Source organism: Aplidium turbinatum, chromosome 3 (assembly GCF_918807975.1).
Source record: "Aplidium turbinatum chromosome 3, kaAplTurb1.1, whole genome shotgun sequence".
NCBI classification, from domain to species: Eukaryota; Metazoa; Chordata; class Ascidiacea; order Aplousobranchia; family Polyclinidae; genus Aplidium; species Aplidium turbinatum.
This window is the reverse complement of record NC_137474.1, coordinates 30,367,779-30,511,957: the sequence shown is the minus strand read 5'-3', so window position 1 is coordinate 30,511,957 and position 144,179 is coordinate 30,367,779. Positions and strand designations below refer to the sequence as shown.

Here is a 144,179-nt window from a genome sequence, read left to right as displayed (position 1 = left end):
AACTTTTAGAATTTTAGAATTGGTACCGGTATATAATAAACTTGAATATGTTAAACTTGATAACGTTGCTCGGCTTCGTATGCCCATGGTTCAACAAGACAAATTCTCTACCGAAGCTCTATAATTTTAGAATCGCTCCAAGTTATTTTATGATCTGAAGTTATGACATGCATGCAAGGAGCAGAATGTTCCTGGCGTTGATATTTGAAAGCTCTTTTGTGTTCATTAATGCAAGATTTAAGATCTCGTTTGGTTTGGCCAACATAGCCTAAATTAAATTGCAATCATCACAAGAAACTTGGCACACTAAACCTGAGATTTCGCTTTGTCTTTTAAAAACGGCAAAAATTTACTTCTTGTCAAGAAAGGTTTCAAAGCGACTTTTACACTAATTTTATTTAAGATACGCCGAATTTTTCAGAAACTCCCTTAAAATAAGGTAAAGAAACAAAAAACTTATACTGGGTATAGATAGAGGTACAGTATTAAACTTTTTGGTTGTCGTTGGCAAGCATGCTTTCTTGGAAATTCATTGAGGAACAACGTAGGCCTATTGTGTATGCTTTGTTCTGTCGTGAAAGTTCATGCGAAACTGCGACATGTGTGTCAATGCTGTCATACAAAGTTTTAGCTGCAGTAAGTTTTTGATGTTTGGGGTGGTGTGAATTAAAACTTAAATATCTGTCAGTGTGTGTGGGTTTTTCGAAAATCGTAGTAGTCAAAGTGTTTGTTGTATAGTGAGGAATAACTAAGACGTCTAAAAATGGTATGAAGTTGTTTTTTTCATGTTCTGTTGCGAATTGAATTGAAGAAGATATGCTGTTCAAATGTTGATGGAATTGGTTGACCGCAGACTTTTTATAATGTAAAAAGTGTCATCTACATATCTCACCCAAACTTGCGGTGGTGTATGCAGGGCCGGATTTAGCTGATGGGGGGCCCGGGGCACTTTTAGATCGGGGGGGCCCCGTGCAAAAAAATTTTTTGCGCCTACGGCGCGAAAACCCATCTCTACGTCGACAGTAGCATCAGTCCAGTACCGCACAGCATTTTTCAGAAACTTAGGCCAAAAGGAAAAAAATAACACAAAATCACATTTTTTCCACATAGGGGGGCCCTTCAAAAGTCGGTGGGCCCGGGGCAACTGCCCCCTCTGCCCCCCTCTTAAATCCGGGCCTGGGTGTATGGAATGAAGCGATGGCAGTGCGCTCAGTGTATTTCATGAAAATGTTAGCCACGACCGGGAAAATGCAAGAACCTATCGGCGTACCATAAATTTGGCGATTAAGAACGTTATTATAACAAAATGCAATGGACTCAAAACACATTATCAAAGCTTCTATGACGTCATTCATAGAAAGTTTAGTGCGTTCGTGTGAAGACTTATCTTGCGAAAGTAATTGAGATATAATCTGCAAACATTCTTTGAGAGGAACGTAAGTAAATAAGCTCACAACATCAAAAGAAACAAAGCAATTATTGTAATCAACAGAGGTGTTTTTGATTAATTGTACAAACTCAAAAGATTTTTTTACGGTGTATCCTTGGTTCAACAATGGCGATTCAACAAATTCAGGTTCAACAATGACAATGGCGAAAACCACGCTGAGATATCCACCAAAGCAGCGGCTAAAATCAAGAAAGCCATTTGTACGCGCTGCACAAGACCTTCTGGCAGCCTCTGGTGGAAATCCTAGCAAACAGTGGTGCCACGCGGCGTGGTGTGAACAATGGTCAAGCAGCACATCCCCACTTCGCCAAGTATTCAGATCCACGCCCGAGAACCAGCTGGGCCATGGTCTCTCTAGACTTGCCTCATCAAGGCGTAACCGTTTGCTCACTGGTGTTGGACGCTATGGTGCAGACATGTTGCGCTGGGGCTTGGCAGAAAGTGCTACTTGTGAGTGTGGTGAAATGCAGACGGCAGCCCACATTATCAAGGATTGCCGGCTATTCAGACCACCTCATGGTATGGAAGGCCTAGATTCTATCGACGACACCAGGCAGTGACTAACCAACGGATGTCTTGACATATAGCGACAACACGAGAAAAGAACAACGGCGATGAAATGGCAATTAAAAATTTCAATAAATTATAAGTAGGCGAACCGATAAAGGACAAACAATAAAACAAAAGATATTCATGAAAAAAAGTTAGCTGCTTTACGACAATCACAGCTCTCAGAAAGAAATGACACATCATAGTTGACAAACCGATGGGTGAAAAATCTAAGCCAGAAAGAAATCACTAAACGTCAAGTCAAAGTGTTGAAAAAGGGTCACAATTTTGCCATTTAGCCCAAATTGATTCCGAAATTGGATATTGTAGCAGCAACAGAGAAAGGATACAGGTTACAGAGGTGTGAATGACGCAGCTGGTGTTGCAACGGTCAGATCAAAGATTACTCAAATTCTGAATTCGGCAAGACCCCCTCCACCCAATCTTCTTCCAGAAGAAATGACAGCTTTAAAAGAACAGAAATTTAACAGCTCCATCAAAATAATAAAAGCCGATAAAGGGAACGCTACGGTAATTATGGACAGTTCTGAGTATCATAACAAACTCTCTGAACTTTTAAATGACAATACTACATACAAAATTTTAAGACGTCAACCTAATCCTATTGCATCTATTGAAAAATCTGTAAACAAATTAGTTTGGCGATTTGCAACTAAACGAAAAATCACTATGCCAGTTTATCATCGTCTTAAGTGTAATAAGAGTGTAACTCCGAAAATTTATAGATTGCCCAAAATTCATAAAAACCACACCCCTCTTCGACCTATCGTGTCCTTTATCGGTTCGCCTACTTATAATTTATCGAAGTTTTTAATTGACATTTTATCGCCATTGTTGAACCAAGAATACACCGTAAAAAATTCTTTTGAGTTTGTACAATTAATCAAAAACACCTCTATTGATTGCAATAATTGCTTTGTTTCTTTTGATGTTGTGAGCTTATTTACTTCCGTCCCTCTCAAAGAATGTTTGCAGACTAAACTTTCTATGAATGACGTGACAGAAGCTTTGAAATTGTGTTTTGAGTCCATTGTATTTTGTTATAATAACGTTCTTTTTGGTCAAATTTATGGTACGCCGATGGGTTCTTGCATTTCCCCGGTCGTGGCTAACATTTTCATGAAATACATTGAGCGCACTGCCATCGCTTCATTCCATACATACACCACCGCAAGTTTGGGTGATTGCCATATTACTTTAGGTCGTCTGTCAGGGGACACCCACCATCAAATTTGTCTGTCAGATACATTTTTGTGAAGCTTAACACTCATACATTAATTTTCAATTGGTTTTATCCGGTAACTATTTCAGCTGACCTAGCTCAAGTTAGGGGGGGCACCTACTTTAGGTCGTCTGTTAGGGGACACCCACCATCAAATTTGTCTGTCACATATATTTTTGTGAAGCGTGACACCCACAGATTAATAATCAGTTGGTTTTATTTGGTAACTTTTTCAGCTGACCTAGCGCAAATTTTTTAGAGGGTATAAAACTTGTCTGTCAGAGTCCCCCCACCACCGAAAATGTCTGTCACATACCAGACAATCATGTAGAAACAATTTACTGTACAACCAACTAAGTTTCAAGCGGTCACTTTTTCAGCTAACCTAGCGCATTTTTTGGGCCATGAAAATTGCCCCCCATTCCCATACCCACCACCGGCGGCCCGGCAAACTTCCAGATTATGAGTACCCACATACCACCGGACATCGCTGTATGAATAGAAATTGGTAACTTTTTCACCTAGAGTGAAGGTCGCGGGCTCCCGGTCTAGTAAGCGCAGAAAACCCCCTCTCTCACACAGGTAGTAACAAATGGCTGGAGAGCTTTTACTGCGTGCGTGCAGTGGTGCCAAAGTAAGGGGGATGGGGGGATATATCCCCCCAATATTTTGACAACATCCCCCCCAATAATTCAGAAAAAAAATAGTTGCTATGAAGTTGTACTTCGATTTAGTTGTTTGCAAGCATCTCAAATTGCTGTTGCTTTTCTTTTATTGATGTTTGATCACAGTTCTAAATTGTCTTGGATTTGACGCTAGACAATGAAGGACCTTCATTGAAGGTATTAAGGACGAGTTGGACCAGGCCACTGGCCACGGCACTGCAGTAATGAAGAAACTGCAGAAACGTATTTGGGACTTGTGCTGATTTTGCAGCCTTTGGCACTTATAGAGCAATTTAGTATCACGCTGCAAGGAGAAAAGCTCGACATTGACTCTTGTGAAGAGCTGTTTCAGACCCTGAAAATCACTCGAGAGAAATATTGTGATTTGGAGTTTGAGAACAATTACAAAAATACAGTTTCACTTCCGGAAAAAATTTGCTACTAATTTTATCACGCCTTTGCAAGCACCACGGCAAAGAAGAGTCTCTGAAAGATTGGGTGAAGGCTCGATGGCAGCTCCTGCAGACACTCAACTGCATTAAGTTATAAAATACTTTACAATCAGTTCATGGATAGAGTTATCTCTGAACTGACCGAACGGTTTGAAAGTAGCCTGAATTCCGATTCTGCAAAGTATAAAGAACTTGCACGAATTTTCAAGACCGCTTAGTTCCTGAAATGGTCAAAAATTATCCAGAGCTGAATAGACAATCGATGAGTTATCAAATTGATTCATTCAGCAAGGCAACAGGAGCAAAATCTCTGTAGGCTACGATGCTAAAAAAGCTTACCAGGCATTGTCCGAGTTGGAAAAACCTCTCTTTATTCTCAAATTTAATACTCCAGCTGATTAAGATCCTCTTTTTGCCTGGTAACTCTGCTGCTTGTGAGAGGTCATTTTCCAATCTTCGTAGATTGAAAACCTGGCTGAGAAATACTTTGGGACATGAAAGGTTAAATGCTAGCATTGTTTGCAACATTCACCAAAATATTTTAAATGACATCAGCATAAATGACAGTGCTAATGTATTTTCAATGTGCACTACCGTAAGACGCAATTCGGTTGTAACAAGTTCTTGTGATGTGTTTGAAAGTTAGCATTTTTGTCATAAATTTGCAGATGTTCTTCTGTAGCTTCGATTGTTTTCAATCTCCTGACTACTAGTGACTTTGTCCTATAGCGCACTAAGTGTAGTGATTCTAGTGAAGGAGAGCGCAAGAAGAAAAGTATAACTTCTGTTTTTTTTGGAAAAACTAAGTATTCATTGTAAGTTCATAGGTTCGAATCCCGCTGGAGGTACCAATTTTTCTTTGCTTGTTTCTTAATCTTGCAGCAGTCATTCACAAGAGCACTGGTAGCGCTTTTATCTCCACGATTTCTTGTCTGTATATTATTATTAGGCTGTTAGCAGCTAATTTACCGAGGTCCGGTGATTGTTTAATAAACTTAATACCAGAACCACTAAAATTGTGTATAAAGGTATGCATCCTCCCCAATGTTCAAAATTGTCTAAACTTTGATAAAATTTTGATTTATCCCCCCAATCCTCCACTAACTTCGGCACCACTGCGGGCGTGCCAACAACAGTTTTTTCATTTGTGACTTTTGTCCAAAATTGACCAATGGTTTCTTTCTTAAAATAGTTCATCAATACACTGTCGCACTGAATGTCAATAAACTCCTCTTGAAACTCAAAAATGCATAGGTAGCCTTCCTGTAGGGTATCTACATCAATAGCAAATGGATTGCGCACCCATTCCAAGGCAAATCCTTTGCATTTTTAGGGATAATCAAATCAAATTATCGCATCAATGAACCCAAATGCCTTTCTATGACAAGCTGAACATCGTCAAAGCCAAACTCCGTCTTGCAGTAACTGTTTCAAAACAGTAGCCTAAATGATGCTGTTTTCTGGGACACGATCTTCTTCCACAAATTCAGCTTTTCTGTAAAAGCAATCAGTTTTTCAAATACATCGACCAACATTATGTTTGGTCCTTGCAAAGATTTATTCAAGATAATCAGCTGCGAAAATATATCAGAAAGATACACCACAAACAAAAGCCACTTTTGATCAGCAAACTTTTCTACCAAGCTATACTTCTTGTTTATTAAAAATTCATTCACCTCCTTGCGCACCTTTTTCCTTCTTTGAAGAGGATGTTGGAAATGCATTAATTTTTCATTTGATAAGGTTTAAAACAATTAATTGTCCAAGTTTAGCAATTATTTGTATTTGTTTGGGGTGGTTTTTGAAGCAACTAATTGTTACAATTCCCTAGTCTAGTGTTACTGTAGGCTACTGTTGTGCAGGGAATGGGATGGAATGGAATGGAAGACGTTTTTTCCATCTTCCATCCTGAGATTTTCTTCCATTCCATCTCCATTCCATCTTAGAAATCTTCCATTCCATCTTTCATTCCATCTCAGAAATCTCTTCCATCTTCCATTCCATCTTCCATCTTCACATTTTGTGATCTCCGCGTTGAATATGCCACAAATAAACCTAAAAACCATAGGCTAAATTTAAGCTAAAAATTTAACAGCAGTATTTTCCTAAAGATTACGTACCATTTGGTGTTATAACTAGAAACGTAGATTGATTCTATAAATACAGAAAGAAACAACACCTAGCAAAGTTAAAGAAACTGTTGTAGTAGTCTACGTTGGCAGGCCCTGATTTAGGGGGGGGGAGCAGAGAGTGCAGGTGCGCCGGGCCCCCGACTTTTGAAGGGCACCCCTACGTGGACAAAATGTGATTTTGTGTTATTATTATTTTATTCTTTCAGCCTTTGAAGTTTCTGCAAAGTGCTGTGTAGAGCAGTATCGGATTAATGCTACTGTAGTTGTAGAGGTGGTTTTTCGCGCCGTAGGCGCGAAAAATTTTTTTTTGCACGGGGGCCCCCGATCTGAAAGTGCCCCAGGCCCCCCATCAGCTAAATCCGGCCCTGTACGTTGGAGAAGATAACAAAGTACCTAACGAAAATACTTGAGAAGCATCGCAGACAATTGGTGTAATAAAATGCATGTCTTGATAAAGCGTTAGAAAGTTAATGATGGAATTGGGATGGAATGATGGAAAATTGTCTTCCATCCCATCATCAAGATCTTCCATTCCTTTCCATCCTTGACATTTTCCATCTTTCATCCCAAAATCTGTCTTCCATTCCATTCCATCTTCCATTCCATTCCATCCCATCCCATTCCCTGCTGTTGTGTACACTTCACCGCAAAATGCGTGTGGCAAAATCATCGAGTGAAACCCGCAGCGTAGATAGAATAGCAGAAATTACGAAAACTAAATTAGTGGTAGGCAGTTTTAACTTTGCTCAAGAGACATTATTTTTTATCATCACATCTTACAGCGACCCAGCCAAATGAAACGGCGAACCAGTTTTGGGTCGGGACCCAGGAGTTGAGAAGCACTGCCTTATGGGGAGTTTCTGAAAAAATTCGGCGTATCTTAAATAAAATTGGTGTAAAAGTCGCTTTGAAACCTTTCTTGACAATAAGTAAATTTTTGCCGTCTTTAAAAGACAAAGCGAAATCTCAAGTTTGGTGTACCAAGTTTCTTGTGATGATTGCAATTTAATTTAGGCTATGTTGGCCAAACCAAACGAGATCTTAAATCTCGCATTAATGAACACAAAAGAGCTTTCAAATATCAACGCCCGGAACATTCTGCTCCTTGCATGCATGCCATAACTTCAGATCATAAAATAACTTGGAGCAATTCTAAAATTCTAAAAGTTGAAAGTGATTATAAAAAGCGAATGTGTTCTGAAAGTTGTTTCATCAATCAAAAGCCTCATGTGATGAATCGCAATGATGGCATCTCTTTTCCTGCGATCTACAAAAAACTATTGTAAGATCTTATTTTACGTTGTTTAAATTGGTTTCATGCTGATTGTAAAACTGTGCAGCAGTGCGTACAAAACTCGATTCATCATGATGACTCATGCCGTTCACTCTCCTCTCCTGTTGTTATTTAAGTTTCTTGTTGATGGTTAACAATCAAGACCCTTCTTCTAAGTTATTTCAAACTTTGCGCGCGATAATTTTTTGTCTAGATGCTGAATTTTCTTTTTGCATGTTTAGTTGATTTCAGCAACATGATCCTGTGTTTTGCCATGCTAGACTGGTAGTCACTACCTGGTCTAGCCCCCTGAAGAAGTCAGTCGTGTCTGATTGACGAAACGTCGAAATAAAAGCAGATTGTCACTGTATACATCTGGTGATAGTTTAGCTTAATTTGCACCAGAAGAACACATATTATTTAATTAAATGCCTGGAGAACAGCCTCATTCAATTTTCAGCAGAGTCCAGAGACTGGAGTCGCATGGAAAAGCATTGGTGAGTACCATTGTTGTTAGCATTTTTGATAAAGCATTAGATGATTCAATTAGTCCGATGTAGTACTATTAAATGCAATATATAATTATTCATAAAGTTAGATTTTAGGACACACCTGGGCATTGGCGTAGCCAAGGGGGGCGAAAGGGGCCATGCACCTCCCAAATTTTCAAAGTTTGGATTCAGAAGTTGAGCCCTTTGTTGAAAATATAATAAAATTTATATCGTTTTCCAAGACGTCTGGCTATTAACACCCCCCAGGACTTGTTTTTTTAGACACACAGAAAGACACCAATAAATTTTGCAAATCACGCAAAGTTTGCGCGATTTACGCTTTTTTTAACTAATCCATGGAAGCAATTTCAGAATCGCTTGCTCTGTTGGGTTTTTGTGTAGCTGAGTTTTTGGTGTTCTCTAACTTTAGCCGCAGTCTTTGCCCGTTTGTGTGTAAGAGTTACCTTTAATAAGTTAATAGCTGTTTATCTGCTAATAAATTTCATACAAATATTACCCTAAAAGTGTTTCCAGAAAGCGCTATAATCCATTATTTGAGTGTAATTTTGCAAAAATTTTCTGGGAAGCATGCCCCCGGACCCCCCTAGAATACGCGTGCCTGAGGCACGCTCTAACCCCCCACCACTTTTATTGCTTCCCTTGCTCAACCCACCGGAATACGCCATTGCACATTTGCACATCAGGTGGCAATGTCTCAAATCAAACACTTTGTCGTTCTCTTGAATTCATCAAATATTTTGTCCCCCTAATTCTTTTTCTGGCTACGCCACTGCGTGACCTGGGTGTGCAGGGTAGTGATTTTTAAGTTAGTTTCGATAATACTACATAGATAATTAATCTACTGTCTTTTCAAGGAAGTCAACTTTTTGTAGCAAGCTCGCGCGGTGCGTTTTTTTTGTAGGGTTTATTTGTTTTGTTTTATATCGCCAGTTTTGCGGCTCAGACTGCTGTGTTGTATCGCAATTTTGCAATTGTGGTAGGCTAAGATATAATTAACCAAATCGATTAGTTTTCACATAAAATCTCAAAAACACACTAAATTATTTGGTCAAGTTTTTGTTAGGTTAATAAGGTCATTTTTACATTTTTAAAGTAAATTGTTTTGAGTTTTCAGGTCGATGAAAACTTGCTCGAGTTGTAAGGAATGGGCTACATCAAATTTTGACAATCTTTTTTTACTCCAAGCACAAGCATGGTCTGAAATTGAACAAACGATGGATTGCGTGTAAATTAAATGTGATTAAATCCAAAACGTCTATTACGAGATAATTTATTTTTTGTGGCCCGGCAGCAAATGCATCGCAAACTTGTGGTCGCTGACCTCTTCTGTACATCACTGTTAAGTTTAAGCGTTGAATGTACATGGACGTCGCCAGTGTTTTTTTTGAGGTGTTTTGGGGGACCGAAACGGTCCCCCAAATTTCTCCAGCGGTTTTCCAAAATTTGGACTTGCAACTACAGTAGAAAAGTAATGGTTGTTTCTCGCTATGTCTTAAGCAAATATGGCTATTTTTTGATATTTAAATGAAACACTTGCGGTCTCTTAAAACTACTTAGCGGTCGCCCAAACCAAACCTTAAAAAAAACCTGGACGTCGCTATTATAACATCACGGACAGGAAGCTAAAAGCTGCCGTGCAAGATGAGGCTCAACAAGATTGTCATATTGGAGTTTTTAATGCCAAGTTTGAGAAATTTGGCGTTTTTTTTAATGCATTTTTTCTTTTTCAGTTTGGCCTTTTGACATATTTTTGGCGTTTTTGGAATTTTTTTAGCATTCTAAATAGAAGTTTAAAAAACTTCGGTAGTAAAAATTGAAAAATGATAGAAATCATGCTGTTGACAAAATCAGCTAGCTCAAAATGTAATAGGATAATGAAAAGCATTATCAGGATGCGGGCTTTTCAAACCTGATGTTTTATAATTAATCACTGCGAATTGGTAAAACAGAGTTTTTTACACTTCTATTTCAAATGTTAAAACAATTCAAAAAACGCCAATATGGCAATCCTGTTCGAGCCTGATCTTGCACGGCAGCGTTTGGCTTTCTGTCCATGATGCCAGGCGCGGATCTAGGATTTTATTTTGGGGGGGGCCAGAAAATTTAAAAATGAATTAAAAAGTAAGAAAAAGATAAAACAGATATGAACAATCAGTGGCGTAGCCAGAAATTTGGGGGTTTTGACGGCCGACGGGCGAAGCCTGACGGCGTGTTCGCCGAAGACGACACCCAGCGGCGGGGGGTCTGGGGGGCCTCCGCCAGAAAATTTTGAAAAATTACTTTGAATTTGGTGCATTCTAAAAGCATTTTCAACAAAAATATGGGTATAAATATTCCTGTAAAATGGTGCTGTCCGGTGGCATAGCAAAAGGATAAGATCATGTTTTCTTCGGTATTTTTTCGGTAATAAAGCTAATTGATCTCTATGTTTTCTTGGGTGTCCGACAAATTGTTCGTAAGCAATTGCTCGTAAAATTAATTCTTCGTAAAACAATTCTTCCTAAAGCATTTTTTCGTGCATGCAGTTAAAATTTGATGTATACGAAGAAATGCTTTACGAAGAATTGTTTTACGGATTTCATTTTACGAAAAACAGTTTACGAACAATTGTTTTACGAACAATTGCTTACGAACAATTGCTTTACCAACAATTGCTTACGAACAATTTGCCTATAACCGTTTTCTTATTGCTAATTCCTGGCTGAGATGTTTGAATGTTTGGTATTGGCAAAACTCGCTCTTTTTATGCAGTTTCGCTTAAAATTAGGCAAACTTTGGTTTAGAGACATACAGTAGAGAGACTGAAAGCATCATTCTCAATATCGTGACGTCACACGCGTGCCAAAAGGGGGGTTGTAAGCCCGCTGTGGGACTAATATAAGCTGTTTAGAAGCATATCAAACCATTCAACAATTTTTCACAAAATTTCGGGGGGGGCCCGGGCCCCTTGGGCCCCCCCCCATAGATCCGCGCCTGCATGATGCTATTCAACCTTCGAATTTGGTGTCGGCAATTGTCGAGGTAAATGCTGAAGTAATCTGACAAAGTATGAATTGCGTCGGCAAAAATAGTGCGGACGCAAATTTTGAACTCGTGTTGCATACAGAAACCCAATCAGCAAATCAACCTTTTGCACACTGATTCAACGCCTGCAGACGTTGAATCAATGCAAAAAAGGGCTGATGTTCGCCAGCAATTGCTTAACTGGGTGAAAAAGCGTGTCCAGTAGAGCGAAGGGAAAACTATAACTCCTGCGTGAGCGGTGGCTAGTAAGATCAAAACCATTGAATTTAAACAAAACTAGGTCAGTAAAATATGCGATGAAGACTACCCATGACGTTCTTCAAGCAAAGATACTCGTAATGTGTGAGAATTGAATTGAAAAATGATACAAAATAAGAGGTTTTATGGCTTTGGTCGCAATTATAAATATTACCCCTTTGACTTTCTCAACATTTGCTTGTTCGATTTTCGTGCTGAAAACGTCACACAATTTGAAAATGGTAATGCAAGTTACTGTTTAACGATGAAGATTTAATATTGCCGTTGGTGGTGGGTGTCTCGCTTTCGACTTTTCGAGCATTTTTACTTCATTTTTCTGTGTTTTTATTCTGTTAAAGTTGTTTTTCTTGTGTAATCAGTTGCCTGCATTAGCGACGTCTATTACCATTATCATTACCTAGCCAACCTTACATCATTATTTTATGCGGTCGCTGAAGTTTGAGGTTGAATGCAACGATCATGGAATGTTACGTATTATTAAGAACCATTTTACACACAAAAGTCAAAAAATTGATCGCCTAAAACAGTTCTTTTTGCACTCTTGAGCAGTGAATACTATTTTCTAAAATGTAGTTATTTTGTCTCGTGAGCTGTGCTTATTGCTTGACAAGGGCATAAAGTTGTAGAATCGATAGGAAATCATTAACTTTAAAAATGCGGTTTAAATTATGGCAAATAAACGTATTCAAAGTTTTTACTTCAGCAATTGAGGACGCCATTTCGTAATTTTACGCCAGCAATGATTTTGCTGGAGTAAAAATAAGCTGATTTTGAACCTTGGCTATTATAACGACGCCCACGAATTGAGCAACCAATGAATTTGACATCTCTTCAATGTTGGTATGTCGAATTATTTTTCACGTGGCCGGTAACACTGATACCTGTTTTAAAAATAGGTTTTTGTTCGTATAGTTGTGTTTTTAAAAAAGTAAAATTTCATAATTAATGATGCCTAAAGAGAAACTACACAAACTATTGTCATCACGTACAATAAGCCTACGCCGCAATGCAATAATGCAAATGCGCCAGCATTTTGAAGATTTGTCGCAACAACGCTGTATCTGGCCTCAGTCATTCAAAACGAAGTAATGGAAAAAACTGATTTTTCCAGTAAATTTGGTGAGATTTCTAGACGTAATAAATAAAAGCCAAGAGAGTCAGACTTCGAATATTTTTTCTCAAAAGTTTGTCAGTTATGTTTCAATCCATCGCAACATAGTCTTTCTATTATTCCTGTTTATAAGCTGTTTTCAAGAAATATAATTTATTTTATTGATGCATCTTACTATATTAAATGTTGAAGCTGTAAAAATTTTCAATTGTTTTTCAGGTCTCCAAACAGATGTTTTGCAAGATGTAAATGTCATTGATGAGGATATGTCTCTGTCAAGATTTGAAATTAAAGGTAAATCTAAAAATCTATTGCATTACTTTCTTTAGTGAGTTAAGCTGTCATATGTTGCTAGTTCCCTAAACTTATTTTGTAAAAAACCTTTATACCTAATGGCGGTGGGGTGGCGTAACGGATAAGGTGTGCGCTCTCCAATGATGCAATCCTTGTTCGATCTAGTTGTTGAAAAACACCGCTAACTTCCACCTTGGGTGCAATAAATTGGGTGGGCGTAGTTTCTGCATGGAAGGCGGCCGAAGTCTCGTCAGTGCCAAAGGTTTAACCGTTTAACTGTCACGGGCTCTTTAAAGAGCCCAAGCCCTAAAAAATAATCACTTTTTGCAATCACCATTACTCTGGTGTTTGTTTTCCAAACTGCATTGGTCTTACTTTCTTAGAAAGAGGAACCTTGTATTGTTTAAAAGTTGAAAAAAATTACTTGGTTTGTATTTGAACTTTTTCTTCAATTTTCAATCAGTTACAGAGAATTTTTATTTTTTTGTGCAAAGTGAAGTTTATGCGGCTCTTTCTTCGCATAACACATAAACATTATCATGACAACGTCGCCTGCAAAGCTTGACACTTGCCTGACGTTTAGCGGTGACGTTTACCGCAGTTTAAATGTTGTTTTTTTACATATCTAAACGGAAACAAAAAAGTCAAAAAACACAAAATTTTTGTAGTTTGTCAGAAATTTTAGTCATTTGAGGCATCTTTTTAAACGAAATACACAAAATTTGTAAACATATTGTAAAAGACTGTTGAAAATGCAACAACTGTAATGTTTTGATTTTTTTTTCTGGCAATTACCGTTCTCAAAATACGGCAGTACAAAATCAAAGCCTTGCTCGAGCTAAATTCTGAAAAATGCATCAACGAAAGGGTGGCAGTTAAAGGGTTAGCCTAATGTGAACCTTTTTTTCTCAATATTGCCCAAATCTTAGAATCGAGAATGGAACCACCTTTACTTTTACCCCTTTACCTAATGTTTCTTTTTCAACAAACTCTCAGTTTTTAGTGAATAAGCCTCTGTTTCGGCCTTTTGGGCCTCACCAGTGCCGTTATGACTCTTTATTGAGTGCTTTCAGTTTTATTTTAAAATTTAGCAAAAAAACACCATTCAGTTGCAGTAAAATGTATTTTAGGTTTGCGACAAAAGCATTGACTGGCATCGAGGTACAAAAAATGCAGCAAGCCAAGACCCACATGTTACTTGATTCTCTGGTGAAAGCACAAGATGATCATCAGCAGTGTCTAAGCGAGCCTCCTAGTGATCTTGTGCTTCCACTCAACAGCCAGGATGATGTGCTGTGCAGAACATAGAAACATTTCTAGAAGATAAAGATATAAGAAAACAGTTGGTGAGTTACTTCTAAAATATCAAGTTCCAGCTGCAGAAGGCCATTTTGTCTGTTTTTGTAGTTGTTAAGATCGTCTTGTTTAAAATAGGCAACATCTAAAATTATAATATTTTACAGGTTATGTTCTTTGGATGCATTGGAGGAAAAGATGTCTTCAGCACTGTTCAGAGGCTCATGAGCCATGTCATGACGAATACATTGGCAAGAGAGTTCAACATGACTGGAAGAAATTTTAAGCGTTCGTTTCGAAAATTAAGCCTTCTCGAAATGATCCAGGGTGAGGAGATTTAATGCAATATTGCATGAAAAAGGTTTTTATTACAGTGACGAAAAAAATCACAATTTTGTATTTGTAACAGAAGTAATTCGCAAAAACTTTGAAGAAATGATTTCAAAGTTTATTTGTAGCAGGATAATTCCCATTTTCTTTTCCAGACTGTTGTAATCAACGTAACTCTGAGTTTATCAAGGATGGAAGATGCTTTCAGAGCTTTCTTCAGTGCGATTAGTTTATTACTTTACGGGAAAAAGTTGCTTGTTACGTGGCTTCAGCAACCGACCTTTTCCACAAGACATATTGGTTTGGACCAGCTATTTGCAAATTATCCGAATGACATTATTATTTTTAGATGGAGTACGAAGAACCCACAACTTGTCCACAGCAACAAATTCAAATATCGATGCCGCTATTTCAGACTGGTTGAAATACGCAAGAGATTGGGATAGTGGGCGTTTGAGAAGAGGAAGACAGGAAATTTGATTTCAATTTGCCTCTTATGCCCTTTTCTGGACCGCTGTTATATTTAGCATGTTTTTTGTTTTTGCTGTGATGGTTAGAAATAAAAACAAACTTAACTGCCATCTGTCCTACTTTTTGCTTGTATGAATGCCTTTTCTAGCAATGTTGTACCGAGTGGAATGCTAGTATGCTAGTATGGTAAGTGATAAGGTTTACTGCGAATTGAGGCCTCGATCCCACGTCTTCGTGGTCATCATTATCAGCACAGATGAACTCGAAAAAAGTGAGTTAACTACACGCCACCATGTGGTCAAAGTTTAGAAACTTTTTCGGTTTGGTAAGGTCGTTCTGTCTATCCTTTGTCAAAGTAGAATGTGAGCGTTTGATCGTAGATTAACAAATGGATGGCCAACGCTAGGCCCACGAGTAACCAAATCGTTTTCGCCACAGAGGAGATGATTGTAAATTGCGTCATTGATTCCACGTCGACCCAACGAAAGCGTTTGGTCATAGGTTGTGCAACAGTGCACCAACGTTGGTTCTACGATAAAACAACTCTTTTTTGCCACAGTGAGGATAGTTGTAAATTACGTCGTGGATCCCACGTCGACCCAACGAAAGCGTTTGGTCGTCAGGTTGGCCACCAGTGCACCAACGTTGGTTCTACGATTAAACAACTCTTTTTCGCCACAGTGAGTTAGTTGTAAATTGCGTCGTGGATCCCACGTTGAACCAACGGAAGTGTTTGGTCGTCAGGTTAGTCGCAGGTGGCAAATGGTTGTCCAACAATGCAACAACGTTGGGTCTACGATTAGGCAAGCCTTTTTTCGCCACAGTGAGGATAGTTGTAAATTGCGTCGTGGATCCCACGTCGAACCAACGAAAGCGTTTGGTCGTCAGGTTGGTCGCAGGTGGCAAATGGTTGGGAAAGGGTTGGCCACCAGTGCGCCACCGTGGGATCGACGTTTAGCCAACCGATTTTTGTGACTGACGATTTGCCCACGTTGGACCGCTGGCCAAATATCTTACGCGCCAACGTCGGAAACCAACGGAGGGCCCACGGAACGTTTCCGATGGTCCAACGTTGGGCCAACGACACGTTGTTGTGCGGGTAGCTATGAGTTTCGGAATGCATTAGCTTAGGACAAAAATGTAAAACAACAAACGCAGTTCTGTTTATTTCAAATTCATATAACAATATTACTCTGATTGTATTATAACTATTTTAGAATCAGTGAGTAGCTTTACAATAAGATTTGCTCGCAAGTCGTAAATCTTTATCAATGCAATGATTCGGCCCACCGCACATACACTTCGTGCGGTTGATCGAGCTCTTTGTTATTCAAAACTTTGCATGAAATCGGATTAGCACGGTAATTAAATAGCGGCAAGATAAATCAAAATTGTCGTTTTTGGGTAACTTTGCAAAATTGAAATATCAAGTTTAACATATAAAATTTTAAAATAATGACTTTTCAAACTTATAGACAAATGCTTTATTTTCACACCAGTACACCTTCTGTTGAAATAGCACCAGCAGATAACACGTAACAGCTGATTGAATTTGATCTAAAAACGCCCCCCCCCCCCCCTTGAGCAGATAACTTCCAAAAAAAAAACGTTGAAAAGCAAAGGGTTAAGCCTAAACCCTGTGTGCAGTTCAACAGAGTCAGCTCCAGAGTCGCTTCAACAGCCGAGTCTTGCAATCAAGGAAGACCAGTTCAGTTCTGTTTGTTTTTATTTCTGACCATCACAACGAAAAAACAATAAAGGCTATGCAAACCATAACAGAACTCTAGAAAAAGGTAGAAGCGGCAAAACGCGGACGTTAAACGTGCATGATACCAAAGAAAAACTATCAGTTTAAAATATGGCTCGGTCGGAACACCTTAATAGAATTAAAAAAATATATATAAGGAAAAGAGAAAGAAAATATAAGGCTATAGTGAACTTTTTTTTAACAATTTAGATAAGTAAAAAAAAAACAAAAAAAAAACAGTTGCTATGTTGATCGACCTTGGTGGGTTATCAAAAGTGTTGATGGTCTTGAGGGGAACACTCTTGATGCGTTAACCCATCACGAAAAGCAAGGTAGGCAAGGAAAGCCCCTGAAAGAAATTATAAGGTACCTGCAGCTAATAAGGCCCGCTAATTTTCAAACCTCAATATTTTTCTAAATACTGCATAACATTGAACGAAACTTGGAATACGGATACTTTGGGTTTCTAAGTAAAAGGAGTTGTGAAATATTAAAAAAGTAAAAAAATCTCAAGCGGGCATAGGCTATTAGATGCATGTGCTGTAAATTCAGTATATTGCGTCCGCTTAATCGTAATCGTAGGCGTATATGCAGCCCGTAGGCCGCCGCAGCAGACAGAGTGCTGCATGCACGTAATAGGCCTATTGTAAGCGTGCTTTTGAAACATAGTTCATTTTTCCGAAGGAGGCAACATTCTGACAACTGACAGTGTAAATTTGATTATTGCAAACCGCAAATAATCTGAATAGCTTCATTGCCAAATATGACTAGGCCTACTTTAGGCTAGTGTTTCCAACCCAGGTTCACCCGAACCCGAAACCGGGGGCTTTTTTGACTATTTTTTGCTACCTGAAACCAGGATTTTAAAATCAACAAACCCTGGCTTCGAATAGAAACAGAATGTGAAAAAGATTTCTATTTAAAAAAAAGTTTAAATGATTGAGTTACACTGTAGGCTAGGATTCCTACTGTTCAGTGTTCACCCTCTGTTTAAATTTGTACTGATTTATCGCGTTTAGCTATAGCCTAGCCTATAGCAGGCAGAGGCGTTGACAAGGGGGAGTCTAGGTGGTACTTTTGGACCCGGGCCCGGAATATTTAAGCTGCTCGGATTTAAAAGATTTCCCGCGACTTCAAAGATGATCAAGATCTTAATATAATCAGATCTAAAAGAATTGTCATCATAGGTTAAAACAGCCACTTCAGTCGTCAGATGGTAAAGTACCGGGCCCCCTTCTGGGTACCGGGCCCACTGAAGCTCTCTAGAGGTAAAATAGCTACTTCAGCCACCAAACAGTGTTATAAGAATTCAGTCTAGTATAGTGATTTCTCTAACCACGAATATTTAGTGAAATAAGCCGAAACACGAATTTCAAAATAAACAGGCTAATATTTGTTTAAACTCAAAAAATGAAATAGGATTGGTAAGAAGATTGCTATCCCTATATCTGCACTAAAAATTAGACCAAAACCGCTTTTCAGATTGCAGCAATCAGCAAATGTTTGACCTAGGCCCAAAAACCTTTCCCAAATCAAATTGAAAATTTCTGACCGTCTGCACTAGTTTTGCTGTAAATTCTCTTCTGGTGAGCCTAGAATGACCAGTGAAACATCAATGGCATCGAGAAGTAATACTCTAGCGCCATGTGACAAATAAAAGTTCAAAAAAACAACCGCTAGATAAAGATAATAAGTTTTGCGGTTCAGGAAATTTTAAAATTGTGCAATATTTGTCAAACGACCATGCTTAAACAACATCAATAAAAGTTTGTACACAACCTTTATATTCATAACATTGTCGATGAAGGGGGCCCGAAATTAAATTGGTACTGGGCCCGAGAAATCCTGTCAACGGCCCTGATAGCAGGGCTACTCAACTGGAGCACCGCGGTCCGAGTCCGGACATTCTGGGTGTTGATGGCGGACCTTGAGGTTTGGAAAGAATAACCTTATTAATATGTTTCAAGGCTTCTTTAAACAGATTTCTACTGGGAGGAATCAATTTTTACTGTGATTATCCTAGTTTTAGTGGTGTACGGCGTTGCATCCAATTTCGACAGCCAGGTGGCTAATTTTACAGAAATACAAATTTGAATAGACGTTTCGAAGGAGTGTTTCTTTTTCGGTCATTACATGCAGACGAACGGATTCGGGAATCTTATGTTACAATTTTCCCACGAAGAGATTATGGTTTACCGCTGTGACCAAAGAGTTATATCGTAGCTATAGCCTAGCCTACTAATTAGTTCTTGAGCTCAGGACAATCGTTGCAAAAGTTTTGCAAGGCAGTTGACGCTTCTTTTACATCTCCGGTGCGCCATGATGACAATACACAGCCTCAGAATAATGCCTCCTTTTAAAAAACGAAGAATCTTTTCCTTAATTGTAAAACTTAGCGAAATAACTTCTTCAAGTTGCTTGCCGTTTCTGTGACCTATGTGAGCAAACAATGGTGGCGATAATTAGGTTTGGCGAAGTTTTGTGTTGTCCAATGATAACTATGAAACGATCAAAGAGCTTTGTAAACTTTTCAAGTTGTTAAAATGATAGTCAAATACTTTGCAAAGAGAAACGCTTAGCCTACCTTTTAATTTGTCTGGGTGAAAAAAATGGTCAAGTTTAGCCTACCCTGAAGAAGAAGTTGATGGACTTGGAAACAGAGACAAAAGAGTTCTGCAAGAAAGATTGGAGAAGCGTGTGCAGAAAAGGAGAAATGTGGAACTGATCCAAACATTCAAAGTTTTCCACCGGGACTTTGACTTCGGACGGAGAACTGGAAAAATTTACGGAGTTTTCCGCGGCAGGGTCACTCTGCAACTGCAGAAGACTGTTAAAAGCACGTTTTGTAATGGACGGTGTCTTGTTTTCTGCACTGTTCGTAGCTTTGAAGTAGGCGAAGCAGTAAAGTTCTGAGTCTCCCAGTTGCCTGGACTAGTACAAAGACCAACTTAATCACAGAATTTGAAAGCTAAAAATTGCATTTTTAGTGAAATCTTTTTCGGAAAGACTCCATCCACAAAGCTCTGGCGCCTGGCGGTCATTTGGAAAAGAACCGAAAAAGTGTCATAGTTAAACTCATTGAAGAGTCTAAGGTCAGGATTATTTCTGAATATTAGCTTCATTTCTAAAAGGTGAAAATTACGAATGCGAAGCCATCATTCCACAGCAAATAATAGTGAAAATGCAATTTGTTTTTTCCAGCTACAAGCAAAAAAACTGAAAATCTTAAAAACTTCTATCATTCTTAGCTTACAATCAACTCATCTCAATTGAATCAGCAAGAGCTTATTCAACTATAGGATTTTTCTTTACAAAACTGAATAAATACCCGAAACGTCGTGTTTTGAAATTTTTTTCCAAAGTGGAAACACTATTTCAGACAATTTTTGGACGAGGAATTTTCTGTGAATCTGGCAGCACTGGCTTCATTTTCGTTTTGTTTATTTTTGGTGTGAAATTTTTAACATGGAGTGGGGAAAAGACTAGAACATCACACGCTCAAGGCGAAAGAGAAAATTGAATTGAGTCCATATGGAAGGAACTCCTAGTAGAACGCTTCAAAGATGGAGGATATATTTACGATAAACATTAAAATAATATGATTTTTGCATAATTAACACCTCTTCAAACATCTTGGAATAAAACTATAATCCGCAACACGTGCCACTTAAATTTTACATGCATCGGATTCAGTATTAAATTACCTTTCCAGGGATGTGCACCAATAGGTGCGCATATGGAAGGAACTCCTAGCAGAACGCTTCAAAGATGGAGGATATATTTACGATAAACATTAAAATAATACGATTTTTGCATAATTGACACCACTCAAACGTCTTGGAATAAAACTATAATCCGCAACACGTGCCACTTAAATTTTACATGCATCGGATTCAGTATTAAATTACCTTTCCAGGGATGTGCACCAATAGGTGCGCACATGGAAGGAACTCCTAGCAGAATGCTTCAAAGATGGAGGATATATTTACGATAAACATTAAAATAATACGATTTTTGCATAATTGACACCACTCAAACATCTTGGAATAAAACTATAATCCGCAACACGTGCCACTTAACTTTTACATGCATCGGATTTAGTATTAAATTACCTTTCCAGGGATGTGCACCAATAGGTGCGCATATAGAAGAAACTTCTAGCAGAACGCTTCAAAGATGGAGGATATATTTACGATAAACATTAAAATAATACGATTTTTGCATAATTGACACCTCTTCAAACATCTTGGAATAAAACTATAATCCGCAACACGTGCCACTTAAATTTTACATGCATCGGATTCAGTATTAAATTACCTTTCCAGGGATGTGCACCAATAGGTGCGCATATGGAAGGAACTCCTAGCAGAACGCTTCAAAGATGGAGGATATATTTACGATAAACATTAAAATAATATGATTTTTGCATAATTGACACCTCTTCAAACATCTTGGAATAAAATTATAATCCGCAACACGTGCCACTTAAATTTTACATGCATCGGATTCAGTATTAAATTACCTTTCCAGGGATATGCACCAATAGGTGCGCATATGGAAGGAACTCCTAGCAGAACGCTTCAAAGATGGAGGATATATTTACGATAAACATTAAAATAATACGATTTTTGCATAATTGACACCACTCAAACATCTTGGAATAAAACTATAATCCGCAACACGTGCCACTTAAATTTTACATGCATCGGATTCAGTATTAAATTACCTTTCCAGGGATATGCACCAATAGGTGCGCATATGGAAGGAACTCCTAGCAGAACGCTTCAAAGATGGAGGATATATTTACGATAAACATTAAAATAATACGATTTTTGCATAATTGACACCTCTTCAAACATCTTGGAATAAAACTATAATCCGCAACACGTGCCACTTAAATTTTACATGCATCGGATTCAGTATTAAATTACCTTTCCAAAGCGTTTCGAAAATAATTAAAAACCTCAGTCACATTTTGTCAAAACATGCGCAACAGTCCGATTAAACACAAGTTTAAAGCTACGATATAAAAAAAAGTCTACCTTTTTCCAAACTGAAAAGAATTTATAATTTATGAAACTAAACAATGATTATATGAGAGTAATTAAAGCATTATTAATTCATCCAAAAAACTTCCCATGCTTGACTATAGCACACTATAAACCAAAAATTGGCGATAGCCTTACTAAGATTCTGCTGTTTAATAAATGTTGTTCAACAAAATGTGTTTAACAACTATACGACTAAACTAATTGACATTAAAAGTACAACTCTGTCCACTGTCCATCAAATCTTAATAAATTTTAGAAACAAAACTGGTATTGCTTGCTTCATTAAAAACTAATTCTATATACGATTTCAAGGAACACCATTTACGGCATAGGCCTACCAAGTTATTGCAATTGTCCTCGAAAATATAAAGTCTAAAGTGCTGAAGCAATGGAGTCTCGGTGACTGAAAACAAACACAGAGTTTTATTATACACAAATTCAACAAAGAAAAGAGTAAAACTGATGAAAAACGTGAGATTTCACAAAAGTAATCAGCAAATGAATGTAGGCATGGAAAAATGGACTAAATAAAGACAACTTTTTTATAATGCACTTGAAAGAGTTTTACATCATCAAAAGTTTTGTAAAGCTTTCAAACTTATGAAGAACTTTGATAACGGTATGCTAATTCGTATATCAAAGCGCTGTCAATCAAGAAAATGGGGGAACTGCTTTAGACTACCTTTGCGCCGGTACTCGTTTCAATACGCCATATTGTGCAAACTGTCGTCAGTAGTCTGATAGCGGGATGGTAATCACACTGGTCTAGCACGCTGGAGGTTCTTGGTTCGACTCCTCTCTAACGCGTTTGTAGGTTAGCATTTTATTTATTTTGCAATTAGTTACTTTCTGGTTAGCGACGTTTATTTTAAGAGGTCAAAGTTAAGGGGATATGATTAGAGTGCTATGACGGGAGTTGCACTGGGAGCCTGGACAGTTCTGTCGACTCTGCCGTCAATTAAATGGTGTAGCTTGTGGAAAAACTAAGTCATCATGATTGAATACAACTCCATAACACTAAGCCTGGAAATTTTGTTAGGTTCTCCCTGAACAAATCTTTGTCGATGTTGAAACGCCCACCTATTGGTGCACATCCCTGGAAAGGTAATTTAATACTGAATCCGATGCATGTAAAATTTAAGTGGCACGTGTTGCGGATTATAGTTTTATTCCAAGATGTTTGAGTGGTGTCAATTATGCAAAAATCGTATTATTTTAATGTTTATCGTAAATATATCCTCCATCTTTGAAGCGTTCTGCTAGGAGTTCCTTCCATATGCGCACCTATTGGTGCACATCCCTGGAAAGGTAATTTAATACTAAATCCGATGCATGTAAAATTTAAGTGGCACGTGTTGCGGATTATAGTTTTATTCCAAGATGTTTGAGTGGTGTCAATTATGCAAAAATCGTATTATTTTAATGTTTATCGTAAATATATCCTCCATCTTTGAAGCGTTCTGCTAGGAGTTCCTTCCATATGCGCACCTATTGGTGCACATCCCTGGAAAGGTAATTTAATACTGAATCCGATGCATGTAAAATTTAAGTGGCACGTGTTGCGGATTATAGTTTTATTCCAAGATGTTTGAGTGGTGTCAATTATGCAAAAATCGTATTATTTTAATGTTTATCGTAAATATATCCTCCATCTTTGAAGCGTTCTGCTAGGAGTTCCTTCCATATGCGCACCTATTGGTGCATATCCCTGGAAAGGTAATTTAATACTGAATCCGATGCATGTAAAATTTAAGTGGCACGTGTTGCGGATTATAATTTTATTCCAAGATGTTTGAAGAGGTGTCAATTATGCAAAAATCGTATTATTTTAATGTTTGTCGTAAATATATCCTCCATCTTTGAAGCGTTCTGCTAGGAGTTCCTTCCATATGCGCACCTATTGGTGCACATCCCTGGAAAGGTAATTTAATACTGAATCCGATGCATGTAAAATTTAAGTAGCACGTGTTGCGGATTATAATTTTATTCCAAGATGTTTGAAGAGGTGTCAATTATGCAAAAATCGTATTATTTTAATGTTTATCGTAAATATATCCTCCATCTTTGAAGCGTTCTGCTAGGAGTTCCTTCCATATGCGCATCTATTGGTGCACATCCCTGGAAAGGTAATTTAATACTGAATCCGATGCATGTAAAATTTAAGTGGCACGTGTTGCGGATTATAGTTTTATTCCAAGATGTTTGAAGAGGTGTCAATTATGCAAAAATCGTATTATTTTAATGTTTATCGTAAATATATCCTCCATCTTTGAAGCGTTCTGCTAGGAGTTCCTTCCATATGCGCACCTATTGGTGCACATCCCTGGAAAGGTAATTTAATACTGAATCCGATGCATGTAAAATTTAAGTAGCATGTGTTGCGGATTATAGTTTTATTCCAAGACGTTTGAGTGGTGTCTATTATGCAAAAATCGTATTATTTTAATGTTTATCGTAAATATATCCTCCATCTTTGAAGCGTTCTGCTAGGAGTTCCTTCCATATGCGCACCTATTGGTGCACATCCCTGGAAAGGTAATTTAATACTAAATCCGATGCATGTAAAATTTAAGTGGCACGTGTTGTGGATTATAGTTTTATTCCAAGACGTTTGAGTGGTGTCAATTATGCAAAAATCGTATTATTTTAATGTTTATCGTAAATATATCCTCCATCTTTGAAGCGTTCTGCTAGGAGTTCCTTCCATATGCGCACCTATTGGTGCACATCCCTGGAAAGGTAATTTAATACTGAATCCGATGCATGTAAAATTTAAGTGGCACGTGTTGCGGATTATAGTTTTATTCCAAGATGTTTGAGTGGTGTCAATTATGCAAAAATCGTATTATTTTAATGTTTATCGTAAATATATCCTCCATCTTTGAAGCGTTCTGCTAGGAGTTCCTTCCATATGCGCACCTATTGGTGCATATCCCTGGAAAGGTAATTTAATACTAAATCCGATGCATGTAAAATTTAAGTGGCACGTGTTGCGGATTATAATTTTATTCCAAGATGTTTGAAGAGGTGTCAATTATGCAAAAATCGTATTATTTTAATGTTTATCGTAAATATATCCTCCATCTTTGAAGCGTTCTGCTAGGAGTTCCTTCCATATGCGCACCTATTGGTGCACATCCCTGGAAAGGTAATTTAATACTGAATCCGATGCATGTAAAATTTAAGTGGCACGTGTTGCGGATTATAGTTTTATTCCAAGATGTTTGAGTGGTGTCAATTATGCAAAAATCGTATTATTTTAATGTTTATCGTAAATATATCCTCCATCTTTGAAGCGTTCTGCTAGGAGTTCCTTCCATATGCGCACCTATTGGTGCACATCCCTGGAAAGGTAATTTAATACTGAATCCGATGCATGTAAAATTTAAGTGGCACGTGTTGCGGATTATAGTTTTATTCCAAGATGTTTGAAGAGGTGTCAATTATGCAAAAATCGTATTATTTTAATGTTTATCGTAAATATATCCTCCATCTTTGAAGCGTTCTGCTAGGAGTTCCTTCCATATGCGCACCTATTGGTGCACATCCCTGGAAAGGTAATTTAATACTGAATCCGATGCATGTAAAATTTAAGTGGCACGTGTTGCGGATTATAGTTTTATTCCAAGATGTTTGAGTGGTGTCTCTTATGCAAAAATCGTATTATTTTAATGTTTATCGTAAATATATCCTCCATCTTTGAAGCGTTCTGCTAGGAGTTCCTTCCATATGCGCACCTATTGGTGCACATCCCTGGAAAGGTAATTTAATACTGAATCCGATGCATGTAAAATTTAAGTGGCACGTGTTGCGGATTATAGTTTTATTCCAAGATGTTTGAGTGGTGTCAATTATGCAAAAATCGTATTATTTTAATGTTTATCGTAAATATATCCTCCATCTTTGAAGCGTTCTGCTAGGAGTTCCTTCCATATGCGCACCTATTGGTGCATATCCCTGGAAAGGTAATTTAATACTAAATCCGATGCATGTAAAATTTAAGTGGCACGTGTTGCGGATTATAATTTTATTCCAAGATGTTTGAAGAGGTGTCAATTATGCAAAAATCGTATTATTTTAATGTTTATCGTAAATATATCCTCCATCTTTGAAGCGTTCTGCTAGGAGTTCCTTCCATATGCGCACCTATTGGTGCACATCCCTGGAAAGGTAATTTAATACTGAATCCGATGCATGTAAAATTTAAGTGGCACGTGTTGCGGATTATAGTTTTATTCCAAGATGTTTGAGTGGTGTCAATTATGCAAAAATCGTATTATTTTAATGTTTATCGTAAATATATCCTCCATCTTTGAAGCGTTCTGCTAGGAGTTCCTTCCATATGCGCACCTATTGGTGCACATCCCTGGAAAGGTAATTTAATACTGAATCCGATGCATGTAAAATTTAAGTGGCACGTGTTGCGGATTATAGTTTTATTCCAAGATGTTTGAAGAGGTGTCAATTATGCAAAAATCGTATTATTTTAATGTTTATCGTAAATATATCCTCCATCTTTGAAGCGTTCTGCTAGGAGTTCCTTCCATATGCGCACCTATTGGTGCACATCCCTGGAAAGGTAATTTAATACTGAATCGGATGCATGTAAAATTTAAGTGGCACGTGTTGCGGATCATAGTTTTATTTAAGATATTTCGAATGTATGTCTGGTCGCATTTTATGCCTCGCACTTATTCACGGATAACTTTTTTAGGCGGAAAGCGGAAAAACTATTCTGCCAGAATGACGGTGGTGAATCTTGTACACCAGCTCCCTATATTTTAGCACAACATTCAGGATCACAATAACAGTATATATATATAATAAATTCAAGCAAATGAATCCGTTATGTTGCAAACTTGGTAAACTGCTTTTGTTTGTATTTAGCATCACACCTGACATAGCACATTTAACGTTGGCTGCATCAAAGCGCAATGTCTAAATCACAGACTTTTTCTCATTTGTGTTGCTGGAAAAAAGTTAATCGATCAATTTTCACTGAGCCTACCTGCTTAATTGGACCACTTTTATTTGGTTTCAAATTGTTTTTGTCTGTTTGCTGTGACCATCTGGTTGTTTAAACCAAAGTATCTTAGTCATAAATAATGAGCAATATACTTGTAGGTGCAAAAATTCTATTAGCTTGATTTTACCTTGTAGCTGAATCACATTCCACAGACTTTGAAATGCTACAGTTTACTCCCCCAGTGGTCAAGGACTTACTAGGCTGGAAGAGAGGAGATATGAGTGCCCAGGTACTGGATTGGTTTTTATTTTTGTCATGGAAAAGATTTGAAACTTTACATGAGACATTTGTTACAACAAATGATAAGATTTACTTTGATTTAAGTTGTACACAGTGTTCATGAGGATTGAACAGATTTTAGGATATGAAGTATTTTATCAAAATTCTGGCTGGTATTGCCGCTCAATTTGAACAATGAAACAAACAAAGTGTGTGATCACAAAAAGCAAATTTAAAATTTTTATGTGTGGACAGTGGACACTGGACAATGGATCATGCTTTGTTCTTGCTGTATCAATGCAATGAATATTCTCCATGTCAAAATGAAAGTTAGCTACACAAAATGCAGTGTAACATATAACACACAACGTGATAGGGTTTCAATTTTTTTCTTCAAAAATTTGAAATGTTGTTCGGCAAATGGTGATTTCAGTATGACTGAAATGTGTGTAAAAGAGCCAAGTTAAATTGCATTTTTGGAAACTTTTGCAAAAAAGTTAATGGTTGCTGATTAATTTATGATTGAATTTAAAAGTGTCTATTTGTGTAAGTTAATGCAAAAATTTTTTTTAAAGCAGATATAGCTGCTATCAAGATACGATTTTGTTTAAATGGGGCTTCACTGAGTCTGAACACACCGCTCTGCTATATACAGTAGGCTACACTGTACTGTACTTGAACTTTGTGTTATTTTATTGTTGAAAGCACTATCTTAATATTACTTGTGTTTGTTACTTTTAAGATCCTGTGTTGAGGTGTGTGTTGATTCTGTAGTTTGTTTTAAAAGAAATTCAAATGGCAAGCAATTTGAAATCTTTCATCTTTCTATCACCCTTTATTGATATGCTACTTCCAACTTAAAAAAGTTTGCAGTTTTATGACAATAATTCTATGTTCTACGTTATACTAGTGTGAGACTGTAAGCATATAGTTTCTAATGACATTGTGCTGAATAAGTGTCCAGCCACTAGGTCACACAGGACTTGTATCGAAGGTTAAGAGACTATACAATTTTATGAGACAATAGGCTTACTCAACATTGTTACATTTTCACATCCAATAAGTTTACAGCTTTGTAGACCAAGAACTGTGTAGTTTTCAATAGCTTTTAGATTGGATTTTGACTTTTGAGTTTAGCATTGGTGTTTTTCTACAGTTGATGATATGAAAGCTAGTGTTTTGTTTTGAGTTCTCTAGATTCACATTACAATATGGGATGCTAAAAATCATAAAACTGATCAATTCTTTTGACCAGTCTGGTGAAATCTGTCAAAATTTTGACAAGACATAAAAGTATCTGAATCTCAGTCCACAATGATATAATTTTACGTAAAATATGATCATTTATATACTACCAATACTAAGGTAAACTTTGTCTATTTTTCAGGATGAAAAATTTGCTGAAAAAGCAATCAAAAGTTTGGTGAAAAAACTTAAAAAATCTGGCGGTTTAGAAGATTTGAAGACAGCTGTCACCAAACAATCAATCGACACAAAGTGTGTCAAAATACCCAGGTCTTTGGATGGGAGATTACAGGTTGGTGGTAGGACCAGCAAGATAATGTTCAAAGATCTCTTTCATGTATCAGTTGTGTTTTGCAAATCGATTTCACGCGTTTGTTTAAAATGCATGACCTGTGAAACACTTCATATTTTTCTGCACTTTAATTTTTTTGTCATCATGTGAGATTAATTAGAATAGGAAACAATTTAACCAAACAAGTATATCTTTCAGTATTCTTGCCCACGTGGTTGCGAATGCAAACTCGGAGAAAAAGAGAGTTCATAACAAATTCGTTAATGCATTATGACGATATTTCATGTTTTTAAAAGGTTTCTCACAAAAAATCTCTACCTCATGTATTATACTGCCGCCTGTGGAGATGGCCTGACCTACGCAATCATCACGAACTTCGTCCCGTTGACAAGTGTGAATACGCTTTTCATCTCAAGAAAGATGAGGTAAGCTGGCTTTGTTAGAATTATATTTGCATCAGCACGACGTTGCACAACCGTATGCACGTATGACGATTGCAGTTGTGCATGAGCGTAATAAAATGCAAAAACTGAACATGCTTTTCTAGAGAATTGCTGCATCGATCAACTATTGTATCGTTAGGCCTAAGCAATCCATCAATGCTTTGCGATTTTCTTATTGCTTTATTGCTCTTTGCAAATAGATATCAGTTTGTATTTTGATTGCTTAGGAGGATTATCCGTTCCGTCTGGGGCTTTTAAAATTTAAGCAAATAGCTGATGAAACATCCACGCCGGTATTTTACAATAAAAAAATTAGAAAATGAAAGTTGTTTGCTTAAAAAAAAACTCTTCAGAACACACTTGAGATCCTCTTTGGATTAGTCGTCTGGGCCCAGTTTGAGGTTTCTTCATCAACTTATTCTTAAGCAATAAATAAATATGTTTTTCGACATTTTAAAATTATTGAGAAACTAGAAACCCAGTCAGAATAAATTGTTTTTTTTGCACTATTTCAACGTCAGACAAGGTTGCAGTAGTGCAAAAACCGCAACTTGTTTTTGTATTTACCCTGTTTGGAATGCACTTCTTAAAGGAGGCTTTTTTGAGAGGTACATACTGTTTGCCTCGAAAGATATTTGCGTTTTGTAAGCAATGTTAAACAATCAAGGTCAAAGGAAGATTGTTAATGAAAAAGTCCAGTAACAAAGTTTGAATTGGGAATGTTAAACAGATTGTTTTTTAATTAAAATATTTCGGCGTTGAGATATTAAGCTATTTTGTAATGAATGGAATTCACAACGGCAACGGGATAACTGCGATCTGATTCCTTGAACTACTTAGTTACAACTTCACTGTAATTTCTTTTTTTTTGGTCTCAGCTAAATACTTTTGCTTCTTGCGTAGGAAAAGGATATTTTGTATTTCGACATTCGCACCTGGCAAATGTACTGGGTACCCGCATTGTAAATCGTAGTCACAAACAGTTGCTTTAATGCAAACGTTTTATCATATATACAAACGACACTTGTGTACCCAGGTGTGTGTGAATCCGTATCACTACACGAGGATGGAAACTCCGTCTCTTCCGCCTATCCTTGTTCCACGACAAACCGATCCTGTTCCGTCTGAGTTTCCACAACTAGACGACTGGTCCATCGTGCCTGAGAACGCTACTTATGAACCAAGTACGACATCACCTTGAGACAAATTATAATTTATTTTTGAACTGTGTAAAGTTTAATGTAATAAATTTTTCAATTTACTTTTCTTAAGACAACTATGACCACTCAAGCCATCGTTATTAAATAAGATGCTCCATTGCTCCACCAGAATATATGTTACTTTATACCAAGAGACTACAAAGGAACGAAGCCTTAAATTGAAAATTACTCAATGAAATTTAAGTTTTGAACGTGGTTTATTGCATTGCAATCATGTTTGTACAAAGATCATGCATCGCTGGTTCAATTGTCGAGGTGTTCGCTTGTGCAACGCATTGGGGCTGCTTCCCATTCAGCGGCACCTAGTAGATCAAATAATCCCTCAACAAAAACACTTCAACAACAAGCGGAAACTTCACTTTGTCAATCTCGGTGTCCAGGCCTGCTTCAGTGGTTGAAGCCTCTATTTCTACAAGTATGCGAAACTGTCAGGATTAAGCTCTCGGAGAAACTTTCTCAGACCGGAATAAAAAAATTTACAATCAAATTAACACCTTGGCTAGCAAATCACGTTTACCGTCTACGATAAATCAATGTAAAAAGGAAATAGATTTCTAGCTGACATCAACGAAAAGTTCCTCTTTCTACAGGCATGCAGCCTTCGGGCAACTTCACAGTCCCAGAGAGTCCCCCACCCGGGTACATGAGCGAAGACAGCGAGTATAACGAGCCCATGTCGAGTATGTCCAGTCCGGGATCATCTGACCCAGGCAGTGTCTATTCCGGCACCACTGGTAGGTCGACCGGTACTTGAAGTTACTACAATTAATAAATTTTTATTCGTTGCGAAGTAGAAAATACGTAGAGTAGGCCTATAATGAAAAATATTATTGATAATTTCAATTGCGTTTTGTCGCACGAGCTGGTGAAATCGCGTACTTATTGGTTGTGATGTTCAGTTTTTTTTTCACTTGACCCTGTTTTGCGCCTAATTGTCGCCAGTCTGTTGTTGATGTTTTCTGTATTCCAAAGTATGAAATGGAGTACGCTTTTTGCCTTAATGAAACACATGAGTGAGTATGTAAACCGCAGTGTTACGTTTAACAGTATTATTCTACCAGGACGCTCAAAACCGTACACCTTGCTAATGAATCTGTTTCATGCTATTGAAAAATTCAGTTGATGAATCAGATCACTTGTCCAACTCATGAGGCGTATCTTAAATTGGTACCTAAAAGTCTACCACCTTCTACGAAGTAAACACTAGCGTGTGCGCCATTCGCCGAATTATTTTTCACGTTATATTAGCTTATTACTTAAAGGTGGTCCCATACTTGATTCCAAGCATGGAGGGATGAGAGGATATGTTTTTTTGTTATACTTATATACTTGTTGCTTACGTAACCAATATGGCTTGCTATCTCGTAGTAACCTAACGCACGTGCATTGTAGTGTAACATCTGGAAAGTATCGAGTCATTTTTCATGTATACTTGTTTTTTAATTGCTTTTCTTGCGATTTGCTTGAAGTTGTTTTGTGCAGACGCAGCATCCGGGCAGTCAACCATCGAGGAAGTTCAGTCCGTAGCTTACCACGAACCACCTTTCTGGTGCTCTATATCTTACTACGAGCTGAACCAGAGAATAGGTGGGTGCTCACTGCTCAAGTCTCCAATTCGAACTATTCTGTATCTATGATGAAGCAATTACTTTGTAGTGATGGACTGATGGTACCTTTATGCCGATGCCATGTCAAATGAGTTGCTACCAACTTGTGTGCAAAAATTGTAAAAAAGTTATTTTTGTTGTTTCAATATTATATTATGCATGCAAAATTGGTGTAGTGTGATTTCATAAACTTTCAAGTCATAATGTGATGTAAAGCAACGGCTCAAAACATTTCTTGACGACGCTGTTTTAGGCAGCCCACAAAAATTGTTAAATCAAATAATCTTCTGGTTTGGATTTAGTCTCCTTGTATGTAAAATTTTAGGTTTGGTTTCCCGGTTAGAGCTACCGAATGATTGCTTTTGTCGTTTCGTAGCCTAAGTTAATAATGTGATAGAAAATCGGGTTAACAGATAAAGTCGTAAAGAGTGTACAAAGGTCGGCAAATAGCTTGTAATGTACAAGCCTACGGGGTTTGTTTCTGTTGTGCTTTTGTCATCATTCGGGAGGAATAGATTTTGCTATTTTTGTTTTTAAAATTCAAGATACGTGTAGTCTGTAGAAGTTGACAAAAATATGACATAAATATTCTGACAAGAACATTTTATGAATCGGTTCTTTTCAAAGCGCTCTCGTAACCATCTCCTTGCGTGGTACTTATTTATAGAATGTCATTATCGGTAGATTGTTAATGACCCGCAGATTTTGCTCATTTTCTTAAATCTTTGAAATCCTTTAAGTTGTACCCAGAGCTACGGAAAGTGTGAACGGCATCAACGTAGTTGTGATGTCTTTTTCAGTCAACAGAATTTTTTTATTTCGACATCGTTACATATTGAAACGATGTAACTGCGGCAACTTTTTCCTGACTAGTTTGTTATTGTGTACTGAATGTTGAAAATATTTTGTAAATATGATTATTTTGCTTTCCCAATACACTTAATAAAATATAAAAATACATGTATCTAATACAGCAGTTTTGAATTTTGACAGTTAAAAATTGTTTACATTTTTCTATTGACTACGGACCTAGACTACAATGATCGGTCCTGCTAGGAATGAAATTTAGTGAACGTCTGTAAACGTTTATTCAATGTAAAAATGTTGCTCTGCTCATTGTGTAGTTTCTGCCTTTTTGATTCTGACAACTGTGTTGTTAAGTTTGCATGAAATGCGTTGGCGGAGCGTCCGATATAATTGTGTACTAGTGTCAAGCCAGCAGTTTGCAAAACAGCTAAAAGGACTAAAACGCTTTTCGTTCCAGGTGAATTGTTCAACGCCTCTCAGTTCTCACTAACGGTGGACGGCTTCACTGACCCGTCAAATTCCGAGCGCTTCTGTCTCGGGTTATTGTCAAATATCAACAGAACACAGAATGTTGAGATAACTAGAAGACACGTCGGGAAAGGTTCGTGTGATTTCAATGTAAAATTTTATTGCATCAACATTAATTTTGATTGAATGGAATTTACGTTTGAACAACATTCATAGTTAAAATTTTGCACAAAACTAATTCGGTATTTTTCATGTGATTTTCATGCAGATATTTTTTAGCAAAATGTCCAAAAAAATATAGTCAATTTGGTCAAAATGTTTGAAGAAACGTTTGTTTGTTCTAACTTTTCTCAGATAAAACACGACAACGTTTCTCTGCGAAACTTAATGTTGTAGCTAGTCAGGAAGTGCAAATTTTGGTTTGTATCAGCTACTTGAAAGGAAATATTTCATCAGAAAAAAATGACCGAAGTTTTTCAAGTCATTTCGGACAAATGACCGAAAAGTCTCAGCGAAAAAAAAAACAGGCTTCCTTTACACTATTTCATAACTATGAATTTTGCTGCGGCAATCACATGGTCAGATGATTCTAATTCATTTAGAACATTAGAACATTTAGAAATAAAGATATTTAATAACACGAATTAAGCTTCGTGGCGTGTTTACAATCGCCATGCATGTTCTATTTACGACATCTCGTTCGTACTTCAAAGTGGCAAATACTTCGGAATCGAAAGGCTAATGTTCTTTTTCTGCCTCGCTCGGTTCATGGACGCTACAACGCTGCAATTTAAAAAAAAAATCTTTATTGTTTTTTGTGTGAAGCGCACTTACGACTTTTAATGCGATTGTATATAGGACCATAGGCCAACTTTAGTATTTTTATTGGAAACAATTTCACGAAAATTCAATATTAAAATTCGCCATTTTGATCTATCACATATTATCAAAATAAGTATTACGTGTTTTCCCGCGTTCTATTCGGCCAAAAATAGTTTCTTTATGTCACATGTTGTATCGAATTCTTCTTTGCTTGGCAGGGGTACGACTATACTATATTGCTGGGGAAGTATTCGCCGAATGCTTGAGCGACAGCGCCATATTTGTCCAAAGCCCGAATTGCAACAGGAGATACGGCTGGCACCCAGCTACTGTGGTGAAAATACCTTCCGGGTGCCATTTGAAAATCTTCAATAATCAGGTGATGCTTTTCTTATATATAATATGTCTATATCCTTCACATTCAAAATCTTTGAATGTGGATGAGTCATTTTTGATTGCAATTTCTACAATTGTATTTTTTTTTCTTGAGAACCTCTATCCATAGCATTTCACTTTTTTCTGGTTTATGTATAAAGGAAATGACTTGAATGTAATGATTAACCGAAAACAAAGTCTTTTAATAGTTATTTTGTGCAACTCTTACCATCTTACCACTAAGTTTTGTGAAATGGTAGATTAATTTTCACTACTTTTGCCGGCTTAGCTGATATCTTCAAATAAAAAAGCCAGACAACAAATGCTTATTCAAAAAACGTTCCACTTGCTGTGGTAACTTAGTGGATCGAATACTCTTGTTAATTCAGATTTGAATGAAACAGCAAATACTTTCCCACCTTCTATTGAGCTTCACAGCCCAGTGGAATCGGGTATCAACTTACTCTGTTATGCTGTTATTCACACAGCAAAATCGGTCATTTTACATTGATTAACGTAACGTCTGCAGACGTTGAATCAACGTAAAAATGACGGATTTTGATGTCTGGTGATCATTGTTGTCCCCAGACAGCAAATCAGTTCTTTTTTTTACATTATTTCTAATCTATAGACGTCGAATCAATGTAAAAAAGAACTAATTTAATTACTGGGTCTGGCTTGCTGCCAACTTGGCCTGCTGATTTCTGTCAAAATATGAAGCATCGTGGCATGCCATCATATTATATTCCTGGCTGTCATTCAACACCAAATTGTCGTCGACATGCGATTAACAAAAAAGCTTTTCCTCGTAGCAGATTTCATGATTGATTAAATACTAAACTGTTCGATGAATTTAAACATTTCTTATTAACATTTTAATATCTTGAAAGATGAGTAAAAATCGCCATAGATTCACGCTAAAACTGAGGCCATAACATTTTAACTTCACACTCACAGAGAATTGCAAATCTCTTTGTGATTGTTTCACTTATAAAATGGTCCTTGTTGTTTAAAGCAAACAAGACACTTCATATTGTTATTAAGTGTCGTTTGCCGAGATGCGAAGTTGTTGTTCCAATGTTCCCATTTGATGCGTGTTTGCCATTTTATACACAGCTGTTCCATGCCGCAAATAAGACCCTTTTACGTCTGCGGACGTTGAATCAATGTAGAAAAAAGAAGTAATTTGTGACCTGAAATGTAATCATTGGGGGATGGGGTCGGTACACTTTGGCTGACATGTGAGTTAAATGCAACAAACGAAATACAGTTCTAATATAATTTAAATTGAATGTTTACGTTACGAGTTTGGTAGTGTGCGCTGATATTTTTAATACTTTTCAATAAATAAAATCAACAATTGACGTTTCAACTGCAGAACGGCACTAACTCCACCAAGTGATCAAAACTTGCAATTCCAGCAACTGGTTTATAAAAGTTTCGGCTTTAGAATACCGTGTTTCCTTTGCAGAATTATTAAATACTTTAGTGCTTTTTTTAAAATGGCAGTTTTTTGTTAGTAAAGTTCTAATGAGTTAAATCTAGACTCCCTGGACCGTTTACTTGAACCCACGCACAGACAGCAAAACTCATCATTTTTACATTGGTTCAAGGTCTGCAGGCGTTTTATTAAAAAGATCCTGGTTTTATCGAAAAATCCTGCAATTAAAAAGGGGAGTTGTATGCAGTTCTCGGTAGAATTTGCACCAAATATAGTTTCGGTAAACATCTTCTTTCGATGAACTGTCATAGGATTATTTGGTCAGTACATTAGTATCTTGTCTTTTCAAATATCATTTTCTGTTTGAATAAGAACCTTGTGATAATCTCAATCAGGGTAAAACAGCCTGTTAAGGTTTTTAATGAATAGTAACTGCATTTGATGTAATTCGCTCGGCTAGGCATTTTTGCTTAGCATTAAACATTTTTTTGTGGTATTAATACTAATAGTTAGTTTAAAATCTACATGCTATCTGTTATCCGATATTCACTTTGTAAAAACGTTGCAACGACGTTTCTATGCGGTCCGCAAAATATAATTTTTCTTGTTATAGTTTTGCTCCATTTTGAGTTGTGCAGGTCTGGTTCAAACTGACTGTCACTCGATATGATCGAGAGATAGAAAACACAATCCACTGTTGTTCATTAGTTTACGTCTTGTCCTAGCTCTACAATATTTCAATGTTGACTTTAAACCTATCACAACTAAAATAATAAAGCGTTCAGCTTGCTGATTATTGTAAAACTGTTTTATATTTTACCATTACCACCTTTCCTTGTTCGCTTTTGCTCGTGTACGTACTCAGGCAGCAGAGCAACCGTTTTTACGTTGTTAACGTCTGCAGATGTTAATTAATCAGTGTAGAAAACGATTGATTTGTATGACTGGCATGTTTTTGTTGCAGTGGATTAGTGACGAGAGACGAAATCACTAGTTCTGGAAACTCATTTTCTTAACTTCACAACGTTTTTTTCGCTTTCAGGAATTCGCCGCCTTGCTCTCTCAGTCGGTCGGCCAGGGCTTTGTGGCCGTCTACCAGCTCACTCGTATGTGCACCATTCGTATGAGCTTTGTTAAAGGCTGGGGGGCCGAGTACCGCAGGCAGCATGTCACCTCCACCCCTTGCTGGATAGAGATACACTTGAACGGACCCTTGCAGTGGCTGGATAAAGTTCTACAACAAATGGGAGCCCCCCACTTACCCTGCTCTAGTGTGTCATGAAAGCCACCGCTACACATACTCTTGTTGCATATAAAAAATATAGTACGTTCAATTTCAAGTGTAAAGCTAAAACTTTTCATTTGCCGAATGCATCTAACCAACGTGTTGTAACGTTAGAACGATAGGTCATTTATTCTTGCGCTTGCCTTTTTGTGAAAGAAAGGTTGCAAATTAAAATGCCAACCTCATGCATTTGACAATGGTATGTTGTTTGTATTGTTTTTAATCAACAGTTGTTTTTAACTCTGCAAATTTTAAACTTTCTTACTACACTATTTGCTTACATATTATTTCATAAACCATAAACTTTGTTAAAAGTCAACTTTTACCCGTTTTCTTATATTTTGTGCCTTATTACGTGGAATTGTTTCTAGGAGACACCAACTAATTTGTAACATTTTGCAAATTGTTGCTAGCTGTCTGAAGAAGCTTTGTAAAAAGCACGTTTGGTTGGTTGATTATGAGAATCTTCATACCCGGACTGGGAAATCGTCTTTAAAGGCTTAATTCTGCCAGTTTCACATACTTGTTGAGGCTTTGAACCGCTGATACGGGCCCTGTCACCGAGACTGCTAGAGCGAAGTTTCCGTAAGCGAAGATATTCATGCAAAAATTTCTATCCCTTGCAAAACCATAATTTTTAACGTGACCTGGAGGAGCCAGCAAACGACTTAAAAATATAAAATATTTTCGTCAAACGGTTAGCAACACTCCACGAAATGTCAAAATTACGGCGGTATCTCTTAGTAGCCATTCTTAATGGACTTCTGTCATATAAATATCCCTTGAATACAGAGAGAGTATCATGTTCTAATGCAAGATTTGCGTATACCTCTGCAGTTAAACAAAAGTTCCAAAGTATTGTGTTGTAAACTCATTTCATATGAGCTCCCGTTTCACTCAAAACATCTGTTGGTTCTTTCAGGTTGAAATCACTGATATGTACTGTTACGCATATGCTGACAACCACTGCTTCCATCTGTTTGTTTAAACGTTCGCTCGTGAAATATCGCAAGAAGATATGACCTGATTTATGATAAAGATATGACGTGATTTATGATGTTTTTGTGACGTAACATTCCCTTTGGGATAAATACAATCAATGATTTCTTTGCCATGGTTGAAATATGCAAGTTGCCTATACACTACAAAAGTGGCACAAGTTTCCATGCTGACAGGGAGACAACGAAAGGATCATACGATCTACTAGCCAATTGCCACCCTACAGAAATGATAATTGTGTCACTTCAGACATAAAAAAAATGTTAAAAAAAACACAATATTCCTGCGCTTTAAAATACACATCAAAAGGAATGGCTCACTTGCACCTTATTGACACTTGCTAAATATGTTTACTCGTTTTTTGCATGTCCCAATTTTGTACTCAAGCCTTCAAAATTGAAGGCTGAAGTAGATTGCAGATGAAAGTGCACTTGGTTTCTACATACGCCTAATATTTATACTAATACTAAAATGTTACTGCAATTGGTTTTAGTGTTTAATTGTTTCAGCGTAAGTGCTTTTTTGTCTTGCAGTCTAAATGTTAGCATATTGATGGTTGATAAACTAACTTGTTCCTTAATTGAACTAATAAATTGTGTTTACATCTTGCTCAATAAAATGCTATTTTTGGTATAATAACGCTCCTCGTTATAAAAAAAAACACTTAAATATAATACTGAGACAATTGAATAAAATACTTGAAAGAACAATTTTGGCAAATATGAGGTCCAAGTACATGTTTGTGTGCAATCGACTTCTGTTCTGAAGGCTCATGCACGGTGTGTGGGCCATCTATGTTCGTAGGCCATTTCAAGATTTTTTTCTTTGCGAGATTTATTGAAATGGCGTTCACGTCTGTAAGTGCCGTCCTCTATCTAATATAGAATTGTATGCGAAAATGTAGGAATATTCAAATTTTTACTGATTTTACTTTAACTCCTCCTGAAGAGATGGCTCCTCTTGCGGAGATGGACTCCCTTTTTTCCTGGCCTAGCTTTTTGTTGTTTTCCATTGTAAAACATAGTTGCAGCAGTTTTTTACATTTTTGTAATCACTGCTCCTTGACTATAGGCGTATGCAGAGCACAGTGTATTCCGATTCCCGTTTTCATATTCGCTATTTAGGTTTCACATCCTCTAGTTGTCGTTCATGTGACAATGTGAATTTCCTGCTGTAGTTTTCCAGCTTTAATCATGTTTTTCGTTACCGGAAACGCTTTGTTAAATACTTGGCTGGAAAACTTCTAGTTTGAAACAGTAACAATTTTATTTTTGTTGAGCAGCGCGGCTGTTAGTTGCTTTTGTGACAGAAACTCTTGATTGTAAACACGGTTGCCTTTTTCATCGAAACCGGGCTTCTGGTTTTACTTGAAGTCGATTTTTGTCAGTTGTCACAATTTTAAGCCATTTTGAAATTTATAATTTGTAAATCGCATACTCCGTAATAGTGCCAGTGTGTCATCTAGCGTCGTTTATAAAATGTTCCGCTAAGTTTGTTCTGTTGTTTGTTCAAGTGAAAGTTTGTCAATTACTTTTTATCTCGATACTTTCCAAATGACTTGCTTCGTTCTATTCATCTCGTGCCAAATCATTCACTCAATCAATGTTCATGTAATTAACTGCAGTATAACTTTTAATGCAACAAATAAATCATTGTCTTGTCGCTATGTCCCAAATACCTTCAGCCCTGTTACCAACTGCGACATGACTCTACAATTATATATTAAACTGTTGCTGTAAGCAATCATGTGTTGAGACTGGTGCCGTATCCTTACATTAGATAAGCGTATACTGCAAGAAAACGCAGATGTGACATTCGATTGGAGAAATAAATTTTATTGACTGCCAGGACAATGCTACATATGATGTGTTGTGATGTGGATTGTTAAAGATTGTTTCTCTAATATTATCTGCGGCTCCCGGAACGGCTAGGGTGCATCTAAAGAACAACCAACCGCATTTGAGCATGATGATTTAGGTCAATATTAGCAACGTGGTGTCATGTCACGAGTTTAGAGTTACAATTTCGAAAGAGCTTTGCCTATACCTCTTTTTTGCTTTGTTATCAATAGAATATCTGCAGTATACGTATAAATAAACGGGGTTCACTGGAATGAATGTCATCTGTTCTTGTATTAGGGATTTATGAATGTGTGCTAAAACTCATGTTTACGCGAAGCAACTCATAAACTCGAGTATCTAACTTCATTGTATTTCATCTTTACGGTTTTTAATTGAGTTGAAATGTAAAAAAAAAATTGAAAATTATACTTGAAAAAAAAAACTAGCAACCAAGCTAGTCCTCGTTAACGTTGATTCGATGTATATCTGAAGCGATGAATATCTGGCTGGATATGAGCTTATTTCTTGCAGCTGTGGATACTTTTCTAACTACGCTTGAATAGTAAATATTTACTATTCAATAATTTTTGTATACAAGTGATTTGTGTGCCATGAAAGGTTGAACGTCTGTCTTCCTAGGAGAAGAAACAATTTATATAAGGATCTTAAGCTTCTGTGAGAAACGTTTTGCTAAACCTCTGATCAATATTCGTTCTGAGTAGTCTCATGCACAGATTTACACTTTGATGTTGACGTCATTTTCCGAACGGACCTAATCTACGTTCTGCTGACAAAGTTAATAAACTTTTTATTATTCCGTGAAGCTTTTGGCTGCCACTGAACACTGCTTTGTTATTGTTCCATTATTGTATTGACGAAGATGAAATTTGTGTTTACCACCAATTTTTATAATTAACAAGACATTTCAAGTTGAGTTTTCTCGGAACAATTTTCTTCTTTCACTCGCAGAAATTCCTTTTAGTAAACTCTAGAAGAAGAAAAAAAACATGTTATTCCACGAAAATGCGCTTCATAAAGCTGAATTTCATTTTCAAGTTTAACTTTCATGACTCTCCAGTTTAATAAACTCTTACCTGTAGTAAGAATACTTGTAGGCATATGAAGAGCAGGAAGGCAATGTGTATCGCCAGCTGAAGTAAGTGCCACAGCTGTATGTTGGCATTCTGCAAGCGTACACTCGGCAAGAATAACCACAAGCGTAATGCTGCACAAGAAGAGGAATCATCTTTGCCCAGTAAGCATCTTGCTCGTCCAGAATGGAGTTACATCGACTCACAAGATTGTTAAGGTAGCAGCTGGTCATATAAGAGACCATGCCAGTGTTGTATTTCTCGCCATGGAAATGCTTTAGCATGGCATAATATTTCTCCAAATGTGCGTTTTTGGTCTGCAAAATGAGAAGAGGACATGTGTAATTAGGAAACTTACTATTTCAGCATAGTTAAAAAAAAAATTTTGTTTGTCGTATCCAGGCTTACACCATGTGGTTTTTAGATAAGTGGACGAGAGGGCAAGGAAGCCAATCTTCTTGTCCATCTTCAGGCATGCCTTCAAGTGTCCTGCCAACGACACTGCATGCTCATGAGCGGTGTCGAACTGGCGCCCTTTCGATTGCCGTTCCAGCGCTCTCACCACTCGACTATGCGATCGACATAATTAAAATGACAGTTCTTTTATCTTGCCTCCGTTTAACAGTTAAAGCACAAGAGACTTTAAAGTGGTCGAGTCAACTGCTCCCAATTTCGTCTTTTCGCTTGCTCTCCAAAGGTGTCAAACCCACCTCTCTTCGAGCGTTGCGTAAGCGTCTTCACAACGCAGGCTCGTAAAACCACAGCAAAGCATGTTAGAATTCGTAAAAATACAATTCTTTGTCAAAAAAGTAGCAATACAAAAAATAAATAAAACTTGACCTACATCAGCCATTTGTTTGGCGGTGGAAGTTCTCTTTGCCTTAGCTGAATCTTCGAGCTTCTTTTTGTATGCGGCAATGGCAGCTGTTCTCTTATCATTGCAAACCTTGAATTGAGCTTCAATCTTTTTGATAAGATCTTCAACCATCTTTCTATAGTTGGCTTGGTCTTGTGCGTGTTTGGTAACGCAAGCGTCAATCTGTTCGTTAAGCTTGACATAGTATGTGTTGCAAGCTTCAGTAGCTTTAGCTTCGAGTTCGCGCTTGAGCTTGGCAAGTTCAGCAAGTTGGGCAGGGGTAAGAGGAGCACCTCGGTTGCTGGAAAGATTTTAATATGTTTGCTTGGGTATAACAAACAGGGTATTCAACACTTTATGTAACAATTCCCACGCAGTCTACAACAATTCATGTGTTTTTCCACTATATTCTCAGAATAGTAGCCTATAGCTTTGGGAGAGAAGAAATTTTACAATATCATCAACAGATGACTGACAGCAGTAACTTAATGGGATTGAATAGCATTATTCAAAACAAATACAATACACTAATAAAATAATAATATAGCCTACTAAACTCAAACGTTTTTCGCATGAACTCTTTGCCCTCTTCAGGAAATACCTAATGCATCTAAACAAACAAATAACAGTTGTAAATAATGGTAGTGATAGCCAAGTTTGTTTGTTTGTTTATCTTTATCCTGCATTGCGGGAAAGCGGACTTGAGCGCTATGCATTACACCTGACCGACATACACCTGACCCACGCTGCAGCCGACGGCAATGTCTGTTTCCGGTTGTCTACTCTACTTATGACGTAAATTTGGTACTACCCATTACTCGAAATCGATCACTGGGTAGAGGCAATTATCGTAAAGTTTCTTGCCCAGAGAAACAACAGCAAGTGCGGGTGGCTGGAGTCGAACATGCAGGCTTTCGACTGCGAGCCCAACGCGCTAACCACTCGGCCACGGCTGCCGAGTACAACATACATACAAGTACAACATACAACTGAAGAAACACTATTTACAGTTATTTGTATGTTTTTTTGTTAAGTTACTGCAGTCAGTCGTGTGTTGATGATATTGTAAAATGTATTATCCAAGCATAGGCTATGTTTGGATGAATTTGTATTCATTTAAGTCCATCTACCCGTTGTTTCTAACTAAGAATTAATTTTGACTAAACAAAGGTAGGTATCGATTTTGACGCTTTTATATTCTAGTTTAACAGCTAGGTTTGAATCAGGGGTTCATAGAAGTTTGAATACGCAGATTTATTTATTCAATCCAGCAGATGTTGAATGAAAGATCATTCAGTGGCCTAGCTAACTTGCCAAGTTTCTGTACAGACTAAACTTCAACCAGGAAGAAAAATCAACAGGTCTACCGGAGACGTTTTAAGACATTTGAAAATTCAAATCATGTCGAATGTTGTCTTACCAAGAGAGGTACCGGTTCTTGACTTGTTCCAACCACCAGGTGTGTCTTTCCTTCACGTATTGAGCGTACTTGGTCTTGTATTGGACGAAATAACCAATCCACTTGTTCTTCCAGGTGTAGAATTGTGCGGTATGCTCCTTAAGAGCTTCTTCCATTTTGCTTCTCATGTCAGCAACAGTCTTGGCAAGCTGCTTGGAACCAGCATCTGCATTAAACAGAATTTTAAGAAGGTATTAAACCGGCCCTTGATCGTTTAATTCTTTGTCCTCTAACTGAGAAGCTCCTTTAAGAGATTGATCCTGGCAGTTTCGCACACTTTAAAAGAATTGAATCACTGACGAAAGCCCGGTCACCAAAATTGACAGAGTGAAGTTTCAACCGATTGTTGAAGTGCTGTTGGGTGTAAACTATTCTAACTACTAAGTGCCACTGAATGAAGAGCAGTCGTTGGAATACGTTGCTCAAGCGCGCACTCCGCTTGACATTGCTTGAAAGAATAATATTTGTTTATTCTTCCGGCATTATTTTGTATGATCGACAGACGAGGAACTTCTAAGTCAAGATCTTTAGGAATAGGGCTCCCCGGGTTAAAGAGATTACGACTCACTGACATACGCTGTAGCTTAATTATAAAAATAAACATGACCTAGTTAGACAGTTGAAATCTTTGCAAAGGTAGGCTATTGAAAACTCCCTTCAACATGATGGCTACAAATTAGCCTACATTATTTCGGAGCCGATTCAAAAACGTAACTTACCAACGTCACAAGTTCTCAAATTCTTGTAAACAACATAGTTGATCTTGTATTGGTAAGGTCTGATGATGTATTGGGTGACACAATAGTTGGTCTTGTATTGGAACCAGCTTCCGAGGCTTCGGCTAAAACAATAAAAATGTGTTGCTTGTGTTTGGCAATTGTGACGTAAAATAGTTATATTTTGGGACAATGACTCTTGCTATGAAACCGATTAATCAGATATGGCAGGCATGAGCAACCTTTTGACTGAATTATGATGATGGACGTTCGGGTTGACATTTTATGTCGTTCGGAGTAAATTAGCCTTCACTAAATTAGATAAAATTCATAAATAAATGACAGATACGATATCGCAAGCTGTAACGGATCTATAAAAAGTTGGAGAGGGCCGCAAAATCAAGCTCTAAAAAAACCTTCGAAACTGGTGGGTTTGAAGGATTACCCTTGGAACATTCAAGTTTGGCCAGAATTGATCAAAATGCATTTTTTTCTGTTTTTGGCGGATCACGTGACCAAGTGCCGATCTGCTACTGATTGCAAATTTTTTACAGTATAAGTTTTAATAAGTTTCATTACCAGGAGAGAAGATAGTTAAAATAACACTTTTAGTACTTTTTTACCCTCGCCGTTCAACCTTTAACATCAAATTAATTAGGCTACTTTATGATTTTCACAATGATAAATAACATTACAAGCGTATAAAGTAATTAAGTTATATTCCAAATCTTACCAATGTCCGTAGTAAGACTTTTTGTAGAATCTAAGACTGGCATTGGACATGTAGCATCGGTATGCGCAGGTGTAGTATTGGACAAGCTTCTTTTGATGAATTGCCAACTTGTAGGTGTAAACACGAACAAGTTTCTCCACTTCCATTCGTTCCTTTTGGTAGTATTGTTCAACGACAAGGTTGGTTTTGAAGGCAAGCCAAAAGTCGGAGTACCAATCTGTGATTTTTCAAATGTATTTTTAACTAGAACTACATTGTAGATAGCCTAATGACATAAACAAAGCCACACTTTTAAACAGTCGCCAGGAAAGAACAGGAGTAAAAAATTGAACTCTTTTATGGCTTACGCAATTAGGCTAACAGAGTGTTGTCCAAACATAGATTAAATGTAGGCGATATACTGTACTTTCTGCAAAAACTAGGTTTGTTTACCGTCTTGCATGACCTATAAGGATAAGCATTGTCGTCTGGTTTTCGATTTCATGCGTGTCATGTCAAATAAACAAAAATGGTTGAACATATGTACCGAAAATGTGGGTCAAGGTAGCCGTGTAGATTTCTTTCTTCTTTTCGAGAAGGGCAAGATGGTACTGGGTGAATTTAACAACATAGTCTCGAGCTTTTTTAGTAACAGTATTTTTGTATTCTTCAATCTTTTTGATTCGAGTTTCCAAACATTCAGTAGCTCTAAAATTGTAAACAACATCCTGAATTTACATGTGGCCTACCGGTAACTCAAAATAAACTTTTGACTTCAGCATAAAGAGAAGCGTTTTATACTATAAATAGAACACGCCTCCCCTGATTCTAACAATATCCAGTGTATGATAACCTTTGATATTGCAATTAAAAATTGGCAAGACCAAGCAACCATGGCGCAAATCTGCCGTGTGCATCAATAAAGCTCTTGAAACAGAAACGTATGTTCACAAACAATTAGTGATTGAAATATTGCCGTGAGATGGCGCAGCGGATAAAGCACTCTTTTTTAGACACGCAGTGTTAGTCCAAGTTCCGGAATGGGCTGGTTGTCAAAAAAGCCACACACCTCTACCTGGGGTGAAATGAATTGAGTGGACGTGATATATGAAGACAAGGTTGTTGAAAAAACGGAAACCTGCCACCAGACTTGTAAGACACGTCCTTGTTTTTGCCTTAGGCTACTGTAAAAATGCAGCTTATTTTCTTTTGATTAGTAAACTTTGCAGTTTTTCAACCAACGAGGCAGTGTTTTACCAAATTGCCAATGATAGGCATTCCCTTAAAGCTTAATAATTGTAACGTGGTGCAAAATGAACTAATAATTAACGTCAGTAGCCTTCTATTTCTGGAGTATAGGCCTAATTTAAAAAATCTACAGTCCATGAGTGGCTAGAACTCCGCCATCACCAAAACAGTCCTGGGCCTCGAGTAGGCTAACCGATATCCTCGAAGAAATAAAGTTTAATAAAAGAATAATGCATCATTTTAAACAAAACCATCTATGACACTTACGATTTGATGAGCTTATCGTGATATTCCTTGATTGAGGTAATCTTAGCAGCAATTGCGGCATTGTACTTGCTAACGACATCGGTCTTCATTTGATCAAGCTTCTTGAAGTAGGCAGCGATCTTTTCTTGCATTTCCTTTTCGTAGCTGATGGTAGGGTTGCATCTGAAATGAGTTGAATTTGTTACATTGTGGACAACAAAATAATTTTTTTTTTATTTCACATTTCGATGATCTTTTGTAGAATTTTCCACTTTTATTTCTTTTCTTTCATTTGCCAATCATGGGGTAACGTTTGAGTGTCGAATAGAAAAACAAACAAAAACTGGTTGCTATCAGGCAACCTTTCGGTGTACTGTAGTGTTGGCAAATAGCATCTTTCTGATGCAGTACAAGGGCAGACCTACTCTCGACCCCAGAACTTTACACCACGATATTGAAGGTGTTTAGCCTAATATTTACACTGGAAAACACTGCTGTGTGAGCGATATTGTTAAATGGCTGAAGCTTTTGTACAATTGTGGTGTGTCGTTCAATGTAATTAAAGCTTATATTGAATTTTCTAAGCTTCCTAAACTTCATTTTATTTTGGTTGCTAAGACGATTTATAAATGATGCCAATTGTTTGCACATCATCCTTGCGCTACAAATTATACTGTAAAATAACTTGCGGAAAAACCCTGAGTGCTAGCCCGGTGTTAAAATGATAAAGTTGAATGTGGCCTGAAGGTAATGAAATTAACAAAAAAATACAAATTGTTTTCCTCACTTTGAGAGTAGAGCATGGATAAGATCATACCAGCCAGGCGCGGATTTATGGGGGGGCCAAGGGGCCCGCCTCCCCCCCCGAAATTTTGTGAGAAATTGTTGAATGGTTTGATATGCTTCTAAACAGCTGATATTAGTCCCACAGCGGACTTACAACCCCCCTTTGGCACGCGTGTGACGTCACGATATTGAGAATGATGCTTTCAGTTTCCATGTCTCTAAAACAAAGTTTGCCTAATTTTAAGCGAAACTGCATTAAAAAAGCGAGTTTTGCCAATACCAAACATTCAAACATCTCAGCCAGGAATTAGCAACATCAAAACATAGAGACTTGGCTTTATTACCGAAAAAAAATGCCGAAGAAAACATGATCTTATCCTTTTGCTATGCCACCGGACAGAACCATTTCACAGGAATATTTATACCCATATTTTTTGTTGAAAATGCTCTCAGAATGCACCAAATTCAAAGTAATTTTTCAAAAATTTCTGGGGGATGCCCCCCAGACCCCCCGCCGCTGGGTGTCGCCTTTGGCGAACACGCCGTCAAACCCCCCAAATTCCTGGCTACGCCACTGGTTGTTCATATCTGTTCCTTCTTTTTCTTACTTTTTAATTTATTTTCAAATTTTCTGGCCCCCCCCCCAAAAAAAAACTCTTAGATCCGCGCCTGATACCAGCCTACTGTTAACACAAAAATAGGCCTAACAACAAAAAACTATATAATGTTTTACAATGCGTTACAGTAGATAGTTACTGTCTACCAATCAACCACAAACCAGTGCCGGTCTTTGGGGTGTGCAAACCGTGCGATCGCACAGGGCCCGCAAATTAGAGGGCCCGCAATTTACTCAGAAAATGCAGTAATTTTGTTATGTCCAATGGAAAAATTTAACAAAGGAATTAGCAACAAGAAAACATAGAGACTTAACGGGTGCAACCTATTTTGTCCCCTGAACATTTCGTACCCTGAAAAGATCGAGAAAAAAAACAACAGAGCCGAAGTCGCTGATCGAAGTTGCTGCAAACATTTCAAATTTCTCTCGATCTTTTCAGGGGACGAATTAGGTCGAAATTTGATTTTCTTACTCCGATTTCAGGGTACGGAATCGGGGTAAGAATTTTTTAGGGGACGAAATAGGGTGCATCCAAATCAACATAGAGACATAGCTTTATATTTCCGAAAAATGCTGAGGAAAGCATGATCTTATCCTTTTGCTATGCCACCGAACAGCACCATTTTACAGTAATATTCATAGCCAAATTTTTGTTGAACATGCTCTCAGAATGCCCCAAATTCAAAGCAATTTTTCAAATTTTCTATGGGAGGGCCCCCACACCCCCGCCACAGGGTGTTTCGCCGCCGACCGTAAGACCACCCCCCTCCCCTTTCAAAATAACCAGCTTCGCTACTGAATTGGATCATTGTCATTGGGGCCCGCAAAGTATATTCCGCACAGGGCCCGAAATACCCTAAGACCGGCACTGCCACAAACTTACTGTTTAAGATAAGCGTAATGCTTGGTGATGTATTTCTTGTAGTTGTCCTTATATTCTTGGTGAGTAGCGCACAGCTGAGTGACGTATTCATCTCGCTTGGCGTACATAGAGGTAGACATCTTGGCAAGAGCTCCGTTCAACAGGTTTCTAGTTTCGGCAATGACGTCAGAGATAGGCTTTTCTAAGAAAGAAAAAGGGACACGATGTCATTTTGTGGCCTGAAGAACATGCTGTACGGAAATGCTATTATCGAGGGGTTATGAAAAAAATGATTTAAATTTCAGTTATTATTAATTTTTAATCGTCTTTCATTAAATGCGAGTTTTGAATTAATATGGTTAAAATCTTATCGGGTGCGTGGTTGAGTATCGAGAGCTCTACAGGAAGCTTGAGAGGACATCAGTTCGACACGCTCCAGAGCACGCAATTTTGTCTTTGCAAGAAGCTGCCATGGAAAAAGAAAGGGAGCAGCTGACTGTATGACTATATGTCCCTTCGCTGATTGCTGTTATCTGTTGTGCCACATCTGTATTCGCAGTGTAGATTGTGATGACGTTGTTGCGGCTATCTTCATATCCTTCGTTATGAAATGGCTTCTTTATTATACTTTGCATAGACTAATCTTCTAACCCTAACCTTCCCATCCTTCCTTTCCGCAATCTTCACCAGGATAAACCTTCAAGATGGGAGTGTAGTAGCTGGAAGAGCACCAAGTTCTGGGAAAGTAGATGGTGTATCTGTAGCATGATGTTTTTGGATAAACATAGAAGTTGTGGTTACAGTAGTAACTGTAGGAGAAGCCGGCATTAGCAACCTGGAATGACAAAAACAAATATAAGCTAAGATAAATTTTTCAAATAATTAGGCCTTAGCTTAATTAAAAACTGTAGGCTAAAAGCAATAAACGCGCATAGAGAAATACTGATTTAGACTATGGCCATAGCTTTTTGATAGTTATCAAAATGATTAAATATTATGTAATGTTCGATAAAGATTAACCGATTTCCTTGAAGCATAGTTTTGTTTTTATTACAATTATTATCATTTGATGTTTGAACGTAGGCAGATTTATCACAATTTGTTTTCTGATATCATTAAGTTGACCCGAAACAAAATCGGTTGTTTTTTATTAGGCCTATTAGGCCTACCGGTTGTTTTTTATAACTGTTTTCACAATACAACGAATAGGTTTACTTCAATAACTGAAGACCATTAAGGAAGCCAACAGCCAACTATTAAGTATTTCTAAGTTAGGTTCCTTTTGGATACAACCAGCATTGGCTTGACTTACAGGCAACCCTGTTGAAAACGTCGTCATACTGAATGCGATTAGGCCTATCATTTTCTTTCTTTTTTTGGTGTAAAATACTTTACAATGAACGCAATTACTTACGGCAACACAGGCCAAGAGAACTAACAGCAATTTCATTTTCACTCTTCGTTCAACTTCCTTACTTGCAAGAAGTCAGATATTGACTGATAACTTTGTTAGCATCTTGACAGCATATATACGCAGGGAAATAAGCCACTTGAATTCCAGGTGCCTGATTAACTGACTTGTAAAAACATACCCATAAAGGCACTCCAGATCCACTGAGCATGATTAGACTGTCATTATTATCCAGGTAACGCTGGAGATGATGTGTCTCTCCTTTTGATTGCATTTTCAAGCCTTTACTTAGAGTGGTAGAAAAGGCCATTGTTCCCTTCTATACCTTTGCCTGAATATTGTTTTGAGAAAACCGATTTTGCTTTATCAACGTGAAAGCTACTGTACTTTGCACTTGTTTACATTTTGTTTTGTTGACAGTCAAGTTCAATTCTTTGGTTGTAATTTAGCTTTGGCCAAATTGCGGCTCTTTGAGTCTTTGAATGTGGCTCGTTAATGAATTACACATGCATTTTCTCCATCTTGCTGTCTATTTTCAACACAACATACTGTAGGCTACTGTTGTGAGTCATTTTATTCAATGAAAATTGTAGGCTACAGTTAAAACACGTTTCAGTTTTCACAAACCACTTCTTGAAGGAACTATGCTCCGACCTCAAACTGCATTGATATGATATAAGACAAATTTCAAACATTTTGCAGCCCAGGTGGAAACTCACAGTATCACCACGCAGCACCAATTCGATAGCCTACACTTCACAGTGAGTGAATAAATTCGTACTTTTGGTTTGATGTTTTTTTTTTGTTGCGGCTCTTTTAAAACCATATTTTGTGACTTGTGGCTCTAGCATGAGACCGGTTTGGCCATTTCTGTTGTAGGTGATTAAGCCAACGAAAACTGAGACTAAATAAGCTATATTACTTTTAACATTATGCAACGTGACTTTTAAGTTTAGTCAAAATTTAAACCTATAAGAAACTTAAATTTAATAGAATTTAACAGACTTGACAAAATTTAACCATAAAAATATTTGGTGGAAAGGAAAGGCGTAGACCAACCCATAGAGAAAATTGAAAATTGAAATACCTTCACCAGGGATTCATAGAAGTGCCGGAAATATTAAAGGTATCCGGCAAGCGAAGGGTGTGTTAAGAAAAAGTGCAGACAGATAATTTTAAATTTTTAGAAAATATAATTACAGTATGGTAATTTTTTAAAACAGCCTGAAATTTAAAGTTGCACAAAGTTGATTTTAAGCAATTTTCGTTTAAGTCATTTGCAATGAAACTATGTTTGCTTCTAAAACTTCAATTAAAAACAATGCACAGGTTTAGAAAATATATTACTAAGCATTTTAAGACAGAAAAACTTAAAAAAATGTAAAATACACTTCAACAACACACACTTTCATATTTCAAGTGCTGAAGCTTGTAGGCTACCTTAATTTATTTTCTTGCGTAGGAGAGGTTAAATTTACAAGCATTTTAACGGGTTAAAGTTAATGATGATATGGATTTAGGTCAATTGTGTAGTAGTTTTCATACGGGTAAGTTTTGGGTTCCAGTTAGTTTAAAACAATAATGTTCCTCTGAAAAGTTTGAAAAACATCTGGCAGCACTTTACTTTAGCGCACCTTTTGCTTGTCTGGTAGTTAGACAATGGACAATATTGGACATCCCATACTTTTACAAATCTCTGATCTCACATGGTTTGATCGATGAGTTAATTTCTTCCTAAATTTTGAGGTATCTTTCTCTTTGTCGACTATAGCTTAATCAAAAGCCCTAAACGTGTTCTATCTCAGACATTGCTCAATGCTCACCACACAGCAGACCAAACGAATTACGCTTCGGATGATTTTGAAAATCCGTTGAGGATCTTAGGAGCAGGGCCGGATTAAGACGAAACTGGGCCTGATGCTGCAGCGCAAAAACAGGCCTATTTTTTCTAGGCATTGGTACATATGCATTCGACACTCTGACTCCACCGTACACGCGTAATCAGACCGACCAAAGAGCCTTTATTGCTTTCGACGCAGTCAGCCAAATTTTAATGAACATGAACAATAATAACGACGTGTTATCGTAAAAACTCGAGAGTAACATCAGGCTATGTAACACCAACACAATTCAATACCAATATTGCCTGAAAAGCGGAGTTAATGAAGAAAAGGCTAATCCAGATCAACTTAACGTTGGCATATTGTCAATGCTGCGCTAGTGCTGCTTACTTATACTACTGTTTTTCGAGCCTTAGCAAGCGCGAAATCTTCGATCATGTCAGTGCAGTCAAGGCTGCTCAGCACCTCATGTTCAATGCTCATAAGCGCCAGCATGTTTAGCCTTTCCTCCCTCATCGAGGACCGCAGCTCTCCTTTGACTATTCCCAGTTTTGAGAAGCTCCGCTCGCCGGAGGCATTAGACACCATCAAGCACAGATAGATGCGCAAAGCAATCTCGACGTTTGGAAATGTTTGAGAAAGGTTCAACGACGACAAAAGCTTGTACATGGTAAGCTCTGCTGACTCGTTCACACTCACCGGTTTCTGGGTGCGCATAAATGCAGCAAACTGTATGAGCTCAGCCACCAGCGTGTCTTCCAAGTCATCTGGATACGAGGAAACGAGATTTTGAGCTTTATTCTCGATCTGCTTTATGCTCAATGACGTTAGCTCCGAAAGAAATCCGAATGTTAACCTTCCGATGACCTAGATTTTGTGCCGTTTATGATTGTTTCGTCATAAACTGCGTCTAGCTTTCAAAAAGTTTTGTAATACAAGGTCATTCTTCACTTTTCAGATGCTGCAATAGCTTGTCCTGTTAAACTACAGAAGGATTAATATGGAATCAACGAACCAACAAGTGTATTTTAACAAGAAGGAAAAAACTAAGACTTCTGAAACAAATAATTCTCAAAATGGAAATGAACCAAGTATCAGTAGGTGCAAATGTAAACTACGAAAAGGGCATATGCAGATAAGTTGAGTGTCACAGAGGGAAGTAAGAAACGAAAAGGGGAATTTGTCAGGCAATACAATAAAAATACTTGGAGCTTGGTTTTACAATAGTTCCGGGTAGTGAACAATCGTCACGGCCCTAATGTTTGGTGTGCTCCCAAATTCTGCCAAATGACGTTATGAAACCTTCTAAAGTTGTTCGTCACTTTCATTCAAAGCACAACAATCTTGAAGGCAAGCCACTTGAATATTTTGGACGAATATTCTCTGATATGAACGATTAAAAAAAGCAAATGAAAAGATGACGACTACCGAAAAATCCTTTCTTCATGAATCCTATCTAGTTTCTCTACGAATAGTTAAAACCAAAAAAAGCATACATGATTGGGGAAGAGTTAATAAAGCCGTGCATCTTATCTGCGGCTGAAGTAATGAAGGGCCCTGAAACAGCTCGAAAAGTGTTATAATTTTTCATCTTAAATAAGTAGTCTATGCCAAAATCTTGCTTTATCTTACGTGCCTAGGCGTAACACTGTGCCTAGGCGTGCGAAAGTCGGACTACAAATTTCATAATAAGAATTATTTGTGGGTTAATTAAGCAAAGGAAAACTGTTCAGCGTCCGGAAAATTCACGTCTGTTTTCGTCTGGGCCTATTTCAGGAATGGGCCTAATGCTGCAGCATCAATAGCATCCACCTTAATCCTGCACTGCTTAGGAGCACTCTTAAAAGTGGTTTCGAGATGATTTTAAGACCTTGAATTTTTTTCCAGAGTGATGGCAAACTAGAAGAAAATATCGCATGTTCGCCTAAGAGAAAATTCTGTATGCAGTCCAGAATCTTCTTTTTGACAACTAGGCCTACCTCATTTTAATAAAAAATTGTAGGTTTATTTTTATAAACTTACCACTACTGTAACTTTCCCTTCTTGAAGATAATGTTTTTAGAAGTCACACGTTAAAAAAAGCCTATCACAGATAAAAAAATTCTTTCATAAAACGAACATACAGATATATGGTTTTGTTCTCGTTTTTTTTAAAGGTTATAACTATAAGTAATCAGATGATAAAGTAGCGCAGCTACTTTTTGGTAGCGGTAGCGCCGCTACATTTTTGTTGGAATAGCGGCTGCAGTAGCTCCGCTACTGTTTTCAATGTAGCGGTAGCGGAGAGGCGCTGCATTTTTTTAGTCACACTTCTGCTACTTTCCAATATAAAGTGAAAAAATAACTAAATTTTGGAGATTTTTCATGGAAACAATGTGTGAAAAAATCAAAGCAGAAATGATTTTACTATTGCTAAAAATATCAAACCACGTTGATACCGACAAGAGTGTTGGTGTCATCGCATGAAACGTCAGCATAGCCGTACGAGACCAAACTATTTTGGGGGGGCAGAACGTAAATTTGCCCAAATGTGCACGCTTTTATAGAAATTGCCCAAATATAATGTATGCGGTGCGTGATAACACTGCAAAACTAACATAACAGGATCAGCAGCAGTGGCGTAGCCAGTAATTTTGAAAGGGAGGGGGTTGACGTCGTGTTCCGCTTATGGCGACACCCAGCAGTGGAGGGTCTGGGGGGCCTCCCCCAGAAAATTTTGAAAAATTACTTTGAATTTGGTGCATTCTGAGAGTATTTTCAACAAAAATGTGGTTATGAATATTCCTGTGAAAGGGTGTTGTCCGGTGGCATAGCAAAAGGATAAAATCATGTTTTCTTCGGCATGTTTCGGAAATAAAGCTACAAGTCTCTATGTTTTCTTGTTGCAAATTCCTGGCTGAGATATTTGAATGTTTGGTAATGGCAAAACTCGCTCTTTGCAATACCCACCCCCCCCCCCCTGGCTACGCCACTGATCACCAGCTAGCTAGAATTTCTTACCAAAGTAGGCTAATCAAGATAGAACAACTTAATTCATCTTTAAAGATACCTTGCTTGTGCATTGCCCGATGCTTCTGCACTTTGGCATAGTAAGTAGGAGTAACAAATATTGTTTTACACACCACAAATAATAAACAACGCCACTTAAATATTCAGTTGTGATGTCATAAAAGACTCAGAAAAATAAACATTGCAGGAAACCGGCTCAGGGTGACCATGCGGATTCAGAAAAAACTACATAACAATAGATAAATTATAATTAAATGTAATAAAACACAAAACATACTACTTCTGTTCAAATAAACTTTGTTCAATCAATTAAAGTAGTTTTGATGATACGATTTTTAGTACAAAAATAAAAAGGTCTGGTAGCACTACTTCTAAAAATATAGTTAGGCTAGGTAATTTGATGACAAAAACAACTAATATACAGTATTCTAAGTTTGCGTACAGACGGTGACGTAGGATTCAAAGAACCCAATTAGCCTAACAGTACGTATTTACATTGATTCAATGTCTGAATATTATTCAATCATCGGATTTGCAAAAGGCGTCGTTGGATTTTCAAAAAATCGCCGAATAGGCAACTCGCCAAAAAAGGCTCTTGCCGAATAGGGAACTCGCCGAATAGTAGCAGAACCTTTTATAAAAGTAAATAAACAAAGCTAAGCAACACCTTAACATTACTTTTAACAGTTTTAACATGTTTTTGTTAAATGTTGTGGTGTTGCTTAGCTATGTCTGTTTATGGTTGAAAAAGTACTGTGACCTCTCCACCCGAATTGTTTTATAAAAGTAGGCTATTCACCAGATTTATATAAATTCATATTTTGTAGTTGCCCAAATCAAGATGATGCATTTATTGATATTATGAAAAAAATTAAAGACTTTGTAAATTTTGATGCCGAGGCAACTGCATCATGCCAAATTGGGCAGTTTTATAAATAGACTATGATCAGATAATTTCATATTTTTGTTGCCCAAATCTAAACGATACAGTTATGTAAATGGGAAAAATTAATGAATTTGTTCATTTTGGGGAAACTGCCTCACGCTAATTTGGGCAGTTGCATAAACAAACTAATCAGTTTCATCAAATAGCCTAATTTCATGTTTTCAGCTGCCCAAATCAACACGATGCATTTGTAAAAATTAATAAAATTAGCTATATAGCAAATTTTGCGTTTTGATTTGGGCAGTTTCACAAAAATATTAGAAACATATTGTGGTGGCTGCCCAAATTGGCATGATGCAGTTGGTTAAATGCATTTCGTACTACAATTTGATCACCATGGAATACAATGCATCAATAGGGGTGTGCCAAATGACAATTTTGCGGCACATTTCTTGTGCAAATAAGAGGCTGTACTTAGTTTGATAGGTAAAAGATACTAATTTATAGTTTTATGCAATTTTGTAGCTTTTTATATATCAATTTTTGCCCTAATAATTTCAAGATTTTGCCCGAATTTGCGACGTTTTGAAACAACAGGGGGGGCGGCTGCCTCCCCTGCCTCCCTGGCTCGTACGGCTATGAACGTCAGTACGGAAAGAAAAGTCAATTGTGAAAGCCTTTTTTTCAGACAGAGCAAAGTCCTATCTTAAGCTCTCCCAGTGGCGATTAATAACGTGTAGTCTCTTTAATAAATACCGCATCCCCATTTCTTGTAGTGCTGCGGTGGAGAAATTTTTCTCCGTAGAAAAAAACGTGCTGAAGACAAAATGGGCAGGACTCAGTGACTCGCATTTTGAAATGCTTATGTTTTTGGAAGATGCGTAAGGGCCTGCCCATAAAAGATGTCCTCATAAAAATGCAAAAAATGACCTCTCTCCCCTTATTTCTTCAAAATGTCCGCAGTGTGTCAATAAAAAGTCTGCAATTTGCAAACCTCTCCTGACTGCCGACGTCTTTTATGGACAGCCCTTAACAATAAATTTCACTTAGAACATGTTTTCTGCAACGACGTTGAAATGACAGTATGAACAAATAATATTCGTTTACAAGGTAATCTTGAAGTCCCAAAATGCTTCTTGTGTCAATTGAAGTTAAGACTAAAGTAGCTGGAAAAGTAACAGTAGCGAGTAGCGAGCTACTTTTAAAGTAGAGGATGCCCACCTTTGTTGGTACGTAATTTTGCAGTTATTACAACTAACGAGTAAGGTCATTGGTCATAGATGTACTGGAACTGTACCGGGCAACATTATAATAGAGATTGAAGGATTAGTTGGTTGGTTTTGAATCTTTAACCTTAGACTGACAAAGCTTTTGATAGGTTATTTCTGGCAGTTTCGCATACTTGTAGAAGTTTTTGACGCAAGGCTGGTTACCGAGATTGATAGAGTGAAGTTTCTGATAGTTGTTGAAGTGATGCAAAGGAATTTATTCTCACACGAGTCAGTTCAATCATAAATAGCTAAAAATTGATTTCGATCAGCTAGTAGCTAGATCATCTTCAGTTAAGCTGAAAGCTAATAGCACAAAAATCAAATCATGAAAATGCGAAGGAATGAAAAACGTTTTACTCTTGCTACGTCAAAGAATTAATGGAAAAACTAACAATCAAAGGCGAAATAAAAGGAGATGGAACGAAGGAGTATGGTATAGAATAGTGCCATCATAAGCCTAACTAGAAACACATCAACAATACGAAAATGTTGGTTAAAAGGACAAAATTATGGTATAAACTCTGCGTTTTAACTGATAAGGCGTCTATACTAGCAAATATAGCCTACTATAGCGACGAAAAGAATTAATGGATAGGCCTATGTTTGATAACCTCATGGATATCGTTTGATCCAGCTATATCAAGCAGTGGTTCATATCAAGAGTCGTTCATATCAAGCATTGTTGTGGGTTTGACACCTGTCAGAAGATATTTCATTTTCTTGAGTTGTTGAAGTGTTGTTTCTTACCTAGAAAGTATTCTATCCAGGAGGTGCCGCTGAATTGAGAGCAGTTCTGAAATGCGTTACTCAAGCGCACACTCCGAGAGCCAGACGAGCGTCGTTTGATCTTGAGTCGGGCGCCCACTGACCTAACCGAGCAGACAGCATTGCAATTCTATTCTTCACTTTTATTTAAATTGTAGATTAGTTATTTATAAAATTTCGTAACATATTTACAATTATTTATTAATTATACGGCTGTATATAACGAAGAAGTGTTTCACGTAAGAATCATAGCCCTATTTCCGCATCTATGCATAACTAGACTGGAGCATGGCCAGTGGCCACCTGGAGATGCGGCCTGATTGGTCACATTTTGCAGATTTTTATTACAGCTACTGCTAGCTCTTGTTTGACTGACATTTTTTGAGATTTTTTTACTTTTTGCTGTCTCTTAACGATATAAAAGCTTATTGTTGCCTTGGGGAAGAAGTAGCAAATGAGAAAAAGTTAGTTGAAATACGCTAAATCAGACTGTTATTGAAAAATTAACTGACTAATTAACAAAATTAACAAAAATTAACAGACTAATCTGACTAAAATTTTCGAAATCAAATTTTCTTTGTATTTCAACATCTGAGAATGTTAAAATCTATTGTGTCATCTGGGGAAAACAGTAAAGAAAGCGTAAAAATATAATTTTTAAAAAAATTTATTTAAACATTCGCAAACAGTTAGCAAAATCTGGAAATTTCTGGAAAATGTGACAAATCAGGCCGTATCTTTAGCTAGCCATGACAGGAGTTTAAAAACAACTGTTCAACATAAAGCGTCAAGTCGTTGGCATGATGAGTGCACTTATATCCTTGCAACAGCAACCCTTGAAAACAGATGCATATCTCAATAGCATAACCCATTGGGGTATTTGCAAAAAAAACCAACGAACAGTGGAACCGAATAATGAACATGACAATTATCTCTAAAGTGTTGTAATCTCATGCAGGTTAATTGCTTGCGAAGTTCTATCCTACCGTTGTTGTAGCCTACTAATGATCCACTTAACTACTGTGGTTTGTGTTACGGGATTTTTTCGTCATGGCAACAAGTGAAAAACGTCCATGACGTTCAATATGTACACGTGGACCAAAACAGTGGAAAATAACAAACTATGTGAAGGTATACTTCCCAGATGGTTGGTAATTTTTCTTACCTTCTATCAATAATTTCCTACCATCAACAAAAATTGTTAAAAGTTTGTTTTGGGTTATCTGCTTTATGCTTCGATTTGCATTTCTCTTTGTCAGTTCTTTTGCGCCAAAAATTGGATGGACGTCGTAAATAGGACTGCATAAAGTGATAGCAGCCAATTTTCAATTTATATAGCCTATCTTTGTTACAGTTCCTTGAAAGTGTTTATGATTTGCTGTATGAGGCGAAATCACAACAACATCATAAGTTACAAAGTGTTTCAATATAAATAATCACGCTTTCACAATACATGAACACCTTAGATATGACTAAGTTATGCAATAGACATGACCAAAGATCAACATTATCAACAACCGTGGCGAAAGGGAAGAACTACGTCACGGTCACCTAATCGACTAATCAACTGATTCAACAAAATTCACTGCAATAACGCCTAACAACACAGAAACTCAACAACTAGCAGGCTCAAGCCGAACAAAAGAGCCGCAGAACGACTCACTGACTTCAAGACCAGTCGTCTTCGCACATGACTAGGGAACTGTGTTCCGAAAGCTAGTGCAATTCGCTATTACCACAGCGAACTCGCAGCATCAGGCTAAAACAGGTCGTTGATATCTAGCCTACTTTGTGAAATAACTAAGTGAGTTGACTGCGAGACAGATAAGATCGGTTGGAAAGCTGTGTGGCAATGTGATGACTAGTGACAGTATTTTTTCGTCACTCCAAAGCTCGTTGATTTGATAGAGACAGGATAGACTACCAATAAAAAATAAGTGGCTGTAGGTAACGAACCTTTTGCTGTTGAACATGAAAACTGGTTTCCTTATTTTTTCCTAATCCAAACCTCAACTAAAGCGCATAATGGGGCATATGGCTAAAATTGAATAGCTTATTTTGAAATTAGTGTGCTATTACATTAACATTCCGTTTCGCTCTAAAGTGAAAACCACAATCCATCCACATGGGCAGTGATTCAACAAGTCGCGATTGTAATTACGCTTTTGCTGAGAAGAGGTTGTTGAACCGAACGCGAAACATAACGACATTTGAAGTTGCTCGCAAACGACCGATTAATACCACGGCCAACTACTGCACGTGCATGCGCTGAGCTCTGAAGAGTCTCTCTACTCTCTTTCATTATTATCATTTGCATAAAAGAGATAATATTTTATCATTAAGCTGCAGAGTTTTTTTGAAACAAAAAACAGATTTGTATTTTTTTTTTGCAAATATCGGTGGACATCAGTAATTTGAAAGTAAATCGGTGTCGGTACTGATAGCTTATTTACTTTAAATCTTACCAAGTTACTTTTTTGGTACCACTATTGACTACTTTTTCGCATTTTATTGAATAAACTAACTTCAAATTTCAACGTTGTAAACAAACTGTTTTTCCTCAATAAAGACCGACCCAAAACACTACACTGTCGTTGGCAATATTGCTAGCATAAATCTTCATGCTTTGTCAAATTATTGCAGAAAGTTTTGTAGTGCAGCTGATGCCGTTAGCTACAGAAGACAGTTAGCAAAAGTGATGTAGAGCATATTTGAAGAATGCTTGTTTCGAAAGACAGTTGAAAGGTTATCAGTAAGCTGTTTTTCATCACAAAACCTTTGCAGTGGGCTAGATGTGAAGCAAGTATAGGCCTATACGGGTAGTTGAATTAACAAGTAGGCTAACTATGAACATGCAGTAAATATCCAGGATTGATACTCATAGCGTAATGCAAACCCTTTGAGGACCATTCATTTTTCCCCAAAAAATATTTATGTAGAATCTGTTTGTTTACACTTCATTATGTCATATCAACAACAGCTATGCAAAAAAAATTGAAAAAGGATGTCCATTCTAAAATTAAGCATAAATATCGAATACTACGTTAGGATATGAGCATTGGCAAAATTTTTTAAATTAACTGAGGGGTAATCGGCTAATTTCATGGGACACATATGTCCCATCGGTCCTCAAATTGCTATCGCTGCCAATGGTCATTTTACGACAAACAGAGATGATTTACGATAAACAGAAGCCCTTCTATGGTCAGACGTAATGAAAGCCTTCGTATTCTCTTTTTTAAATATCTCTGAGCAAAATCTGCATGAAGGCAAGATCAACAGAAAAAGGACAACGAGGCAGATCACCAAGACGATGGCATAACAACATCAAGGCATTAGCCGAACTCAGTTTGGCAACAATAGGCGAACTAATTCAAAACCTAGCGTATGGACTGGAGGCACATAACCCCGAATTGATGGGCAATCTGCTTCAGGGAGAGATGGCGACTTGAATAGTGAATATATATCACAATGAAAATATTACAAATTCATTAGGGCCAAGCTAAAACTGTTTAGAATATGGCTCATTGGCTCAATTCTTAAAAAATCGTCATTTGTAAGATACGTAGGTCTATACGTTCTATTGTATGTGTGACGACTGCAAATCAATGTGGCGTCTCAAAAAATCGCATAGCTGATATTTACCGTCCATTTTATGCTCTGATCACGACCTTGGCGTTGGGAGAGAACGTTCCGATTAAAAATAATGTGCTTTTTAGCGGCTAAGCCAGTGGTTCCCAACCTTTTTTATCTGGTGGACCCTTTTAGTAGTTATTCAAATCTAAATTCCCCCCTATAAATTTATTTTGGTAAAAACTCGTTTATATTAATATTTTAATCTAATAATTAATATGAAACCAAGGAAGTTTCCAGAAATATTTAATAAAACTACCATTTAACGTTTTATAGGCAGAGAAAACTTTCTCTCTACATTGAGAAATTCCAAGTCTGACTACTTAGATTGCTGGAAGATGAAGACTACCGTTTCTTCGACTTGTTGTTTTTCAACAAGTTGTTTTTCAAAAACAACAAGTCGAAGAAACGGTAGTCTTCATCTTCCAGCAATCTAAGTAGTCAGACTTGGAATTTCTCAATGTAGAGAGAAAAAGTTTTCTCTGCCTATAAAACGTTAAATGGTAGTTTTATTAAATATTTTAATCTAAGTCTTGGAAAATACACTAAACTTTCGCTAGTAATAAGCTTTTTAGTCTGTACGCCTAATATTCCTTTTCATACTAAAATAATTTAATTAATGAATAACGGTGCTGAAGCGTATTTTATTCAAAGAATACACTCAATCAAAATATAAGAGTCAATGCATTTAACAGTCTATGTGAAGCTTGTGATTTTTTCTTTTGACAACTCATGAATGTGGTGGAAGAGTATTGGAAAGAGCACAACGAATATCATTCTCTACGTCTAATCTGCGCATAGATAAGTGAAAGCAAACCGGAGGATAGTCTATTTCGAATAGCTTTTTCTGTTACTTTGGGATAGGAATTACACATTAATGGCCAAAATCCAGTGATTGATTTTTCTCTGAATAGGCTAAGTCTCTTGCGCAAGAATCCGTTTTGAGTTGTAAAAATTTATCCTGCAATTTTCGAGAAGGTTTTCTATCAACAATGTGAATGAATTTCGTATTAAATCAAGCTTATCGTCTTAAACTTCAGGAAAAGATCGATTGACTTCTAGTTCTAATGAGCGTGAGATGTTGTAAAATCCATTTCTTTTCCAACTCTGGGAAAACTTGTTCTTTGCCGTCAACAACCAGCACCGATGATAATTCCTTAAACATGGTAACATGTTCAATTGTTCATGCTAACTTTTCTCTTTCATTTATCACGCTTGCTGGTGAAAACTTCCGAAACATCTTTAAATGCTGAGCGGTATGGCATCTGCTTCTTGAAGGGCACCCAAGCAGGGGCGCCGGAACGATTTTTGACTGGGGGAGGGGCAAGATTACGAAAAAAGCGCACTTTTGTTTACTAAAAGGCCAATTTTTTTCAAGTTTTAAGATAAGATATAGCAACAATGCTAATCTATCAGCTCACTATGTATTGAGTAATGATAGCCTACAAGTGTCCGGTATACAAAGAAGGGGATCGTGCTATGTTATAATGATGTAACCTACTGTCAAGTCTTAAAGCAGCCTGCGGCCATGGCCGCTAAGTAGTGCTTGAATGACCGCCGGTGCTACCTCCTCAATCAGTCAAGTTTGGCCGCCGGTCTCTTCTAGCCAATTATTTAATTTCGCAATAAAATGATCGTGGATTAACTGTCAAAAATATGTAGTATAATATATTATATCAAAGAGTGACGCAAAATTAGGTCAGCGCGTCATAGTTACCACTGTTGTATAGTGCGGAAACATTTGCTGTTTGCATGGAAAATATCCAGCTGCGATCACCAGCTATAAGTCTTGTTTGTAATTCCCGACGTTTATTTTAACAAAGTCTTAATTCAAAGTGCTAATTCACATCGGCTGGCAATATTGTCGTTTTTATATCGGTTCGATGTCGGACATTGAATCGTTGTTAAAAAGGAGAACTAGGTTAGTTGACATCCGAGGGGAAAACATTTTTTGATCATATTTTGCAAAAATTATGCTTCTTTTAGTAATGTCCTTCACATCATTGAAATACTTATTTTATTACCTTGCCTTGCCGTCATCGTCAACACACGTCGAACGTTGTTTTTCGTTGCTAAACAGAATTCTAGGGGAGTGGTGAACTTCTTTAAAATCAGCCACATTGGAGACACTCGTGCGAGTGTCGTTGGATGATCCCGCAGTAGTAGGCTACTGGATTACAATCCCGATAAAGCAGTTATTGCGTGCATGGTGCAACGATTCTATTGTACGACGTCGCCCAGGCCCAGACTTCAACAACGCTAAGCGATCATTTTAGCATTGTTGCAAGTTTAATGCTATTTACTTGTGCTATCGTTATTTTGTATTTTGGCCTCCAAGCACGCAGATTTGGCCGCCGAGAAGGAGCTCCCGGTAGGCCACGATGGCTGCCAAAAAAAAACGAGTTTTAAGGCTTGTAGCTTACTGTGTTGCAAAATTTTTTGCCGTAGGCTATATATTATTTTGAGGCAAAAATGAAAGATTATAATTAGGCTAAAAGCGAATAGCAGAAATTGTTATATTGCAAAATGTGCAGTAGCTTACGTAACTTTAAAAGGGCACCATTGCCCCCCCTGCCCTCCATCAGCAGAAAATTTGAGGGCAGGGAGTGCATCCGCCCCCGCTTCCGGCGCCCCTGCACCCGAGCCAGGCGGGTCGAAAGGTAGAGGCCAGACAAAACGTAGTCCCCTCGGCCAGGACAGCAGAGTCATCTATTACCTTAAAACAATCTCTTAATAACAGTGACGTTAGCCTAATCAATCACTCTCCTCCAACCTGCCTTGAGCCAGCATGGAAGCAGTAGCCTACAGCTTGTAAATTCACATGGTAGGCTATCAATATTATGTCAATGGCTCATAGATACAGATAACCCATGTTGATGCGCAATCTGCTTTGAACGGAGATGACGATAGGATATAAACCGTATATTGGTGTTTTTCCCTTGCATTTTCAGATTTAGTTTATTTATTGGACCAAACAAATAAGCAAGGAATCTAATCCATCTGTCATCATTCAGCAATGCAACAAATTCCAATTTTATTTAAAGGCCAAAAAATAATAAAGTGTTGTTGCGGTAGCGTTGAGCATAATCAAATAATCTAAACGCTTTAGGCCTATATCAGGGGTGGACAAACTTTTTATCTCGAGTCGAGGGCTGCATTCAGAATCTGATTTTGTTCGAGGGCCGGCGCGCTATAGGCTATCATTTAGACCACAAGTTCTCCAACTGCGGTAAGCGAAAGAAAATTCGAGGGTAGCTACCTGTCTACATGAGGAAGTTCATTTTAGGCCACCGGCGCTACGACGATTTTTTGCAAGAGTGATTTAAAAAAATCGTTGCTAACTTTTATGTGATAAGTAGGCTAGGGCCATTTTTATTTTGACCTAAAAAAATTTTTTTTTATTTTTTTTTATCAAATTTTGACTTTATTTCGACCTAACGAAATTGCTTAAGGCACCTGCAGCTAATAAGGCCCGGCGAGTAATAAAGCCCACCCCCGGGATCTCCGTTGTTACAAATATTTTAAACAAAAGTGGAAGCTCTGATTGCTGTTATGGTGAATTGAGACAACTGACTGGTAAAGTTTCACAGCTTAAAGTTCAGAACTTTTTGAGTTACAGAAAGTTGAAGTTTGTGGGGACTGAAATTGAGTGGTTTTATTAATTTTCGCATATTTTAGACTGCTCTGCAGTTAACAAACCGCTTTGACTTCAGTTTTTTTGCATTTTATGTGAAAGATATGTGCATGTTGATGTAGTAAAACCAATAAATTTAAACTTTTTTTTTAATTAATGCAAAACTGATAATGATGATCAGACTAGGCTAATGTTGGTCATAAGGCCGTTAAGAAAGTGAAGGTTAAAAGACTTGAGTAACCCAAACAATTCTTGTTAGGCCTACACCATTAATCCAATTTGCTATTGCCAGAGATGTACGTGTACGCCGCAAATTCTACGCCGCAGACTTGCGGCGTAGACTTTTTGTTTACGCTAACGCTTACGGCCACACTTTTTTGGATAGTTTGCGCTTGAGGCGACGCCGTAAAGTTTTCGCGGTTTTTTAGCGCATAGCGTCAACGCATACTTTTTAATGTATTTTTTTTTCGCTACAACACGCCAATACCTTCCAGCGCTGCCGTTGAAAAAATGTTTTCAATGGGCAAAGACATATTGGATCCAAAACACAGCAAAATGTCAGATGAACACTTTCAGATGCTTGTGTTTCTTCGTGAAAATTCAAAATAAAACTTGTTTGTTTCGAGTGTTTTATACTGTGTGAATGTTTAGCACCTAGCAAACAAAATGAGTTTATGCTAGTGTAGCCTATGCGTTGACACTGACGCCGCCAACTTTTTTACAAGTTACGTTGACGCATACGGCGTATCGTTTTTCGAACGTTTGCGTTTACGCTGACGGCGTCAATATATTTTGTATGCGCGTACATCACTGGCTATTGCAATAGAAATACCGTATCATAATTTCAGTATCAAAATACTTTAGCACCCCTACCATAGCCTATCTAAAAAACCATGTCGTTTTGAAAAAAATGGAGCATGGGGGGAAGGAAATATACAGTAGTGAGAGTAGTTGTCTCTCTGTATTTACTTATTAGTTTTGTGCCTGTGTTGTCGATTAGAAGTTGTTTTGTTATTGTGAAAATACACCTTTCCTATCATTTTTGGTGCAAATTGTAACCCGGCCTTATTCACAACACATGCATCTAATAAGGCCCGCTTGAGATTTTTTATTTTATTTTTAATGTTTCACAATTCCTTTCACATAGAAACCTTTTTCACAGATATGTTGTTTAGATAGACTCAAAGTATCCTTATTCCAAGTTTCGTTCACAATTGTAAAGTAGCCTACAGTATTTAGAAAAATATTGAGGTTTGAAAATTAGCCGGCTTTATTAGCTGCAGGTACGGTAGCCTACCTTATTTGTAGAGGGCACAATTCTTTCTTAAATAAGATAGGCCTACTAGTTACCCAAACATAATATTTTGTCGATTTCAGACCCAAACGTAATATATTGTTGAAAGGTCAAGGTGTTTTGTGGATTAGCCTATAAAAAATGCGTCGTGTTTTTTGACGATAGGAAAATCTCGACAAATCTGTCTAACTTTTGCTGAAGACGATTTAACTTGCATAGGCATTTTTCTATAACCGAATGTCAGTAGGCTATAGGGTATTCCTAAAGTCCAAACTGTTAATCTTCGAAAAGACCACGTTTGTGAAGAGGGAGTGTTTTATAAGAATTATTTAAATACGCAACCAGTGCCGGGGGGGGCGGACTGGGCTGAAGCCCAGGCCTGTTTTAAAGACATTATCTGATACAAGATGGTCAGCTAGATATGATGCAGTCAGTGCATTAAACAAAGGATAGGCTACAGTGACACCATTTTAGCGTTTGAAGAATTGACCCCTGATGATGCTCAATCTCGAGAGAGCAAAGTCGAAGGAGAAGGATTTGTAAAAAAGTTGAAACAACTGGAGACAGCTATTTTGCTGGAAATGTGGAATGCAATTTTGGAAAGGTTTTAAACAACAAACCTGTCCCTTCAAAAAAGTGGATTGTGTTTGAATAATGCAGTAGGCTACAGTTGTTACAAAGTCTCATGAGCTTTGTCAAAAGCGAAAGATCCAACTTTGAAACGTATGAAGAAAAAGGTAAGAAGAAATGTGGATCCAACACCTACGCAGGTTCTTCAAAACGAATTAAATCCAACGTTATAGGCATTTTGATGAGCCGTCTACAGAGCCAACGATTTTTTCCCCAAGAGATAAATTTAGAGTTGAAGTGTACCGTATCTTGCCATAATTGACCAACTATCTGCAGAACTGGATAACCGTTTGAAAGCATAGCCTACCGTGACGTCGAAAGTAAGTTTAGTTTCATTTCAAAACTGACGGATCTTAGCCCTAACGAGATTCATCAAGCTACTGTTGCATTGATGAAGGAATATCACATGGATTTCGAAGCCAATTTTCCAACTGAAACAGTTCATTTTGCAGAATTTTTTAAAGTGAAAACTGCTGATGGTGGAAAGAAGCCTCAGAAAACCCTGATAAACACAAAGTGGAAGAGAGTGCTGAACTCAACATGTTCTTACTTGTAAAGAAATACAGGTGCGTTGAAACCTTTCCCAATGCCTTCGTTGCTCTGCGAATGTAGCCTATTTGTGTATGATGGTGTTCAACTGCAGTGGAAAAAGATCTTTTTCAAAATTAAAGAGAATCAAACACGAAGTTCGAAATTCTTCGTGGCAACAGCAAGTTTCGAATCTTTCGCTTCTAAGCATTGAACACGATATTTTGGATTCATTGAATTTTGAAGAATTGGTCAGCGATTTTGCCACGAGAAAAGCACGAAAGCGTCCATTTAGAGTTGATATGAACCATTTTCTAAGTTGCGGCCAAAAACAAACGGTTAGTTTTTTTGTGAAACGATTAAGCTTACTGTGATCGCTCTGTATTTCAACAGTTTTGTGTTTAAGTATTCGACATTCTCACAATTTTTTGGGGGCAAAATTCTTTGTTTTGAACAGTAAGGTACAGTATTGCGCAAAATGAACATGTTATCGTACAGTAGGCTACCGGTAGTCCATATCAACAATCGCCTATAAGCAATTTGTATTGAAAGTGTTGCCACCAAAAATTGTGGAGAAAGGATCAAGTTCACTTTGAACAGTGATAGCCTATCTCACAAACGGATACGTTTGTTGATCTGATCTGAAATGATTGGTTTTGCTTTCAAAAAGACAACTAGAGAACAGTGGCGTCGCTCGGGTACGTTTGAGAGTTTGCGCCCCTCTAATAAAGTCAGCATTAAACGAATTATGTCACTTTGTTGTTTTAAAAATAATGTTCCTGTTTAATCGCTTTTTTAGATCCCAATCGCAGCAAAAGCACAGTAGGCTACCAACTACACAATACACACTACTTGGGGTTTGGAGGGGAAGCCCCCCGCTGCTGAGAAATGCTTTTAGCGTCATTGATCGATAACCTTTTTAGCGAAAAATGTCACTTGATAAAGGCCCCCACTTTTAGCTTAGCCCATGGCCCCATAAACCCTTAATCCAGCCCTGTACGCAACAATGAATAAATAATGGACAATTTGCAATAAAAGATACTGCTGATCCAAGTGGGCATTGTGACATATTTCCTGCTTTTATGGGTTAACGTGGTTGGTCACAACAGTAAACCATAATCTCTTCGTGAGAAAATTGTAACATAAATTTCCCTGATCCGTTCGTCTGTATGCAATGACCGAAAGAAACACTCTTCTGAAAACGTCTATTCAAGAATTGTATTCTGTAAAAATACCCTCAAGGCTGTCGAAAAATTGGGGAAACACCATACCCACTAAAACTTGTCACTACAATACAAGTTGCCGAGATAAAGACGGAAATTTCGTCTAGTTGGTAAGCACAAACAAAACCGTTTTAATATGCGACCAACTTTTCAAGCAACAATTTTAAGAATGAGAGAATAGATTGCAGTATTCCAAACGCACGTAACCATCTTCTGTGACGTATAATGATAAGCATTATGAAGTTATTCAAGCACCTGTTAACTTTGGCTTACACCATATCTCGTAATTCAAGATTTAACGATGATGTAATGCTTCACAGCTGTGACAAAGGTGATGCAATCTTTGCTTATTTCTAGCAATAGTCCATATGACGTAAGACGTCAGGTTCAGTAGACAACGGTTATATGTGACATTTGATTTGTACAGAGATTGTCCGTAACAATGGTTTAATCATGTTTAATTGTGTCGCAGTTCCTGATTTACAATGCTTCCACAAAGATTTTGACAAAAATTACTGTCAAAAAACACAAAAAGTTTGTCAAAAGCCATAATTTGACAAATTTTGACTTTATTGAAAATTTTGACTTTATTGTCAATTTTGACTTTATTTTGACCTATAAACTTCTTAGAAACAGTCCCCTAGGTGCTGAAAACAACTTTATTCTTTGATTCGTGGATAGACAAGGTCCTAAAAAATTTTTGACTTCATTGACTTCTGCGGGGCCTAGTGATCAGCGAAAAAAAGTTTAAGCTTACTAAGTGCAGCGTTTAAGGTAAAACCAACATACTACGCATAGCCTAGGCTGCTTATGACTTGCTACCAGACATCAGCAATGACAACAAATCACTGTTATTGGCAGGCCCGGATTTAGGGGGGGGCAGAGGGGGCAGTTGCCCCGGGCCCCCCGACTTTTGAAAGGCCCCCTATGCGGAAAAAAATGTGATTTTGTGTTATTTTTTCCCTTTTGGCCTTTAAAGTTTCTGCAAAATGGTGTGCAGTACTGGACTGATGGGTAGCCACTTTAACAAGTCGAAATTCTGCCACTGAAATTGATTAGAATGAAACCGCCAACCAATCATAAGCTACGGTTTTAGTGACGTAAAAAATGGCGAAAAGAAGATGATAGAAAGCAAATTAAGTGATGGAATTTTTGTCAGCTGGTTGGCTTAAGGGTTAGGGTTAAGGCTAGAAAGTAGTCATTTCATTGACGCGGGTTCGATTCCCACTACTGCTATTGCTCTTTTTCTTCTTTAATTACCAAATAAAGTTCAAAACAAGCATTAACGCTCTGGATGAGTGCTAGAAGGTTCACAATTGGACGGCAGCCTCTTATAACATGTTCTGATTGGTTGGCGGTTGCATTCTAGTTAATTTCAGTGGCAGAATTTCGACTTGTTAAAGTGGCTACCGGACTGATGCTACTGTAGACGTAGAGATGGTTTTTCGCGCCGTAGGCGTAAAAATTTTTTTTTGCACGGGGGCCCCCCGACCTAAAAGTGCCCCAGGCCCCCCATCAGCTAAATCCGGCCCTGGTTATTGGAATGCTATAAGCACTAAACTTCCGTATTAAATCTTTCCACTATAATCAACGTTTTGTTTTAGTCTTGTGCTCAGTAGCATTGACATGGCGGTCCAGGAAGTAGCCTACTTTTAGACCTGGGCCCGGCATAATTTTAGAGGCCCGAAAATTTTTGAAGGGGCCCGGTAAAATGAAGACACAGCAGCGTAATCTTAGGATACAGTGAGCATTTTTTACAAAAAGTTTTGATTTAGAGCCCAAAAATCACATTGGTCCCAGACAGTGGCGCCGCCAGGCCTTCAATATTGAGGGGGCAAAATATTACTGCAAGGAAGTGATATTGTTTAATTTCTCTTTGTTTTTTACTGCTGATGTCTACTGCAGTGGCGTAGCCAGGAATTTTGAAAGGAGGAGGGGGTGTTGACGGCCGGCGGGCGAAGCCCGACACCGTGCTCGCCTAGGACGGCACCCAGCGGCGGAGGGTCTGGAAGGCCTCCCCCAGAAATTTTTGAAAAATTGCTTTGAATTTGGTGCATTCTGAGAGCGTTTTCAACAAAAATGTGGATATGAATATTCCTGTAAAATGGTGCTGTCCGGTAGCATAGCAAAAGGATAAAATCTTGTTTTTTTTGGCATTTTTCGGAAATAAAGCTAAGTCTCTATGTTTTCTGGTTGTTAATTTCTGGCTAAGATATTTGAATGTTTGGTATTGGAAAAACTTGCTCTTTTAATGCAGTTTCGTTTAAAATTAGTCAAACTTTGTTTTAGAGACATAAAGAGACTGAAAGCATCATTCTTAATATCGTGACGTCACACACTTGACGTTGCTACGCCACTGATTATATCCTTATTATGAAAACATTGAATGACTCAATGCTGTAGGCCTATGCACTACTCTACTAACTTAGAAAAGCAGTCTCTCACATAGCTATACATTTCCGGTAGGCACTCATAGGCAGGGAGTCGAACCGAACCCGAACCGGATTTTTGTAAACCGGTTTTGGTGCGATTTTGTCTGAACCTTAACCGGAACTGAACCGAAAATTTGAGTTAGCTTAAACCCTAACCGAACCCAAACCGGTTGAAAAAAGCGGTTCACTCCAGCATTACGTCATTGTTCGCATTGTGGTAAGTGAAGTTGTACGACACGTAGCATGTTGTTATCTTGGAGGCCACATTGTACGGATGAATTATAGCCTATTCCGTAACACACGATCCACTATCATCGATGCTTTGGAGAGGAAAGTTTGAGGTAAGCAACTTCTGTTCTGTGACATCATAGACAATATAGGTTGATTGTAACTTGTGCAACAAACAACAAAGGCAAGTTAATTGAGCAAAGCGGTAGGCACTTTAACATTACCCACTGGTCGAAGAGGTACGCAATCATGCGTGACATGTTCATTCGCGATTCAGCTGATTTCAGTCATGTGACTCGTGACGTGTTATTCTGATCGAAAAATTTTGATACAAAGAAATTTAACTGAATGCTTCACCACAACCACCGTTGCCTAATGGTTAGGGCAGAGGAGTATAGTAATTTCGATTTCGTGGTTTCGATTCCCACCCTCTGCTAATACTATTTTTTCTTCTGCAACTGAACTGAGTGCAAGAAGGATCTTAATGGTAGCCACTTTAACAAGTCGAAATTGTGACTAAAACACAAATATTGATTGAACATGTCACGCATGATTGCGTACCTCTTCGACCAGTGGGTAATGTTAAAGTGCCTACCGAGCAAAGCAGTGTTGAGATCAGTGTTGCCAACCTTGCGGTTTTCACGCCCCATTGGGCTAGTTAGTAGTTGGGCAATAGTAGGCCTAGGCCTAATTTTATCGGACCCTAACCGGAACTTATAAAACCGGTTTTAAGTTTCTTCGAACCCGAACCGGAACTGAACCAAATTTTGAAACAATCTTTGAACCAGAACCGGACCCGAACCGGAAAAATCAAACGGTTCGACTCCCTGCTCATAGGACAGTTTTCCGTGCGAACCAGCTACCACCATTGCGCCGCGGCGCATTGGTTAAGAAAGGTAGGACAATTTTCCTTATAAATTCAATTGATTACAGTCGTTAGGATCCTTCTTGCACTCAGTTCGGTTGCAGAAGAAAAAAGAACATTAGCAAAGGTTGGGAATCGAACCCACGCTATCGAAATGACTATTCACTTGCCCTAACCTTAACCCATTAGGCCACGCTGCTTGTGGCGATACACTCACTTAATTTTCTTTGTATCAAAAATCTTTCGAGTAGATCAGTCAGAATGTCACGGTCAGAATATCGTAAGGAAAACTATCCTTTGTCAAAGTGCCTACCTACATTTCTATACGATTCAAATTCAACGACCTTGCAGGTTACGAAATAAATCCTTAAATAAGACGTGAAAAATCATCCCCTTGTTGTAATCGCTGCTGTTACGACAAAATGTTAGCATTGTCTCGGGTTTTTCCACCATGAGGTAAAAAGATGATGAAATATTACACAACTAAAATAACTAAGCAAGAACCAATCTGCAGGACTGCCGGGAACAATCGTTACGTAACAGGCAGCAGGCAAAGTATATGACTAAAATCATAATAATAACAGCAGCAAGAAGAACAAATTTAAAATTAAAGAAAAATATTTTACCCCAATTGCAACTTGAGTTGACTTCAGGTTGGGATCCAAATATTAAAAATAATAATAATATGTAGCCTAAATAATAGGAGATGTTCTACTGGTGCAAATTGAGCTAAACTATCACAAGATGTATACAGTGACAATTTGCTTTTATTCCGACGTTTCGTCAATCAGACACGACTGACTTCTTCAGGGGCTAGACCAGGTAGTGACTACCTGTCTAGCATGGCAAAACACAGGACCATGTTGTTGAAACCAACTAAACACGCAAAATGAAAATTCAAATCTAGACAAAATTATCGCGCGCAAAGTTTGAATTAAGTTAGAAAAAAGGAAAGATTTAAATTTTAACAATTAACAACCCAGACAAAAATCTGTCATTTTTACATCTACCCAACGTCCGCAGACGTTGAATCAATGTAAAAATGATGGATTCTGCTGTCAGGGAAGAAACTGAAATACTGACAAGAGAGGAGGATGAACGGCATGAGTCATGATGAAACGAGTTTAAAAAACGCACTACTGCACAGTTTTACAATCAGCGTGAAACCAATTTAAAAAACGTAAAATAACCACTTACAATAGTTTTTTGTAGATAGCAGGAAAAGAGATGCCATCATTGCGATTCATTACATGAGGCTTTTGATTGATGAACCAACTTTCAGAAAACATTCGCTTTCTATAATCACTTTCAACTTTTAGAATTTTAGAATTGCTCCAAGTTATTCTATGGTCTGAAGTTATGGCATGCATGCAAGGAGCAGAATGTTCCGGGCGTTGATATTTGAAAGCTCTTTTGTGTTCATTAATGCGAGATTTAAGATCTCGTTTTGTTTGGCCAACATAAATTAAATTACAATCATCACAAGAAACTTGGTACACCAAACCCGAGATTTGGTCAGTGGAGTGAATTTTAGAATTTTAGAATTTAAGAATTTTAGAATTTAAGAATTTTAATTCACACCATCCAAAACATCAAAAACTTACTGTAGCTAAAACTTTGTATGACCGCATTGACACACATGTCACAGATCCGCATGAACGTTCACGACAGAACAAAGCATTACACAAAACGCTGCGCCTCAATGGATTTCCAAGAAAGCATGCTTGCCAACGACAACCAAAAAGTTTAGCACTTCCATCTACCCAGTATAAGTCTTTTGTTTCTTTACCTTATATCAAGGGAGTTTCTGAAAATATTCGGCGTATCCTAAATGAAATTGGTGTAAAAGTCGCTTTGAAACCTTTCTTGAAAATAAGTAAATTTTTGCCATCTTTAAAAGACCCCTTGAAACAAAGCGAAATCTCGGGTTTGGTGTACCAAGTTTCTTGTGATGATTGTAATTTAATTTATGTTGGCCAAACAAAACGAGATCTTAAATCTCGCATTAATGAACACAAAAGAGCTTTCAAATATCAACGCCCGGAACATTCTGCTCCTTGCATGCATGCCATAACTTCAGACCATAGAATAACTTGGAGCAATTCTAAAATTCTAAAAGTTGAAAGTGATTATAGAAAGCGAATGTTTTCTGAAAGTTGGTTCATCAATCAAAAGCCTCATGTAATGAATCGCAATGATGGCATCTCTTTTCCTGCTATCTACAAAAAACTATTGTAAGTGGTTATTTTACGTTTTTTAAATTGGTTTCACGCTGATTGTAAAACTGTGCAGTAGTGCGTTTTTTAAACTCGTTTCATCATGACTCATGCCGTTCATCCTCCTCTCTTGTCAGTATTTCAGTTTCTTCCCTGACAGCAGAATCCATCATTTTTACATTGATTCAACGTCTGCGGACGTTGGGTAGATGTAAAAATGACAGATTTTTGTCTGGGTTGTTAATTGTTAAAATTTAAATCTTTCCTTTTTTCTAACTTAATTCAAACTTTGCGCGCGATAATTTTGTCTAGATTTGAATTTTCATTTTGCGTGTTTAGTTGGTTTCAACAACATGGTCCTGTGTTTTGCCATGCTAGACAGGTAGTCACTACCTGGTCTAGCCCCTGAAGAAGTCAGTCGTGTCTGATTGACGAAACGTCGGAATAAAAGCAAATTGTCACTGTATACATCTTGTGATAGTTTAGCTCAATTTGCACCAGTAGAACATCTCCTATTATTTAATTTAATGCCTGGTGAACAGCCTCATTCAATTTTCAATATGTAGCCTAATAAGATAAAAAAAAATTAAAAAGATGATGCCCAAAACATTGGGGGGAAGCTTCTCCCCTTGCCTCACTGCCGGCGCCACTGGTCCCAGACCCATAATATCGTCTCAACGACCCTGCTTGTGATGATGCTGTAACACTGTAAAGACGCAGACTGCGTTTTTCTGGATGCACTGACTGATGATGATCAAGGCCTATGAGAGGGGGTACGGAGGGTACGGCGTACCCTTGAGGGCCCAGGCCTGTGTTTGTTGGGGCCCCAAAGTTGTGATTTTGAAGTTTACACGCAAAAATGTTTGGTTAAAACCATCTTAAACGACTAAATTCAAGCATAGAAGTTGTTATTCTTTAGTCCTGGGAACCCGTAATGTAGCAAAAGGTTTCAAAAAGATAATTGAGTGCATTGCGAGCAAATTAGGGGCCCAAAGTGGTGATTTAATGCTTTACGTCCAAAATTGTTCCGTCAAAAGCCCCCCAAATTAAGTCATAAAAGTTTATTATTTTCCTGTCCGGGGGGGGGGGGGGGGGGGGGGCATAGTGTAGCAAAAGCAGGACCAGATACATGTAACCCTCAGTAACGTTAACGGATTTAACATGTTTTATTAAACACACAAAAAAACAAGAAAAAAAAACACTAAATCCAACGTTTTCGACACCACATAGTGTCCTCATCAGGAATAATTGTCGTCGTCATTCTCCGTTTGCATTGCATGTCCCAATAACGTGATGGCCTATGACACCTTTTCACATACGATGGTCCCTGCCAACTCTGGCAGGAAATCTTAGATAGGCCAGCCCAGACACGGGTCTTGCTACCGGAACCCAATATCACCGCAGTTCATTGGGAGTCAATTATCATACATCCACCGCAAATGTGTGAAACCGAGCTGGGGGCTTCCAACTCTATCAAGCCTGCCCTGATATCATCGCCATTGGGATTTGTTTGGTCCAGGTCCCAATTGAGACAAAGGCCATATTCGCTTGTATGGTTGTTTAAGGTGGTCGTGACTACGCGAGGGCTACGCACACCCTTGGCCAGCTCTATGTCTACTGTGGTCCAATAAGATCGAAACATGCAGCTTCAGGGGAACTGGTCGCAACGGGCTGCCGGGTGCTCTGTTCATCGAGGCCCGGTTTACAGGATGTCTGCCCATCAGACACTTCCCTCTTCCGCCAAAAAATGACGTTGGGGACTTTTAGGCTACGTGTGTCTATTAGCCCCAGGAGTTGCCAGAAATGAGCCTAGTTTTTAGCGTGGGTTCACCTCTAGTCTACACCGCGTTGAGGCATCTCCAATTCTCCATAGAGATGGGGGCTGAACAAAGTCAGCTCGCTAGACACTCCGATTTCGTAGAGGCTACATCTAAGTATTTTTTTTTTTTTTTTTAAGTAGAGGCTACACACTCCGATCCAATTGTAGGCTACATCTAAGAGAAATAAACAAATAAATTTGAAAATTTTTCATTAAAGCTGTACAAGCGACACATCTCAACAGCACCATCAACAACAATACTGACACACGAATTCAATGCAAGATAGGCCTACACAAAGTGGCTTGAGACAGATCTCATGATATGCACAAAACACTAAATAATAGTTTTATTGCAGCCTGATAATATTATTGCGCACAGATGTCCAATTCTGCGGTAAAATGTTGTAGCCTATGGTGTGCAATACGCACATCAGGCGTTTTGCCCATGACAAAGGAGGCCCGTAAAGACTCTTCGTACCCCTAATGAAAATTTCTCTCAGAGACCCTGATGATGATTGATGACGTTTGCATTTCGTTTTCAAAAATGGCTGATGAGTCTGAATCAAACTTTAGTGTGTGATATAAATTGACTGATAAAAATAGCACTAAATAAGAACCACAATAGAAAAACAAATTTTTTTATATATATCATTTTAGAACATTTTTCAAACGACTGATGATGAGAACATTACTAACCATCTTTCGGGGCTGACATGTTCTGATGATACCATAAATTTCTCTGAAGTCTGTGTTTTATCAATGGCAGTGTTGCCAGATAGTGTTGAACTTTGAGAGAAAGCGATTTTTCTAACTAACAACAGAAAGTGTTTGATTCCAATAAACCTAAACAGGTACTTAGACTCCCCGCGACTGGACTTCCCTTCCGGGTGCATCGCCACCCCATAATCACGCCGCTTCCGCGGTGCGTGGCAGGCCAGTTCTTTAAAGTCTCTGACCTGGCTATGTTTATTGTGTTCTTCTCGCCGTGTCAATTATTTTGTACTCGTGCGTTGTCGACCAAAATAAAACAGTTCATCACCGTTTATGATCAACAGGTGGAGCAAAAGTATCGCTTCAAACGGGTAAGATGTTGGAAACGGTCTTTAACGACCTCATTGGTTAAAGCTTTGGGCCAACTCAACACTCCGAGAGTTGAAACGTCGTTACGTTGGGCACTAATCTGACAGCTATCTGGGCGGATGAGTCGAGGATCCAAGGTTTGTAAAACAGCTAGTTGGCTTTGCTGCAGATCAACCAGTGTTGGTTTGACTCTAGGAAATCGACGTGGTCGATTGAACAACTCATTTTAGGTCTACTCTCTATTCAGCTTCATCTTGTGTTGGAAGTTGGCTAATTCAGACACAACAAAACTTCAAGCTTAGTGGCCGAGTGGTTTCGCCTTCGGCTCTGGTGCTGGTAGATCTGAGATCGATTCCAGGTCGGGTCAAACCGAAGACTTTAAAAACGGTACCGATTGTGTTCTATCCTGCATAGCGCAGTGAGAATGAATCGGGTAATAATGTGATAACATCGTAAACCTGATACAAATTAACAAACAAACAAACAATATCAAGCGGAAAGCTTCAACCTCGGTGACCGGTTTTGCGACAGTGGCTTAAAACCTCCACAAGTGTGTGAAACTGCCAGAATTAGGCTTTCAAAAAACTTTCCTAGTCCAAAAATAATAAAGCGCTTGATCAACGTTGTTCAGGACTGCTCTCCATTTCGCGGCACCTAGTGAATGGAACAATTCCCGGACAACAATCGGAAACATCACACTGTCAATCTCGGTGACCGGGCCTGGGTCAGTAGTTCAAAGCCCTTACAAGTATGCAAAACTGTCAGGATTAAGCTCTCAGCAAAAAAGCTTTGTTATTCCGTGGATGGAAATCAAATCAATCAATTAGTAAATAGTTGAGCTGGAGAAAGTTATGAACTTCCAACTTTTTTTCCTCTCTAGACTGGTATGTCGCTGCGATCATCAAATTACTAACAATAACAACACCATTATATTGCTGTTTTTTGAAATATTCTGACGTCACATACGCATACACCTCAAGAAGGGAATTTACAAAGTTTATAAGCAACACAGAAAAATGCAAAAGTTTAGACTTTTGAGCTATGCTCGGTAGGTAGCGCTATGACACAGGATGACGTTTGCTTCAAGAAACCAAAGTTGCCAATTTGGCAGCTTTCTTAGCAAATTCTAAAAAAATAGGTAGCGTCTACTTTGTTCAAGAGGTGAAAGATATTGGCAGTTTGAAAATTTTTTTTTTAATGATAAACGATTTTTAGTAGAATACAATAGTGAAAACGGTATGTTGTCAAAAATAAGCTTCTAAAGAAGCTTTTCTTATATTATTATAAACAATTAAATTTGTTTGGCATGTGTATCTGGCAACGTTGTATAACAAACCACTCCAACAATTTGCTGCAAATGTGATGTTGTAAGTTGTTGTGTTATGGAAACTTGTGTAATGTGTTCTGAAAGTGACCAGTGACTGAGGCATGAGGGTCACGCGCACCTTGTGCAGTAGAGGCTTTGCTAGTTTGCTTGCAGCTGATACTAAGAAGCCAGAGAAAATAGGAAAAGTTACTGCTTAATGGAAATTAGGGAGCTGGTATACAAGTCCCCCCCTACCACCCTTGGCAACACATGACAAAGAGGAATTGACCAAAACATGTGAATTGAAGTCTGTGAACAGTAAAGCAAAGGTAAAATAGTTTCACCCTGAATGTTTGGTTGAATCCTATCTTTGTCATGAGTTGCCAAGGGTGGTGGTGGGGACTTGTATACCAGTTCCGAAATTAGGATAGGCTAGTAACCTAAGTTGTATGTTTCTGGACAGTGTTATGTCAGAAAGGTGCGATGAAAGCAAAGTACCGTACACTTGTTTTGCTTTCATTTATCTAGTCCAAATATCATTCTGTAGGCTAAGGGGTTTCTTTTGAATCACTTGAATTGCCATATGCTTCTGATCACCCATATCAAAGACACTTCTTAAAAATTGGAAGTGGCTATTTTTACGCACTTGCTGCCATGGTTAAAATCAGGTGTTGCCAGAGTTAGGATTAAGGTAAGTTAGGAAGGGTTAGGAAAGAGAAGTTAGGAAGGGTTAAGGTAAAGTAAGGAGTTAGGAAGGGTTAAGGTAAGGGTTAGAGCAAAGGTTCTAAACCAGGGGTGAGAGACCTGTGCCTAGGTGGTGCAGGGATGCTGAATTATCAAGGTTTGTTATAGCCTAATAGGAAAAGGTTAAGAACCACTGGGTTACAGTAGAGTTAGGAATAAGGTTAGAATTTTGATCTTTGCCCAGGACTAAAAAATTGGAAGTGGCTATTTTTCCAGGATGCAACGTGATTCGTATATACTATGAACAATTTGTTGCTAGAGTTACCGTACGTAGGATTAAAGCTTTGCCCAGGACTAAAAAAATTCCAAAATACAAGTTTTTGTTTTCAACAGCTTTAAACTTTTCTCAAATTAGAGCAGAATTCCTTATCTGGCAATGCTATTGAGGCTATTTTTACACTGTATAGTGTAAATATAGCCACAGCCTAAAAAATTTCTCCCATTAGGCCTACACTATGCAACACAATTTTTGTTTGGCTGCTTTTTTAATGCCCCTTTACGTATTTTGAGTGCTGAGATAAAAAAATCCAGTTATTTTTTTGGCAGCTGGCTATTTGACCGGCGCCGGTCTTTTAAACTGAAACACTACTTGACCGGTCATGACGTCACAATCTAGGCACTTTTTTCTTTTTCTCTTTCAAAGCAAAAGTTGAGAAGGGTGCCTATATAAGTTCTAAATTTGACAAAATTTATGTTCAACTGATTCGGTGGCGCATAGGATACCATACGTCTCGGACTGGTGTTGCAGAGGGAATGAGTTCGATGCTACGCGGAAGCGTTTTTCTTTTTAATTTTTAACTAAATTTTGACCCGAAGTGACTCAATCGTTAGGCTGCTGCCTTTCTGTGGTCAATTTTTAATTTGAGTAGCCTACAGCCCAATTTTTTATGTCTTTTTAACTATGAGTAATAAAGTTAGAGTTTTTTAATTTTCTTGAATTTGAGAATTTCTATGGGTAATTTTTCGTTCGTCATAAGAGGATGTGACCGTGTTTGCCGAACGACGCATTACATTTTTGCGACTTTGGCACGCATTACATTTTTGCCACGGTCACATCCTCTTATGACAAACGGAAAATTAGAAAATGGACCCACAATCCCACATACATATCTTTTTTCTTTTGTTTTGCCAACTGATAGTCTGGGAAACATTGAACCGATTTCTGGAAAAACTTGTTTTGAAAATCCAAACCTTTTACAAACTATTTTACCAGACCTCAGTTAATATGAAGTGATTACAGTAAATGTTTTTCCCTGCTTAAAAGAGGCTTCCTGGTAACAAACGTTTTCGGAGTTATTTTTTCCATGTTGGCCAATGAATTTTCTCATAGTGCTCACCGTCAGCTCTACTACTCCAAGAGCACAAAAAAGCAAAAGTATTTTGTGTCACCCCTATTGCTCTTGAGGTCAAGTAAAAACTCTAAAATTTTAAAGTCACCACAAACATATTGTTTAAACTGAGCAATTTTAATAAGCAGTTGCTTGACATTTTCATAATTTTCTTTCGTCTGCATTGAATAAGCAAGTGAAATTGACGCATATAATCGATATATATAATATATGTTGCGATTGTGAAGTAGCACTCCTTTGTGGCTTTTGGTAGAAGTGTTATACCACTGAGTAGGATCATGATCTATTCCACTTTGAAGTCATCACCAAGCAGATTTCACTCATTTAACCTGAATGTTAATAACTCGGCTCCAGATTTTTTAAGATTTAAACCATGCATTAATTCATACAATTCTTTTGAGCTGGAAAATGAGGTTCTGAGATTGTTGGTGCATATTCTACAAATCAGTGTCTACAGTATTTTTGCTTGTTGCTGAATCTTTACTGAAGTGCATTAATTTTCTATCTAAAATAATGAATAATAATTACCAGTACCGTAACGGCGTACACAGCATACAAGAAATTGAATCCAGTCTCAGGACATATAAATAACTGTTGGTAATCACAGTAAAAAGTAACATTTGATGGTGGGTTTGGAACTAATAAGGCTGAACTGTGAGAAGCAGGTGCAATGAATGAGGGTTTACTTGAATAAGTCATTGCTGTTTTTTCATTGATTTTGTGTTACTTCGATATGTTTATGATGCAAAACTATCAATGTGATAATGTTACCGGTCTCTCTAACTCATGGAACTGCAAATGACATAACTTTTCCAAAACCCACTCAACCATCCTTTAAGATTAGATTGACACTTGACAGCTGCCACAAAGTTCATGTGCTCAACTGCTCAATAGTAATCCTGATTACTAATGTCCTTCCCAAAATATGGGAGCAAGTCTTTTAGGCGCAGACAGTTAGGCGCCGGTCAAATAGGTGCGCACACTGTAGCGTCTGGATATTTAGGTGCGGAGCACTGTGGTGCCTGTTCATTTAGGTGCTATTCCTAGTAAAGTCTGCAGATTGTATCAGCTTGGCCGGTAGGGCAATGCTTTTCACACAAAATGTTGTATTGAACAAAAAAATTTGTCATGGCTTCCGTGCGTGAAGCTGCTTAAACCGGCAATGCTTTTCACACAAAATGTTATATTGAACAGAAAAAAAAAAAAATATATATATTGTATTTTAATGCGCGTGTTCGGCATTTATTTGTTGTTAGTCCAGATTTGCGTCGGCGAAAGCTTTATTAATAAATTATTCAAGTTTCCAAACATGACTGAGTCACTTTTAGTGAGTCAAATAATAACTACACTAAACATCAGTAAATATATATCATACTGTAGCTTATATTCAAGCGGGTAGTAGGCTTGAGTGAAGAGTAACTTAGTTTTCCGTCAAAACCCAGACTAGGTTTAATAACGAGCAAAGTTGCACCATTCTGCTTGCAACTTGTAGCCAGGGTTCATATGCCCTATAGAAATGTCTTCATGTAGTAGAGCGTTGTCTCATACGAACTCGCCACACGACCAATCCATCCCGAGTAGAAGTAATTGCGAAAGATAACAGATTAAGTAAGGTTCCATCTGGCTGCAACCTGTGTTCAGGATGCATAGCAAATGTCCTGTGGAGATGTGCTAATAAAATATCAAGAGAAGTAAAGCGGTGTCTCGCACCTCATCTCCACACGCGCATTAAAAAAAACAACATATTTTTCTGTTCAATATAACATTTTGTGTGAAAAGCATTGCCCTACCTGCCAAGCTGATACAATCTGCAGACTTTACTAGGAATAGCACCTAAATGAGCGGGCGCCACAGTGCTCCGCACCTAAATATCCAAACGCCACAGTGTGCGCGCCTATCTGACTGGCGCCTAACTGTCTGCGCCTAAAAGACGTGGACCCCAAAATATAGTCTAAATGCTGTCCGAAAGGCCTACTTTGTTCCTTTCAGAATTTTATATGCGATGTGTTTACTGCTGATATAGTGCTCACATACACAACAAAAGTAATCCTGTAAATTTCCTTAGAAATATAAGAAATAAAAGCAGTTTTTCGGCTGGATTTTATACTGCCACAGGCCTCGAAATTCTGGCGGTCATGGCGGACATGACCTCCGGAATGACCTCGAATGTCTGCCGAAGCCGACTCATTGGTCGGTCATAAATGACCGCCGCAAAATTCTTGACAAAAATAGAGCTAATGCAGCAAAAATATATTTTAAATTTGAATTATTACAATTGTTTGTTTAACGCGAACAAATACGGAGCTGAAACAATAATAGTACAGGCAATTGCTTTAAAGATCACATTAGAGTGGCGTGGTTAACGAGCTGATGGCAAAAGTAGCCATTTTTACATCATTTCAACGCCTTGCAATGTTGCCTTGAAATAAAGTTGTCTGAACTTTTCGGCAGGATATGTATTCTAATTTTAACAATGAGGATTATTGCGTTACATTGATCGTTTGTTAAAAAAAAACGTCACAGAAATGCAAGTCTCAGCTGGATTCCGTACGTGCTCAGGCGAATGTGGCGACCTTATTCACGCTGATACTGATAGAAATAGAATTTCTGCACAGAAGGGAGGGTGTTAGACTAACACTATTGTGTTAGTTAGTTAACACTAACACTATTGAGTCACTAATGCGTATTTGTCTGGACGGTCCTGAGCTGGAGATTTACGACCCCGCGCCGGCATTAATCGCTTGGCACAACAATTCTATAACGCGAAAACCACGGAATAAGTGATCGTAGTTGCTTTTGTAATAAGAAAATTTGAATTGTTGTTTTCAATTGTGTTTATTGCGTCATTACACGACTGTCATTAACGCACTGATTTATTTGCAAGCAATCTGCTCCTGTATACTTCAGGGTCGGTTAATTAAGCCATCAACCATTGCAGAGTTATTCTGTTGTAGAAAATCTTCTACAAACACGACTACACATACAATACTGTAGTGTGATTATGTGCAAAATCTACATGCAAAAAAATATGTCTGGTTGAGATATTAAATGTCCGCTGAAAGGGCCAGTCCGGTAGGACATGCTTGACCGCCTCAAAAAAATTCCAAATTTCGAGGCCTGCTGCCACATGCCCATTCAGGCCTCGAAATTTGTACTTTTTTCCGGCGGTCAAGCATGTCCTACCGGACTGGCCCTTTCAGCGGACATTTAATATCTCAACCAGACATATTTTTTGCATGTAGATTTTGCACAAAATCACACTACAGTATTGTATGTGTAGTCGTGTTTGTAGAAGATTTTCTACAACAGAATAACTCTGCAATGGTTGATGGCTTAATTAACCGACCCTGAAGTATACAGGAGCAGATTGCTTGCAAATAAATCAGTGCGTTAATGACAGTCGTGTAATGACGCAATAAACACAATTGAAAACAACAATCCAAATTTTCTTATTACAAAAGCAACTACGATCACTTATTCCGTGGTTTTCGCGTTATAGAATCGTTGTGCCAAGCGATTAATGCCGGCGCGGGGTCGTAAATCTCCAGCTCAGGACCGTCCAGACAAATGCGCATTAGTGACTCAATAGTGTTAGCCCTCAATAGTGTTAGTGTTAACTAACTAACACAATAGTGTTAGTCTAACACCCACCCTTCTGTGCAGAAATTCTATTTCTATCAGTATCAGCGTGAATAAGGTCGCCACATTCGCCTGAGCACGTACGGAATCCAGCTGAGACTTGCTTTTCTGTGACGTTTTTTTTAACAAACGATCAATGTAACGCAATAATCCTCATTGTTAAAATTAGAATACATATCCTGCCGAAAAGTTCAGACAACTTTATTTCAAGGCAACATTGCAAGGCGTTGAAATGATGTAAAAATGGCTACTTTTGCCATCAGCTCGTTAACCACGCCACTCTAATGTGATCTTTAACCCGTTAAGTGCGTAATTAATTTTTCGAAACTCTCCTTACTGTGCGTATTTAATTTGATCACTCGCAGTATTTTTCGTCGCATTATTGCTTGCTAGGATATTGGGGAACCCCTGTGACGCAGCACAATACGCTTTTGTTCAATTTCCTTTCGTGTCGATTGCTTTACCTTTTCATGGACTATTGCGGAGAAGTCTCCGGCTGGACTATTGTTTTTTGGTGTAATCACATTACTCTCAAGTGATCATACGTTTCACCATTGGGAAATTATTATGAAGAAAAAAGTACATCAGTTCACAGAACAGAATAATTTCTAAGCATTTATTGGACACTAAACAAAGTAGGCCTACACGTCAGTTTAGTTTGGAAATATTCAAACTGTATCATTTTCTGACGCTTGTTCTAACATTAGCAGCAACACAAAACCCTATTGTTTCGTTGACTATAATGTTACAAAATACGTTTTCGAACTGTTTCGAACACTACGAAATATTTCTGAAACTGCTTGCAACATAACATCAAAATGACTTCACGCTGACTGAACGCGCATGATGTGGTTCGATTTTTATACACCGAAAGAAAGCCATTTCAGAAAAAAAAAACACATTTAGGATGAAATCTTTTTATTCTTGCAATTGTGGTTGTATTGTAAGTGCAGAAGCTACCTAAGATTGTAATACAGTGATTTAGGGATTAATGATTTCCGTCAGGCTGCAATCTTTATTGTAGTGTGAACAGTCAATGCATCTATGTTTCTTCACACATCATAATTGCGCCTTCCAGACAAAGCGAATAGAGGAAAGCGAAATTAAAAGTGCCATGAATAGTTGCGATCACGAAAACGACAATTGTCGTCTTACGCACAGCAAGAGCGACTGTCTCGGACGACAATTGTCGTTATACGCACTTAACAGGTTAAAGCAATTGCCTGTACTATTATTGTTTCAGCTCCGTATTTGTTCGCGTTAAACAAACAATTGTAATAATTCAAATTTAAAATATATTTTTGCTGCATTAGCTCTATATTTGTCAAGAATTTTGCAGCGGTCATTTATGACCGACCAATGAGTCGGCTTCGGCAGACATTCGAGGTCATTCCGGAGGTCATGTCCGCCATGACCGCCGGAATTTCGAGGCCTGCCATTTACTTTTTCAAGCAAATAGGGCGCCAATTTACAACATGATAGTGCTGGCAGACAGCCAGACACAGATCATAACAAACCTGCAGTTTATGGAAAATCACAAAAAACAAAAATCATTATATATTATATATCTTAAAAACAATCAATGATAGAAAAAAACTGATAGCATTTTTGGAATCAGTGCTTGAAAATCATACAGATACACTGATACACTTAAAAAATGTATCCAATCCAAAAAAATTTGAATTTTGTTATGCGGTGTTATCAGGCTGTTTCTGACAACCTAGTTGTATTGTGAGAATCAATATGAAGTGATAATGAATACAAAAACATTGTGATAGAGCTTGTTATTTACTAACTGTGTACTCTCATAGGCACTCTTATTGTACTACTTGTCCATTCAGCCTAAAATATTTTGGATCTGGTGTACAAGTATCCACCCTGGTCATAAGTGCTGTGACATGAATATACGACATACGTCAAAGATTGTAATCAACCAAGACACATAAGGTGAGGTGTATGAACAGCATTCAACCAAGCAAAAGTTGTTTATGCATTTACCACTTTCCCTTTACTTCATTATTTTCTAACCAGAGTTAGAAAGCTACCCTTTAGGGTTAGGTGAGAGTTTTGGTTGGAGTTAGGAAATAGTAAAGCGAAGTTAAAGTAGTGGAGGAGACAAAAAACAGCTACTTCAGCCTAATGGTAGGTCGATTCCTATCTATGATGTCACAGCATTTTTGGCCAGGGTTGAAACTTGTACATTAGCTCCAATATTTCAGCTTCAATTCAGTAGGCTTATCACCTTTTTAGTAATATAACAAATATCATCTTTACAGAATTAGCAATCTACATAATTTTTGTAAGTTAATAATGTTGCACCTAAACATAGCAAAGATTTGCTGACTTTTTTATATCTGTCAGCAACTTCTTGTTTATTTTATTGAACTCATTTTTACTTTCAAGACAGTGATGAGGAAATTCTTACTTGCAAGGTGTCACCTGTATCTTCAACTTTGGACAGATGCAAGCCTACCAAAAACGTGTCCAGCATTACTACGTGATGTAGTAATCATTTCTTGAAGTTAAATGCAATATGTTTCAACGATTTCATAAAAAAATTTCTTCATCAGAGAAGAAGTTTAAATGTTCCTTGTTCAGCTTTACGTAAGTATATTTGTTGTTTAAATCATATCGTAAGCGCTGTATTTTCATAAAAATTTAATACAGTTTCATGTGTGTTTTGTTCTTATTTCTCATCTATCAGTTATAGAAAGTGCTAGCCTATTCTCAAACTGATGTAACTTGTTTCTCTTTTTGATCTGTTCAAATTATATATATTTGATTATTAGTTTCTAATCTATGTTAGAAATCCTTTGCACATTATAATTATGTGCCTTTTAACATATTATTCAATTGCTATTAATATATATATATATTAGGGTGCACACAACCCCCTCATATGCTACAATTGACTTATAGATTTGTGAGGTTGTTCCACTAGTGGAAAAACTTTCCGGACTCGAAAATTAATGACATCGGGCCATGTTTATGTGGGCCACCATCCACTCAAAGTTTCCAGATATCTACTGTAGGCTTAATTGGAAATTTTTTCCTTTTTTTGTAATAATTTGTTTCTTTTCTTTCTTTTCAGAAACATAAGTATATATATAGGCTACGAATGTACACTATAGGATTATTATAGATAAAAATCTGCTTTGCCAGTCAGCAACAGCCACTATCATTTTGTTTTCGTTCAGTTTTACACATTTTGGAAGAGATGTACCGTAACGTCAATCCGTTAAATCTGAGGCTTCACGTGGCTTCAACAAGACTTCAGACAAAAATATTTGGCCTGGGTGATGCTGTGACAAAGGAGGATGCGACAATTACAGGCAGTCGTCTGCCTACTGCTCTGCAGGTATTGAGAAGCATCATATTTCATGTTGAAGATGGATTTAGTGAAAATCGCACTAAATATGATGCAGCAAAAATGGTGTATGTACAAATTGTCCCGTTTTATCAAAAGAGAGGAATTCCGATGTTAGCAGAACAGACTTGTTGCCAAAAGATCACCAAGCTCTTAGCAGAAAATGAGAAGTTACGGAAAATCCCGAAAGCACGTCGAACAAGTGCATCTGTGATTGCAAAACTCAATGACTATGAAGCGCATTTGTCAAAGACGTTCCCGCTATGGCTGAAAAACCCTGAGAAGGTTATATCAAATCCTGCTGACATATCTTTCTTAAAATCAATGATGACAGACAGGACAGCCACAATAGCCGGATTAGACTCTATTTCATGTGCACGAGCCAGAAGGAAAGAAAATAGGATTCTGAGTGCAGAAAAACGACGAAAATACTCTAAAAAAGAAACACAAAAACTGTTTTCTACTGTAACTGTTTGTGACAGCACTAGCGAAGAAGATGAACAACCTCTGGCAACGTTTGCTCCCAAGGAGAAACCGAAATCTCATAAGCGAACCTGGCGAACTGGAACTGAAGCAGTCATTCCACATGATATCATTAAGTCCCCAAAGTTAGTCACGTTGGCTGCTCGAATGAAGATGACACCAGCACAACAGGCAGCATTTACAAAAGCATTTGTGGATGAAGTTGGTGGTGATTCCTCGAAAGTTTTCACATCCTACTCTGTAGCTGATGAATCGAGGCGTCAAGTAAGTCACGAAGTTGCTCAAGAAGTTAGGAAATTTTGGGTTGCACCAAAATTTGCATCCATTCACTGGGATGGCAAAAACCTTCCTTCTCTTTGTGACAAGTATGAACAGGAAGAACGATTAGCAATCATTGTTGGGGACTCACGAGAATTGAAGGTGCTTGGAATCCCAGCATACAAGACCGGTACTGATGAACTAACTGGTACAATCATCTCTAGAATGTGCTACGATTTATTGACAAATTGGCAGTGCTCAGACAGTATTATTAATATGGTATTTGATACAACGTCATCAAATACTGGGCATCTAACGGCAGCGTGTATCAGTATTCAAAACAGATTGGAATGCCTTCTTCTCTGGTCAGGTTGTTTGCATTACATCGGTGAAATCGTTGTATCACATATCTTTGAAGATTTGAAGCTAGAGGTTTCAAAATCACCAGAAATGAGCATCTTCATGAGACTCCGCAAGAACTGGAATTCTATTGCACACGGCAGTGGCCAACTGCTAAATACACTGGATATCAACAGCTTTCCAGTAACAACGCACGATCTCATTCAGAATGACGTTGTTCAACTTGCACAAAACAAATTGTTCATTCGAGGCGATTATAAAGAACTTTTGAACTTGTGCATTGCTTATGTCAACCCTGGTCTACAAAATGTGAAATTCTACCGTCCTGGGGCCACACACAAGGCCAGATGGATGGCCAAATTGATTCATTCCTATAAATTGGTGCTCCTGGAAAATCAAATAGCTAAGTTACCTAAGGGAACTATCGCGTCAGTTTCACAAGTGGCTAAACTGAAAGATCTCATGAACTTATTTCACTCGTCTACTGTACATATTGGTTTCGGTGTAGTGTTGCTGTAGATTAGGGTGGATCAAAAAAAACGAATTTTTAGGTTCAGCTTAGTGCATCTGCCAAAAGATGCAGTTTGGGCTATCTTTTACATTGGTACTTGAAAAAACATTTTTTGACCCCGTTTGACCCCTATCCAGGGATATCTATAACTACGGGATTGGAAACTCTGTGGAACTGAAAACCATTTTATACACCAGTAGGGTCACTTTTCTTTGTGCGCTGCTGTGATAAGTAATCACATAAATTGACCTCAAAGGGCAGCAAGTATTAGGCTAAACGAACAACCAAAAGTGTAACAATCAATTCACCTGCTGTAAATTGTAAGGTCTACGCTTGCCTGGTTTGTTTATTTGTTTGTATTCCATTAGTGCAGTCATGTTGTATTTTGTTTGCTGCTTAAAAAATTTCCAGAATGACTATTGGTTTTAGTTCTGATGACATCGTAAACGGATTAGTTTCGTACTAGATTGGTCTGTGAACAAGTTGATGATACAACAGCATATTTCACTGATTGCTGAACACTCCTCATTTACTTCTGATCCGATTTGCAGCACGCAAAATGCTAAAGAACAACAGTAGGCGGTTTTTGGACTCGTTGCATTCATTCATTTTTTGGATTCATCGTTTTTTTTTCTAGCAGCGTAAATGTACTTTTATAATCAATTAAGTTTTAATGTAAGTGTACATTTTGTATTATTATTGTAAAATCAAATTTTGTGTATCTTTTAGTCGGTATTTTGTTTTGTTAATCTCTCTGTAATCGTAGTAATGTGATGACCCTACTGATGTATAGCACTGGATAGAGTTTCCAATCCCGTAGTTATAGATATCCCTGCCCCTATCCAAGAGCTCTCTAGTGACCGCCGAGGCAAAATTCCTTAAACTGACTATAATTTTTTTTCTAGTAGGTGCAGGCTAGTGGTTTTGGTGTCTATCCCCACTAAATCAAGTCTTGGGAAGTCATTTCTGCAGTCTAAAATCATCTATGGGCTAGCAAAATGACATCAGAGCCTTTATTCAGCAAAAATGCTTGAAAAAGTTGGAAATTTATTGTTTTTTTTTTAAAAAGGGCAAAGAAAAACAAATTCATAATGCTTCTAAAGGTATTGCTGTTAATACACTGAAGCAAACATATAAAAGCAAACAATTACCGTATGAAGTTAATGGCAAAAATGTTGCCTTTAATTTGTGCATCCAATTATCCATAGCAATACAGTAATGGACACAAAATGCATGACAACGGGTTCAGGCGAAATCAGTATGTTAGTGTTTTGTTGAGCTTATATCAAATCCTGCAGACATATCATTCTTAAAAGGAATGATGACAGACAGGACAGCCACAATAGCCGGATTTGACTCTATTTTATTCGCACGAGTCAGAAGGAAAGAAAGTAGAATTCTTAGTGCAGAAAAACGACAAAAACACTCTAAAAAAAGAAACGCAAAAACTGCTTCTACTGTAGCTCTTAAGATAAGGAACTTCTCTGGTCAGATTGTTTACATCTGGTGAAATCGTTGTGTCATGTATCTTTGAAGATTTGAAGCTAGAGGTTTTAAAATAACCAGAAATGAGCATCTTCATAAGACTCCGCAATAACTGGGGTTCTATTCCACAGTGGCTAACTGCTAAGTACACTGGATATCAACAGCTTTCCAGTAACAACACACGATCTCATTCAGAACCTCAAAGATGACGTTGTTCAACTTGCACAAAGCAAATACAAGTTCATTTGAGGCGACTATAAATAATTTATGAACTTGTGCAATGTGCATTGCTTATATCAGTCCTGGTCTACAAAATGTGAAATTCTACCGTTCTGGGGCCACACACAGGGCCAGATGGATGGCCAAATTGATTCATTCCTATTAATTGGTGCTACTGGAAAATCAAATAGCTAAGTTACCTAAGGGAACTATCACATCAGGTTCACAAGTGGCTAAACTGAAAGATCTCATGAATTTTATTTTCCTCGTCTACTGTATATATTGGTTTCGGTGTAGTGTTGCTGTAGATGCTCCTTGGAACCGTTTGACTATGTACAAGAACATTCTCAGATATGGAGCAGTGCATAAGTTGATATCAGATGCTGCTGAACGTAGCTTCAAACGTCAATTTTGGTATCTCTCTGCTGAGATGGTACCACTGGACTGGCACTGTTCAGCTCTGAAGTTCAAGAAGAGGTAAACATCAGATGGCTGATGAACTTATACATGTAAAACCTACAGATCCAGTTTTTACACCAGCAGATCGGTTTGGCACTGGCCAGCTATGGACCACGTTTTCCATCAGAAATCAATCTGGAATCAAAACTGACAGATTTTATCACAAAGGACTCTCGGTTCTTTTTCTCTGTTTTAGAGATAAATGATGATTTTCTTCCTTTATCAGTAGAGAAATGGTCTGAATCAGAGTCGTACCAGAAAGCTGTTTACAATGTGGCTGAACATGGAGTTAAACTGAGCACCGATTACCTACATTGTGCCAGAAACGAGGAACACTATCAAAACACTTTACAAATAGTGGAAGCTAACAGAAAGACACACCTAATTTGAGAAAAAAAAAACTAATATCCTCTTGCACAGATTAGACTAGTCGATCACATTGCCTTCTGTGACAAAATGTGTTAGTAAAAGTTTACAGTTACTGTATACATACAGATTCAATACCAGGCTTTCATGTAGCAAACTTACTAGCCTATATTGGTAACTTTCTATGGTATTTGATCTATTTCCAGTGTGAAATTAGAATTTTAGACCACTTCCGCTCACTGGAGTTGTATTTTTAGCTATTCCAACGCGTAAAAAATGTGAATTCACAGACAACTCGTATAGACAAGCATATTCTTTTAATTCCCTGTACGATAGATAGTCGAACAGGCAAAAGTTTTATGCATATTATTTTGTTGAAACATACAAATTCTGTTGAGAAGCGTGAAAATACCGGTAATTCAATATTTACTTAATGGCAAACCTAAAAAATTGAATGGGATGGTGGCCCACATAAACGTGCCCCAATTCTACTGATTTTTGGACCAGCAAAGATTCTTGGCTAGTGGAACAATCTCACAAATCTACAAGTCAATAGTACAAAAGAAAGTAAAAAACAAGGGGGTTGAGTGCCCACTATCCAGGATGTGTTCAATGGGATGCTTATTCAGAAGCCAAATGCAAGTTTTGCCTCTATTAAACATTATATAAACTCAATTAAGTTAAGTGTGATCGGATACTTACAAACATTGAAATAAACAATATCTAAAGCCGTAATAAATGCAATAGTTAAGTTTACACTATCAAATAAATATATATGCGGCATGCAGCTGCACTATCGTATGCTTCTGTAGTCTATTGGACCTCATATCACCTCAACCACCTCATTGGACTAGAGGGCAGTTTGCACACAAATGGTCACATCCTCGTGTGTTTTACCTAGGTTACACTTTTTTTAGTATTTCATCCATAAAACTGCCCAAAATATCTAAAAATGCCATTTCTTTCCCATAAAATGCCTTTTTTAGAGCAAAAATGTCATTATGCAATTTTGGCTGCCTATGCATCATTTTAGACTGCAGAAATGACTTCCTAAGACTTGATTGAGTGGGATTAGACACCAAAATCATTAGCCTACACCCACTAGAAAAAGTATTATGGCTAATTTAAGGAATTTTGCCTTGGCGGCCACTAGAGCGCTCTTGGATAGGGGTCAAACGGGGTCAAAAAATGTTTTTTCAAGTACCAATGTAAAAGATAACCCAAACTGCATCTTTTGGCAGATGCACTAATCTGAACTCAAAAATTCGTTTTTTTTGATCCACCCTACTGTAGATGCTCCTTGGAACTGTTTGACTATGTACAAGAACATTCTCAAATATGGAGCAGTGCATAAGTTGATATCAGATGCTGCTGAACGTAGCTTCAAACGTCACTTTTGGTATCTCTCTGCTGAGATGGTACCACTTGCACTGTTCAGCTCTGAAGTTCAGGAAAAGGAAAAACGTCAGATGACTGATGAACTTATACGTGTAAAACCGACAGATCCTGTTTTTAAACCAGTAGATCGGTTTGGCACTGGCTTCGGAAAACCATGCTTACCATCAGAAATCAATCTGGAATCAAAACTGACAGATTTTATCACAAAGGACTCTTGGTTCTTTTTCTCTGTTTTAGAGATAAATGATGATTTTCTTCCTTTATCAGTAGAGAAATAGTTTGAATCAGAGTCGTACCAAAAAGCTGTTTACAATGTTGGTTCCATCAATGTGACAAATGATGTGGCTGAACGTGGAGTTAAGTTGAGCACCGATTACCTACATAGTGCCAGAAACGAGGAACACTATCAAAACACTTTACAAATAGTGGAAGCCAACAGAAAAGACACACCTAATTTGAGAAAGAGAAAAACTACTATCCTCTTGCACAGATTAGGCTAGGCGATTACATTGCTTTCTGTGACAAAATGTGTTAGTAAAAGTTTGCAGTTACTGTATACAGATTTAATACCAGACTTTCGTTTAGCATTGTTAACTTTCTATGAGTATTATATTTGATCTATTTCCAGTGCAAAATTAGTATTTTAGACCACTTCCGCTCACTGGAATTGTACGGTATTTTTAGCTATTGCAACACGTAAAAAATGTAAATTCACAGAGATATCCTGTAGACAAGCATATATATTCTTTTAATTCCCTATACAATAAATAGTCATACAGGCATAGTTTTTATAAGTTTTATGCATTTTATTTTGTTGCAACATACAAATTCTGGTAAGAAGCGTGAGAATAAATCAATATTTACTAAATGGCAGCCCTGAAAATTTGAATGGGATGGTGGCCCACATAAACGTGCCCCAATTTTACTGATTTTTGGGACAAGAAAGTTTCTTGGCTAGTGGAACATTTTTACAAATCTACAAGTCAATAGTACAAAAAAAGTAAAAAACAGGGGGGTTGTAAGCACCCTAATATATATATAATACTAGATTATTAGCATATATATATAATATATTTGTGTATATTTTAAACCATTGTGATGACAACATGTGTGTTGTTGACTGATTAACAAAACATAAATGTTATATCATACATTGATGTCTTTGTCAAATATTTTTTGTGTTTAATTCAATTTTCATGTACTTAAGTATATACATATTATATAATTAAATCAAATCAATTTAATTTGCTCTGCTTTGCTCTTTTGCTTAGCATTGAGCACTTTTTTGTAGTATTGATAGTTTTTATTGTTTTATTATATAATTATATTATGTCATAGAAAGTGGTTTCCCACTGTTTAATGTTTCAAAAATCTTTAACACACATTGGCTTGAAGAGTAGCATGTTAAAATAGTTGCCTATAATTGTGGTTGACCTGGATTTAACTGCCAAATGTTGCTTATATTCATGATTCTCAGAACTGTAATTTAAGCTGCAATCAATAACATGTAACCGCAGTTTTATGATATAGATTGAATCATATGCTGAAAAAATATAACATTACGCCTATTCAATCTATTTTGTATTTTTTCTGGTCTCTTTGGTCAAACAATACTTCTAAATTTGTATAGAAATTAGAAACTTGAGTTGTGTAACTTGTAAAAAAGTGCTAAGTTGTTTAGTGCTGTAGGTATCAGTCTACCAGTATATATATAAAAACTTGGTTTAAAAAGTATTATATAAGTGATTTATTGAATACAGGTCAAGATAAGTAAAGGTGTTTTTGTAGGCACGTTAAAATGAAGTCCATATATACATGAAGTCATAGGCGCCGACTTTTATTTTTGCACGGGGTGGCGGATAGCACAATATGGCAACCCAAAAACTTTCAAACTGCATGTTTTTGTTTGATTTTTACTAAGCGTGTTTCGTAGATGCTATTGTCTTTTCACACCTGATTTGTAGCTCGATAATTTACAAAGCAACTTTAAAACAAAGCACAGGAGGTACGTCGTGAATTTTATTGTTACGTTGCTGCTCTGACACTTAACATTTGGCAAAAGTATTTTTGCGAACAGCAGCTCTGTCAATCCAACTGTTAATCAACTGGTCAAGTTGTAACCGTGCAGTTTCTGCTTGATAAACATTTAAAATTAGGACGTGGTTCAATCGCTGTTGCGTCATGGTAGATCGCAAGTAGGTTTTTATGCGCCTGAGTGCACTAAACGATCGCTCCGCCTCGCAGGTGGTGGAAGGCAACGATAAGTATATTTTCACAATGCAGACCACGTTTGGAAGCATTAATGAAATTGTTTCATTGCTTGCAAATAGATCAAGCAGTTGCGACATAGTTGCAAATCGGACAGAATGCTCTATCTTTGCATCTATCGTATTCTAGCCACGGGAATTCGCTCTCCCACGATTTTTGAAAGCTTCTCCCTTCAACAGCGATTATCCTGCTCGTGCTCGGTTCTTCCACCTCCCTGATCGTGCTAACGCCTTTTGGCAGTGGCACACTTTCGTTCAGGCGTTTGGTCACTTTCATGCTGGCTGAAATCCTGACTAGACGCAACAAAAATAACCTGCAATTTTAAACGCTTTTTCGGTGGCATCTTTAAGCTGAATAAAACTGGAATGTCGGCGAAAACTTTTACAGGACGACTTTTCGTAATTTTTTCTATGATGTAACAAGCAACTCCTATGTCAGACCAATAAATTCCCGCCTCAGACTTTTACAGGACGACTTTTCGTGATTTTTTCTATGATGTAACAAGCAACTCCTATGTTAGACCAATAAATTCCGCCTCACAGTTTGTCATGCATTGACACGGTGACGCAATATTACTGCATGAAGTAGATAACAAAGTAGAAATTAAAGCATGAAGTAGAAGTAGATAACAGTACACTCCAATTAAAATCGGAAAATAATTCAAAATGCAAAATCTTGAGTAATTGAAAAAGGTTGCTTTTATTATTGGGAATTGGGGTGTAGCTTTCCTCGAATAGAATCATGTAAAAGTGTAAATTTGCAGAACATTAAAACTGCTACTTTACTAAGTGCACTTTTTAAATAAAACTCAAAAAGTTTCGAAAATTGCATTTTTTTTAATGAAATTTGAAAATAGATATTCATTTATTTATTTAGGGGGTGAAGCTATCAATCATCGAGATAATTTTACTTCCAAGTATTTTATAGCTGGCATAATTTATAGCGATATCATGAGCAGTTTAAAAAATTTCAAAAAAGATTTTTGAGGGAGGCAATGGAAAGATCGTATTTTGTTGATTAATAAATCCCATTGTAAACCTAACAAATGTAACAATGACTTATGACAAGTAACAAATAAAACGATCGCAACAACAACAAGGAAAAAACTCGTAGCCACGTGCTGTGTAATCTTCACGTAGCTTTCTTGATGTTACGCGAGTATCATGCTTGTGACAAAAACAATCATTTTCTTCGCAATACTGTATTGGTTCACCTCTTGCTTTACGTTGACTTGAAGCGAAAACCAATGATCAAAAAAAGATTTAAACGTCCGTTCAAATTACATTTATTTGCAGCAAGTAATGTAACCTAAACGGGGTGGCTGCCACCCCGTCACAGCGGTTACGGGGTGGCGTGGCCACCCCGTAACCCCGTAAGTCGGCGCCAGTGCATGAAGTATTTCTAACTTGCATAGACTTTGACTCATTAATTCATAAACTTTTCAAGTAAATATCATATTCCCAAGAGCATCATAAATTAGTTGAATTTGGTTGGACAATCAAAACCGCATTATGTAAGCACTTTTAAACACAGGTGTTAGAATACGATTTACTACAAAATATTGTAACTTCAAAGTGATCATGGCATATGACTATGAGTCAGCTTTATTGAATAGGTTTCAGCTTTCCTGTATGGTCACATGCCATTGCCTTAGCAGAAAAAAAGTTCTGATATAACAGTAATCACTAATGCCTGATGGAAAGTAGGCTTACTGCTGGTACTAACTAGTCACATAAAAGTTGTATGATATGGAACTGTTTAATTGAATGAAGTAGTGTATTTTTGTTAGATGCTGAGATAGCTTTGAAAGGATCTTGTAACAAAAGAAAGGTGACTTCAAACAGAAAAGATTATTATTCATAAAAAAGTTGTGATGTATAGCTGAAATTTTAAGACTATCATGCTGTTCAACATCATTGAATGTTACAAAAAGCATAGGTAATAGCAAATCTACATATAAACTAGTTTATTTCAAGTCTGTTTAACTAACTCATGTTGTAAACTCTATTGAAACTCTGTCATGGGTATTTAAGCAGTTAAACTATTACTAGATTGTTATGTTTTGGCACTCAATGTTATATTTTTGATGGTCCTGGTACATTTTTTCGTTAACAAGAGGAACAAAATTCCAGTAAAAGTGATACTAGTTTAACCTTCATATCTGCTAGTTAGCACACCATAGACCAGTGTACACATGATACTCAATAGCCTACTAGAGGTTGCATATTCAGACTTGTCTTCTGTTGATATTGTTGCTTTGCACAGTTTTTAATATGTCACTGTTTAAATTATCTTTAGAACATTGTAATGTGTACGGTATCATACTATAAAGTCCCATTCTTGCCTTTTCACTGGCTGTATTTCTAAATTCTACAATTGCATATATAACTATTGTGCATTCAAACCAAGGTAAAGTAGCGATGTAATTAATTAACTATGTAACTATGCATTGTGTGTTTAAATTTTATCGGCTAATTGGTTCTTTGCGAGTCTATTAAATGATGAATTGAGCAAAAGTAATGAAAATTCAGACTTTCATGAAGTATTCTATATCGGGTTGCAGTCACTCAGTAGTGCATCAGAAGGGAAACGCTTCACGTGATGTGAAGTGTTGTCCAAGTTTCCTGATCAAAGGTCACGTGTTGTCACATTTACGTGTTTTTTAGTGGTTGAATGTCACGTGCTTTAAATTTTCTAGATATTATTAGAGAATGTAGATATGGAGTCGCCATCCAGAACTCTTTGTTATTTTTCAGGTTGCATAGATTAGCTGCACAATCGCATTGTTGTGAAAGAAAAGATTGTTTTTGTTATTATTTTTTTTTGGCTTAGTACTAAATTTAACTTCCTATTTTCGATGACCATGCGGCTGTACGTGACGCGGGAATTGTTTAGTTGTTTACATACAGGCTGTGCGCTGAAAACAATATGGTATCGTTCTTTCAACTGTCAATCATATGGGAAATATTGGTTGTTTATCATTTATGGCATTGTAGGACGTTGTTTAAGCAATGCCATGATTAGAATTTCTCTTAAGCCCGTCCAGTTTACCCACATTTTCCATGTGCTTTGATGCCCTGTTGTTGTTGTTTACTTTCCGATACTAAAATAAACACTGACAAGGAAGTTAAAAATGTCATGATAGCCTATATATATACTTGTAGAAATTTTGTAACATGTCAATCAGATTGTTTTGGTGATTTTGATTAAAGCTATTTTTGCTTGCTCAGTTGTGTTCATTGTCTTGCAATTGCAATAAACGAGGAACGTGTTTACAGTTTAATAACGTACCGTATATATTCGTCCTTGCACTAGTGTGGGTGACAGGCCTCGAAATTCGTTTTTGTTGACGGCGGACAAATTGAATGTCACGGCGGACACACCAGTTTTAGCGTCGATCATCATGCTTAATCACTTTTTCTTGATAATTCTTCGTCACTTGAGAACTATAGCTATGGTTTAGAACAGTGATTCTCAACGTGGTCCAGGTGGACCACTGGTGGTCCACATGGAATTTTGTTTGGACCACCGAGAGTTCTATAAATCTTTGATAAAACGTTCTTCAAAATTTTATCATTTACTACAGTAAATTATATAAACACTGCATACAGCCACAGGTGTAAGAAAATTATGTAGCATGTATGATTGTATGTCAGCGTGACATTACAATCATGTTTAGCCTACTTCATGATTTTTGATCGATTTTTCTGGAAGTGCTAGAAAAGCATAAGCTCAGCAGTTTTTGAACTTATTTTACTTGTTGACGAGTAGGCTATTGAACAGTTCAAGGCATAAGTGATGAAGTGCTGGCAGGCCTAATCAATAAATCATTATGTTGCTGTAATTGTTGTGGTGTTGTCGGTGCACGAAGAATGCGCTTCTTTATGGTACAAAGTTTCTTTAGGGAGAGTAGAGCTATTCGCTGTTTCGCTGAAGGTTAATAAACTATTTTTATGAATGTCACATGTTATATTTTTTCAGACGCTAAATTAAGTACTGAATTTCGCAGTGCTTTCAAATGAAGAAAATGTCAGAAGCTCCTGTTGCTAAGAAGGCAAAACTGAGACATTACCAATTTACCATTCTGTTGAAACAATATGTATATACATGATGATTTGTTAAAATAAAATTTGATGTGTATTCAAGTATAGTTAAGGTTGAGTGTGCAAAGTAAGAGGGTTTGCTTAATTAGTTAATTACGGGACTAAGATTGAACACGCCCTTGAGTTTACTGATCTATGTGCAATACAGTTTCGACTAGTGGCGTTCATGAGGTGTCAACATAGCAAAGTGGTCCATTGGATATTTTTTTTTCAAAATATGGTCCATGGGCCAAAAAAGGTTGAAAATCACTGGTTTAGAAGGCTTTTTAAAATTTCAGCGAAGTCACTCTGAAAGGCTTTCATCAGACCAACGACGTGCGCTTGAAGAGTCAAAGCGCCGTGTAGCTGCTTAATTCGCCGCATAACGGATTAACTTCCACTGAACCAGGTCGTGTGGCTTCTTGCGTCACAATGCTCTGGGCACGAGTCGGAAAACTTCTACACAAACGCTACTACTTTTTGCTGTGCAAAGTTTCACTAGGCTTTTTTCTTTAGGTTTATTTTTTGCGTGTGAATTTTCCCTGGGCCTTTTCTTTCTTACTGTAATACCAAAAGTTAACAAATTTTGCTGCACCTTGCTCTAATAGCCTACTCGTATAATCTAATTTTGTAACCAACCTTGCCTTATCAATATTACTCGGAGATCAAAGCCAGACATTGTGACGTAAGACTTGAACTAAGTTGCGCGTGATTAGTGTAGAATTACCGGTACTTCCATCGATTCTTGCGAAGAATTCACCTTTGTTACGCTGATTCAATGTCATCAATTGTTGAAGCAACGTAAAAATCGAAAATTTTCCTGCTTGAATGGAAGCTAAGGGATACACTATTCACATTTTCCAGATGCGCGCTAGAATGAACGGGAAATAATATTCTCGTAACAATTGTTCGTGCTGCAATGACAATTTGTATCGCTAGGGTCTGTGTTATTTCTCGGCGGACAAATATGACCGATCTAGATGGTACTTTCCGCAGACATCACATGCTGTGTCGTCGGATATGTCCGCCGTGAATTTTCGAGGCCTAATAAGATGTTGAAAGTCCGCTGTTTAACATTTTCCATTATTTCCTGCATTTCATGTCACATCAGATGGAGTCATCTGCTTTTGAAACTGTGTAACTGTTACCACGATGCTGCTTTCTAGTAACTTTCCAGCTTAGTCTGGGAACATCGTGAATCTGAGGTGGTAGAAAGATAGAATCTCGGCCCCAGAAGCTCACACGGTGACGACTACGATTGATTCAGCTAACCATGAATGCCTCTGCCTACAGCTGGCTGGATGTTGGATTGTTGAATGTTGGTCCTCGATTTGTAATAGCTGGGAAGTGACGTTTCGTGAGATAATGTGTAGTTGTGATTGCGCTCTAAAAATAAAACCACTTATAATTGTGCAAACTAAGTTTCAAACTTTTATATGTTTCAAAGCACTGTATGTAGTTTAGTTTTCAGTATTCTGAAGTTGGGTCTTTTGGAAGTTTCGTGTGTCGCAAAACTTTGCTTATTGGTTAATGTCACAGATTTGTCTTTACCTGATGGTTCAAACGCTGCATTGGTGTTGATTTGAATTTTTTACTTTTACTGTTTTATTGTTTCCTTCATGCCTTCTGTTGTTGAAGCTGTTGCTAGCACCTGGACAGTCATAAAGGGAACTGCAGAATACAAATTAATCTGAAACTTTCAGTCTTGTGAAATGCTGTCTTCAAAATACATCGTCCATAGATAAAGCGAGAAACACGTTATTATTAAACTGAGTTTTGTTCTTCTTTCATGTTTGAAACATAACGCTAAGAACTTACTCGACTTGCCTTTTTAAACAAATTTTTTTTTTCAGAGTGCCGGTACTAAATTTTTGTGATTCCATGAATAACTCTCTGCATTCAAAGATTTTTTTTATTTTAGGAAAGCTCGCACTTCTGGAGTCTCACCGCTTGCACAGCATTCTCCAGAATCCCACCAGAAACGGGAGGATGCCCTCGTTGTCGTATCTCGTCCTCCACCAAACGTCAGATTGGTTCTCTTTCAAGAACTCGGAGGTGACCGACCTGTGCTGTTCGATTCAAAAAGGATTCGAAAAGTCAAAGCTTCCCCCTGTACAGTTGTAAGTGACATTTCACTTTCTTGTGTTAAACGCCCTTTTAGTTGAATGAAATAGTAACATATTCAAGACTATCAAAGCATAAACTCGACATATTTAATTATTTATAGTGACTGCAATTCGATTTGTTGAAATGCAATTTTAGTTATGTTTATAACTTTTTAAAAAGCGGTAATTTTAATCTCATTTGTAGAAATCTTAATAAATTTACTTTATAAGTGTGTAATTAGACTGTTGGTTAGTGTATGTGCACGCACTACAGGAGTACAACCTTACTTGCCTGCAGTGCAATTGTTGTCCAACCTAGGCCGCAAAATCTGTCATTTTTACATTTGTTCAACGTATGACCGATTTTGCTGTTGGGGTATTTGCCACCTACAATCAACCTTTAAAAAATTACAAAGCAAAAAAAGTCCACCCCAGAGGTAAAACCGAATTTTGAATTTGTTGCGCTTTTTGGAATTCTAAGAATTTGAATTATTTAGAAATTAAAAAAAAAATTGAATTAAAATTTAATTTTTTTAATCGTACCCAAGCTTACACCCGGTAGTTGAAGATTTGCATTTAGTGGATGAGTTGGCAAGAAAGCTAATCTTTGTGTTTACTTTGAAGCATGTGATAAGTGTATTGTCACGTGCTCTCGATAAGCGTCCAACCGATACCCTTCTGAACATGATGGTGATGCAGGGTTTCTAACGTAACAACTAGGTTAAGAGTTTGAGATTCAATGCCACACGAGCTCAGGATCATGAATTGTCTGTCTCAAACAGTTTGTTATTTAAAAAAAAGCAACCTAACCAAATGCAAAGCGCATATTTTCTTACGACACAATTCCATCTATTGCTGTAGCCCCAGTTTTTTACCAAACTGCGTTACTCGCGACGACACCACTTAATGATACGAAGTTTTGTTGTAGAATATTTTGTTTCATGGACCAATGAGATCCCAATTGTCATATCATCGGTTAGTTAATTTTATTAACCATCTCACATTATTACGTCATTCAGAACCGATCGCTGTCTAGCCCTTATCAATCCAACATGGGTGAAGACGTTGAGGCCAAGCCACAGTTTGAGGTGAGCTCACTGACAGAGAATTTTTTTTTTTTTGAAACTTACTAAGCCAGTGATTATACTTGTTTAATTGTATTTGGCATCTTAAACGAAAGAATACACGAACATAAATTTCAATGAGGAATGACCGCAAGTCCGCAATGACCAAGTTCAATTTTCTGCCTTCATAAATTTAGAAAAAAATGGCTACAATGTTAAAGCTTTCAATCACTTTCACGTTTTCTTGATACCACGGCACATAAATTTAATGTTAATTTTGTGAAGCACTGTTCCTTTTCTAAAGAGTTTAAAGATGGTCCGAACTGCGCTCGCTGCGGTCACTACCTCCACGACTCTTAAAAACAACAAAAAATTATCTTAGTGATGCCAGAAAGCCGTTTCACGGGCACAAAAACATAGTCAATGCCCGCACGTGGGCCACATTTGAGGTCTGAGTACAAGTTTGTTTCAAGATGACAATGTTTTTAATGTACAGTACCAATACGTTCACTGCCCTTCGGATAAGACGGAACTCCTGTCCGAGATGTTGTTCGGTTCTGTTGGGATGGCACAGAAAGCTGCTACTTTAAAAATCCACTACATCAAGTATGTGACGTCTTGAGATAACAGTAGCACTTTCTAATAAGATCATAAAACTTAAAGCTGAAATTGCTCATTTGTTTCATCTTGAGTCTGATGCAAATAATTACATTTTTAGTAAAGCTAAAAAGTTGGTTATCAAACTGGCGATTGCTTCAAGGATGGATTAATTTTTTAATTGCAATTCCGTGGTTAAACTACGCCTTTTGTCTGACTCAAGCAGCACTGTACGTTTAATATGTGGTTGTTTAATAGGAGCCCTCCTGCTATAATGCTGAGCCGTGTATTTTGTCTTTTATCCAGCAAGGAAAATACGACAGCTAGGTAAATATTTGACACTCTTGTACTTTTTTTAGTTTATTTCTTTTTATATAATATTACCCCAGTCTTGTTTTCACTTCATCCTTGATGTTAGCCTACCAAATACTAACTCAATGAGATCGGTGACTCTATCAGTCTATCTTAGTTTAATACACAGTAAGATATCCACTGACTAGCTCTACAATATCCCAGTAAACAATTTAAATATTTTGTTTTTGAAATGGCTTGGAACATTTGCGGTAGAAACTTTTGGGTGGAGTTGACATTAGAATAATGTGTTTTTCTCCATTGTAAGATTGCATGGTAGTTGCAAAACAGTTTCATTGTGTGCGCTTTGCTCAAATAATGTTGTTTTAAAATGTTTTTATCAGCCTTGACAGAGGCATAGAGAATCACTTCGAGGCTCTGAGGAACAATTCCATATCAAGTCGTAGAAAAGCGAAGACCATGCCAGGTAAAGAAGTGTAGATGATGATAATACGTTTTTGAGCATTGATCTTTCGTTGATTATAGTTTGGTATATGTTGTGAATCATCGGTGGTTTAGCCCCAATGCTGAAAACCAGTGATCAAAATCAACGGCAGCTATGAATCAATTTGCACAATTGCTCATGTGGTGATGCATTCAAGACCTGACTGAGATATGTAAAAGTACCGTATTTGAGATGTATCAAATATTAAATTAATGTGCAAAATAACCTTCAGAATTACAAAGGGCTTGTAGTATTAAAAGTATTTGATAATATAGTAGTTTTTGTAGTATTAATAGTTATTGAGATATATATAACCACAGTATGAATACCGAAAAGCAAGACTCAGTAGTTCTCTTTATTTCAGTCTCACTTAAACGCATTAACGACATTCTTCTATGAACGTTGATTTTGCATGATTGTTACTTCTCATCCCATCTATCATATTTATCTTTAGTTCCGTACATTCCTCCAACTCCTCCGTCCACCGGCTCCTCCTACTCCAGCCAGGGCGGTGGAATGTTTCATCGTTCCGACTCCGGTATATCGTTGTCTTCAGTGCCGTCCCTGATATCGACCTCAAGCAGAAGCATTAGTGGTAAGTTGGTGACTCCTTGTCTGGTGAGGTGGTTTTGAAGAATTTAAGTAACGCGCAAAAGAAACCTGTAATAATTTATAGTTAATGTGTATTGTATACCTCAATTTCACATATTATAATATTTCTAATTTGGAAATGCTTCTTCATCATTAGGATCTCTTGGTACAGCTGTAATGAGGATTCCATCTTCATCTTACGGAAGAGCTCAATCATTTCCAAAAAACCAAAGAGACAGCTTCACTTTGCTTGAAGAGGTCTGTACTTCGCTGTATTGTAGGTGAATTTGACCATATCATCAACTGGACGACGCTGTAACTAATTTTTAGTATCTTAGTATAATGCGTTTGAGAAAGTTATACATGAAATTGAAATTCAGAGACAGACGTAGATCAAATGGTGTATTACCATTTTTCTACAGGTACCTAACGACAGGGTACCGTCCGGTCTACGCAAAACACGCATGAAGATTGGATTTGCCGTTATATGCGAACCAGAGCCAAACAATTTATCGTAAGTTCCACTTGTTATATTGACATCAAAAACATTAGCTGTCATAAAGTTATAGATGCCATTACTAGCCGATCCATAATAACTAGGCCTCCCACTACTTGTGCTGACACCACTTGCTTTGTTTCAGGGAGTTCCAACAGTTTTTCTTCGAGCATTTTCCTCTCATTGAAAGTCACATGACGATTTTGAAGGAGAACATTGAAAAAGCTTTGCTCATCCGCTCCAAGCCGGACTTCATAGAGTCGATGATGAAGGTGATTATTGCTTAGTCTGGTGGTTCAAACCAATGCAGAAATGTTCTAATGTACCAAATATTTTAGCTTTTGCGTCACACTAACATGATAGCGAAGTGAATTTGAGTTTTTACCAGCATGAATATGCGCTTGATGATTCTACAGACGCTCAACACGGGGAAGAGTTTTGCTGATTGTGCTGAGTCTGTTGTGAGGCATGAAGGCTTTTGTTTTGATCTGATGCAATCTATTTCTGTGATAAGGCAAGACACAGTCTATGCCAGCTGCAATATGAATATGCCGTTGATTTTTGCTGTATTTGCTTTTATGAGCACGCGATTTCAAGATAAACTTCTTATTGTTTCAATAGATACTAAGATAGCTGAATCATATTTTCTCGCCGAATTGTTTAGGCGCTTGGTATCTTTTCTACCAAAATCCACTCCATCTACTCTCTAAGTAGACTGCCAGAACCAGTGTGGCCCACACTTACCTTGTCAGGCATCCAACCAAACCATAGAAGGATTGTGATCAGCTCCTTCATTGGCGACCTGACCAGGTTGACTACGGAATATAACACCAAGCAAAAGAACTAGTGAGTTTTCTTTGCACGCGACTGCCGCGGGTTGATTGAGAAACCGTTTAATACTCACGTGCAACAAAAGATACACTTTCCGTGTTTTTTTATGGTCAATGCGAGACATAAAAGTTTATGGCTACCGCAAGAACGTCTTGTTAGATAAGTTTGTTTCATATGTCTTGTGTTATGACACCAACACTGCATTGCAAGTTTTGAGTTGGTCAAAATCAGGGATTTGTAACCTATTGTCTTAGGGCCAGGGTACGGCGTAATGCGTCATGTAACAATAAATACTTGTCAGTTCCTGGTGGCGAGTGGTAACTAAATTGATGAGATTTTAAAGGTAAATATTCATTCCAAAAGACTTCATAATTGTTTTTCTGTCCCGCTATGTTAAACATTAAACGCAAATTAATCCTGTGACCAAATATTTTAATTTTTTTTATCTTCTAAGTTTCTTCACTGGGCTTCTGACTGCTGTCCTGACCTACCACCTGGGCTGGGTCTCCTCTGCCACGCCTGTTGGTTCCAGTGATGTTTGCCACAAAAATGAAAAGCCCTATAACGCTCTATGGGCACAGCTTGGGTAGGTGTGCACACTGTTATAACATAGGCAGTTAATAATGTCTTCATTTCAAAAGTTTTTTCATCTGAAATATTACGCGAGTCGTACAGCGAAGTTACCTCCTAACGTTTGATTTTAAAAGTGAACATGCGTAGCTTTTTGGTGTGGATAACTATTTATATTACCAACCTAGCAATTTTTTGATATTTAATACCGTTTAAATTTTTTCCTGGCTGCATAGCCGAGTGGTGAAAACCCTGGAACGGCAATCGAAAGGGCGCTGGTTCGACACCGCTCGAGCATGCGGCTGTGTATGTGGCAGGACACTTAAAGGCATGCCTGAAGGTGGACACGAAGATTGGCTTCCTTGCCTTCCCGTCCACTTAATCTAAATCTTCAACCACCGGGTGTAAGCCTGGATACGACAAACCGTTTAAATGATCTACGTTTTCAATATTCCTCTGACCTAATTCCTTAACATACGTGCATTATGGATAGTTTCTCTCTGCCAATGGTAATGAGAAAAACTTTACCAATTGTTGATGACGACATACGTTTGTGCTGCTGAACAAACGTTTTCAACGCTCGTCTGTCCATTTCATAACGATTTGTGTACTGCAGCGACTTGTACGGAGCAGTTGGTGCACCAACCAAAGTGTGTCGCACGGTTGTAACTGGGAATGACCATGAGCTTGTCTCGACCGTTCTCTCTGCTCTCTCGTACTTCATTCGATCTGCAAAGATTGATGAAGCAATTTGTGTACCAGAGAAAATAACACCTGAGGTAAGATCATTTCTCTTGTTGTTTCAATTTGTTCTTCATATTGGGAACTGAGGAAGTCGCTTGTTCCATTGTACAGTTCATACAACGTGAAAGTTTTTTTAACTTTATAATGTGGGAAATTGAAAACCAAAACGGCCGACAATGTTGTTAGATTTGCAGGAATAAGCTTTCAACGTTACAGGCTTTGGTTGTTGACTGAACATTTTTGCATCACGTGGCCTAATTGTATCAAAAATAATTAGTTTCGCTTACTTGCGGTTTATTCTTGCGCAATTTTCCATTGGCAAAGTCAGTGTGTTGTGTTTCAGACTTTGGGCTTAGAAAAACCGCCACCCCTTTCTGTATCGTTTGTTCCGAGCGAGATTGAAGATTCAGATTATGTTTTCGTTTCTGTATGTGATGATGGTGAAAACAACAAAGATATACCTTCCACAAGTTTGACTTCAAACACTGCAGAAGCTCTTCCGAAAACCTCAGTTGTCAGGAGCAAATCATCCCCCCAGAATCCCAGAAAAAATGACACTTCTACAGCTCTGTCGCGCAGCTACAGTGGCCCTATGATGAGACGGGACACTCGTGCGAGAAGCAACGCCATTTTAGAAGCTAAACCACCAAGCATGTAAGCCATTTGGCGAAGCTTCTCAGTCAGCAAATCAGCTTTTATTTACATAGTTTTAGCGTCTGCAGACGTTGAATCAGTGTAAAAAGGTCTGATTTCTGAGTTTTTTTTCAACAAAAAAGTTTCTTGCAATGAAATTTAACGAACTACTATTCGAAAACAGCCTGGTCATTTTTCTGATAAATGAACAAAAATAACTGAATTGCTATTCAAGTTTGCTTCATCATCAGCTCAAGATTTCGAAATCCCCATTGCATGTGTTCTCTTTCATAATAATAGTTCAGCCAAAGCAAATATGGTCACAGCAGCATGATATTTGCTGTCTTGTGATGCGTGAGGTTAAACGACAGTTCACGTGACGTGTGAGTGATCACATGCCAATCCGTCACGGTCTAGTGCTTGATTGACAAGTTGCGTAATAACACGCGTCGGGCTGGGATGTCAGAGCAGTTGTTGTTTGTCATTCATCGCTGATTAGGCATGCGTTTTGCAGTTATGATTTTGAATGGCGACATCCCAGACAGCAAAATAAGTCATTTTTACATTGATTCAACGTTACAGAGTACAGACGTTGAATCAAAGTAAAAATGACCGATTTTGCTGCTTGGGAAAGAAAGATTTTTATAATCTCACGAAAGGAATCAACTGCTTTTACGCATCGTAGCCAGACATCGTCGTCGTAACAATTCACACAATTTTCTTTTATAGATTGATGGGATATTTATTACTTATCTTGAAGTTGAAGAAACCTTTTTCCAAAACTTAACCAATTGCAATTTCACGCACAGAGCCTGTTTAAAGGTTTTGAACCACTGTAGCAGGACTGGCCCGGTCGCGAAATTTTTTTCCCCACGAGATCTCTGTCACCGAGGCGAAAAATACAGTTTTAATTACTGTTATTATTATAGTTTACTAATTTTCCATTGACCTTAGCTTATTGTTTTGTAAACATCGTTTGCGTTTAGATCGAGGTCGTACTCGAACAATTTCATATCGAAGCCGAAGCCTATCCAGAGTCGCCGTCAGTCACGAGATCCTGAAGATGTTGTCATACCAACCGTCAACAAGTTTCCTTGCACCTTTTTGAATCAAAGCAAATCCAGTTCATCGCGTGAGTGATTGTGAACGTCTCCTTGATACGTTGTTATTACCACGAGATGGCACGTTACCAGACAGCAAATTAATCGTTTTTTTGTACGGTTTTGAGTGTTCTGCTTCCAGATTGTGAATGCAACGACATTCTTTCTGCGTCTTGGTAAAGTTTGCTGGGTTCAAAAATATCTTGATGGATCATGTTGTTATAAGTCCGGGTTCACGTTTGTGAGCTGCTTCAATCCATTGAAATGTTCAGCAACAATAAACGCTTTTATTGACCCCAAGAGCTAGTGAATTCTTCTGATTTGCAGCTATGGAGCAATTTGCAGTCGTTTCATTCAATTTGGCAATCCTAGCAATCGGCACATCTTCAGAGCATATCCACATTATACAGTAATGTTATAGAAATTAATGTTGCGTTTTGGTGTAAGTGCCCTTTCCTCAGTCATTTTTTTTTCTGTTTCTTAGCAGTCGATTGTAGCAAGAATTGACAGCGATAGACACCATGTTTCGCCTTTTTTTTCTTATTTCGCGCAACGCTCAGAGTTCAAGATGAATACCACTACACCTTGCAATTTACATTTTTCCATATAAAATTGAATTGTTACCTGACTCATTATTAATGCGTCCTCTTCGGGAGTCGTCCACACACCCAAACACTCAGCAGGCACACCGGCACCATACTTAGATTACTTACATGGATGATACCTACCAGGAAGGCGAGAGACTTACTCTAACCGAAGGGACCCACCGCAGTAGATGGTAATCTGTGGGTATATAAAAAAGGTTATTGGCTGCCTCAAGCTTATCTACCTGTCTCAACTTTCCTCTTGGTGATGTTGGAGCAGACTAGGAAGTGGTGGGTCAAGCTCGAGAGCTAGCGCGTTTTGGTAGAGAAATAATTTTATTTTAAGTTTGTTTGTGTGTGTGCTTCTTCTTGATGCCCGCTTGAAGAAGGGCACCGGCGTGTGAAAAAGGGCCACTGCAGTGTGACATCTCATTTGGCGGAAATGCCAGAGAGGGGCAGCCAGAGAGAGAGTAGCTTTTGCTGACCCAAGGGTCTTCTTTAGATGTGCCTCTGCAATACTGTCATCCCAGGGCGAGTAGGACGAGGGAGAGGGACGGTTAAAGATTTTCCCACTTTCGCCTAGTCAGTATCTATCGCACCACTAATTATGCCACAGACTCTCAGCCACTGCCTTTACCAGTCAGTTTAACTTATCTTTGTGGAAATCAAAGAGCCTTAAAAACAAAACCAGCAAGCGCCAAGGGAGGACATTGTGAAGAAAGGAGCGTTCTTCCTGGCTATCAGCATAAAACGGTCCCTTCACATTTATTTTTCATCTGTTGTATTTACCATAAGGGAGCGTTCAAATATTACGTAACGCTGTTTTTCCGAATTTTTGACCCCCCCTCCCCCATGTGACGCCAACGTAACGTTTTTGTCAACCCCCCCATCTCTCCCCACGTGACGCTTTTCCATTACAAAGCCCGTTTATATCAAAATTATGACGTGGAAACACGTGTTGATAAAATATCTTAGTTTGTATGCACCTAAAGCTTATGGTTGAAACATGAAATTTTAGCTATATTCTTTTTTTGGAATTAAAACGTTATGTAGCCTACCTACTGAAAACGTTTAGTAGCCCACCCGGTTCAACTCAATAGAACCACCCTATCCACAGCAAACACATTGTCTACTCTCTATGTCTCTACTTAGTAATTAAAACGAATATAGTTCAGGCTTTAAGTCAGTGGTTTTCAACCAGGGTTCCGCGGAACCGTAAGGTTCCGCCAGTAAGTCTAGGGGTTCCACAAGTTTACATTCAAATCCGAGAGTCTATTATATTATTATATGCATATTGTTTAAATATAATCAAATATTGATTAGGTTTGCCCCTATTAATAAATTTTCTACACTTTAACACGTTCGCTGCGATCCCGAATTTTCGTTGTTTTCTTGTGGTGCGATAACCTTTAACTTTCTGCTTTCCGCCAAATTTTGTCGACATGTTTTCTTCGCTTCAAGGAGTTCTTTCAGACAGTTCGTTTGTACACCGGTGGGTCAAATTGCCGTGAACGTGTTAGAGATCATTTTGTTTTGCCAGTAGTCTATTAGGTTTTTTACAGTTTGTATTTCTATTAAAAATAAATAAATCTGAACATGAGTATTTTAATTTAATTAATTAAATGATGTTTTTTGCATAAGGTAATTAAATTATTGAACAGGGGTTCCTCGAGCTTTTGGAATATTTCATTGGGTTCCGTTCCACCAAAAACGTTGAAAACCACTGCTTTAAGTGATGATAAGTGATACTTTTATTTGCAATTTACTTATAATAATACTTTCTAAACCGGTCAAAATTTGCAGCCATAAAAAGGGCCAATTATTTTCATCAATTTTTTTCAAGCCAACTGCAATTTAAAAAGGCCAGATTTTTGGAATTTGGCCTAAAAAGGCCATCTGGCAACCCTAATGTTGTTCACTCACGTCAAAGCAAGCTTTGTGATGTAAGAATGCTGCCTTGCAATTGTGCAATGCGAGGTTTTATGCACTTAGAACCTATATGGAATTACGGGAATTACAGTACCGTAGTTGATACTTGATAGAGATTTTGTTGGTGCTGAATAGGTGAGCCTGTTGGATATGATTTCAGCTTAATTTAGTATCCAAACGACGATACCAGCCAGCACAAATAAACTACCGTACTCGTAAGCGTTACGTAACGTTTTGCTTGAACCCCCTCCCCCCCCCCCGATGTGACGCTAACGTAACGCTTTTCATAACCCCCCCCTCCCCTCGATAGCGTTACGTAATATTTGAACGGTCCCTAACTAAAATTTCAATTTTAATTGGGACTCAAGTGCATGGTTCCTATTTAAAGAATTCTATTGTTTCAGGTGAAGCAATTCCAGAAACAATTTGTTTACCCGATGAACTGACACACCATCCCAACAATAGCCCTGTTGCGAAAGAAAGCATCTTCCCATCATCATCATTGCAAAATCTGCCCACTGATACGGACACAAATGCGTGCCGCGTTATTCCTTCATTTGTCGACAAAGTGCGACCTCAAGTGGAACGAGAAGTGAAGCTGTTTCGTGACTGTACCTATAGTGAGCGAAGGGGAAGTTCCCCGTCGATTTTGACGCCGGCATTGCGTTTGAAACAAAAACATGGTGTTGATTTAACCCCGTCAACCTTATCTACCTCTTTACGCTTTTCTTCTGATAATGCTGTCATTCCAGATGAGATGGAAGTTAGTTTTCCACTGACATCAACATCTCATCCTCCTGCTGGTGCAATAGAAACTGTTTCCGAAAGTAATCCACGTGGCTCCTCCCACTCCAGGACTAAAATCAGGATAGGGAACCGCCGTCGTCATTTACCTGCTTCTCTTATCCATGGAGGTGTTGAAAACACTTCCAATGACTCCAGTTGCAAATCAGAAAGTCCTACTTTTCAGCGGATCAAACTCATGCGGATCCCTTCCGTCCAGATAAACCACAACGCCTTTGAAGAATACTTTGGCGATGATCTTCATGAAGACACTGCTTCTCAAGACATTGTCTGTAAGGAGTCAAGAATACTCGAAGTTATAGACAAACAAGAGCAAACAAACGCATCTTGCTCTTCTCATCCCGCTACGGGTTCTTCGTGTCCAAATACCTCAACCACTGTTTCTTATTCTCCGCATAAAGGTACAACAGAACCCGATATATTCACTAAAATGCCCAAAGAACCGGACACTATCCCTTCCTTATACCCCACCCTTCCTACAGTTTCACCTACTCCTTCTCAACCTGTGAGACGCCAAAGTCTAAATATTACGAAAATTTACCCTTCATTACCTTCTAAGTCTCCTGTTGGCGTTGTGAGCTTCAATGTTGGAAATGAACAGGTTTCGTTTCATGAGGCAAAGCCCACAGAGCCTTCCCATATTCCAATGCCCCAGCAACCGATGCCGCCCCATCGGCAGTGGTCCTGTCAGAGCAATGCCACTTTGAAAGCCGAAGATCATTGGTGGGATAGCATGTGTTTGGAAAAGCTACCTCTTGCCGATGTTAACATTAAGGAATATAATTCCTCCCAAGACACCCCCAGTCACACTGCCCCCGGGTTCGCGTCTTTAATGGCAGAGTAAGTTGTTGAACGTTGGTTAAGATTTTACTTTTTCTATTTAAATTGTGTTTTTAGGCCGAGTGCCGCCTCGTTATTTATGGAAAGCTATAGCCAGACAGCAAACTCTGTCATTTTTACATTGATTCAACGTCTACAAACGTAAACATGGCGGATTTTGCTGTCTGGGTAAAATATACCTTCGAACTACCGATTTTATCGTTTAGATTTTGGTATTTCTTTACCTGGGTTCGGAGTTTTTTTAGTTGTTATGATCAAAATTCTAACATCTTGCTGTGTCCTTGCAGCCATGGCTTGGAACTGTTGCTTTTAACAGCAGTTTTCCTGTAAAGCTGCTGTCGAGAAACGTTTTTTCAGTGGAAATAATTTCAGTATTTTTTTTATTAACCTCAATTCATCGCTTCCAGTTACAACCACGACTATGTGGATGACTTCGTCCTCCAAGGCGCCCCCAACCAGCCTGGAATGCACCAGGAGATCCTGGAGGGATTGGATCACATGGTACGGACCCCCGTCCTGGATGAACCGGTCGCTGAAGCGCTCTGCGTACTCGCCGATACCGATTCTTGGTTGGTATTTGTGAACTAATGCAAGTGCTCAAATGCCCTTTTTGTACATTTGTTTTACCGTCTAAAAACATTCATCCAACGTAAATAACGCAGTTAGGTTCTACCGATTTACGAATATGATGTAAGCAATAAGCATCGTCTTTTCTAATGAACATCTTGGAATAATGAAATGAAATAACTATAGTCTTCAAGTACTTAAATACTGCCAGTGACACATTGAAATCGCAATGCCAAGCCAATTTCATGACCATTGAAAGAGAAATGTATTTAAATTCCACATTTTTATGAATTTATTCAGTTGAGAGACCATTGACCTAAAACCGTGCACAACTGCACGTGCATGGTCTTGAGTGAGTGGAAACTGAAAATCACAATTGCTTATTTTCTTCGTATCTCTTGCAGCTCGGTCAAAGTGTACAGCAGCCAACGCCTTCATAGCGACAGACCTTGCCTTCCAGCGTTGGTGTCCAGGTTGGTTGGGGGCATGTTGAACCGCATCGCTGCCATGGCCAAGTTAAAGATAGATCCGGAATTTGTGAGTAGCTTTTTTTTCCGTTTTCTGTCTTTAGAAACAATGTGTTTGTATTCGATAGATTTTCAGCTTGCGTGAAGAAAATCATCTCACTATTACATTGATTGGACCGTTCTAAACGTTTAAAAGATGACTTGAAGTTCCATGCCATGACATTGCACCTTGTAATAAAAATCAATAATTTTTACCTCTTTGGCTTCAAGGTCGGCCATGTTGTGTGCTCATCGACACGTGCGGCCATGTTGTGTGCTCATCGACCCGTGCGGCCATGTGTGCTCAACTGCTCATGCAGTTTTCAACCTACTTTTCGAGAATGTTCAATTTTATTTTGCACCGTTTTAATATCAAGAAACGATGAATCAACGTAAAACCAACACTATTGATATTGTAACAACTTGTCATGCCTCGTGCAGTGCATGAACGACCTTGAAAGTGAGCTCCGACAACTCGTGCTCATGAGCAGAATGCTAGCCGAGTACGTACGTGGAGAGAGAAAGGTGACTATGCCACAACTGACTGCTGCGCTCGGGTGAGCAAATATTTAGCAATTGAGTAAAGAATCTTTTCGTTTGTTTAACATAAATCAGGTGATTATTACACATGAACTTCATTTACTCCAGTAACCTGTCACCAAGTCGCTGTTTGTCCTTTATACATTGATTGTACACTGATTTACAGTGAGTTTTTACATTGTAAACAAGGACAGGTTGGATAACTGAGAACGCAAATTATTTCTAGCATAATCTTTTGGGATGTCACTTTGTAGCCACAATATCAGTTTTCTATTTCAGACTGTTAAGTATAAACGCAAAACTGTCACTTGCAACTGGTTCCAGTTAACGGCTGTCTTAAGTTTGTGCAATGACAACAAATGTACTGTTAACGCAACAACAAAGTTGAACGTAAATTCTCAGCTGCCAAATGTTGATACGATGTAGGTAGTAGCGTTTTCTAAGTGTTCTACATTGAAGTTGGTACGTGGCCTATTATTGCGCTCAAAATGCGTTCGCCATGATTTGGTGAACTGCATGCTGAAAAGAATCGCCATTACAAACCTCTCGGCCTATGTTTGTATGGCGGTTGAAATTTGCATTCAAATCGTTTCATAACAATTTGAAAACACAGAAAACGTCTCATGACCAAGCGTCGCTATTATACTGTAGAAGAGGCGTGAGGACTAACTCCAGGTTTAAACATTAACTATTTTTTCTACAGAATAGAATCACAAGATCTGCCTTTGTTAATGGCCATTGCTTCTTGCCATAGCCCCCATGTGGCTCCTATACTACTATGAAGCTGTTTGAACGATAAAGACCTTTCGAGTGCTGTTATGAGTTTCTAGGATATCGTGCGATTTCACTTTTGCGACTAGTTTCTTAGAAACTTAATGACTGACTTTAGTTTTATCAGCAATTTTTGGAGTGCGAACAAGGTTTGCCCAAACTTTGTCTCCGCAAATATATTTTTAAAAACGGAACAATTTACGATTTGCCCAAATTCGCTATGTTTTTGTAGCGGAGGAACAACCCCCGTCTCCTACGGCTGTGCCTAAAACATTTTAACAATTTCTTCAAGAAACCAATTTACATCACAAAAAAATTTACAGTTGGTGACGTGGTTTCCGTACGTAGCATGCTTGCGTTTGATTCGTGGATGCAGTCTTGTTAGAACCGCACACCGTGATCACATCAATTGTGGTACACTGCCTTTCTAGACACTAAGTCTGTTTCAAAGAAAAGGGTTTCGATCAAGTTAGTATTACCTCGTCTCATGCGTTCTCTTGTGCAATTTTTATGTATTAATTTCCCATAGTGTTTCGCAATCTTTCAGGACATTTAATTTTGTTGCTATTTGAATGACAACATTTCAAAGCATTTTGAATTGATACAAATCTTGCTCTTCCAAAGTCAAACAAACATATTATATTTTTGTAACTGAGCGGATACAACTTCGAACCTTAATAGTGGTCTATTAAGAAATACGCTGATGCATATAGGTCGTTTTGTTATTATTTTTTTGCTTTTATTTGTGTTTTACGGTTGAGTGTTATTAGGGAGTATTTTAGTTAATTGCAAATTAAGTCGTTATTTTTTTCCCTTGGCCCTGTTTATTATGCCAGCGGTTTCTGTAGTTAAGCCACTTTTGAAATTATTTCACCGATTCACTGAAAGAAATAAGCAGCAAAAGTTTCCAGTACTGTTTGGTCAACTGCAGTTGACACTTGAGCTTTGTAACATTGCTTTAGAATTTTGATCTTACATCACAATAACATACAATTCATAGACATAAAGGACGCTCAGTGTTGAATGATTCAGTCTGATTAGCCATGAGCTGTTTGATACAAAATTTAAAAAATGCCTAAAAAGGACCGCTTGTCTTCCGTTTCAGTGTTTTCTTTTCTTTCTTTTGCACGATGTTTTAAAATTGTGACGGGTTCTACTGTGGCGCTTTCGACAAAAAAGCTTCATGGCTAATATATTGTGTTGTGCTGCAGATTACCATCGTATCAATATCTCCTGATTTCTTTCGCTTGTTATTTAAGTTTCGCTGAAGCCAAGACACTGTTTTATACTGCTGTTTGTAGCAATGGGACTAAATGATATTTCTGTATTTTTCACCAACGTTTAAGACATTGGTGATTGTCTTTACAACGTGCATTGGTTTCTGTAAAAAATCGGATTTTACATTTATATCCAACCCCTTAAAATTTGTTGGCTGATCAGAAACTTGCAAGATGAGAAAACCTTGCAATTTCACAATCAATCAACTACTGTGAACTGTCCGCAATCGCGTATTGTACCTTGTGGCGTCATTGATATTTTGTGAACCTGTCATTGGTTGGTGCTGCTACGTGACGTAATGTGATAAGCGAAACATTGGTCGTTACATTGAAATTGTGTCTGCTTTACATGGAAGGTTTAGCCACTATCGAAATCGTAGCCCTCTTTAGTCTGACCCCTAAATATTGGGGTAAAAGAGTTTAGAATTGAGTAAGCCTGTAAACTACTAAACATCTGTTAAAATGCATTTATTCAAGTTGTTGTGAACATTGCTTGTGAGAATCTTTTTGCTTGAACTGAGAAACCTTCTTTGAGACCTTAATCCTGGCAGTTTCGCATACTTGTAGACCAGTGGTTCTTAACCAGGGTTCGACGAAGCTGTTTCAGGGGTTCGGCGCGATCGTCCTCTGAAACATTAACACACGGCCTACCAATGGTATATCACTCAGCGAATATTTTGGAACCACACTGAAGTACGATGGCTATCCAGGGGAAAATTAAGTGATGAAACGCGTTTTTGCTTTGCGTACAGAATTATTGGAGTTCTTGAAAAGTCACGACCATCGGTATTCAAAACACTTTGAGGACAAGTTTTATCTTTACTTAGGCTTTATTTAGCTGACATCTTTGGTGCTGTCAGTCAGCTGAATTACCAAATGCAAGGAGGTAGTAAAAATGTAGGCCTAATGGAAGCTGAAGAGTAAATGAGTGCTTTTCAGAGGAAATTGCAGTTGTGGTGGCAGCGATTGGAAAATAACAACACCGCTAACTTTCCACGTCTGGATGAGGTAGCAAGTGGTCTAGTTCCGATACAGCAATAATGGCGAAGTTCGGAGGCTTTTAAGCCAGTATTTACTGAGCATTTGCAGAAGTTGCAAAATTTATTTCAAAACTACTTTCCTGAACAAACGTAATATCCAGCATGGATACGTCAGCCATTTGCTTATGATACTTCAACAGAAGATCTAAACAGTCCATACTTATAGGTGACATTATCCAGCTTCAAGAAAGCGAGATGCAAAAAAGAAACCTAACACGACAAATCTTCAATCGTTTTGATGCCAACAAATGGAAAGTTATCCTCTTATTACAAAAGTTGCCCTTGAAGTTCTCATGCCATTCGTAATCACTTATTTATGCGAGCATGCGTTTTCTATTCTGGTGGATGTTAAAGCAAAAAAACGATACCGCCTTATATGCGAAGATGATATGAGAATTGCTGTTTCCGAGACAAAGCCTCGAATCTCACGAAGATGATATGAGAATTGCTGTTTCCGAGACAAAGCCTCGAATCTCACTATTGGTCTCAAAAAAACGACAACAGAAGTCTCATTGATTCAGTAATGCATTGCTATTAAGTATGGTAGATTTTTGTGTTTGTGACTCGGCGTAAATTTGGGGTTCAACGAAAGGTTGCAGATTAGCGTAAGGGTTCGGCAGGTTAGTAAAGGTTAATAACCACTGTTGTAGAGGTTTTGAACCACTGATGCGGCCGGTCACCGAGATGGACAGAGTGGAGTTTCCGATATTTCTAGAAGTGAACCATTGAACAATCACCACTTCAACTCAAGCGACTTGCAAGTGGCAACTCAACAAAGGTGTACGCAATGATGAAACCCCCTAGACCAGGGGTCACCAACTGGCGGGCGGCATGCGGCCCGCGGAAGGAATCAGCGTACAAGTAGCCTATAACCAAAAATACTTTTCTTGAGGAGTTAAAGAGCACGAAAGCAAAAAATACTTTCCGGGAAGCATATTTTCGCTTTGCATACGATTCCACCGACCGACCATTCAGGTTATAGTTCTAGGTGGGGGTTGCTTAAAGCTATTCCAGTGCGATGTCTTGCCGATGTTTAATCAACCACTGTCCCAGTGGTTGATTAAAATGTCTGTTTTCGAATTTCCAAAATGTCTGTGAGCATAGGGTTGCTTATTTTAAGTTTGCAAATGTCATGTAAACACTATAGTGTGTGTTTCACCGTTATTGTGATTCACGAGCAGTGTTCTCTTTATGAAATATGGAACGCTTTACGATTTTGCGTGTCATCCTTGCGCAGGGACCATGCTAATCTTCTCTGTATCGTTCCAATTTTAGTATATCTACTGCCGAAGCAAGTTCTGCAAAATGTTGTTAATCAACAAATTCTTGCCACGCTGATAAGCATCGCAAGTGACAGTTGTCTATAACAAATGAAAGACGGTTTTATAGACTCTCACAAAAAGGATGAAAAACCAACTCATTGTTTTTTTAAAGGGAAGACTGTTCATGAATTACGATAGAATTACGGTTTTTGGGTGATTTCCGCAAGCATTTGTTTCATGGTGCCTGGTTTCTTTTTCCCTGTTATTGGAGCCTATTTTTCGCTGATATGTTTGCAGGTCACTATTGTTGCCTGTATTGCGATGTGTCAAACATTTCCTTGTTTACTGAAATTGTTAATTGCAAGATATCTTTTGTGAAGCGAAGTGACAACACCACTCTTGCTTCGCGATGAATATTCTGATGAAACCGCTCGCCTCGCTATAAGTGCGCAAAACAAGTGGCCTCGTTTATTAGGCATTGTTAAAAAAAAGTCAAAAGTGTTGTAAAAGGAGCTTGGCCTGGCAGTAGCGTTGTTCGATTAACTTTGTTTTGCTGTGGTATTCTAACATAAATATGAACAACATGTAACGCTGGATACTGGGTACGAAATGCGTTCTTTTCTAGCATGAGAGTCAACCTACCTAAAATTTTATTAGTGCGGCCCGCCACAGCTCTCCTTCGTGCCAAAGTGGCCCGCATGCAAAAAAGGTTGGTGACCCCTGCCCTCCCTAGACAGTAAAAATGGCAAATTTTGATGTCTAAAAGGCGACAAAGCGACGCCGCTACGATCAAGGTAAAGCTTTAGACCAATGATTCTCAACCTTTTTTGGCCCATGGACCGTATTTTAAAAATATTATCCGATGGACAACTTTGCTATGTTGACGCCTCATGAACGCCATTAGTCGAAACTGTATTGCACGTAGGTCAGAAAAATCAAGGACGTGTTCAATTTTAGTCCTTAATAAAAATAATACGTAATTAACTAATTAAACAAACCCTCTTAATTCGCACACTCAACCACAATTCTGGATCAACACACATTGAATGATTGTGAAGTTATGAAAAATTCAGTTTACAAGCATTTTATGACAAACACATGGCATGACCTAAACTACTTGAATACACATAATTTTAATTTCAATTTTTATTCTAACAAAACATCATGCACATATTGTTTCTCAACCCAACAAACAGGGTACCAGCCTTATTTTTTTTTTTCATTATAGATCGATTTCGCTATCACAGCATCCTCAGTATGATTATTTTCAAATGACTCCAGTTTAAATGACTCCATTTTTTTTTCTTAGGCTAATTAGATATATCTAAACAATATTGTAGCCTATCTACCCAAACTAAAAATATTTTTGAAAAAAATGCGTTTTTGACCCCATTTTTCGATTTTTGGGCCCCATGAGGAGGCTGAAGACAACTTTTTACGAATCTCAAATTTTGTCATGAGCGTTTTCTCACTCATTGGCACCATTTCCTCACTACCCCGAGAGAATTAAAAAAAAAAGTTTAAAAACGAGCCACCCTACTGTACAGCTTCCATGCTGGCTCAAGGCAGGTTGGAAGAGAGTGATTGATTTATGTCACTGTCATTAGGAGATTGTCTTGGTACTAGAAGGCTCTGCTGTCCTGGTCGCGGGGACTACGTTTCGTCTGGCTTCTTCCTTTCGACCACCCTGGCTTGGCTGGCCCTTCCAAGAGCAGATGCCACAGCTGAATTGAAAAACGAAATGCAAAATGAAACGGCAGAGCATAGGAGAAAGGTTCATGTTCAATTTTAATGAATTATGTTAAATGCCGTGTGGTTGCTTGGTTGTTATGTCTGTGGTTGAAGAAAGTGACCTCTTTACCAAAATTGTATTTGTAAAAGTCCACTACAACTTTTCAGAAAGTTAAGGAAAAATCCATGAACCTCGCCATTTTTCGGCACAGCCTAACGGCTACCCAACCTTGTTTATGTTTAGCACACTTAGGCTGCTCATAAACCCATGCAGGATTTCTCAGCACAAAAATTTATAGGCCTTTGTTGCAACTGTAGTCAAGATAGTTTACTTTAAGTTATCACATGGATGCCAAAAAATGGTAGCCTCGGTAAAAATCTATACAGAAAATATCCTTCAAATGCTGTAGGCCAACTTTACCCAACTATCAGGGTAGATGTTTTTGTGAGTGGGTAGCCTATTTTCATTGCGAACATTTTTCCGAGTGGGTATTTCCCAGTGGGGATATTTTCTTTATGGATTTTTTCCATAATGATTTTTACCTTCATTTTGACATAACACGAGAGAAAAATTGTCTTGTAGCTTCATTTCTTAGACCTTGTTGGCGATAAGCTATACACCGGAAAAAGGCTGGTGATTCAACTTCGAGTTGAGATCTATAGCTACCTTGAAAACCTTGGCCTGGGAGTGGGATGATATAACAAAAGAATGATTGGTTTGAAACAAGTTCAATTAAATCAAATGTAGGCCTATTAAAGGTTAAAAGTATTAAATGTAATTAAAGGTTTTCTTTCTTTTATTGTCGCAGATACCATTTTTGTTAGTTTTTTCCACATTTTCTTCATGTTTTAACTTTCTTATACTTAACCTTTGTAATTACTGTAGTAAATCAATAGGTTTCGAGCATGCTTTAACGTTAGCGTCTGCCACTTCTACGTTTTCTCAGGCCCCTATGGCAAGTGATACATTTTTTTTGGGGGGTTTCATGGTCGAAAATAAAACATGAATCTGTGCTGAAACTTGACTTGACTTGGCTTGAAACGATCAAGGGAAAGCCATCGGAAAGGGTCCGCCCCATTCGCTCATTAGTTACGCGCCCGGCTCAAAATCACGCGGCGCAAGTTTGACTCTTGGGGTTTGCGCTTGAGCAACGTATTTCAGGACTGTTCTCCTTTCAGCGGCACCAGTGGTGGCCTTAAGATTTTGTGGGCCCTGGGCAAGAAGTAATATGAGGGGTCCCTACAGCCCGGTATCGACAAATTAAATTACGCAAACTCAAATAACCATAAATCACAATAACACAAAAAGGAATTAACATGATACAACAATAAAGAGCGATGGTAATCGAGAAAGGCGTATTTCATGTTGTGATGACATCTTCACATCACTCTGATGCTATATGGACCACCACAGCACCCAGTGCCCTCCGAGTCCTACACCACCCGTCTGCAGCACTTACACAAAATGCACTTTTCTTGCTTTTATTGCGGCAAACTCTTTAATAAGAGAAGCATTGTCCAATGTTTTGCCCATGTTGTGCTCAATTGAAACAACAGCTAGTCCAACCAAGCGTTCTTGGCTCATTGTAGAGCGAAGGTAATTTTTTGTCAACTTTAGTTTAGAAAATGATCTTTCCCCTGAAGCTACAGTAACTGGCACAGTAAGAAATAGTCTTAGTAACAAACACAAGTTAGGGTACACAACATTCAGTTTGTTTTGATACAGATACTGTATAACAGAGAGAACTGTGGTATCTTTTGTTTTCAATAGTGAATATATTCTTATAAAGCTCTGCACTTCAGTGGAAAGTTCTTCACTGTCAAGGTCTCCAGAAAATTCTGAAGATGCTTCAGAGCATTTTTTTAACAGATTTTCTTCTGTGATGGGGGTCGGCAAACAAATATCACCAAGGCCGTTGACAGGATTTCTCGGGCCCGGTACCAATTTATTTTCGGGCCTCCTTCATTGACAATGTTATGAATATAAAGGTTGTGCACAAACTTTTATTGATGTGCTGTTAAAATGAAGATGACACATGCCGTTCAATAAAGAAAATTAAGAGGAATATCATTTACATTACATAGGCTATATATTATTATATTCTCAAAAATTTGTTGTATCCACTAACTTCCGCAACTGCGCAATTACGCATTCGGGATTTTTCCATAAACCGCGACATCCTTGCTCCCAATCACGACCTTCGTCGGTATGTTTAAAGTTGTTGAAGATTTCAGCTATTTTGTGTTTTTGAAAAAAAAATCGTAGTTATGGAAATCACTATACCCGGAAGGGGGCCCGATACTTTATCATCTGATGGCTGAAGTGGCTATTTTGACCTCTGATGGCAATTCCTTTATATCTGACTATATCAAAATCATGATAAAGTTTAAAGTTGCAGGGAATCTTTTAAATCTGAGCCCCCTAAATATTCCGGGCCCGGGTCCGCAAGTACCATCTGGACCCCCTGTCAACGCCCCTAAATATCACACACAAAACCATACTTTTTTGGAACTCCATGATTTTTTCAAACCTATCATCCATCTTGGTAATAGCTTCATCTAGGAAAACATTGGAAAAGTATATTCTAAATGCTTCCTTGCTGCTTCTGTTGCTTTCAGCATCCTCATCTGTATCTTCAAACAAGAATTTCTTGCGTTTCTGTCGACGGGTGTCTGGAAAGGAAGCTTGCACAGGGTCATCAAAAGACGTTGCTTTCATTTCAGCAATCTTTATAGCATCTTTGAAGCCACCTTCTCTATATTCCAACAGAAGTCTTCTTGTTCCTTGTATTGATGTGATTGCAGAGTCAAGTGGTATGCTGGTACTCTGCATTAACTTGCTGACCATATTAATTTGATTGAGAACGGGTTGCCATATGACCGTGCTTTCTGCGAGTGCTTAATGTAAATTTTATTTGTGCATATTTTGGATAGGCGAGTGGCCACATAAATTTGCGGCCTTGGGCGGTCGCCCAGTTTTCCCACCCAAAGGCCACCACTGAGCGTCACCTAGTGAATGGAATAATTCCCCGGCAACAACACTTCAACAATCGGAAAACTTCACTCTGCCAATCTCGGTAACCGGCCCTGCAAGAGCCTCTACAAGTAGGCTATGAGAAACTACCAGGAATAAGCAATCAAAGCTTTGTCAGTCCGAGGATAAAGATTCAAAATCAACCAATCAAAACCAACCAACCAACCAAGGGAAGAGCAACTATGGCATTCCCTATTTCACAATTGCATTCTCGCTTTTTTGTTTTGGCCTATAATATAACCAATTACCAAACCATACTTCAACTGACAACAGTCAAATGTCTAAGTGCTCTCAATGCCTCAAAACATTCTTTTAGTTTTTGTAGGGTTAATTAGTTTTGTTCTATCTGAAAAGTATCTACACGCTATATCACGTAGCGGAAGGCCTGAGGCTACGATGATTTGTCTAAAATTTTCAGAAAGTAGTTCAGTTTGTTGAAACAGCAAAAACTAAGACAGGTTGCAATGAAATAGATTTTACCTAGAGCCAGTTTTGCTGAAGCTGTCAAAAAGGCAGTCCAGCTATGATTACTCAATATTGTTTAAGCTTTAAGCAGATTTCATTTGTGTGATACGAATATAAAAGATGAAACTTTAATTATTGATAGCCTACAGGCATTGAGACGTCATTTTGGCGAAAAAAGGAAGTTACTGCAAAGAGAGCCTGCAACAAACTTTGTGATGTTCACAAGCCAGCAATAAGTGTGAAATTACTAGCTGTTTTGTGAGCTAATGTGGAGTCAGCGGCAAAATGGTTGAAACGCCTGGTCATCCTGATAGACAAATAAAAAGCCCAAAATGTAGACACTGAGTTTAAACATCCATTGCGAGTATCTACTGTGTTACTATGAGTTCAGTAGGCCTATGTATTTTGAGATTAAATCAAGAGTTTCTGTTTACAGTTAGTAGCCTACAAGGCTGAATGTCGGCTGCAGACAATGGACTACCAGCGACATGGCTTCCATGGGGACAAGACAGCTGTGAATAGGTGTAGCTTGAAAAAGAAAAACATATGAGCGAAAAGGAAATAGACTTTATTGGTAGCAGATCCAAGGCAGGCACTTAGCCACGTGCTCTTCTAAACCCAGAACAAAACATGCAAATTTTCTGAGTTTTTTAATTTTTTTTTCTTGCTTGTTTTAGCTCGTTCAATCACACTGTGTTAACCTCACACCAGACCATAACAGAAATCTACCTTTTCCAGTATTTACTATATTACTATAGCAGAAATTCAAAACTTCTTTAAAAAAAATAGAATTCTTGAAATCCTTCTGTTTTTATCTAACATGATTTTAATTTCAAATTAAATGTTGGATCAAAATTTTTAACTCTCACCTTTGCAACTTCTGCATAAACCTACCTTTGATGAATATGGTCAAATAGGGAAGATATAAAAACATATTTTAAAATGATGGTCCTGCTTTAGTTTCATGCAGGTTATAACGTCCGCATTTTGTTGCTTCTACCTTTTTTTAGACCTCTGCTACGTTTGGCAGATATTGTTTTTCGTTGTGATGGTCAGAAATAAACACAAACTGAAAATACAATAGCCTTGATACAAAGCACGTGCAAACAAAAAATCACTATTGAACCTCAAGATATGCAAAAGCAACCAAAATGGTGTAGGCTAATTTTTTTTAGAGGAAGCCCCCAGACCTACAGCTTCTTTTTTCGTTTCCTCAAACCAAAAATTTTGTATTGTTTATTTCTGGTTAACATTTTTGGCTCGTCGAAACTTTGGTCCTCACAATTTTTGTTTTCTTGTTCAGCTACTGCTGCCATCAATAGCTTATTAGTTGTTCTACAACTTGGCTGCTAAGCTGAAACAGAACGCACAAATAAATTTAAGTCACACCAGTGATTCTCATTGTGGTCTAGGTGGAGTGGACCACTGCGGTGGTCTACCGGGAATTTTTAGTGGTCCACAGATTGGACACCATCAGCAGGGGAGTTGTAGATTAAAACTGAACAACAAATTAAGATAACCAAAAATCAGATAAAGACTAACCCAACAGATGATATTGGAACGGATGGTTTCAACAGTGGAAAACTTTCGAAGTTACAAGTAGGCTAAATTTTAACATCTTTGTGTGGTCGTGAAAAAAAACACATACAAAACGCAACTTCAGATTTAAACCAAAACTTACCACTCAAACGTCTAACGAAATCCAGCTTCAATTTGAAGGATTGTAAGCCACAAGATGTGCTTTTTGATAAAAAGAACAAAAAAACATTATTATAGGGCTTAATTATGTACTAAAAGTGATGAAAACAAAGTTAAATTTGTTAACGTTTTCTGTTGAACCCCGAACCCCTTGCTACAATAGTTCTTTTTCGGACGAAACCTGTTACTGTTTATTTGATCTTGCAAATTTTATTTTTTCTGGTACCGTCTCAATTTTTTTAGATCCGCCACTGGTTCCCACTCAGCTTTCTGTTGTTCAAATCGAACAAACAGTTTGGTTAAGTGTATACAAATTAAGAGATATTTCTTACGTGGCAGAAGACTGACATTGGAGCTCACTGACGTATGTGCAACACTGTTTTGAAAAATGACCTTTTTGGATTGGAAAAACAAAGTGGTCCATGGTATTTTTTTCTTGAAAACATGATCCTTGAAACAAAAAAGAACCACTAGGTTGCATTACTGCAGAAATGTCACTGTATTTCATTTCCTGTTGTTGTTTTTCTTACTCATAATGGAAGCTGCTGAACTGAAATGCATCGCTTTTCTCGGCAACTCCTCAGTCATGTGGTAAATACTGTATATGAAATAAAACATGCTAAAAACTAACAAAAAAATATTTAACAAAACTGCGTAAGAAAAACACTGTATACAGTAGGCTATAGACTTATAGAGAAAAATAGGGTGTTGGTTGAACATTTTGAGCAGGGTCGTAGCAAGCTCAAGATTTCTGTTGTGAGCTTCCAAAATTATTTATGATCAGTGTTTAGAACACAGTTGTTTTCTGCTTTGTCATGTAGGCTACTGCAGAAGGGCAAGGTAGGATATACACAGTTACACACACAAACATATCGTATGAAACACAGCAAAAAGTTTAATTTTTGCCGGATGGGTTACACTTTAGGAAATATAAGACCCGACTGTAGTTATCTACAATGCCGTTGTCTAGTTCTACTGTTGTTCGATTGTTACGTTGCATAAACCTCGGTTAAAATTTTATCTCGGTATCAGGAGCGTTGTCGGATGGGGGCAAAGAGAGCAATTGTCTCTCTCCCCAAAAAGAAAATATTTTAAATAAAAATTTCACTCTGTTGCAGCATCGTTCGACAAAGTTTTACAATTGATTTAGGCTGAAAGTACTCTCTGAATGCCCAATTTTAATGTATTTTATCTAAGTTTTCTTGGGGAGGCCCCCTGCAACCCCTGTGGGTGCTCCGTCTTCAGTTACTCGTTGCAGGGTAAGGCTCACTCACATGTACAAAAATACTTATTTGCCCTCTTTCCCCCGAACTTTTGTGCTGGCTACGCCTCTGCTCAGTACTATGCCAGTATGGCGTCGCAACCAGGTGTATTCCTGGCAGTTGTATGTTCAGATAGGGTGTAAGGGAAAGCAATTAAGGAAGCCAATCTTTTTGATCACTTTCATGATCGACGATAAGTTGTAAACTTAAACCCATAATAACAAAAATTTTCAACAGGGCTCGCTAGGCTTTTGATTCGTGGTAGCCTACTGGCGAGATTGCATTGCATGTGATAGCTGCTAGTTAAGCCTACTTGTCTTACTCCACGGAAAGGCGGAAACATCAATCAAGAAAGACTAAAAAAAATATGAATTGTATGTTTGTATCCAACATGCATGCTAGCCTACTACAGTTACGTAGGCTATTACAATTGCGTGATAAGTAGGCTATCTATCCTATATTCCACTTTAAAAAATAACAATTAGGCTACGATGCTAGATTGTGTTGAAATTCAGTTTTTCATTACAAATAAAACAGTTTTTTTTTATTGGTGAAATGCAGCTTGATTTTTCTGGCTTGGCCGGAGCTCAAACGTTTGAAACCTGGAAATTGTATACATAATTCATGTGCAAAGTAGGTTTACTTAATTTTCGACTACGGCTTCTAAGCCTCATGAGACTCTCAACTACTTTTCTTGCTACTCTGTTCCATCTTTATTGTGATCCTACCTGTAGTTAGTGTTATGAAAATTATTACCAGTGCAAAAATTATTACCATTTTTCAAAATCCAGGGTAGGTTGTGGCAAGTCATGTCACAGTATGGCTTCGCGTGGCATCGCTACGTCATACATTCCATTTGGTTCTTTGTCGATGAGACACTCAAAGATAACGATGTGAACGGTTTGGTTCTCATCCACGCATTCGTATGCAGTGAGCACTTTAAATCGTTTTTGTACTTGCTGGAGTAGTAATAAGTAACTCCTGCTTGCAAATGGTTAAACTAGACCAAATGAGCGTTCATTGATAAAATAGTTCCTTTGTATTCACAACGTGGATCTGTATTCACAGTAACACTTTTTGCATTTCAAACTTTTAGATGATGATTTTTCTAATTCTCAATATCCTTCCGAAAAATTGAAAGCTCTAGTAATGCTGATGTACATGTTATTAGGTAAGTGTTCGCAAGAGTCCACTCCATAAATGTATTTTTAGGTTGGTGGTTATCTTATTTGTTCATGGTAGATCTGCAACAGAATTACTTTCATGACAAGGCACACTCACCTGTAGCCTACTGTTGGTGGTTCTTGACCTCATCAGATCCACGGACATACACAAAATAGGCTAAGGACAAAATACTACCATAAGGTTAAGAATCACTGTGTCAAGTTGTAAAAATAATACTTTGCAACAACACTTTACATCAACACGTTTGTAAACCAGCAACTTACACCCAATGTTGACTGGGGGTTCACAGGGTACTTTTGAAACCAGGCCTGGGATTATTCTATTCTTTGTAGTCCTAATGTTTCTAAACGCTTTTGTTTGGGGGAGGGGTGGAAGTGTGAGGGCGGGCCCTTTATTGGTCCCAGATCCAAACTAATCGACTCTACGTGTGTTACTGTATCTGTTAATGACGTTTATTTGGACTGTTGCTTTGAGATTGTTTCTGAACTTATATGTTACAATAGAGCAGAGGTGTAAAACTACCTGGGAAAAGTTGATTTTGAGATAAGACTTTAATATATTCATAAATTAGACTGATAAAAAAATAGAGTTCCAAATAAGTTTTCTGCAGAGTTCCGCTCTGCTTTTTTTTGTGGGGTTCATGGACCTAAAATATATGCTCCATCAGTCCATCTAGGCTATAACTACGCAATAATCTTTGCAACAACACGGCCAGAGAATTAGAAACCGACAAATAAATCGTGCTAGTTATAAAGTGCGTTTGAATCACGTCTTCCGGAAGCCACGATTTAGCATGCTCAGTTCAATCATGGTAGCTCAATATGTAGCCTAGATATCCAGTTCACAACAGAAACATAGTGGTATTTTCAAACTGTGATGGTTAGTGCTTGTATTGTATTTTAAGTATTAGCCTATGTTTATGCATCAATTCTTTAGCCTACTGATGGTAGGCTATAGGCTGGTGAATGAAACTGATCACAAATGTTCGCGACACTTTCTCTGAAACCTTGGCAAGCGAAATGTTTTTTTTTTTAATTGGTTTGATATCCCGGTATGGTTTGAAAAAAGATATCCCAGTTAGTTGTGTCAAAATACTACTGAACATAAGACTACTTCCTTTATGTTGAACATTGAACATTCTGGTAGGCTACATTGTAGGTTATCTACCTAAATTTGAACATCCCGTTAATCAGGGTTAATCTTTCAAAAGCGACAAATTCTATTCAATTAACCAATATTTTGGCCTCTGTTTGATCAAGCATTAAAATGCTTTACAATTTTTTAGGGTGGGCTATAAATATCTGTAGGCTATTTTTTATTTTCAAACTTTCTTTGCAATATCTGTTGAAGTCAAACCAATTTGGAACTTGATTATAGATATATCACAAAGAGTAATAGGAAATAACTCTGCTTCTTTTTGAAACAGGATTTTTGTCTTCCACGTTCACGCTTCAATTTATCCACGAGAGGGTTCCGCCGATGACGACTAACCCGCCCCTTCCTGACGTGTTCTTTGACATTGCGCCTACTCGGTTTGAAAACGCATATGACGTATCTGAGTTTGCAATGATTGTTTTACTCACAACCATTATCGCACTACTTTTTTTCCACAAACACAGGTAACTTTTTTTCTTTATTATTGACTGAAATCACTCAAGCGTGCATATAATTTCCGTAGCATGGCTGCATCCAACTATCTATGGCAAGTTGCAACTCTATAAGAGGTGATAAAACAGCAGAGTAGCAGGTGGTTAGAACTAAGGTAAAAGTAGCTTCCCTCTTTTTGAGAATTTTAAGACAAAGCTTTCATTTACAGTCCATGCATAATCGGCTTAGTCTGATGATAGCAGGAGCGGATCCAGCAAGTAGCTTTGGGGGGAGAGGTGATTTCAATAAAACACAATGATGTGTACGTGTGGGCTAGACGAACTTCTACCTTGCTAATACATGATGAATAAAGTTCTTGTCTGTGTGTTCAGTGGAGTTGTACGATCACCCCATCCCTCCTTCCCTAGATCTTCCATTGGATGACATTTATTTTCACAATAATTTGCGTTCAACAAAATGTTTCTGTGATAACTTCCAGTTTTATTTTCTGTTTTTTCTTTAACAAAAACTCAAATGTATAGGCTATGGTTTGGTTTGGTTAAAATCGAAAGATTATTTGTTTGTGTTAAGAGTGTTGTCAATATTCAGATTGTGTTATAGCATTTCTTGCAGAAAGTGAGTGGTGGGAGTGATAAGCAATTACACTGGTCAACAGCAAATTTTATTCAGAAATGGCTTTATGTGTCCCCAAACGTATTTGTGGCTCTGATTTAAAAAACAGGCAAGACACAACAATACAACAGGGTTGAGCAATATAGCAATATATTTTACATATTTACAAATGCTCAACCCTGTTGTATTGTTTTGTCTTGCCTGTCTTTGGTACAAGAAAGCAAACTCTCTCCAGAAACTATAATTTCAATAATGTCTTTACTTTTTTTCTAGCACATCACTTTTTTGAGATATTTACATTTTTTTTTGAAGCTTTATGTAAGTTATAAACACTTGGGTTAGGGTTGAGGTTATACTAATCCAGGGTTAAACTAATTCTCTTCTTGGACTTTTCTAAACCTTAAAGCTGTTCTTCTTCACACTGATAATTAATAATGGCAACATAAGTATTTTAACGCATTTTCTTTTTTCACCTCTCCTTCAACCACAAAGAAAAGCTGCTTTAATTACCTCTGAACTCAAGCGTTTTGGCGTGAGGTTCGGAGGCACATCATACCTGTCTGTAATCCAGATTACAAAGGATATCAGTTCGACACCGCTCGGAAGCGTTTTTTAACATTTTAAAAATGGGCTCCCCTTTTGGGTAGGAACTTGAACCCGCGGACAATTTCAAATGTGATCCAATCGGGCAGCCTAGTTAGGGCCCAACATATTGCCCGGTTGGTACCCAAATAGTCCTCAGTTGTCATTGCTGGCTGGGAATATAAAACCATCTGTTCTTGTAACACACTTTGTGCATTTAAAGGAATCTTACAAAAATATTAAATTTCTCAGTGCGATTCAGTATAGTGAATACAAATGGAACATTTGTGGAGATCTTAAGGACGTCGGCATTTTAATGGGAATGTAAAGAGAGTTAACATAACACTGCTGCTTTCTCTGTCTATGGCAGTGGTTCCCAACCTTTTTGTTGTCACGGACCCCTTTAGACAAATTATTAATTCTGCGGACCCCTACTTAAATTTTGCCTGAAACTCAATTAACATACAGTGAGGGTTGGAAGTCGTTAGTCAAAAAGCACTGACTATTTCACTATTCGATAGTGCCCAAAAAAGCAATGACTTTCCTCTATCAATACTTAAAAAAAGCAATGAATAGCAAGTACTAAAAATATTGTATTTTATTGTATTTGCGCATTTAACGACCAGTGATGCCAGGTTGTTTTTTGAAAACAAGCAAGTGAATCTAAAAAACAAGCCCAAAACAGGCAAATCAACACGAAAACAAGCCGATAATTTGCAACCAATACCAATTAGCATAAAGCACGCAGTTTAGCAGTTCAAAATTTTCAATACAACCTTTGCAGTCCATACATCACGTTTATTTCAACAAATCCAGTTCGGTCAAGCTGATGTAATTTTATCCAGATTTATCATTATCCGACGATTAGGCTTTACTTTGGGAACATTGTATTTGTACCGTTCGTGCACCACCTACGTTACGTCACTACCAGTATCCCGCTTCAACTTAACATGCGCTCCAAAGGTAAGTTGAAAGTGAACTCAACAAAGTTTCATAGATCAAAGGACTATAACTCCAACAGCAACACATCTACCCTTTTTAAGGGTTAAAAAACGAGAGTCTGTCCTTAACACAGACTGGTAACGTTTTCGAGGACTTGATGGAAAGAATGCCACTGAGTCTAAAATGATTTTAAGTGCCAGTTTCTGCGTTTCATGTTGTTCTAAAGCAGTGGCTTTTAAACTGGAGGTCGCGCTCAGCAGGGGGAGCGTCATGGGAAGAGCGAGCTCTACACCGATATTTAATCTGTGCAGTGATTTGAATGTCATGTAGGCTATTATTTGCCCGATATACAGTATAGCCTAATAAGCTAACGGGCCTACGTTTTCGTATTTTATGTTGCGTCAACACTTTTTTGAAGAAAACGAATTTTTTTTGGAACGGAATCGCTGGCAGAGCTTTTAACAAAGCACGTGATCATTGCTAAAGAGAAACATGACAGAAAAAAATGTTAAAAACCACACTGTTAAACTAATATCTGGATTTTCTGGAATAAACTATTGAAATAAATTGATCGATTCTATTTTGTATGCTCTATAGGCGAATGGCAGTATGTCGGTCATAATGTCCAGGACAATTGGTCACCTATTGGAAGGGGGACTAGGTGCAACAGATTCCTTCCACCTTTGTGGGGATTATATGTTCAGCGGTCATACTATTATTCTTGTCAACAGCTACCTTTTCATAACTGAATGTATGTCTCAGGTATTTAGGTTTACACTTCTAGCTTATATAAGCTATTTTATGTATACAGTAGGTTATAACTAGGGCCATTATTATTTTGACCTAAAAAAAAAATTTTTGACTTTATTTATAACAAATTTTGACTTTATTTTGACCTAACGAAATTGCTTATTTGTAGAGGCCACAGTTCTTTCTTGAATTGATACCAGTTACCCAAAAATAATATTTTGTCGATTTCAGACGCAAACGTGTTCAATAAAAGGGGCTTGTTTAATAAAAGTTCGCCTTGATTGCGATGCTTGTTGTCGCTCCAATCCAGCTTGATGGAAAATCTCCACAAATCTGTCTAACTTTTGCTGAAGACGATTTAGCTTACTTAGGCATTCTTGTATTACATAATGTCCAGGGCCGGATTTAGCTGATGGGAGGCCCGGGGCACTTTTAGATCGGGGGGCCCCCCTGCAAAAAATTTTTTCAAGCCTACGGCGCGAAAAACCACCTCTGCGTCTACAGTAGCATCAATCCAGCACTGCACAGCATTTTGCAGAAACTTCAAAGGCTGAAAGGAAGAAAAAATAACACAAAATCACATTTTTTCCACGTAGGGGGGCCCTTCAAAAGTCGGGGGGCCCGGGGCACCTGCCCCCCCCCTAAATCCGGGCCTGATAATGTCAGTAAGTTATTCCTAAAATCCAAACTGTTGATCTTCAAAAAGACCACGTTTGTGAAGAGGAAGTATTTTATAAGAATTATTTAAATACGTGACAATGAATAAACAATGGACAATTTGCGATAAAAGTTACTGCTGATCCAAGTGGGCATTGTGACATATTTCCTGCTTTTATGGGTTAATACGGTTTAATTGTGTCGCAGTTCCTGATTTACAATGCTTCTACGACAGGAGTTCCCAACCTTTTTACGGTCTCGTACCACTTTGACGCTCTGTACTGCCAACCATACCACTTCTTGCAGAACAACTAATTTGATCGAATCATATTTTATTCAGAAGAATAATATTGGCGTACCAAAATAACATTAAAGCACCACAACTAAATTTAATGAGATTTTTGTTTACTGTCCACCAAGTGGTCGATGCGCGTGTAAATTTGCTAACAGCGCATTGAAAGTCATTTCCGGGCGCACCTGGCCGGTTTCGATTTTTTGACTTGATGCTTATCATGACTGAACATCCCTGCTCGCATTCCCACGTGTAATAGAAAATCAGTAGCTATGGAACAACATGGGAAGCTAGCGTTGAATATGAAGAGGGCAAGAGGCCATACTGAGCCAGTAGTTTATTGGTTAACATTCCTTGTAACTGTTATTGAACATTTTATTCCGATCTATTTTAGCTTGCAACTAGCATTATTCAACGCTATTTGTAGCTTTAGCTATAAAACAGTAGATGATATCTATCAAGAGCAATCATTTGACATAATTAACGGCCACTGTTCCACAGCGTAGTAGCCTACGGCTTTTCAAAGTAGCCTAACTGTGCTCCTTGTTGATAATTGACATGACCTGTATTTTGAAGATCGTAATGGTAGGAAACAACAAGAATAGCTATGTAGCAATAAGAATGGGCTTGGGGATTTTTTTTTGTAAACAAAACCAGATAAACAAAATATAAAGTTGTGAATCCAGGTTTCTGTCAAAACAAAACAGAAGCTACTCGCGTACCACCTGAAAAACCTTCGCGTACCACTAGTGGTACGCGTACCACAGGTTGGGAATCCCTGTTCTACGAGGATTATGACAAAAATTACTCTCAAGAAACACAAAAAGTTTGTCAAAAGCCATTTGACAAATTTTGACTTTATTGAAAATTTTGACTTTATTTTAACCTATAAACTTCTTAGAAACAGTCCCCTAGATGCTGAAAACAACTTTATTCCTTGATTCGTGGACAGACGAGGTCCTTAAAAATGTTTGACTTTATTGACTTTTGAGGGCCCTAGTTATAACAATAGCTTAATAATAATAATGTGTTTTTTGGGCTATATCGCGTATCCGACGTCGCATATGCGTTGTTCTCATTGCTTTACAAAGCAGACAGTCTCAGCGCAGCCGTATAGAGGCGTAGCCAAGTACATTCCCAGACAGCCACTTTATCAGGTCCAGATCTTTACCAGATCTGGTACGAATCTGACCAGATGTTTATCAGATTTAGATCAGATAAAGCGGCTGTCTGGGTTATTGTGGTAGGCTATACCTGAATCCATTATAATTGTGCTGATTGACAAGCATGAAAAACATTCAGTACCAATTTCGAAAAGTCTCTTGTATGACCTGACAAGGTATCAAACCCATGCCTACTGACTTAAAGTCCGACACTCTAACCGCTAACCAACTCTATACTTAAAATCAACTCTTATACTTAAACAAGCAGGTCTATACTTAAAATATTAATTCTAATATGAGAGTAATTACCTTAATTACACAAGTCGACTCAATGCTATGTGGATGATACCAAGATACCGAATCGGGTGTTGGTTGGAAATCGACCAAGAAATAGAGTATAGGCCTTCCGTAGGCTACAGAAAGAAATGCATTTCTTCATTTCTTGTAGTGCTACAGACAAAGCCAGGGCGTCGTGGAAGGTAGCCACGTGGGCCGCAGGGAAAATGAAATAACTTTCAAAAAAATCTATTAATTTTAGAATTAGGGATAAAAAGTAGGCTATGTGTTATTATCTGAATCTGAGGCAATAAATAGCTAATTCAGTTTATTAATGGTGTGATATTTTGTTGGTCAGAATCAAATACGTTTCAACCAAAGGTTTTGGTGTGTGTTTTTATAGTTTGAAATTACTAAAATATAAAAGGCTTCATTTTAGCATTAGTTGTTTTTTTATTTTTCTTATTAAGTAACAGAACTTTAAAGATAATGCAATTATGAGATCTATGTAATAAAATCTTGCAAGCAATTGTTTAGGCTTAGGCCTATCCAAAACAAATTCGCGCTTGCTTCGTTCGCCCGGTGCGCCATCACATTTTCTGAGGTCTGCAAGTGCACCCTGAGGTGAAAAAGGTTAAGAAACACCGGGCTAAGTTAATACCAAAGCAGTTTGTGTCAAGATTCTCATCCTTATATTTTTATTCCAACAGATACTCCAAAAAAGTGGTGGTGGCTACATTGGATGTATTGGCTTTTGTCTGTTGTTGGAGCAGTTTGTATTTTACTGGCCCACGAACATTACACAGTGGATATTATTGTAGGCTATCTTATTACAACAAGGCTATTTTGGTCATATCATGCTATGTGCAACACAAAGGTAATTGCTATAAATGTTTAAAAGTACCGAGGGCGAGGCCCAATACGTACCTCATGTTTGATGAATCAAATACGAAACCAAAAGATTCAGAAATTGGTTTATCAATCCATGTTCTGAAAGTGAAATTAGAATTCTCATTGCTTACGCAGTCTTGTAGGCTATAGTTCCAGTCATTCTTATATCGAAATATAACCCTGCCAATACCGTGATTTAACTGCAATTTGACTGATTGTGAGAATCTTTATCCAAAAACTGAGACAGCTACCTTTTGAGAGCTTAATCTTTGCAGTTTCGCATACTTGTAGAGGTTTTAAACCACTGACGCATGCCTGGTCACCGAGATTGACAGAGTGAAGCTTCCAGCACTTGTTGTTAAAGTGCTGTTCTCTGCAAATTTTTCCACTCATTAGGTGCAGTTGAATGAAGAGCAGTTCTTAAAATGTATCACTGAAGCGTACTCCTTGAGAACCGAACCAGCGCTGCCTGATCTGCGATTTCTTCTTGCGCAAAGTCCGTCCCGCAACCAAATGAGCTATCAGGCGAACTGCAATTCGCAACCCCTATTCGAGACGTAAAAGCGAAATAATTTTAATAGCTAACATGGCGAAAAGAATAGCCTACATATTAAAAAATATACTGCAACAAACGAGATACTGTAGTGTATAATGTGGATCGCAAGTAAAACTTCAAATTATCACAAGGGCCTGCACACAGCCTTGTGTTTTTGACAGTAGGCCTATAAATTTTGTTTTAACATTGAATGTTCTCTCGTTTCATGAACGTCATTTGCCAAAGTGTAGGGCCTACTTTCTTTTAGGGCTTAACAGAATCTAAAAGGGAGAACACTCTTTCTCGGGTTTGGTGGTTCCCTGTATTCCGTTACTTAGAAAAGAACTTCCCATCAAATGGACACTTACCGTATCACTACGAATGGCCATTGCCTTGGCCAAAAAAATCTCACAATTGGGACATTGAAAAGGCATCAAGCAAACATACATGACTTTTTATTATTTTGTAATATGCTGTAAACTAAATATTTTTATTAGACTACATCAAGTTCAGAAAAATATATGCCATAATTGTGTCGAATTGGCCAGGTGTGTCGACAAGAGCAAAATCAACCTTCTCTGAAAGGTGCAGCTTCTTTCCATGATATCAGGCCTATATTAGAGATTGTGTTTGTGTAGGCTGCCCACCATGTGTCATTTACAAGTTTAAACCTAAGACAGTTGTAAGTAGGTCTAGCTTATTTTACAAATGTTGATTTTTTTATTTGTTTTATTTACATAATCTTTTTCAGAAAGTTTTTAGAAAAGTTTCTACAAAGAAAAGTCTTCAGAAAGTTTTCTGAACGTTACTATCGTTTTGTAATTTCGAACCCGTTTAATATAATAATCATTCCTGTTAACTTCAAAACTTCAATCACTAACTCTGGGTGACTGTTTTGAAATAATAGCACTTGAATATTTGAGATTTAAAATGAAAAGAATTTATACAATTCAAGATTTCTTTGACCAGGGATTCATAACCAGAGGTGCGCACACCACCAAAGTGTGTACGATACCACTTCCTAGAAATTGTGTGAATACCAAATCATGAATAGGCCTACCAGTTGTAAAATTACGCAAGAAGTTATACTTGTTTACCGATCTTGTAACCAACACTCTGAACTGTGGTTGATGATTACTTTTCGGCCATTTTAACAGGGGGTAAGAACTAGTTGGTGGTTTTAAAAAAGAAAACAGTTAAAAACCTCTGCCTTCGATCTTAAGGTGTCTGTGAACTCTAGATGGAGAACCATTGGTTAAGCTGTTCATCTGACGCAAAGTTATTTCTATCTTTTTCGCATCATTTTACCATTGATAACGTGTCGTTGAAGGCATAGGGCCTATGAGAGAGAAATCTAGAATGTGCATTTGTTGGAATCAAAGAGTAATTGGTGGAATCCATGAGAGATCTTTAGGTAAAGTTTAATTATGATTTATCTGAAAACACAGGCCTATTGGTCATTATTTCTTTGCTTTCGAATCCCAAAAGAATATATATCACATTGATTTCTCTTGAAGGCCTTGCAAAGAGGCATATCAACCTTGTAATAACTTGTATTCATCTTTTTGTCGTCGTAGTAGGCTATTATTACCCTACGATAGCTATGGTACGCTATCATAGCTGACTCGGCCTTTGATGAATTAGCATATAGATGTTTTCATTGTCATGCAGTGTACCCAAAGAAGCCCACTCTTGGTAATCTGGTGTAGTTGATTTATCGTGTAGAAAAAAAAATTGTTAGCTGTCTGCCACAGGCACTTCTTCGAAAGTAGCTTACTACCTAGGCAGAGATTCAAATCTCGCACTCAATGTTCAGATTAATTAAGCATACTTTTGTATTGTCGCCTACAGTATTTCCATAAAAATCTTGTATCACCATAGATATGTCATACATTCATTGGTTTCACTTTGTGACAGATGAAAGTCATCATACAAGAAACAGCAGTAGAATTTCACGGAAATCTTTCTTTAGAAAAGAGCATCAAATCAGATAGGCCTAGATATGCTACAGCTTTAGTTAAAGGGCTCTTGAAAATGTTTTATCAAACACCTCGTGATTCACTGTGGTCTAATGAGCTATCCATTTTAATGAGGACATATGGAGGTCCAATTAATTATTTTTTGCATGGAAGGATACAAAGCTAATTTTCCAATAATCCTACCACCAGGCAATTAATTTAACTATGGACGCAAAGGAGCAATTATGACTGTGCAGTGATCTTGTGCAGAGAGAAGTTTAAAAGCAATCCTTGAAAAGAGAAATTTATTTAAAATGGAACCAGGGATTTATGAGAGCACGGGATGCAGAACTACATGCTGAAAACGGTTAGGCTACGTAGGAAAAGCAGGGCTTTAGTGAGTTCGGTTGAATGTGAAGCAAAAAGTGCCACGAAATGTTTTTTAACTAGCACAGAAGTAGACCTACGCACAAAAACCAAACTTCCTGCTTTTTTTAACTTGCTTTCAAGAGAGACATGAATAGGTAGGTTAATAGCCTACATGTAGCCTATGATAAAGACATGAAAACACGATCAAAATAAAAGCAATTACAATTTAACCTAAGTTACGTTTTGGTTTTATCACTTTCAAAAACAAACCGAATAATTAATCTGTCACTTTTTGTTCGAGTGATTCGAGGTTTAAATTGTTGAGACATCGAAGTTTTAATTGTTGGCTGATCTTGTTAGAGTCATGAAACTTACATATTATCACTACGCCAGAGTTGATGGAAGGTTAGCAGACAAAGTGAACATGAAACCGAACAATTAAACATATCAAGTAAGTAAAATCAGCGAGGTTCGAAAAGCTAATCCCGTAACTAATATTGATAAAGCTTTTCTTCACTGTGAAGGCGGCTTCTTTTTTGTCTGGAAAACCACAAGTAAATGAAAACAAAAAATATAATTAATCGGTGAAATTAACTCAGAGCATTGTGAAAATAATTTAAAATAGAAAATCTCTTTCAAATGTTCTTCTTTTATATGAAACAGAAACGTTGTAACCTAATACGGAAATCGGTCTTTTCCACCAAACCATGCACCAATGAATAATGGACTCTTCTTGTGAATATGGAGTTAAGGGACAAACTGCAGACCATATTATCAACGATTGTACCATCTTCAAGCCATCTAACGGAGTGGAAAGTTTGAGTGTCTTGGACGATGAAACCAAAGACTGGCTGCTTTGTAGTAGGAACATCATGAATCTGGGGTGATAAAAGGATATAATCTCGGCACCAGAGGCTCATACGACAAAGAAGAAGACACGCTGTTAAAATTTCAGTGGAGGTAAAGCTCAGCAGGTTGGATGCCTGCAAGGGTTGGTAAGTATACTTTGTTGGAGGAGCGCAGGTATCCAGTCACAGTACGCAATGCGTGATTGATTGGCTGGTCGATGAGGTGAGTGTGGGCGCTGAGGGATGATATGTCAGCTATTTGCGTAGTAACTGTAGAGCAGTGGCTCTCAAAGTGGGGCCAACAGTCCTTCAAGGGTCCACGAAGCAATATTCTGGGAGGGACGTAAAGCACCTGCAAAAAGACGTTGTGAGCTTTTCTCAATAAACTTTTGACGTGCATTATATGTCCAAGCTAGCAAACTTCGTCTTTTCTTTCTCTTACGTCAGACAGCCACTTTTTTTCGTTCTCTTTATTACCGCAGATTGATCTGTAGACAGCCTTTTTTGCTGTGATGGTATGATAACTGTTGAAATCTGCTTTTCCATTCTTGGAGACAAGCCACGCCACGTTACCGTAACTGAAGATAAAATTTGTTTTTACTTTCGCAACCTACAGGGTCTTTAAAAGTAGCCTACTATTGTTTCATCAACCCCTATGGAACTAATCTCAGCAATCGGCCTTCAAAAAACAACTTAATTCAAGAATAGTTCATTGATTTGAGAATAATGGGGGGGGGGGGGGGCAAAACGAGTTTTCTGTGAGATGTGTTGCAGTGACTTATAAATTGAAATGGCGCAGTCTTATCCTGATTTCATATTTATATGGCACTAAAACTGCTGATTCCATTTCTAACAAAACAACTTAGGAATGTGAAACAGCATTTTCAACATCACTCGCTATCAAAACAAAAGCGGATTTCTGATTGTTTATAACCATTGAATGATATTATTTATCCTTTTTGTACAAATTTGTCTTCATTTTATGGTGGACCGTGGTCTTGAGTCATTGAAAAAAAAATGTAAGAGGACTATTGCACAATTATTTTGTAACGGTCTGAGAACCACTGCTATAGATGGTGACGATATCTTGGTGACCTATCAAGGTTTACCCCAAACAGTAACATTGGCTGAAATGTCCACGGGTTACTTTTCTATCCGAGCCCTGGATGATTTTAGGATCCGTAACATTTCCAATAGGACCAGGAACTTGAAGAAACTACTGCATACGTTTTAGATATAATGACTTTTTCTTAGAAGTGTCTTTATTTGGGTTTCGAAAATCTCGTTGGTACCGGGCCAAAATGATCCTCTCATCGGGCCTAACTCTAAGTTAATGTAGGTTCTGGGAAAGACGATAAAATCTTCTCGTTGATGTTTGCCGTTGAACTTTCAGGTCATGTTTTTCCTTCCTGATGTGGTGATGGAAGGCTGCCCTCACAGCTTTGTTGAGCTTCAGATGGAGGTATTCGGATGTCGTCATGTCTTAGCTCACCATGATCTCCAATGATTGCCAGTCTTTTGCATAGTAGCCTACATGGCCAGCACATTAACAGATTTATAGGCTATGTGTTGACGTTGTAAATGGCAGATTGTGAGTGGGATATATACTGTAGATAGGTTGTTGAAGAGGAGAAGCACCAAGACTGGTCACTATTAGACATCGTTTTCGAAAAGCCGCAGCCAACTAGGTTTTCCACAGCCGGTGGTAAAGGTAAAACTTTTGTTAAGGATGATAATATTCCATAATCAATTTAGACGGAGTAGCTTAGTAGATTATGCTACGGCGTCAAACGGTGTCATGTAGCCTAGGCCAGTGATACTCAAACTTTTTAATACAGCGTACAAGCAGAGGTCTTATTGTCATTCGACGTAGGCTGCGGGTCACACATTCCAAACAAAACAAAATACTAACAATAACAAGGCCAGTCCTGGTTTTAGGAGTCTACATTGAGCAAATTAACAAACATTTTTTGACTAACATTTCCCAAACGGTGTGTGGTTTTCGAGTTTTTGCAATCCTTGGCGCTGCATAGGATGCGCGTAAAGATTTTTTAAAAGAGTGTCTGTATGTTTGTTTTTGCGCAGGTTTCAATTTGTTTCGATTTTTCTCAAAAATTCTATTGGCTTAGTTCTAATTTCTTTATCTTTTGAATATAGCCCAAACGTCTTTAGATTTTATGGTTTCATTGAGTCATTGTTGAGCACAACTCCGCAAAACGACATATTGCGGTTTCCTGAAATAACATAAAAAGGCACAAATCACGCGTTGTTACGGCCAATCTCTGTACAAATCAAACGTCATATAAAATCGTTCAGGTCTACTGAATCTTACGTAATGGAAATTCCTAAAACATGAGCCAAGATTGCACCATTGTTCGTTAGACTTGTATCACACCTGTTGAGAATTACTTCACAATGTTTCACTATTACGTCACAGTAATTGCGTAAGTGAGTTTGAGATATTGCAATCTGTTCTGGTCATTTTTAAGATTGTTGATTCGAAGGTTGGTCGCATATTTAACTGTTAGCTTGGTGCTTGCCAGCTGGACGAAATATCCGTCTTTATCTAAGTAGTTTGTTGTAGTGACAAGTTTTTAGTGGTGTACGGTGTTGCATCCCAATTTCGACAGCCAGGTGGCTAATTTTACAGAAATACAATTTTGAATAGACGTTTTCAAAGGAATGTTTCTTTGGGTCATTACATACAGACGAACGTATCCGAGAATCTCATGTTACAATTTTCCCACGAAGAGATTATGGTTTACCGCTGTGACCATGCGTTTGCTCAACACAAAAGTTGAAAACTACAAGGAAATGCATTGTTTTTAGCTGCTCTTGACGAAGTAGACATGTTTCAACAACATTAAAATTCACAAACAACAATTCAAATGCTCATATCATTTTTTTCCACGTAGCTTAAGCAGGTTGAATTTTGACAATAGCGTAGTACTGTGGAGTCCTACACGATTCCAATGTGGTTATACAAATCAGATTGAAGCAATCTTCCAAAGCTGCTTATCCAAATTCTAAAATTCTTGACTTACAAAATAAACCCATAACTGGCTGAGAACAACGTTGTCTCAAATCAAGTTCACTATTTGAACAGAGCTTGACCACATTGGCTACAACCAGGGCTGTGTTAACCGCCCCTCGTGCCAGGGGAGAGGCGTGGTTGTTTAGGGGCCTACTCATTTAAGTCTATTTAATGTTTTTTTATTGCAACAGAAAAAGGTTGTTACAGAAGCCTGATGTAGGCTATAGCCAATAGCTAATTAAATCATACAAGGCCGTATTTGCTCCTTCTCAAACCCGCAGCTGGGGCCCATCTCCGTCTAGGGGCCCACGCATATTTAGTTCGTGCAGTGTTTTAGGTTTGTAATTTTAGATGTTACATTTAATATATAATCCTTTTTTCCATTTTTTTTTTAATTTTCTTGCTTGCTTTGTTCGCTCAACCACATTTCATTCACCTCTAACCAGTGATATTGAACATGCATTGTTTTAGTAAAACACACGCTTTAATTTTGAATTTGACTACAGCGCAGGTGGAACCACCCAATACCATAGCAGTGCCGGTCTTAGGGTACTTCGGGCCCTGTGCGAAAAATGCTTTGCGGGCCCCACTGACAATGATCCAATTCAGTAGCGTAGCTAGGTATTTTGAAAGGGGAGGAGGAGAGGGTTTGAAGCCTGGCGGCGAGTTTGCCGAAGGCGACAAGCGGATTTATACAAAAGTGGTTTTAAAGAAAAGTGGATTTAGACCACCCGCCTCCAGTTTTTGACTGGGGAGACGTGGTGTCCTGGCCTGTTATAGAGATCGCCTTGGTTGAAACCTAAACTTTAACGCTTATTTAAACTGTATTTAGAATGTAGTACCGGTAGACTAGGGGAAGGTCAGGGCCTATGATCCCCTTTTTGATTTAGGCCCATAACTTTTTTATTTCTGAATATTTTCACCTCATATTTTATGCTAGCATAAGTTGTGATATAATCTGTTGAATCACCAAAGAGAAAATTCGTATCTTGCCAGATTATTAATGTGGAGCAAAAAATGTAAATTTGTTGAACATTGAAT

The 144,179-nt window shown here is 37.9% G+C and overlaps 4 protein-coding genes and 1 non-coding gene across 5 annotated transcripts; 3 read left to right on the top strand and 2 right to left on the bottom strand.

Annotated features, from left to right (window-relative positions):
- The first annotated feature begins 26,980 nt into the window (after positions 1 to 26,980).
- LOC145767097 (SMAD family member 3-like) lies at positions 26,981 to 40,803 on the top strand. Its single transcript, XM_082578852.1, has 9 exons — positions 26,981 to 27,113; positions 28,491 to 28,640; positions 28,937 to 29,065; positions 30,120 to 30,267; positions 30,894 to 31,037; positions 31,786 to 31,890; positions 33,175 to 33,318; positions 34,226 to 34,386; positions 36,866 to 40,803. The coding sequence occupies exons 1-9, from the start codon at positions 27,045 to 27,047 to the stop codon at positions 37,103 to 37,105; spliced, it is 1,290 nt and encodes a 429-aa protein (XP_082434978.1). The 5' UTR covers positions 26,981 to 27,044; the 3' UTR covers positions 37,106 to 40,803.
- Positions 40,797 to 50,047, bottom strand: LOC145767096 (uncharacterized). Its single transcript, XM_082578851.1, has 11 exons — positions 49,955 to 50,047; positions 49,198 to 49,375; positions 48,562 to 48,742; positions 46,298 to 46,459; positions 45,330 to 45,490; positions 44,804 to 45,020; positions 44,074 to 44,195; positions 43,316 to 43,520; positions 41,884 to 42,196; positions 41,043 to 41,356; positions 40,797 to 40,936 (listed from the first exon to the last, which is right to left on the bottom strand). Exons 1-11 carry the CDS (start codon positions 49,988 to 49,990, stop codon positions 40,927 to 40,929), a joined length of 1,899 nt encoding a protein of 632 aa, XP_082434977.1. The 5' UTR covers positions 49,991 to 50,047; the 3' UTR covers positions 40,797 to 40,926.
- Positions 50,048 to 86,624: 36,577 nt separating this feature from the next.
- On the top strand, positions 86,625 to 117,272 carry LOC145767397 (folliculin-interacting protein 2-like). The gene is made up of 20 exons (XM_082579211.1): positions 86,625 to 86,947; positions 101,521 to 101,719; positions 102,724 to 102,792; positions 103,265 to 103,374; positions 103,624 to 103,692; positions 104,061 to 104,143; positions 104,616 to 104,756; positions 104,910 to 105,010; positions 105,175 to 105,266; positions 105,394 to 105,520; positions 105,913 to 106,094; positions 106,534 to 106,665; positions 107,266 to 107,428; positions 107,737 to 108,047; positions 109,013 to 109,158; positions 112,044 to 113,283; positions 113,691 to 113,852; positions 114,255 to 114,387; positions 114,798 to 114,913; positions 115,600 to 117,272. Exons 1-20 carry the CDS (start codon positions 86,877 to 86,879, stop codon positions 115,676 to 115,678), a joined length of 3,726 nt encoding a protein of 1,241 aa, XP_082435337.1. The 5' UTR covers positions 86,625 to 86,876; the 3' UTR covers positions 115,679 to 117,272.
- Positions 117,273 to 119,176: 1,904 nt separating this feature from the next.
- On the bottom strand, positions 119,177 to 119,279 carry LOC145767731 (U6 spliceosomal RNA). Its single transcript, XR_014288882.1, has one exon. It is a non-coding gene; the product is annotated as a U6 spliceosomal RNA (small nuclear RNA).
- Positions 119,280 to 127,671: 8,392 nt separating this feature from the next.
- Positions 127,672 to 137,380, top strand: LOC145766687 (phosphatidylcholine:ceramide cholinephosphotransferase 2-like). Its single transcript, XM_082578397.1, has 7 exons — positions 127,672 to 127,810; positions 128,533 to 128,607; positions 130,048 to 130,240; positions 132,269 to 132,386; positions 132,963 to 133,116; positions 136,214 to 136,380; positions 137,198 to 137,380. Exons 1-7 carry the CDS (start codon positions 127,804 to 127,806, stop codon positions 137,378 to 137,380), a joined length of 897 nt encoding a protein of 298 aa, XP_082434523.1. The 5' UTR covers positions 127,672 to 127,803.
- The last annotated feature ends 6,799 nt before the right edge of the window (positions 137,381 to 144,179 follow it).

What these genes read in the sequence shown, in the direction of transcription:
- LOC145767397 (XM_082579211.1), top strand. Translation starts at nt 86,877, where the DNA reads ATGTTTCAACGATTTCATAAAAAAATTTCTTCATCAGAGAAGAAGTTT. An exon ending in AAAAGCGAAGACCATGCCAG is followed by an intron (nt 104,144 to 104,615) that starts GTAAAGAAGTGT and finishes ATTTATCTTTAG; the next exon opens with TTCCGTACATTCCTCCAACT. An exon ending in TCATAGAGTCGATGATGAAG is followed by an intron (nt 105,521 to 105,912) that starts GTGATTATTGCT and finishes CGAATTGTTTAG; the next exon opens with GCGCTTGGTATCTTTTCTAC.
- LOC145766687 (XM_082578397.1), top strand. An exon ending in CTTTTTTTCCACAAACACAG is followed by an intron (nt 130,241 to 132,268) that starts GTAACTTTTTTT and finishes AATTTTATCCAG; the next exon opens with ATTTATCATTATCCGACGAT. An exon ending in CTACCTTTTCATAACTGAAT is followed by an intron (nt 133,117 to 136,213) that starts GTATGTCTCAGG and finishes TTATTCCAACAG; the next exon opens with ATACTCCAAAAAAGTGGTGG.
- LOC145767096 (XM_082578851.1), bottom strand. Translation starts at nt 49,990, where the DNA reads ATGAAATTGCTGTTAGTTCTCTTGGCCTGTGTTGCC. An exon ending in TTCTCTTGGCCTGTGTTGCC is followed by an intron (nt 49,376 to 49,954) that starts GTAAGTAATTGC and finishes TTGTCATTCCAG; the next exon opens with GTTGCTAATGCCGGCTTCTC. An exon ending in CACGATAAGCTCATCAAATC is followed by an intron (nt 45,491 to 46,297) that starts GTAAGTGTCATA and finishes TTACAATTTTAG; the next exon opens with AGCTACTGAATGTTTGGAAA.
- LOC145767097 (XM_082578852.1), top strand. Translation starts at nt 27,045, where the DNA reads ATGCTACAGTTTACTCCCCCAGTGGTCAAGGACTTACTAGGCTGGAAG. An exon ending in GAGGAGATATGAGTGCCCAG is followed by an intron (nt 27,114 to 28,490) that starts GTACTGGATTGG and finishes TCTATTTTTCAG; the next exon opens with GATGAAAAATTTGCTGAAAA. An exon ending in CGAGCTGAACCAGAGAATAG is followed by an intron (nt 31,891 to 33,174) that starts GTGGGTGCTCAC and finishes TTTTCGTTCCAG; the next exon opens with GTGAATTGTTCAACGCCTCT.